The sequence below is a fragment of the Littorina saxatilis genome, linkage group LG1 (genome assembly GCF_037325665.1).
Source record: "Littorina saxatilis isolate snail1 linkage group LG1, US_GU_Lsax_2.0, whole genome shotgun sequence".
NCBI classification, from domain to species: Eukaryota; Metazoa; Mollusca; class Gastropoda; order Littorinimorpha; family Littorinidae; genus Littorina; species Littorina saxatilis.
This window is the reverse complement of record NC_090245.1, coordinates 89,951,579-90,095,757: the sequence shown is the minus strand read 5'-3', so window position 1 is coordinate 90,095,757 and position 144,179 is coordinate 89,951,579. Positions and strand designations below refer to the sequence as shown.

The window sequence follows — 144,179 nt, the reverse complement described above, 5'->3', positions numbered from 1 at the left end:
AGATCTTAATCCGCTGGAGCATGTTTGGGACATCCTGGGGCGTCGTATACAAGCTCTGCAGCCTCCTGTGCAGACATTACGTGAACTGGAGGCAGCTTTGCATCGTGAGTGGTTGCAAGTGACCCGTGAACAGATCCGACGTTTGACTGGAGGGATGAGACGCAGGGTTGACGCCGTCATCCGGGCACGCGGGGGTTTCACTCGATATTGAACTTTTGAATCGCGTATGCCATCTGAGCACTCTCAATTACATTTTTTTCATGACACATTTACCTAAACCTGTCTTTTTCAGCTTGCAGCTCCATACTTATCAGGGGTACTGTTTTAGGGTTAAAACGTCACTTTTTGGCAAGGTACCAAATCACGATTAAAACCAATCAAAACTGGAGTTTTCTTGTGTGATGTTATTTCCAAAGAGTTGCTCTTGTCGATAACATTTGTCAAACCGAGCTCCTGAACTTACTGTTTCCATACCAGAACTTTAAAAATCAGTCATTGCGAAATTGAAGGGGGGTGCTTGGCTTTTTTCTTTGTGTATATTTATGCCGTGTGAGATGGAATTTTTTACACAATACATCACGCATTCACATCGACCAGCAGATCGCAGCCATTTCGGCGCATATCCTACTTTTCACGGCCTATTATTCCAAGTCACACGGGTATTCTGGTGGACATTTTTTTATTTTTTTATCTATGCCTATACAATTTTGCCAGGAAAAACCCTTTTGTCAATCGTGGGATCTTTAACGTGCACACCCCAATGTAGTGTACACGAAGGGACCTCGGTTTATCGTCTCATCCGAAATAATTTTCTTTCTTTCAACATGTGAACATGCAGCGTTCGGCACTAAAGGTGATGCGTCAGTGCTTGAAGCCCAGGTTGTCTGCAAAACGTTCATGATCAAAGCTGTTGAATGAGGGTCCATTATCTGACTGGTCTTTACGACGTCGGGAGCGACAACACTGGTAAAAAGGGCGTCGAGCTTTTGGATGATATGGGCAGATATTCTACTGAAGGGAGGGGGGGGGTGTAGTGTGGTCATTTTCAGTGGCTCAGATGGGTTACTGGGGCTTGTTGACAAGTATACCAAGCAGGACCGTGGCTTGACTTTGGTTTCTGGCAGTCTATCGCTCTTCTTTAACCGGAGGTCCTTGGTTTTGGTGATCCTTTGGTGACCTTTGTTAGCGATGTCTACGGTTCGTTAAGCACTTATGTGATAGTGTGATTGATCAGCAATCTGATGTACACCTCAGCTATCTTTAACGCGGGTGTCAATGCGCATTATGATGCATTATGAGGAAGTCAGCAGGATTCTGTCTGCCTGGCCGATACTGTGTCAAGTTCTAGCTCTGGAGAAGTAGGTGTGTGTGTGTGTGTGTGTGTGTGTGTGTGTGTGTGTGTGTGTGTGTGTGCAAGTGCGTGTGTGTGTGTGTGTGTGCGTGTGTGTGTATGTGTGTGTGTTCGCGCGCGCGCGTGTGTGTGTGTGTGTGTGTGTGTGTGTGTGTGTGTGTGTGAGTGTTTGTGGTCTTGTTGGCGTCTATGTGCGAGCGCTCATACGTCGAGTAAAAAGTTGTTGACTTCGAAAGGTAATGACGAATACCTTTCAGAATTGCTTTTTGATGCTGGCTGTGAACCATACGATCACACACAAGTTTGCAGCGTAGAAATGTATAGACGAAGATATACAAGACCCCACTGTTTAATAACACAATCCGAAGCCACAGGAACCGAAAGTGCATTAGTCGACACGGCGGACAGGCAGGACGACCAATGCCCAGGCCGAGACTGAAAGCCGTGATGCCCGTAGGCCAGCCGTTGTTCCGAACTCTCCGAAGTACGCAAGACAGACAGACAGACAGACAGAGACAGAGACACAAAGGCAGAAAGATCTTTCAATTTTAGTTTTTTTTGTTTTTTTGTTTTTTGTTGGTTTAAACAATGTTTATTCATATTTTACATGTTCAGGAAATGTACATCGACATAAGGTGTCAAGTTATTTAACCACAACAATGTTAAAACATTTATGTTATGGTGTACATTTGCTTCAATAGGCTATATGTAGACTAATAGTATATGATATAAAAAAAAGTGTTTTTAAATTGACTTAGTGAAAATTATCAAATACAAAATAAGCAAAGCGATGAATCGAAACATGTTAGTTCATGGATGTTACTTGACGGGTTATTTGTATGCCCAGCTACTTTTCCTGTTCTGGCGAGGGTCGGTTTGTTTGTGTTTCCCGAGACGGTGAAATGGGAAACGGTTAATCGGATAGTCATCCCTTGCTAGTATTAGGCAATGCTCTTTTATTCAATATTCGAATATGGGGGTGCTTAACGTTTTGTGAATTCTCAATTGTGCATAAAATGTGTGTTGCGACATTATTCTCGGTTGTAACCGACCCCGGACAATATCCGCAAGCGGCAGGAACGTCAACGCCTTTAAGGCCGTTGCATTCACAATCGTTTGTTCACTTTTAGCTTCTCGTTGTCTTCTACGTCATAGGGTCAACGACCAAGACAGTCCTTTCGTCTCTTTTACCCTGGCAATAGATAGGTACATGTACTTCTATAAAACTTGACAGACAGACATACAGACTGGCAGACAGACAGACAGACAGCCAGACTGGCAGACAGACAGACAGACAGACATACAGACTGGCGGACAGACAGACAGACACACAGACTGGCAGACAGACATACAGACAGACATACAGACCGACAGACAGACAGACAGACATACAGACAGACAGACATACAGACTGGCAGACAGGCAGACAGACAGACAGACAGACAGACAGACAGACAGGCAGACAGACAGAGAGACAGACAGACAAACAGACATACAGACAGACAGACAGACAGGCAGACAGACACTCACGTTTAGAGAAGTCTGCAAAGCGAAGACCGGAGCATTTGTTCTGTGTGGGATTTTGAAGACGAACTTTTCCACCATTTTGATAAATGCAAAAGCATTGTCATAACTGCATCAAAATGCTGTATTGCAAACTCGGATACAGTATCAAAGTTGCACATTCTAGTAAAGTCAATCATTATTTTAATTTTTAAAAACTTCAAGCATACAGTGATACAGAAACAAAACTGTGACATATTGTCTGCTTACATTTGTTTTTAATCTACTGTCCTTGCCATTTGATTTACACTCTCTCTGCCATTAAAGGCAGTCGACTTGACTATCCGTTTCGTTTCTATTTTCCAACACTTTATCTTTTCAAACAAATTTTGTTAAGAGGTTTTATTTAACGCTTTTTAGTGAGCGGACAAAATGCCATTTATCAAGTGAAGTAATAACCTTAACCCTGAAGTCATGATAAGTTTGATAGCTCTCTGTCCGACAACTTTTGTCGTACTGCCGAATTCACAGACATTGGACAGCCTCCCCGATAGCTAGCGGGGTGATTCCCTTGTTTACGGTCGCTCTGCGCGTGCGCCTGACGCAGCAGCTGCGCCCTGTCAAGGCTCCGCTTGCTGTGGCTGGCCATAGATCCATTTGGTCTATGGGCTGGCTGACCGTGGCTGGCTCACACCAAATCGGCGCCACGCAAACGTCTTGATATGCACCAGACGCGTGAAATCGCAACGCGAGTATCTCTTGCGAGACAAGAGGCTAGGCACCCATTCTGTTCGCAAACTAAATGTTGTCATAATCAGTTATTACATCCGTCAACAGTCAACTGCAAAATATCGTGCATGCGGAATATGAATTTGTGCATGTATCCCGTCTCCCAAATTCGTATGTCTTAGAATATTTCTTCTTTCCCGGTAACGCTGCAAACTGATGGCAGCAATCTTGAAATCAAAGTTATCGTAACAACAACAGTGCTTATCGGTAGGGATAGGCACCTCTAACTTTATCGTAGGATAGGCGCTCCTGGTCCTTCGTGAATTTCACGACAGGGGGTTATCGGAAGTTTTCTGTTTCTCGTACCGACAAAACCACTGTCGGATCCTTCCTGAATATAGGCCCTGGAGTTCTCAAAATCGCTGCTGGGCGCATTTTTCACAGACGGATACGTGCGACAGATTGTGACTATCTTTTTCTTCTTTTGTTGTTGTTGTTGCGGGTTTTGTTCTCTGTCATTTTAGCCTTATTGTTCGCTGCACTTTTCAAGCTGGCGCTGTATTTCTTTGTTTCCAACGCGGTGTAAGAACGCGACACAATCCAATAATTGATAGCTATCTCCAATAAGAAAGTCGCAATCTGATTGATCGCAATTGAATGGCTGTATTTGGTCCTTTCTTTGACCCAAATCCATTATTCCATTTGTTCCTCTCTTATGTTGAGTTTTCTTACCCCTTTTATTTGCTGTCTTTCTGACGCTGTCTGTTCTTTTCTTTCCACCCTCTGTCTCTTTCTCTCTGTCTGAATGTCTGCCCGTCCCCCCCCCCCCCCCCCGATATAAATAAAACTATAAATCTAAACGTTTTTCACACGACTCGATGAGGGAGGCGATGCGCCAAGGGGAGAGAATGAAAGTAAAACGCAATATGCAAGAGAAAGGTTCGCTCCCTTATTGCATTACACTGTGTGAGTCACTGTGCTCGTATGTGTCTGTATACATGTGTATGTATTTCTGTGTTTGTTTGTTTGTTTGTGCATGTGTGCATGTGAATGAAAACTAACGTTCGCCGGGCGAGGTTGATCATGTAGTCTAAGTGGCCGTGAAGAGTTGCAAGCAGCTGGTCATCAGACACTCTCTTTACCCAGCCTGGAATGTTCTTTTTCACGTTCCAGAAATCACCGTGGCCTCGCACCTTGTATCTGCACGCAATGTGGCTAGGTATCACTTGATGATCATACACATTAAAAAAACCACCACAATGCACAAGCATGCACACACGTAGGCGGACGCGCACTCACATATATACGCTCACACACACTCCCATTCACTCACGGCGCGTGGACACACGAACGTACACACACACACACCACACACATACACACAAACAAGCACACGTATTCACACTTGTCCGCGTGGGCGCGAACACACGCTTTCACGCACGCACTCGCACACGCACGCACGCACGCACACACGCATGAACTTACATTGTGACACGCTCACACGCACGCACACAAACACACGCACGCACGCACGCACGAACACACACACACACACGCTCACACACGCACGAATACACACGCACACACACACACACACACTACACACACACACACACACACACACGCACGAACACGCACGAACACACACGAACACACACACACACAACATGTGACGGTAAATGGTTCTCGAAGGAGGAAAAAAAAATTAAAACAAGAAAGATAGAAAATATGTTTTCTTATTAATCATGTGTTCTGTGTGTTGTTTCCGCTGATGGTCGTGTTTTTTTTAAGTGTTCGAAAATTTGTTTAAGAAAATGAGTACTCGTGGGTATGGTCTGTGTGTGTGTATATAATGGCGTGTGTGTTTGCGTGCATGCGTGAGTGCGTTTCTGTCTGATTTCCTGTCTCTTTCCCTGTGTCCGTATGTCTCTGCCAGTAGGGCATCTCACCCCATCTCGTTCAACATTTCTGTGGAGTTAACTGCATGCAATGCTGAAATCGGGATTAGTCTGAAAAGGAAACAAGACACACAAGCATTAAATAAAAGTTTCAAAAGCAATTTATCTCGTCAATGTTCAGATCTTTACGGCTAAATTCCTCAAAAGTTATACGTTTATCATGAACATGATCATGATCATGATCATGATCATCATCATCATCAGCAGCAGCAGCAGCAGCAGCAACAAGAACAACAGCAGCAGCGGCATCAATGGACTTACATCCCGGCGGAGGGTCCCCTTTGTTGAACTTCCACTTGTAGGACTCGATGGTGGCCCATTTGAAGAGGGAGGACACCAGCTTGGTGTACTCGGACGTCTCGTTCTTCAGCTGCTCCTCCTCTTTCATCATGGACCCGAAGGAGAACAGATGCTTCTTCAGTGAGATCTGTTGGCGAACACCATGTTGACCTCTCATCAATCACAGGTTGCTAGTTATCAATCATGTTCAGGACCGTAGGAAGCTATACTCTCAGTTAAAATCAAAGCAAAGAAAATCATTTTTACTCTCACTAATTCGATATTCTAACTATCGATGAAAGTTCTGTCCTAGTGATACTTCAAACGTATTATGAAGTAACACATGTATGGCCAAGGCAGTCAAACAACCAGCACGAAGAATGGTGTAGCTTCATTAGAACGCCACTTCATCAACACGGATGTGCGGAAATAATACACCAAAGACAACAGCAAAACACATAAAAGACAGCGCGCCGAAGACAACAAACAGGGCATCTGGGAACGGAAGCGAGAACGGATGTATGGAATGCGGGTATGACAACTCAGTGTGTGAGAGCGCTAGCGTTGCGTTACCATTGCGTTAAGTTCAATTAACGATCCATCAGTTCCGTTGCCGATTTTAAAGGTCCAGACCATGCTGTTTTAGCGTCAAAAACGCTTCGAATCGTGTTCCTGCGCGACCGAACACTTCCCGATGTTTGCAGTTAGTTAGAAAACCACTTTCTTACCGTCTTCAACAATGTTTGGTTTACTTCGGAATCTTCTAAGGCCGTAATCCGACGAATTTCGTGACCGAAGCGACGGATTTCTTCTCCAAAACGACCCGCCATTGTGCCGCGTGATCTTCGCGAGACTGGCTTATGAATAAATTATCCGTGACGTCACACTGTGTGAAGATGGTTGTTTACCAACATGGCAACAAGCGTAACTGCAGACGAAATTGAACCGTACATGTTCGAACTACCAGTTTCTCTCCTCGAATCAAGCATGAAAGATGAGGAGCGGAGGCCACTTCCAGCAGTAGTGAAAAGACAGTGACGATGAAAATTGCGACTCTGTTTGTCTCAGCGATCAAAGGTAAACACGCCCGCTCTCTGTGCTGAACTTATCGTCTGCTTTCGAGTCTGTGCTATTTTTTCACTCTCGCCTTGTCAACGCACTCGCGAATAAGTGGGATATTGTTTAAGTGTTCATGCATTGCATTCACGAGTAAAAGAACAACAGCTCATCGCAGTTTTAACTGTTCTTGATTATTTCAGAGACTGGTGTCAGAGTGGCCACTGCACCTGTTGTATTGTGTGGGAGGGGCAGATTTGAGAGAGAGAGGAAGCTAGCCTGAGGTACATTGTAGAATGAAAACTTGCAGGGGAGCAAGAATGCATCACCAGCCACGAAGGTGTACATACAACTTTTTTTGAGGTGCCTATATTTGTTTGATTGTTAAATGTATGTATTTGTTGTTGTTTTTAAAGGCTATCAAGAAAACTGTTGTCATTTAAATTTGTAACACTCAGGCACATATAGTTTCACACACACACACAAGATTAAAGGCAGAGTAAGCCTCCCGTAAACCATCACAGATACGGTCAGGCTTTTACACACAGTACAAACACCATTTCATTTAAACACTCACCAATTGAGAACATCCTAGGTGCCCTCCGTAAAGAGCGAACAATTTTCAAAGAATTTATTTTTGCGTGGTTTATCTTACCCCTGAGCCATCGTGAACCCGTGTGATCCAGTTTTCCCTTTTCACAATGCAGTCGTCATAGTTAGTCATTTGAATGCGACTCGACGTGAGCTTATCTACAATAGCACGTTTTTTTTATGCACGAAACAACGGCTGTGGTTCACAAGAACTCTAGCGATGGCTTTTGACTGTTGAGAGGAACGGCGATTTGCACTGATAAACCGGCCGTCGTCTGCTACGACCCTTGCGTGACCCTGCTTCCGGGCTTTTCTTTTTTTTAAACTTTCACAACTTCGAATTGTTCTGATCTTGTCTTGATGAAAAACGAATTCTTTTATGATTAAAGAATGTTTGTGTAACAAGCTGTCATTTTATTATTTAGATTTTAAAAGTTAGGTCTAGCGCAAAAACGAGGCGCCGTTGTTGTTAACGGAACAAGTCTACGAAAATAAATTCTTTGAAAATGTCTCACGCTCGACAGAAAGCAGCCAGGATGTTCCCGTTCGGTGAGCGTTCAAATGGAAGTATGCTTGTACTGTATTTAGACGCTCGGGGAGCTCTGTGATGGTTTACGGGAGGCTTACTGTGCCTTTAACTCACTTGCATGCCCACAGAAGAAGTTTGCTCTTCACATTGTTCTGTTGTTGTTGTTTTTATAATGTAATCATTGTAACATCAACACTCAGTAATAACCAATATTACAACACAATCACTTTTTCATCAGAACTCACTCACATACTACATGTATTAAACCCTGGTTTATGGACACTTGCATTTGTACTTTGCATGGGAAAGCAGCCTGAATTTCAGATGAACTTTAATAAAAGAAGATTTATATGTATGTTGCTCTAGATGCATGTTTTAATAAATAATAATGACATTCAGGAAAGTAAAAGGACTGTTGAAGTTTGCTGTTGTAAAATGTCTGATGATTAGGGTTCTGTTGCACATTTAGTGAATTGACTGTACCAATTGCTGTTATTATTTACACCCAATCAGTGCATCCACATGATATTATGTAGCTTAAATTAAAGAACATGTTTTGATGTGTTCAGAACATACCGACAAGTTGCACACTCACTGACTTTCCGAAAGAACAGGAAAGTTCTTCCTGCCTGTCTGGTCACTGCCATCAGAGACCTCTTTCTGTCACAGAGCTACACAGGCTTCAAATATATGTAAGATAAATAAAAGGTACATTACAACTCTCAACTGCGGGGTGTGTGTGTGTGTGTGTGTGGGGGGGGTGTGCATAACCATTGCATACTTAAGGTCGGCTTAAACTGCAAACAGAAATGTGGAGCTTGCGTAACAATTCTTGCTTTGTCAGATTTGGAGATAGGCAGCCTCAGTCTATATAGTTGGTCACCAGTTGGGGCGTCCTGCTTGGTGACAACTTGAGCTTTGTCAACTGGTCTAGCTGTAGCAGTCAAAGTCTGGGCACTGTTGCATTGTAGTCTTGCTGTGTATGCAGAGCTTTGTTGTAGCTGCCAAGGCCAGTGTTGCCATAGGCCAGTGTTAGGATCACCACCCCCTCAAACAGCTCCTTCAGTTAACCTGATGCCTGTTTTAGACAGAAAAAAAAAGTTACCACAATCAGCAGAACTTTCACTGGAGAATGGGCATAATTCTTTCATACTTTCTTTCTCATAGCTTTTTTTGTTTTTATAATCTCTTCATTACACTAAATAACATCCATCTTAAGACCTATTTTGAGCCTGAATTTAAGTTGACTAGTAATGATATTAATCATAATGTATTTATTTTTATAATGTACAAACTAGAGTATGTATGTGGATATGTGTGTGATGGTGCTGGTATGGATATGCGTGGTTTGGGTTATGTGTGTACTGATGTGTACATTTTATGTGTTTTGTATGTTTTGCGAGTGCGATTTTATGTGATGTTATTCTGTACACCAGCCAAAACAAAATGTCTGGTATATTAGATAATAAACGCACCTTTAAATTTATTAGCGACTACACCCCGTCACCCTGCAGTCCCCCTCCCCCCCATTACACCCTACACTTTTAACATTGTATAAAAAATCATGTCCCAATATAGGTCCCTAGTTACCTGGGAGGACGTTAAGCTCCATAATCAACATCAACAACGTATTGAATTGAATTGAAAAGCTGGGGTTAGGAGGTGTAACTTCTTGAATTAAAGTGTTTTTTCTCAGGTGCATGTAGTTTTTTATTTGCTTGAAATCATGGTGTATTCTGGTTGTAAGAGAAGAGTCAATTTCCTTGTAAGCCTGCAAAATTAAGATTTGTCATTTTTGAAGTACATTTTTGTAAGAGTCCAAAATAGTCCAGGATAAGGAGGAAAAACATAGGGTGGGTCAGGAAATCTGAAACATTGCATAGTTTTGTTTTGCCTATGTAGACACAAAAAGTACTCAGAGTACTCCCCCCCCCCCCCCCCCCCCAAGAGAGCATAGCTTAGTTTTAATTATTTTAATGCCACTGTTAGCAAGAGGAGTACTACAGACAGCAATCAAACAGTGGATTTTTTCTGTAGACATTGTTATTTCTGTTTAGGTGTTTCAGTAGTTTTCTATGCGGATAAATCATGCTGCATGATCACTAGAAACAATCCAGCTCTGTAGCATGCAAGTTTTTTAAAGGTTTTTTTCCCATGTTACTCTGAGAGAAAAAAAACAACCCACAGAGATAAAGTTGAACTGGCAGTTTGACTGAAGCAGTGGTAATAACACAGAGTGCTCTTCCTACAATCAATTTTTTTTATGTGGATGATGATGTCCATACATGTACAGTTTGGTTGTATTATTTTGCTAGACTATTTGTTTCTGTTAGATATATCTGCTCACATGATTGTTGTTCATAATTTGACATTACATTTACATTTACTGCTGATCAAAATGTATTGTTGGAATAGGTCTGCTTAATATTCTGACTGCAGTTTTGTAATAAAATCAAATAACACAGATGTTTTAAGTATCAAAGTGCTTTTCACACACACACACACACACACACACACACACACACACACACACACACACACACACACACACACACACACACACACACACACACACACACACACACACACACACACTATGAGTATGACTGCAAACATGAATTTGTACTTGTATTAATTATAATTACTGTATTACAGAACCTGATCTGAAAAAAAGGACAACAGCAAATTATTCATGCAAGCTTGCTGTATTAACGATTTCTTTATCCATTTAATACAACACTGAATTAGAAGATAACAACTATAACAACGTGTGTGTGTTTGTGTGAATGTCTATGTGTATATGGACGGACACTGATTAAACCTGAGACTCATCGATTACCCAGGTGAGTGTAAAAGAGGGAGAGAGAGAGGGAACTTTAAGGTGGGTGCATGGGGACGGACATGTAGTAACAGATATATGTTTTAATCTGTAATCTTAACACATGTGCTTAAAATTAGGAACAGATGCCATTCCACTACAAATACTGTCAGTCTGACAAAAACGCCCAGTGACACTGGACCCCTATCCCTTACAGAACACATTCAGTATACATGTACTCACTTCCTTTCGTCTGCGTTTAGTGAAAGCAGATCGTTCTGATGACATTGGTATCCGGTTTCTGACCTCCTGTGAGTGGTCAACAATTGTCGGAACTGGAACTGCGTTAGGCAACAGCTGTTTTGTGTGTGCCAGGTTTTCTTGCCGGCTTAACTGCGTTCGCATTGGAAGAAAGTGTCGCGAAACACAGCACATCGTGTTGGCCGTTTCCAGTTAATCAGTCTTGCTGCAGAAGTTGTAAGCCCATCGGAAAAAGGTGACAACTGATGCCTGAACCTTTTTTCTATACTTCATAGCTATCAGCAGCCGTGCGCATTCCTTCGGCGTGTTGTTGATGCTCGATGTAGGCAAACGCCCACTTCAGCGTAAGCTGTAACTTTCGGTTTCCGGGTACAAAATGACGTCACAGCCGGTTCTCGTCTACTGGCGGCCATTTCGAAGTCTCGTTTAGCAGACGAATTTGGCGGAACGTTTTTAATTAAATCACAATGATAAAGCTACGAATCGGTGAATTTCTTTACATTTTTGGAATCTTTAGGTGCATTTCTCTAACCTTCAGTCATCGGTTAGTGGTTCTAATAACCTTTAAAACAGCGTGGTCTGGTCCTTTAAGGTTCCATTACCGTTCATATGGAACGGGCGGGGAATGGCTAAAACTTTGAACATGCAGCCCGAACTCACCCGTCCCAACCGTCCCTACCTTTCAAAGGAGTTCCGTTAACGTCCTTTGGCGTTCCGTTAAGGTCCCCTCCCGATCCCTCCCATTCCCGTGCCGTTCCTTGGTCGCAACGGAAACGGGACCTAGAACGGAGGTGTGGAATGGGGGTATTCAATAGAAGGATCAAGATTCAAGACACAGAAAAACAAATCGCGTCAAATAGTCAATCTGTCTAACTCACATAATGATACTGAACGCGCTGCATTTGACGAAGACAATGCTTTGCTGATTACCGCGACCCAGACTAAAGGCGATAACAACAGTAAAATATTCACGTGTAAACGTGATCGCTTGAAGTGAAAAGCCAGCATAGGTCATAGCGCAGTAGTGTACAGCGCGTGACAGGAAAGTGCGCTTTTCTTTATTCTTTTTATTTTTCTGAGCTTGTTTTTAAAGGCACAGTAAGCCTCCCGTAAACCATCACAGATACGGTCAGGCTTTTACACACAGTACAAACACCATTTCATTTAAACACTCACCAATTGAGAACATCCTAGGTGCCCTCCGTAAAGAGAGAACAATTTTCAAAGAATTTATTTTTGCGTGGTTTATCTTACCCCTGAGCCATCGTGAACCCGTGTGATCCAGTTTTCCCTTTTCACAATGCAGTCGTCATAGTTAGTCATTTGAATGCGACTCGACGTAAGCTTATCTACAATAGCACGTTTTTTTTACGCACGAAACAACGGCTGTGGTTCACAAGAACTCTAGCGATGGCTTATGACTGTTGAGAGGAACGGCGATTTGCACTGATAAACCGGCCGTCGTCTGCTACGACCCTTGCGTGACCCTGCTTCCGGGCTTTTCTTTTTTTAAACTTTCACAACTTCGAATTGTTCTGATCTTGTCTTGATGAAAAACGAATTCTTTTATGATTAAAGAATGTTTGCGTAACAAGCTGTCAATTTATTATTTAGATTTTAAAAGTTAGGTCTAGCGCAAAAACGAGGCGCCGTTGTTGTTAACGGAACAAGTCTACGAAAATAAATTCTTTGAAAATGTCTCACGCTCGACAGAAAGCAGCCAGGATGTTCCCGTTCGGTGAGCGTTCAAATGGAAGTATGCTTGTACTGCATTTAGACGCTCGGGGAGCTCTGTGATGGTTTACGGGAGGCTTACTGTGCCTTTAATCCAGACAGAACATATGTTTTGAAATCAGGAAAATATAAAGAATAGGTATTAAACAATGGCGACTGCACGTGAGAGGGAACAATAAAGAGACCAAAAAGTAATGTAGCCTACTCACGTTAAAATGACGAACACGGAACGAATAACAGCGACGTTTCGACCTAAGGGTCTTCTTCAGGCACAAAGACACAAAAGTACACACACAAAAAAGAAGAAGAAAGACGATAGAACAGATAAAGAGGAGAATAACTGCCAAAACAACTGCACTGCACAAACCAACAAATGACAAAGACAGAGAAGCAAGGGAAGCTACTCGAGGGGAAGCCAACAATACACAGGTGTGGAGAAAAGCGACTGCAGGAATATTTTTGTCTTTTCTCCATATGCAATGTTCTTCTTAAAGTATATAGAGTGAAGAAGAAGAGAAGGCGTAGAGAGCAGAATATATTATCTAAGTTAGTATTGAAACTGTGTGGAATTAAGATTCACACTCTAAAATCATATTTGTTCTTTTCCTTAGTAAATGGTTTGGAAATAGGTATGATCCAGTCCTTTCTCATTGTTCTCTATTTTTTTTAACCCCAAGGTCACTTCTCCTGTCACTCACCCCCTACGCCTTTGTTTGTGCGCGAGGGCAGTCAGCGAAAGCATTGTTTTGCTACATCTACCTCTCACCTCCCTCCTCCCCAACCCGCTTTTCCTGTCTGACCTGATTCTTTACTTTTATGTTGCTGTGCTTTTGTTAATAATACCTGTTACACACAGACGAACACACATACATAGACACAGATAACACACACACACTCTCTCTCTCTCTCTCTCTCTCTCTCTCTCTCTCTCTCTCTCTCTCTCTCTCTCTTCTTTTCTGTAGCTTTTATATCATTCTTTCTTTTACCCATGTATTCGATATAAATATGTATTTTGTATTCATTTGTTTAGTAGAATGTAGATTTTATGTTTATCATCTACATATGAGAAGCCTGTTGAATATACACTGTGTTTGATTGTGGTTAACTTGTAACTGCATGTTTTTGTTTTTTTTGCGAGGTAATAGTCAGAGGTTTTGAACTTTGTTCACAGTGTTGATAACCAATGAGTGTTTGGTATCAAATGATGCGTCGAAGAATTTCCATTTTATTGATGTATTTCTTTATAGCGTTTTTGATGTAGTTTTCTTAGTACAGGAGTTTTTGTGTATTTTTGAGGGATTTTAACTGTAGCTTCTATGGAGGCTGACAGCAGCCCCGAAACTCTCCCCCCTCCCTCCCCATTTTGTTCTGTGGTCCCAGAGCGACGTTTTCATTGGTTCTTTAGCGGTGACGTCAGGGACAGTCACGAAAGGTATATAAGCTGTTAGTTTTTGAGGTCCATTAAAATAAATAACCAAGTCATAAAGCCCAGTACAACAGTAAAATTCCTGGGTGTAACCATCCACGATAGACTAATATGGACTACCCACATTAATAATTTAATACAAAAAGCCTCGAAGGCAATAAATGTAATCAGGTTCCTCAAAACTAAACCGTGGGCAAACAGCCAAAAAAGTCTGACGCTGGTGGTGGGAGCCCTTGTCCGTTCGCGTCTCGCCTACGGGCAGGAATCCTTCTTTTCAGCGCCTAAAACCATCCTCAAAAAACTGCAAACAACCGAAGTAAAGGCCTTGAAAATAGCATTAGATGTACCTAGATGGGCCTCCGTGAAAGCTACCTACAGAGAAGTGGGCTGGCTCACCCTCGACGAGGAACGTCTACTGCGGACAACCCAATATTTTATCAGACAGCAAAGATTCCCAAATAGTGTAACACAGACCATAAACGATCTAATCAACGATTATAAAACAAAAACCTTCAACAATCGTTATACCCCTAAACTCCATGAGAAAGCCCTTCCAATTAAACATTATGCAGAAAATCTCCTCGACAACATAAACAAGCAGATAAAAGACATTGAACTTATCTCGGCCCCAATATACCCGCCGTGGTTATTGGAACCCCCCAACATCATCTCCAAAAGTAAATATAATCTCAAAAAAACCGATCACTTGTTATATCTGGCCACACTGGCAAAAGAAACAATAAACAAGAAATATAGCCACTTTTTAAAAGTATACACAGACGGGTCGAAGCTGCCAGACGGCAGAGTGGGCTGTGCCTTTGTAATCCCAGAATTAAAAATAGAAAAGCGGTATAAATTAAATAAAGGCATTTCAATTTTCTCAGCTGAGCTATATGCTATCTTTATGGCAGTTTCATTTATTAACGATATGCCAGTCTCACCCGCAGGAGTGGTAATCTGTACAGATTCCAAATCTTCCCTAGAAGCCCTAGAAAATGGGACAAAAAACAGAACAAATATGCAACAAGAAATTTTATTTTTATGCCATCAAGTAATCTTACAGGGCACGGCCCTAGACCTAATATGGATTCCCTCGCATACTAACTTAAGAGGAAATGATCTAGCCGACACTGCAGCAAAGAAGGCTGCCCTTTCCTCCTCAACCGAAATTAATATTGGCTACTCCATCTCAGAATACCATAGCTTCCTAAACGCATTTTTACTTACAAAACTAAACAGCACACACAAGAACGACCCCATGAAATACATCAAAGGAGGTTTTTTTCCTAAACTCCCTCCAGCCCTATTACGCATTCTAAGAAGGGCCCGTACCAAAGGCCTCAATTGTTCCGTTTTCAAAAGAAACTGCGAGTGTGGCAGCGAAATTACCATAGAGCACACCTTCGTAAAATGTACTTCAAACTTAACCCGCTTTGCAACCCTGTATGATTATATGGACAAATATAACCTTATGCCAATTCAACTCTTTAACCCGGACGATAAACACGGCCTCGACCATGTCTCGTTCTTCACAAAAGTAATCTACAACTCTGACATATCCTGTTGTTTTTAAAACTAAAACGCTATTGTACCTTTTCCTATAAATGGTTGTTGGCGCTCGGGTAACAGGGAGCGAAGGGCAGTGCCCCACCTAGTGATCGAGTGCCACAACCCAGACTTTTCCCTTAATGTACATAGTAAATGAAATGATGTGTCCAAATCTTACTAGAAGATCAGTATTACGTGTTTGCGCATGTTCTTTATATTATTCTCACAATGTAGTCACTTTTAAACCTTGACAGGTGGTCCTGATTTTTATCTTTTTTTAACGAAACTAAAATTGAATTAAAATCCATGTTTTTAATGGCCCTTCCCCTAGGAAGTCAACGCATATAAAAGAAAAATTATTAATATTCCTCTTACAAGGATCTTAACGTATATTTCTTATTGCCCCACCCCCTCCCTTACTCATGGAGAGCGGGGTCGGGGTCCTATCACGGTCGGGCTTGCTTGGTCTTGCCCTTTTCTTTCTCTCCTTTTTTTATTTTTTGTTTTTTGTTTTTTATTTTATTTTTTTGTTTTTAAAGCGTATCATCAACTCACGTCCCTAAAAGGAAAATTTCCTGTGAGGACGTTAAGGACCCCTAGATTCATTGGTTCGGTGGGTTTTTTCTGAGAGGACGTAAACTCCCCCCTTTAGTTTTAGGTTCGGTGGGAGTCTTGGCAACCAACCTGGCTTAAGTGTCTAAATGGTATACCGGACTTCCCACTTAGAGTTACAGCATTGCTTCTGTGCCTGTGGAAAAGGTTGTGGGAGGGTCCCAACCTTAGTACCGAACGGTTGTGGGAGGGTCCCAACCTAGTACAAAGTATTTGTTGTCATCTCTAAGTTGTTCTCCGGGGTCTGAGCATCCAACCTGGCTTAAGTGTCTAAATGGTATACCGGACTCCGCCCTGTGGACTGAACTAACAGTAGTTAGGTCCAGATCCTTACTCCCGTGACCATTCTCTGGCTGCAAAGGTTTGACGATTGATTTGACTTCTACGGACCCTTTAGAACAAAATTAGACCCCCCTACACCTTCGAAAAATGCTGGCATTTTTCACCAGAGGCCAAAATCCAAGATGGCCGCCAGCGCTATCTGGAAAAATCAAGTTTTGAACCAAAGCACCTAGAATTATGTACACAGACACTTTTTCGGGTGAGTTGACGACGAGGATTCCGATTCTGATATTAGTTTGACGTTACGACATCATTTGGCCCTAATAATTTAAGATGGCCACCATCCAGTAGAGCGAAAACGTAACTTTTGTCCTTCAAGCAAACATCCTCCATTAGGATCTATTGCAGTAAAGCAATTGACGAATTGTTGAATGCATGACAAGAGAACTTAGTACACTTCTAAATAACCTCTGTATAATAACTGTAACATGAACAGTTTTCAGTTGAAACCAATTACAAACTGTGAATAATAATCGTTTTACTCTGAAAATGGCACTTTTTCGGCCCTTTCTTTGGACAAAGATGCCCTTTGCCTTCTTAGTGGGAGACCATCCCGTGTTCGTCCTCATCACCCTGCTCAAGTCCGAGAACCCAAACAAATACCGTGACATTGTGCCCTTTCTTGGTCCCTTCCATACACAGTGTGTGATGATGAGTGCTATCTACAAATGCTACAAGGGGAGTGAGCTGGGGGACGTACTCGTGGCGGGAGGAGTTATTGCTGAGGGCTCCGTTGATCGTGCGCTGCAAGGCAAACATTACAAGAGGGGACTGCGTTGCTTGAGGCTTATGTATTAGGCGCTTATGAGTCAGCTAGTGCAGGGGAGGCTCACGTCTGACCTGGGTGGTGAGACTAGGGAGAACCTGAAGATCCTCAGAGATACAAGTCTCTCCAAGCTGATCAGGTCGCCTTTCTTCGTACTGACTTTGCTCAATCCATCACAGGAAACCCTTACTCCAACATGGCCTGGGACATGTGGATCGAATGCACCATGAACAAGGGCAGCAAAATGAAATCTGGCTGGCTCTCCATTCTCCAAAATGAGAAGCAGCTGCTGGTGCACTCGAGAAATGTGAACAATGTGGCCAGGATTCGTGCAGCTCATAACGTCATGGCCAACCGAAAAAAAGCCAACAGAAAGCACACGGAATGCGGCCCAAAACGGATGCGAGAAGATGAGCAGTGTGTGCAGGACCTGGTCGCATGCATGCATGAGTTTGACTCATTTCCGTTTGACCCTTCCTCACCCACCCTCCGCATGCTACAGTCAGCCATGCCTGCCTCTGATGAGCTGGTTGCGGATTCCAAGTCAGCCCATGCTGCAGGGGAGGAAAAGCTGACCAGCTTCTTGCGAGAGAGGGTGTTCAGTAAGAATACCTCCCTCCATGCACCCGTCCCTCTGAGCAAACGCTTGACGTTTGCCAAGATGCCCGACTTGGAGAAGCCCGGGGAGGAACTCAAGGCGAGAGCTGCTGAGATGGAACGGAGCGCTCTCAAGGCAGTAATCGACCTGGTTGAGGTCAGTCAACTTGTGGACCTCTCCGAGTTGTTGGAACATCGTGTTGTCGAGGAGTGTGAGGCCTTATTCAACCCAAACGGCACATACAGGAAGACACAAAAGAGCAAGCTCATCCATAGGCTCTCTCTGCAACCTGTAGAGCTGCAGGATCCCTACATCGCTCTCATCGACATGGGCATGATCTGGAGGATGGCAACGCCATCAACAGAGGATCGACAGACGCAAGATGGTACCCCATACACGTGGTCAGACTACGCCCACAAGGTGTCATCCATCATCATTGCCCGTCATGGTCATGCTGAACGTATTATATGTGTGAACGACCCGTACAACGCAACATACTCAACCAAAGATGATGAGCGAGACCTGCGGGTACAGGGTCAAGCACATGTCCCCAACACCTACATGAAATTGAGCGACCCCTTCCCCTCTGCCCACGCGTTCAAAACGCTGCTGTGTAGTGTCAGCAACAAGGAGCGGCTACAAAAGCTTATATGTGACTACCTGAGAGACTTTGCACAGAGTGTTGATGCAGAGATTGTCTACTCTGTTGGCCCCCACTGCACCAACTTGTCAACCCAGCAACCATTGGAGAACTATAGCTTTGAGCAGTCTGAGGCTGACACTGTCCTCTTTTCCACATATGCAGTTCTGCGCGAATCAGGTTACAGTGGCCCTGTTGTCATTGATGCCGCTGATACGGATGCCTATGTCGCGGCTGCAGTCATCTCACAGCAGCTGCCAGGAATCCTCTGCATCAAGAGGAAGCAGGAGACGGTCTTCTGCCGTGGCCTGGTGACTGACGAGATGGCAGACTGTATTGTGCAGCTTCACTGTATGACAGGCTGTGATGCCAACTCAGGTTTCTACGGCAAGGGTAAGACGTCAGTGTTTGACCGGGTTGCAAAGAGCGCTGTGGCCCGACGGCAACTCTTGAAGTGCGGAGATAGCCTTGACCCTGAGGAGGAGGTGCTAGAGGAGCTCTTCCAATTCACGCGACATGCAATCTATGGCGACAACAAGAGTAGCACCATGGCTGAGGCCCGTGCAGCAAAGTGGAAGGCACTGAAAAACAAAGCATTCATCCGTCTGCCTCCAGATGCAGACAGCCTACGCCAACACTGCCTCCGTGCAAACTACTTGGCATATCTAGTGCGTCATCCCTTCCTGAAGAACCACCCCACGCCACTTGGAAACGGCTGGGAGCTGGTGGGTGGTCGCTGTCGCCCTGTCCGCCACACGCAACCTGCTCTCCCGATACACCTACCTATGCACCTACCTGCACAAGGGCCAGCTGAAGAGAGCGAGGAAGATGAGAGCAATGAGGAAGATGATGATGATGATGATGATGTACAGAGGAGGGAGAATGCATTGGAATATGACGATTCAGAATCTAGCGAGGCAGCATGCTCTGATTCGGACTAATTTATCTCACCAATGTCATATTGATTCATCGATTTCATAGCACTGAAAGGAAGGACATAAAAGCACAATTGGTGACTTCTAAATGTGTATCAACTGTGTTGTTGTCATCTTTGTCCAAAGAATGGGCCGAAAAAGTGCCATTTTCAGAGTAAAACGATTATTATTCACAGTTTGTAATTGGTTTCAACTGAAAACTGTTCATGTTACAGTTATTATACAGAGGTTATTTAGAAGTGTACTAAGTTCTCTTGTCATGCATTCAACAATTGCTTTACTGCAATAGATCCTAATGGAGGATGTTTCGCTCTACTGGATGGTGGCCATCTTAAATTATTAGGGCCAAATGATGTCGTAACGTCAAACTAATATCAGAATCGGAATCCTCGTCGTCAACTCACCCGAAAAAGTGTCTTTGTACATAATTCTAGGTGCTTTGGTTCAAAACTTGATTTTTCCAGATAGCGCTGGCGGCCATCTTGGATTTTGGCCTCTGGTGAAAAATGCCAGCATTTTTCGAAGGTGTAGGGGGGTCTAATTTTGTTCTAAAGGGTCCGTAGAAGTCAAATCAATCGTCAAACTTTTGCAGCCAGAGAATGGTCACGGGAGTAAGGATCTGGACCTAACTACAGGGTTAATAACAAACGTTCCGCAGTCCCAGGTTACCACACGGCGAGTAAAGTGGCGTCGCTTTACTCTTTTACTTTATTTTTACTCAGGCCCCGAACCCCTGCCCAAATTTTCAGCCATTTTAGGACATAGGAATTTTTTCAGTAGCGTATTTCTGCTGAGGGTTCTTGCGGGTCATGCCCAAATTTTCAGCCATTTTAGGACTTAGAATATTGTTTTCAGTAGCGTATTTTTCGAAGGGTACCTACGGGTCATGCCAAAATTTTCAACCATTTTAGGACTTAGAATATATGTTTAAGTAGTAGGAAAATTACAGGAATAGAGTGAACCAATGTACAGATATATACTTTCTGAAAAGAACCTACGCCTTGTATTGAGTTGTTTTCATGATTTGTTTTGATTCAATACAATTTTGAACTTCACCTGCCTCTTCTTGAGTTTATATTCTGTATGTCTGTTTGTCCTGTCGTGTGATTGCCATCCTGACAAATGACCTTCAAACACGTATAACATCTAAGACACAGACACAGACAGTTAGAGTTAATGTGAAGCTAAGACCGCTCGGCTTTACACAGGCAAGAAAAAGTTAGAGTTGAAAAGCGGCAGTTTTGAGGTCCGTAGACCAAACAAAATGTGGAGGGGAGGGGGATGAATGGGAACGAAAGAGGAGACTCACGTACCCGTGCGGACACACACACACACACACACACACACACACACACACACACACACACACACACACACACAAGGTGGAACAGCGGGGGGAAGGTTTAGATGAAGGAATTAACGGCGGATGTTAATTCCATCGGGGCAGGTAGTGCCGAGGGATGATATGATGTGGGACTCCCTGAGTTTGCGCTCAAAGGAATCGCCACGTACTTGCCACAGAGCCATGACTCTGACATGATCAAGTGAGTGATTAACGGGGGTGAAATGAAGGGATACTGGCCTATTGCGGGAATGACGGATGTCGGCCAGATGCTCGGAGAAACGCACCTCGAGGGTGCGCGCGGTTTCTCCGATATAAATCTGGCGACAAGAGAGGCAGACGATCGCATAGACAACGTTGTGACTTTGACAGTCAAACGTTCTCTTGACCGTGAAGGAGCCACGAGGGCCTTGGAGGCAGGTGTCAGAGTGGAGGAAGGGACAAGATTTGCAATTTCGTTTAGAACAAGGAAATGTCCCAGGGGCTGTGGGGTTGGTGGGACTGCGAAGACGGGATCTCACCAAGAGGTCGCGAACGCTGCGGTCTTTTCTGAAAGCACAGAGTGGTTTTTGAGCAAAGATCGAACCAACAGAGTCACTTCCTTGAAGGATGTGCCAGTTTGATTTCAGGATTCTGCTTACTGGCATGTTGTGGGGATGAAACAGTAGGGAAACGACGGGTCTGTCACTGTCCCTAGATGGTGTAGGACTGAGGGCGGACTCTCGACAGACCTGGGTAACACGCAGAAGGGCGTCACGGACGAGTGCCTCAGGGTAGTTGCGGGCCAAAAAGAAAGACGTCATCAAGACAGACTGTTGTTGGTGGAAGTCGTCGTCTTCAGAGGAGAGCCTCCGAAGACGAAGGAATTGAGAGAAAGGAATGCTGCTTTTGTTGGCAGGATGATGAGAAGAGTTGAAATCAAGGTATTTATGCGCGTCAGTTTCTTTGTAGAAGACAGAGGTGGTGAAGCGACCATGCAAGATGGAGATGGAGATGTCAAGAAAGACCACAGATGAGGAAGAGATGTTGAATGTGAACTTGATGCTGGGATGGAATGCTTGGATGAAGTGAATGAAATCGAGAAGGAGGGGTTCAGACAGAGAAGTGGCACCCAAACCATCGTCGATGAACCTCTTGTACAGTTCTGGAACTGGGCCAGAATAAGACTGTAGAATGAGGTGCTCAAGATGACCCATGAAAAGACATGCATAACTGGGTCCCATCTTCGTACCCGTGGCGACTCCGCTGATCTGCTCAAACACCTGTCCGTCAAACTCAAAAGTGTTCAAAGTGAGAACAAGCTCAGGCAGGCGAACAAGTGTTGTGGTTGGTGGGTAGGCAGAATCAGTGGGACGACGATCCAGAAAGAATGTAAGGGCTTTGAGTCCGTTAGTGTGGGGTATGGATGTGTACAGGGACAGGCTGAAAACTGGGATGGCTGTTGAGGTCTTCAAGAAGGTTGAGGGTATGTGCAACAACCATCCCAGTTTTCAGCCCCAATTGTTGTTCACGTTGGATATTCGGAATCGATCTACACACACACACACACACACACACACACACACACACACACACACACACACACACACACACACACACACACACTGTTTATATATCTATCTATATTCTATCTTATCTTCTTATATATCTTATATATTATTATTATTATATCATATCATATTATTATATTATATTATATTATCTATATATATATATATACGACTTGTGTGTGTGTGTGTGTGTGTGTGTGTGTTAGTGTGTGTGTGTGTGTGTGTGTGTGTGTGTGTGTTCGCGATGCACGGCCAAAGTTCTCGATGAATCTGCTTCAAATTTGGTGGGCATATTTAGGTAGACCCCGGACACAATCTGGTCGATGAACATTTTGAACACGTGCTCTAAGCGCGGCGCGGTGAACCGATTTTGGTTTTTCTGTACATCTATTCCCAGTAACTCTTCCTTATCTTCTCCAGTGTTTTGCGCGTTTATCTCTCTTCCTTCGTGTGGGGTCAATCCCGTACGGTATTTGCAAGAATACTGAATGAGAAAGAGCTTCTTCAAAATCTGAAGTTTGATCTTCCAATCACAGCTACGGTATCATCCTCAACTCAGGTCAAAATGAGTACGGCTCATTCTCTGAGATAACTGGCGATAGCCGTTGAGCGATGACTGATCAGAATGCTACGGTATGACAAGCAGCTTCAGGTATTCCCGTTACTATTTTTAGAAGGTCACTGTCCAGAACATTTTCCTTGCACCCGTTGTCCTCACTGTAAAAGTGCAAAGGTCGTATCTATTTATAGCCACGCAAAAAATCCACTGTCACCTATCTCTATATATATCTATATATATATACGGCTTCTCTGTGTGTATGTGTGTGTGTGTGTCTGTATGTGTGTGTGTGTGTGTGTGTGTGTGTGTGTGTGTGTGTGTGTGTGTGTGTATTTGGTGTGTGTTTGTGTTGCGGTGAACCGCGGTGAATAAATACTCTGTTTCGCGATACGAATTACGAAAATAAACACTTTTTTGTTTGGCTCTACTTCTTCACTTCTTTCACTTCCGCCACACAAAAGCAGCGCTTTTTTGCACATCCCTTTTCTGCACAGGTAGTACATCTAAGTATTGCAATTCGTGTACAAAATCCCTCCCCGCATCTTCAAAATATTGCCACTAATATAATATACTACCCCTCCCATCGTAAATATTCTGCATCAAATTTGGTGGGCATATTCAGGTGGACCCCGGGCACAAACTGGTGGATGAACATTTTCAACACGCGCTCTAAGCCGGCGAACCGCCACGCTGCATACTCTGTCTCGCAATTCACCCGGCGAAGCCGGGTATTCCTCTAGAATATATACATATATATTTAGTACAGTGAAGGGAAACCATGCATACAAAAGAGAAGATTACCTGAAACGATCATCCTGCCATATAAGCATCTGTTTCTTGCGTCGTCGGAGAATCTTACATGAGGTTGACGTTGTATACACACATTCGCAAACACATTCACAAACACATACACATACACACACATATTCGCCACGACCATCGTCTCTGTTCCCAGTCTATGTTAAAACATTTAGTAAAATTTGACAAAATGCAAAAACTGAAAAATGACTCAACAAGGCAGAAATTATTTTTGTTTTTGTTTTTGAGAGAAACTGACGATTAAAAGCTAAGACTGATGAAATTTTACTTCTGTTATCATTCACGCCCGGTTTGTGTGCGTGCTTGCGTGTGTGTGCGTGTGTGCGCGTGTGTGTGTGGGTGTGTGCGTGTGTGTGTGTGTGTGTGTGTGTGTGTGCGTGTGTGTGTGTGTGTGTGTGTGTGTTTGTGTGTGTGTGTGTGTGTGTGTGTGTGTGCATGTTTCTGTACGTGTGTGAGAGAATGCGTGTGTGTGCATGTTGTGTTTGAGCATTCGCGCGTGCGAAGGTGTATGCGTGCGTCCTCGCACGGGGGCACCTCCGGCCCTTTTACACTGACGCGCATGGTGGGCTGTTGTTAGTACATTTCGCGTGTGAATTAACACATTTCGTTATCATGTTTACGAGTGCGGCTTAAAGTTAATTTACAATGAGTATTGTTTGCAACAAAGAATTTTGTGTGGGTTAATAGTGCAAGGTGATTTTTGCAAAATCATACGGATGATGAAAGAACTAAATCACTGTTATTCATCCCATAAATGCCACTACCTTTATTCACGTTTAAGCTTGGGATATGGGGCTACATAGTCAGTAAACAATTACAATGGAAGAATTGAATTAACTTTGTCATAGCATGCGCATGTACGCCGAATAGCACTTTATGCCATTTATCGAAATGTGTGCTTTCCGAGACAGAGCTGGTTGCACCGCGGTGATTGTTTTTGATGATGCCGGAAATCCTTTTTCTAGATCTGAGCACCCCAGGCCGTGTCTCCTAATTACATTTACAAGTTTTGACTAAATGTTTTAACATAGAGGGGGAATCGAGACGAGGGTCGTGGTGTATGTGTGTGTGTGTGTGTCTGTCTGTCTGTGCGTGTGTGTGTGTAGAGCGATTCAGACCAAACTACTAGACCGATCTTTATGAAATTTGACATGAGAGTTCCTGGGAATGATATCCCCAGATATATTTTATATTTTTCGATAAATACCTTTGATGACGTCATATCCGGCGTTTTGTAAAAGTTGAGGCGGCACTGTCACACCCTCATTTTTCAATCAAATTGATTGAAATTTTGGCCAAGCAATCTTCGACGAAGGCCGGACTTCGGTATTGCATTTCAGCTTGGTGGCTTAAAAATTGATTAATGACTTTGGTCATTAAAAATCTGAAAATTGTAAAAAAAATAAAAAAAAATTATAACACGATCCAAAGTTACGTTCATCTTATTCTTCATCATTTTCTGATTCCAAAAACATATAAATATGTTATATTTGGATTAAAAACAAGCTCTGAAAATTAAAAATATAAAAATTATGATCAAAATTAATTTTTCGAAATCAATTTAAAAACATTTTCATCTTATTCCTTGTCGGTTCCTGATTCCAAAAACATTAGATATGATATGTTTGGATTAAAAACACGCTCAGAAAGTTAAAACGAAGAGAGGTACAGAAAAGCGTGCTATCCTTCTCAGCGCAACTACTACCCCGCTCTTCTTGTCAATTTCACTGCCTTTGCCATGAGCGGTGGACTGACGATGCTACGAGTATACGGTCTTGCTGGGAAAATTGCATTGCGTTCAGTTTTATTCTGTGAGTTCGACAGCTTGACAAAATGTTGTGTTTTCGCCTCACGCGACTTGTTTATGGGTTTTGTTGTGCATCAATCGGCAGTCCGCACGCATGCACGCACACGCACGCACACGCACGCACACACACCCGGTGGAAGGGGAAATGGCAATCATTATTTACGCCCATTGAATTGCGAATATCCTTTGAAGATCGTGAAACAAAATTACATATTACACGAAACACTAATAAAACCCCAACAATTAGGGGTAGGGATGCGGGGCGAGGGAGGGAAAGGGTGTATGGATGAGAGAGAGCTGTCTATTATATTAATTGGCCGTGGTTTCAAACTTTAGTACAGTGGACGCGCAGCCAGAAGGACGGTCACAGCAGCTGAAGTGGCATTGACAGTGGGATAGGAAGTAAATACAGTCCTTCGGCCACTCTCTACCCTAGGCGGTGAGTTTTTAAGACGATCTTTTATAATATTACCCAATATTGACGGACTGTGTGATGATATCTTCTGCTATGGTCTGTTGAGACAGTGATATCAAAATCGAGACCGGAGGTCGAGATTTTGATATCACTGTCGAAATAGACCAATAGCAGAAGATATCATCACACAGTCAGTCAATGTTAGATATATTGCTAATTCTCTGGACATTTTGTATTTACTGTAAAGAAATTACAAAAGTATTTGTCTCAGTTTTGGCTGTTCCATATCCCTCCCTCTGATTATTATTTCTTTTTGTTCACTCTTTTCTTGTAGGCTACTTTTCAGTTTTTCAAAATGTCTTTTCTTTCAAAAAGTCTTTAGTCACTTGCTCAACTAAATTCTGGGATAATTACATTTTCATATATATTTGTTTGTTTTTAAATTTAGGTGTTTTTGTTTTTGAAGTGGGGAAGCAATAAAGAGGTCGTCGATATCAAAACTGATATCGACGGAAATGTCGTCGATATCACTTTTGCACTGAGCTCAGTTTTGCCCAATTGACCAATGGAAATCCACGTAACATATGAAATAGCAATATTACAATTTAAAAGACACTCAGACAGACTGACAGAAAGACATATGACAGAGAGACCTGTCATATACTAGAGCCCCAAAGTTAAGCCACCTTTTCTTTTTTAAACAATCCATTTTTTAAGATTTAGTTTAATAAAGGAGCTTTAAAAATAGTGTCTATGGAAAGAATGTCTATCTGGCTTCCTCGTGAGTACATATTTACGGTCTTCACGTGTTAAACTTGACGTGAGTACCATATTGACGGTCTTCACGTGTTAAACTTGACGTGAGCACATATTGACAGTCTTCACGTGTTAAACTTGACGTGAGTACATATTGACGGTCTTCACGTGTTAAACTTGACGTGAGCACATATTGACGGTCTTCTCGTATTAAACTTGACGTGAGCACATATTGACGGTCTTCACGTGTTAAACTTGACGTGAGCACAACTCAGTTTCACCAAGGGGGTCACCATGGCAAAATACGCGTTTTGGGTTATTATTTTTTGTCACTTGCTAAACAAGTCAGATTTGGCACGGTGTGGCAAAACCTGATTCGTTTAGGTGGTAGATGGTTAGAACTGTATCAAGAATGATCATGGGGGAATCGTTTTGTCCTATAATAATATTAATAATAATTGTCAGTAAGTACTGGTAACACATGACTGATGTGAACCAGTTGATTGGCTAATGGCGATGCGCTAAAACTGTTCGCGCACTCTTGGAGTGCGCTAACTTTTCCACAGAGCGTATTCTTACGCCTTTTGCCAAAGCGAGATTGTACTCTCATCCTCAGAATGAATTAATGACATGTAGCTTATATTCTCCATTTTACCAAAAAATAACCATACATTTCCTGCGGCTCAAAGCAGAAGTGGTTTTTTTCTGACAGATCGCAGGCGCCTGTGCCACAGTTGAATCCCACTGATCTAAATATAGAAGCGGCTGTGTCTCTTCCACAATGGTCTCTTCTCGTTTTGACTTGCAAAGATTCTTCTCATATGCCGTGTTAGTGGCATGTAGCTTATTAACCACATTACCAAATGATGAGTTAGTATAACATTCCCAGCGGCAAACGGAAAACACAAGTGTTATTCCGATAACGTACCAGCTACTGAAATGCGACTGCATCAGTTCAGTAAATAAATGGTTTCCGAATTATTATTTCAAGGCAACAACAATCGGAATCGAAATCGTGTAGGGTTAAGAACGTTCTTACCATGTATAAAACTTATTACCAGCCTGCCTCCTGCGTGCAGACGAGCAATTTTTTTTTTTTTGAAATGAGACTGCAGTTCAGTGGTTCGATTGCCCTAGCCGCCTAGCAGACGACATAAACCCCGCAGCAAATTAACATGTTGGGCAAATGTGAACAAACAAACGATGGGGATATAATACGTGTAGAGTTCAGAGCATTCTTACCGTTCATATATAGTACCAGACTCCCCGATGAGTGAAGATACAACACGAGAAACATACCACATTTACTTTGAAAATGTGCTAACCGTGGCCTTGGAGTCAATTCAAGGGGCAACACTCTGCACAGTCAATCTGTCGAAGCTCGATGAAGGTTTCGAATCGCAAATAACTAAGAGCACAGTCCTTTCTCCGAGTTTAAATGAGGTCTGTATGAAAGATCATCACTTTTTAGCTTAACGCTACTCTGGAATTTATGAACAGAAATTAAAACAAGAGTTTGCGTGTGACGAAAGCACGACACACTTGAGACAGCCCACACAAAAGTAGATCTGACACAAACCTGACCACACAGTTACGCCTATCCAAATGCGCGTTGCAAAATGTGCGTTTTGAATCTTCTTTTTTCTCTGGCGGTACTGACAATATCGTTATTGAAACAATCCCAGTGCACTAAGGGATTTATAGAGCAAATCTCAAAAATAATTATTGAACTCAGCGCTATGCGCTTTGTTTAATAATGAATTTTCTCGATTTGCTCTATAAATCCCTTAGTGCACTGGGATGTCTCAATAACTTAAATAATAATAATAATATTTAGAGAGCTTATATAGCGCGAACCACAGTAAACTGTGCTCTCCGCGCTTTACATATTAACTATGAATAAAAACCATACTATTTAAACATGAAATACATATATATCCTAACAAAAATGACATAACACTTAACTAACAGCAACACATTCTCCCCTTATGGACAATATGATGCAATAGATGCACAACTTACAATTATTCTTCTTCTTCTTCTTCTTCTTCTTCTGCGTTCGATGAACACAACTTACAATAAATCATGTACATTGAACATTGACAAATCTCAACTATGACTAGACAAACAGCCTCGTCCCGGACGGGTGAGCAAGTCGATATCTAAATCTGACTGTTATTAAGCTCACCAGGATGTCGCCTCAGAGATAAGGGATGATGCCTCAGAGGACCTACCGTGTGCGACAAACCACGCACAGTCTCTTTGGCTGTCCGAGAAGAATTGAACCGATTTTGTAGGACAAAGTTCAAACGGCAACAGTGCCGTTTTCGGAATAAATACAGTGGGATAATTACAGGTAGGGGAGATAAAACCCACTGCTGACTGTTACCAGGGCTGAGGTCCACGAAGCTAAAGTGGGTGCCACCCAAACGGGTGAGAACAAACTGCGGGGTCTTATTGGTTTAAATCACAAAAATCTCAATGTCAACCAATCTAACACAGTGGCTGGCTCCCACCTTGTTGGTAACTTTCTCGTACACCTCGGCCAAGAGCGCTGGGTGAGACACATTGCAAATACATATAACAGATATTCTTCATGCTTGCCAACAAAATGATTATCTGCGCCTTGCTGTTTGGGTTATGTGCCCTTTTATTTTCAAACATTTTTCTTAAACTTGAACGTCTCATTTTCTTAACTGAAATTAAACACGTTGTAGTAAGATCCTAACCTCAAACAAAGTTGGGTGGGTAGCATGGAGAAAAGGCCTGATTAATAATAATAATAATAATAATAATAATAATAATAAATGAGCATTTATATAGCGCAACATCATAACTTTACAATTATGCTCTTTGCGCTTGACACATTTAAAATTCAAACACAGTTATACAAGCATTTACATCTACATTCATAGTCAGCAACGCTTGATTAAAAACATACATTACAACAGATTCTTCCACTAATTAAGTAATAAAAACATGAATAAAATAGGTAGTAAAAACAAGGAAATACCAGCTGAATACCCTTAATCAAACAGAACATGTTATTAATACTGAAAAACAGCCCTAAATGTGTATACACATTATCACATTATCACTAAAACAACAAATACACTACATGTAGCCTACTGATGGACTGAGAAAACAAAATCAGGGGTTGTATTTCTTGAAGAGGTGCGTTTTAAGTGCTCGTTTGAATGCTTGGGGTGACTGAGAGTGGCGGATGTGAAAGGGGAGAGAATTCCAGTGTGTGGGTGCGCAGAAAGTAAAAGTGCGTTGTCCGTATGTTTTGGTTTTGGTGTGTGGAATGGTGAAGATGCGACAGTCAGAAGAGCCACGGGGTTGTCTTGCTGGAGAATAGACGGTGAGGAGTTCAGAGAAGTAAGCAGGAGACGAGCCAGAAAAGAAGTTAAAGCAGAGGGTGGACAGTTTGTAGTCAATGCGGGCTTGAATAGGTAACCAGTGCAGCGTGTGAAGAAGTGGTGTTGCGTGATCTCGTTTTCGTGCTTTCAGAATGAGGCGTGCTGCCGAGTTTTGGACTTTTTGTAGTTTATGCAGGAGATACAGAGGACAGCCAGAGAGAAGAGAGTTGCAGTAGTCGAGTTTAGAAAGAACAAAGGCACAGACAAGAGTGTTAGTTGTTTGAGAGGAGAGTGTGTGGCGAATGGTGCTGATCTTACGAAGCTCAAAATAAGCTGCTCTACAGACTAAAGATATATGTCTGTTAAAGGTCATGTCAGATGAAAGGGTGAATCCAAGGTTTCTAGCTGATGGGGAGAAAAGAATGTCGGTGTTTGATTACTACAAACATGAATAAAGTTATTGGGGCAGTTCAATCATTTGTGAATTTTTGAATACTGCGTTGCAGGTGGTGTATCCGGGTTGCTTAATTGTTTAGCACTAGTGTGTTTCTGTGAAGTTGTGAACTGTGAAGCTGTCACTGGTAATCTTTTAATTTGTGTTACCTCTGCCTTTAGTAAGTCCGTTCCACAAAGGAGTGGCGCGATGAGTAGAGGTCTATAGGGGCGGGGATGTAGCGCAGTCGGTAGCGCGCTGGATTTGTATCCAGTTGGCCGCTGTCAGCGTGAGTTCGTCCCCACGTTCGGCGAGAGATTTATTTCTCAGAGTCAACTTTGTGTGCAGACTCTCCTCGGTGTCCGAACACCCCCGTGTGTACACGCAAGCACAAGACCAAGTGCGCACGAAAAAGATCCTGTAATCCATGTCAGAGTTCGGTGGGTTATAGAAACACGAAAATACCCAGCATGCTTCCTCCAAAAACGACGTATGGCTGCCTAAATGGCGGGGTAAAAAACGGTCATACACGTAAAATTCCACTCGTGCAAAAAACACGAGTGTACGTGGGAGTTTCAGCCCACGAACGCAGAAGAAGAAGAAGAAGAAGTAGAGGTCTATGAATGCTTGCAATGTAGGATTTGTACCTACTGTACTAAGTTATCGTTCTTTGTTCGGTTCGCTCGTTCCGTATTCCTAAACTAACAAACACTGGGATAAGTATTTTTTTTACCAGGACTCTCAAAGCTTTCGCAGGGATCATACCTGTTAAGAGAGAAAAAAACGTAAACCATCTGTGTTACTTGTGCACATTTTAAAAGGAATCGAATTATGGAGTGAAATCTATTGAATTTCATCACCAATTTTCTTCACTTGCAAGAAACTGCAACCCTGAAAGTGGCGAGTATTTTACTCGCCATGGCAAGTAGAAACAATTAACTGGCGAGTAAAAACGTAAATCTACCCACCAAATGCGAGTAAAGACACAACTTGTTAAAAGCTGTTGTTTTCAAAGAGAAGTTTCTGTCATTTTGTTTTTAAAAAAACTCCTTGAAAATACATACATGTACCAACTTGCAAAACAAACTACCATCCTGATAGGTTAAGCTTAGCTTATGGTAAGTTATGCCTACATTTGAAGTAGGTACACTAATATTTTGCTGGTAAGCAACTTGCATGATTGTGCTTGATTTATTTTGTGAGAATCATTTTGCCACAACATTTATAGAAAAAAAGCATCAACAAAACAAAGAGCAAGAAAAAATATGAATTGCAGTCCGATGTTTACACTGTTTTTGGGCATCCCGATCTGTTAGATGTTTATGTCCGGGTAGTGTGGATGTGTGGCTTTGCTCAAAATATGAAAGTAAAGTAAATATAACTGTGTATAAGTTGTGGTCGGTGACTTAATTTTGGAAGTCACTTTATTTTGTCCGTTGTTACTATGGCTAGTGAAATATTTCAGAGGCACGATAGCCACAGGCTAGTGCAGCATACGTGAGACTTTCAGGGCTGTAACTGACATGCTTTTCTCCCTCAAATAAGTGTACCTCTTTTATTTTGACCGGGAAACAACAGTTCTATCTATCGAATGCGAAAGCTGGTTTTAGGCGAAACCTGCTTTCGTAACACCGAAAAAGCAGTAAACTTAGCAGGGCATTCTGAAGACTTATTTAACGATATCACAGTGGCAGATGTACGTGAACTGCAAATGTGTGTGTGTTTTCAGGTGGGTTTGTTTCCCCCTCTTTTTTCCTCTTTTTTTTTTTAGTGTAGCCAAGTGGGCTGCCCCGTCTCTTTGTGTGTGTTATCTCCTGCCCGACCCAGTTGCCTCCCCTGTCTATAGCTATTCCCTGTGTGTGCTAGTCACATTGGGTTTACATTTAAATAATGCCCTTTGTGCTAAGAAATCCCTAACTTGAAGTGATGAGAAGCAGCAGCGTAACCTCTAACCATCAGTGCCTAAGGAGTGACTAAATAATACCTGGTTGTCTTTGTGCATTGTACTTTATTGTGTGTTTACTATCGTAGGGTAGACGCCGACCGGATGCATTTCTAATCTCTTATCTCAGATTTAGGTGGTCGTTATGTAATGTGCCGCCAGCCTGTCTGTATCGTTGGAACGGCGTTTTGTCAAGTGGGTGTCATTTCTTTTGACAGGGCACATTATAGAATTGGTGGCTTGGAGGTTTTAGTCTCTTACCCCCCCCCCCCCCCCCCCTTCTATGTATCAGCTTTGACACTAATGAGCCTTATCCGGTGTGCGTAATATTTCCGGTGCTTGACACCCGACCGACACGGCTTCATGCCTCGGTAACGATCCCTTCCATTGGGCAGGCATCTTAAGACGACGCCCCCCGTTGTCTGACACCTAGGTATTCTTCCTATTGGCTATCGGAAGTGATCAGCCTTTAAAAGGGAGAGCATTTAGGCTAGATCAGAGAACGCGATTTGGGATAGCGAGCTGTGTGTTGCTCCGATTGTGTCGGTTGATGTGAACGGTCGAACCTCTGCCCAAATTTATCGCGACTTGTGAACCTGTGCTCTTGTGTTTACTGTTTCAAGTGTGCTCACTGAGGAGAATCTGTAAGTAACTAAATGCTTTATTCATTCCTTATGCTTTATTCATTCCTTATGCTTTATTCTTATGTTTCATTTGATGCTATGATGTTTGCATATGTACATTTTGACGCTGATTTGGTCCCGGGCGATGTCCGACCGGTCTCGCGTCAGAGTTGATGACGCCATTTTGATCTAGCGGAGAGATGTGTTTTCTAGATCAGTTTCTAATTACTTTTATGATTTGACGCTGAAATTGAGCGTTAATAACTTCTAATATTTGATGACCAGTTATTCTAAAGTTGTTTTAGAGTCTTGTAAATTAAAGACTCGTAAGAATCAAGTAAGGCAGACTCGTTCTCATACGTTTCGTTTTCGCTGAGAAAAGCCTGTCTCGCAATATTTTAGTGTCGAGAAGACCCATGTGTATCGTTGCCATTTTTCCCCATGTTATCATATTATTATGCCTGGAGATCAGTAAAGTCTGAGTAGTAGTCGGTTAAAAGCCCAAAGTTAAGCCCCCAGTGCCATTGGCCCGTAAAGCTACCTATTTACGATTTAGGCGCAGAAACCCCTACAATTGATGAACGGGAATTATGGTTGACACATATATTTTGGGTAGTGAACTCGATGAAAAGCCTGTCTCACCATATTTTAAGTCGAGTAGACCTATGTTAGATCTCCTTTTTACAAGGACAGTTTTACAGATAACGATGAAGTCCGGTAAGGTAAGTCGAACCTTTCTCAGATTTCGGTTTTCGATGAGAAGGGATTTGAATACTTTGCTGGACGGAATTCCGTTTCGTAGCCAGTTTGTTGAGGAACAAAGCAGTTCTCAGTTTTCGCTTCGCTGAGGATCGCTCTTTGTTTCCAGTACTGTAAGGCCAAAAAAAAAAAATTGTCTGTTTAGGGTAACATGACCAAAAAAAGTAGGGTCGGTAGGTAGGTAAAGTTTTTTTTTTTTTGTTGTTGTTGTTGTAAATGCTTTGTTGGCTGAACATTCACTTCTTATATTTGATGAATACATGTTTCAAAACTAACGTATAAATAAAACAGAGAGAAAGGGAGAGAAAGAAACGCCAAATGTCTCTTTTTAGCATTTTTACCTTTTTTTTTTTTTTTTTTTTTTGAAATCAAAAAAAAGTTTTTGGGTCGGCGCCAAATCGATAGGGTCGGTCGGGTTACCCTAAACAGACAAATTTTTTTTTTTGGCCTAACTGTAACTCTGTAGGCGAAGTGTACAACAAAATGACATGCTTTATGAAGTTTTGTGATGCGTTACGTTTCATGTGTTTGATCATGTTGCTGCATTTCAAGCCGTATGTCGTTGACGGTTAATTGGCTGATGTAAGAGTAGTGTCCGCCATTTTTGACCGGCGTCCCCCGTGTAATGATGTCAGAGCGCCCCCATTCCCCTAGGTCCGCCCCTGATACACAGGTACATGGCTTACCTTCCCTGTCTTTTGTCTGGCTTTGTGTGAGCCAGTCATGTTATGTATTCTGTCCTGTGTCACTCTACTGGTTCTACTCTGTTTGTCACATGCATTTTCATACTCTGATATTTTGCTAGTCTTCATTTGTATTACCCTTTTACCTGTACATAATCTTATGAGTTTTGATTATCATTCCTTTGATGAATTCAGGCATGAGAATGATAGAGCTCTTCTGAGTTAAGATCTCAGACAATAGGAAGATATTGTCTACAGGATGCACAATTTTGACTGTTAATTCTCATGTTGCACTTTAAAGGCACTTGCCTGCAGAAGAACTTTGCGACTGATAGAACTGAACATTGTGTGCAGTCGCGCTTGCACTTAAAGTGTGTTTGCCTACAGAAGAGCTTAGCGACTGATAACACACCTAACATTTTGTGCAGTTGCATAGGTGCATAGCAGACTTTTAATCTAAAGCGATATGATTTAGTCGCGTTTCCCTGTAAAGTAATAGACTGTTGTCTAACGCTTCATTTTGAAGCATGGAAGCTTGCGCTTACCCCATGCCTGAGTTATCTTTCCTATTCTTGTCGTTATTATTCAACTCGATGAAGATTTGTCTTCATGGCGATGAACACGCTTAATAATAACAATTATTTTGCAGTTGTGGTTCATGCAGTTGTTTAATTTATGTAGAGCATTTTCCTATGCAAGGCTTAGGCCTAAGGGAAGATGTTGGTTACTTCCCTTGACATTAGCTGTTGTGGAGTTGCTTAACTCACTGTGGATTCTCTTTCAGAGAATGCTGTGTCTGCAGGATTTTGGCTGTATTGTTACTTGTCTATATTTGTCATGATTATTTTGACAAATGATACATTCATTGGGTTATGCTTTGTATTATGACATGTGTGACTTAGAAGGCATGTTGTTTATAATTGTATTTTCTTTTCTTTTTAGTGCCTTCTTCTTTACACTGCTTTCTGGTTTGCTACCAGAATAAGAATAATCCTTTTTCCCTGCTTTCTGGCAAATATTGTTTCTGGTTGATACCAGAATTCATAGTTTCTATTTCTGGTTTACACCAGAAATTCTGGTTTCATAGTTTATATTTCTGGTTTACACCAGATATACACATATATATATTACTAGAATGAATACCCGCTTCGCCGGGTAGCCGGCTTCGCCGGGAAGAAGTACTTAGAGCCGTCCGAACTATGGACCCGCCAAGCTTAGGTCCCTCCCAGATTCGTGGAATGGGAACAGCACGAAAATGATTTAGTGGCCATAATGCCATTCCTGACCATATCGAGTCCCATCCTTGTCGACGAATGTAACCGTGTTAATCACCTTTGGAGGCGAACTCCACTCAAACAGGACTGAGCAAGTTATGGCTTCTCAAAGGAAGGCCAGTACATAAAATTACACAAAAGCCGCCAGACCACATCACAAACAGAACTGAACAATGCACAGGTGTTGCTTACATAGAGACACACACACTCGCACACACACACACACAAAAACACAGAGAAGCCGTATCTATAGAGAGATAGATGACAGTGTATTTTTCGCGTGGCTATAAATTGATTCGACCTTTGCACTTTTACAGTGAGGATAATTTACGGGTCCAATTTACGTTCTGTACACTGCGTTGACCTTCTAAAAATAGTACCAGTAACAGAACGCCCGGGAATATCCGAAGACGCTCAGCGCAGTGGACAGCGCAGTGTAGTAACTTACAACTGAACGGGAAAGCCAGACGAAGGAAGGGAGATAAACGCCAAACACTGGAGAAGATAAGGAAGAGTTACTTATAATGGTGAAATGAACACAAAAACGAAAATGAGTTCAGCGCTGCGCGCTGAGAGCACGTGTTGAAATATCTCATCGATGATATTGTGTCCGGGGTGTAGCTGAATACGGTGTCCAAATTTGAAAAAGATCCACCGAGAACTTTGGCGTTGTGATGTGGTGTAGCGGCTATGGTGTGTCGGTATGGGGGCCCGGGTAGCTGAGGTGGAACCAAAATGAGCTGAGGTGGAACCAAAATCGGTTCAGCGCTGCGCGCTGAGAGCACGTGTTGAAATATCGACCAGGTTGTGTCCTGTACCGGGTCAACCTGAATATGCCCACCAAATTTGAAGCAGATCCATCGAGAACTTTGGCCGTGCATCGCGCACAGACAGATACACACACACACACACAGACACACAGACACACAGACACTAGTCGTATATATATATAGATACTGTTTCTGGTTTGCACCAGAAATACATATATTGTTTCTGGTTTCATATTCATAGTTTATGTTTCTGGTTTACACTAAATACATAAATGGTTTCTGATTCTGGTACTGGTAGATACCAGAACTCATAGTTCCTATTTTTGGCTACTAGAATAATTCATAATTGCTATTTCTGGTTTTATGTAAGCATTGCTATTTCTTGTATTAGAGTTCTGTTTATTGTTTCTATTTTATAACTTATAGCATTGTTTCTAGTTGCAACCAAATTTAGCTAAACTGTTTTGGAATATTTATGATTTAGATAAGCTAACTGAGTGGTTATTTTAGTTACAATTCCTTCAATAAAAGATAAGTTAAAGCAACCTCTGTCTTCGGTGTCTTATTTTGTATGCTCCTCTGCCTGTGCTATATATCCTTGTCCTTACACCCGACATTCCCACATCTGGCGCTTGCGAGCAGGGATGGGACTCGGCATGATATGTTCAGGTAATGGCATAATATGACCACTGAACATGTTCGTGCTGTTCCCATTCTGCGAACTTGGGATGGACAGTGGTCTCCCGGTTCGGAACTTCGGGACGAAGTTCATTTCAAACGGGGGCGATTGTGACAGGGGAGGCTACCGCTCCTTTCACAGCAGACTCTGCACCCGAGTTGTTGGCCTTTAAAGTCAACACCCGTGGTTTGTGGAAATCTGTTTGTGATAGGGTGTGGTAGTTTCCGATTGTCTGTATGTTCATGGAAACCTTCGGGTTTGCATAACAGTTTTTATAGGGCTAAGAAATTAGTCCTAACATTTTCAAACCTGTTTGATTGCACTTCGCTTCCCGAGGTGATCGTAGTGTTTCGGCACACGGTTACATCAGTGTAAACTTTGAATCGTACTTTCGAACGAATTAACTGATTCGCGTCTGTGTGTGTTTATGTGAATTTGAAAGGTCAGAGAGAGTTTGCGTCGTCTAATTTATTTCCACGGTCACTTCTGTGAAGGGGTCAGTGTCCGGTACTTTCTCTTCTGTCAGTAATTTTCGAAAAATATGTAGCATTATCCACTAAGGAACAGACCAGAAATTGTTTTTGAAAAAACAATTCTTTATCCATGGCACTGCGTTTATATTTGTATCAAAACTTCAACTTCTAACGAAGTCATTTGTTTGTTTTTTTTGTTTTTTCTGTCTGGATCCTTTTGTCTTTGCTCCCAGTGCTTGGATGTAAAGTCGTTGAACTGGCTCATATCTTTAGGTCTCTTTCTTTTTCATTTTTTTTCTTCGTTTTCTTTCCTTTCTGTATAGTTATGGTCAATTTTGTTTTTGGTGGTGGTGGATGTGTTGGTGATGAATATTTCGAGTGGTTGTGTCCGTGACATTTTGTGCAGAATAGAAATATGACAGGAAAAATAAGTTTGAACAATTTCAACCCGTAAGAAGAGGGAGGCTGGGCGATTTGAGCATCACAAAAGAAAACATTAAGAGCTGTAGAAACAGATTGGTCAGTCACGGGACTCTAAAGTTGTGGCAGGAAAATATTGAGTCAGCTTTCCTCAGTTCCGACAGACTCACTCGAATGATCCTTTTATTACCACCTCCCCCCCCCCCCCCCCCCCCCCAGACACGTTCTCATTAATCGTGTATGCCCTCTCATCTTCCCGTCGTTCGTATTTTCTATAGTTCATTTTACTGTTTGTATAAGAGTAAATGTGTATCCGTCCTTTTGACGAAGAGTCTGTAAATCCAACGTTAGTTTTTGGGCAGTCTAGGAGATTCCTCTTTTCTCCACAGCAGAAGACATGGCTGGAAACTCTATATGGATGATGCTGGTGGCAGTGGTTACGTGGCAGATGACCGCTGGTCAAACGAACCTGCTGAAAAACCCGAGTTTTGAGGACGAATTGGTAAAAAAAGGACCGTGGGCGACCAACGGGTTCACCATGGAAAGGGTCACAACGGATGCGAAGGATGGGAATTACAGCATCAAGTGCTCTGGCAGGTATACTCTTTTGATAACACCCCCGGTAATTACACCCCCGGTATAGGAGTGTGTATAGGATTCACTCGATGTGTTTGTTTGTTTGGGTGTGTGTTTGTGTTCGCATATAGATCTCAAGAATGAACGGACCGATCGTCACCAAACTTGGTGAACAGGTTCTAGATACATTCCTGAGGCGGTCCTTACAAAACTTGGGACCAGTCAAACACACGGTTAGGGAGTTATTGGTGGATTAAGATTCTACAAGGACTTATAGAGGCACATATTAATGGTCAAAGGGAAATAACCTTCTCAGTTGGTGGCAGTGAGAATGGTTATTTCCCTTTGACCAACGGGGGTGTTTTTCCTACCTCGGAGGAATTTCTTGTTAGAGTAGTGTAGAGGGTTGACTCTGTCTGTTTCTTTGTCTGTCCTTCTGTCTGCACTCAGAGCTCTGGCGTTTATGAGCTGTTGAATCTGAAATTTGGTGTGTAGCTTGGTATTCACGACATCCCATCGTAGCTAAAAACAAGTCGCGAGAGGCGAAATACGGTAGCGTATTGCGCTGAGTAAGAAATTGCGCTTTCTTTATTCTTTTCATCGTTTTGAGCTTGTGTTTAATACAACATATCACATCTGTATGTTTTTGGAATCAGGAAATGATAAAGAATAAGATGATATCATTTTTGGATCGATTTCTTAAATTTTAATCATAGTACTAATTAACCTTTTTTCGTTATTGTGATCACATTTTAAGAAGTAAACATGACATATTTATATATTTTCTGATTACAAATTTGATGAAGAATACGATTCATACAAGTTTGAATCTCTTTGCAAAAATTTGATTTTAGTTAAAACTTTAATGAGCAAACTCTTCATTTAATTTGTAAGCTTCCAAACAATACAAGAAATGCAATACCAATTAAAAGTCCGGCCTTCGTCAAAAATTGCTTGACCAAAATTTTAACAAAATTGGTTGGAAAATGAGAGCGTGACAGTGTCGCTTCAACTTTCACAAAAAGCCGGATATGACGTCATCGAAGACTTTTTTCTTTAAATGTAAAAAAAAGTGTAGGGATATCATACTCAGAAACTCTCATGTAAAGTTTCATGAAGATCGGTCCGGTAGTTATTTCTGAATCGCTGTACACACACACACACACACACACACACACACACACACACACACACACACACACACACACTCACACACACATACATACATGCATACATACATACATACGCCACGACCCTTATCTCGATTCCCCCTCTATGTTAAAACATTTAGTCAAAACTTGACTAAATGTAAAAAGAAGAAGAAAACAAGTCGCGTAAGGCAAAATTATTACATTTAGTCAAGCTGTCGAACTCCCGGAATGAAACTGAATGCACTTAATTTTTTCACCAAGACAATACAACTTCGTCAATCCCAGTTAGAAGGAAATCACTCACTTTCCACGTGCAAAACGCAGTGAAATTGACAAGCCAGAATAAGATGAAATCATTTTTGGATCGATTTCTTTCATTTTATTCGAAGTACTAATTAATCTGTTTTTGTTAATTGTGATCACATTTTAAGAGTAAACATGATATATGTATATATTTTTAGATTCAGAATTTGATGAAGAATACGATGCAATCAACTGTAAATCTGTTTGCAAAAATTCGATTTTAATGACAACTTTAATGAGCAAACTCATTAATTAATTGTTAAGCCTCCAAGCTGAAATACAATACCAAAGTCCGGGCTTCGTCGAAGATTACTTGACCAAAATGTCAACCAATTTGGTTGAAAATGGTATGGAAAACAATACTATGTGACAGATGTGCGAAAAGGTAAATTAAGCAGCAGAACTTTCGTGTAACTTGCTTAAAAAAGCAAACTCCGGCAGGGGATGATTAAAGTTTAAGGTTTTGAAAATGAATCTGTTTTTGCAGGTCACTCAGCATCCCTTGCTCTAGTTCATGTTGTTAAAGACACGCCCCTTCTCGTGTAAACAGCTCGGCTGACCGTCTCAAATGTTTCCAGACTTTTAGTTCAGATAATACCATCCCTCCATTTGGTCACATACCGATAATGAACAGCCCGGGGCGGGGGGCTATCTTTGCACAGTAGGGTTTTGTTTCGTAATTGAAAGCTATCTGTGACTTTTTAAAGGCACAGTGCAGCTCACAGCCTTCGTTTTGCGTTTTTGTTGCAGCTGAGTGCATTTATAGTTCAAAAATCCTCCTATGGTAGTAAAACAAACCCAAAACTACCCAACGACGACATCTGTGAAGCTCGACAGTTTCTTGTTCACGCGAGTGCATAAATTAACCTAGTTATTACGTGGTGTTTGGTCGGAGTTCGATTCAACTGAGTGATTCCGGCCTCGATTTTATTTTACACAAACTCATAATGACGTCTGACATAGTTTGCTAGTGACGTGTCTTTTTGTGCATGATGTGGTGATCTACCTGATCTAAATTTAGATCCAAAAATAGGTCAAGACCAGCCGGGTCCGAGTACGAAATTAATTCGTAAAAAAATCGCAGTTCTTGACTCTTTGGGTGCAAGTCAATGAAACTTGGTAGTTCTTCTAACGGATAGCTGCCTGAGGTATGACTAAAAGCCCCAGGGGCTCCGTGCACCTGGATTTGACAAGTTCAGTACCTTTAACATTGTACGCTAAGTTTTGCTTTATAGTGCCTGAGATCTTGGTGTTATGTCTCAGTTAAATGTATGCTTTGTATGCTTGTTGATTTGTGCTAGTTTATTCTATAATGAATTTGTAAAGCGCCTGGAGCCAATTGATGGGACTCGCGCTATAGAAAAGTTATTTATTATTATTATTATTATTTAAGTTATTGAGACATCCCAGTGCACTAAGGGATTTATAGAGCAAATCGAGAAAATTCATTATTGAACGAAGCGCATAGCGCTGAGTTCAATAATTATTTTCGAGATTTGCTCTATAAATCCCTTAGTGCACTGGGATTGTTTCAATAACGATATTGTCAGTACCGCCATAGAAAAAAGAAGATTCCTAACGCACATTTTGCAATGCGCATTTGAATAGGCATAACTGTGTGGTCAGGTCGTGCACAGTAAAGATCTACTTTTGTGTGGGGTGTCTCAAGTGTGTCGTGCTTTCGTCACACGCATTTTAATTTCTGTTGGTAAATTCCAGTGTAGCGTTAATCTGAACAGTGATGATCTTTCAGAGAGACCTCATTTGAACTCGGAGAAAGGCTCTTCATTATTTGCGATTCGAAACCTCCAGTCGAGCTTCGACGGATTGACTATGCGGAGTGACTCCCCTTGAATTGACTCAAAGCGGGACTCGACGGTTCGCACATTTTCAAAACAAATGTGGCATATTTCTCGTGTTCTATGATCTATCTTCACTCATCGGGGAGTCTGATACTAAATATGAACGGTAAGAATGCTCTGAACCCTACACGTATTATATCCCCATCGTTTTTTCGTTCACATTTGCCCAACATGTTAATTTGCTGAGCGGGGTTAATGTCGTCTGCTAGGCTACCTGTCAACTTGGGCAATGGAACGACTGCAGTCTGCACTGAGTCTGTACGCATAAGGCAGGCTGCTAATAAATCTTATATATGGTAAGAACGTTCTGAACCTTACACGTTTTCGATTACGATTGTTCTTGCTTTGAAATAATAATTCTGAAACCATTCATTTACTGAACTGATGTAGTCGTATTTCTGTGTTGTCTGCTACAGAGTCGATCGAGTCAGTCTTCCAAACTGGTCTTGCTGGTACGTTATCGGAATAACACTTGTGTTTTCTGTTAGCCGCTGGGAATTGTATACTAACTCATCATTTGGTAATGTGGATGATAAGCTACATGCCACTAACACGGCATATGAGAAGAATCTATGCAAGTCGGCGAAAATTAGATGAAACACAGCGGCTTCCATTTTTTTTTAGATCACTGGCACTGGCACAGGCACATGCAATCTGTCAGAAAAAAAACCACTTCTGCTTTAATTGAGAAGCAGGGAATTTATGGTCATTTGGTATTGTGGAGAATATAAGCTACATGTCATTAATTAATTCTGAGGATGAGAGCACAGTCTTGCTTAGGCAAAGGGCGCAAGAATACGCTCTGTGGAAAAGTTAGCGCACTCCAAGAGTGCGCTAACAGTTTTAGCGCATCGTCATTAGCCAATCAACTGGTTCACATCAGTCATGTGACACCAGTACTTACTGACAATTATTATTATTTTAAGATACTAATTTATCCCCCCCTGAAACTCATCACAGCAAGCAGTCACAGTTTTTAATTTTGATGTGATACCAAGTGGAGGGAGGGTGTGATTCCACGTAAAAGTACGTCCTCATCTGAGATGGTGAACCGAACAGTTCACAGGGGGAGGATTATGACTTTAAAGCTCTTGATGTCATAAAAGTTTAACAGTTCACTTTTCTCACGAGATGCGCAAGCGTTCTCTGACACACGGAGATTTAGTGGAACTGTCCTCAAGCTGTGGCCGAACGCAATATCAGGATTGTTTTCATCGTCATCACAGATTCTCGAAATAGTAAATAATAATTCAAGAAGAAATGTATTCACTCAGAAACGCCTTTTGTGGTTGGCAAGGCCAAAAAAGTGTGTGTGCATTCGCTATTCACGGTCAGGTTCAGGGACTATTGTTTTGTCATCGTGGTATTTTTCTCTCTCTCCAGTTTTGTCCTTATTACAGTTGCATCTATTTCTGCCTGCAGGGACCGTGATGTGAAGGGACCGTCGCAGAGTGTCGTTTTAAAGAAGGGCGGCCATTACTATTTCGAAGCTTATGCCAAGCTGCTCAACGAGATAAACGGCACAATCTGGCAGCATTACAAAGTCGTCGTTCAGATGAACTTACCTGATCAGAGTCAGTTGTAACGTTTAGATCTGCTTATTGTGTCTGGTCTCTATTGAAGTTCATTGTGTTTTAATTTGCTGCTTTTTTTTCTCTTTTTTCGGGGGGGGATGTTTTACTTTGTTGCGCATGATTCTTACTGTAGTGTCTATGTGTGTGTGTGTGTGTGTGGTTGTGTGTGTGTGTGTGTGTGTGTGTGTGTGCGTGTGTGTGTGTGTGTGTGTGTGTGTGTGTGTGTGTGTGTGTGTGTCCCCCTCTGTCTCTGTTTCTCTATACGTCTGTATCAGTGTGCATAATCGTCTCGTATAGTAAGTGACTGGTTGGTCCCAAGAGTTTGAATGGTTTGGGTGGAAGAATGGATGGGTGAATATCTTTACTTTTTCCCATGTTTCGTGAGTTTTTTTCTCAATTTCTGTCTGTCTTTCTTTTAAGTTGTGTGTGACATTGAACGCAGCATTGCATCTATCATATTGCCAAGCAATGCGGCTTTCCACACAACTGTAGCCGCTACTTTACAAAAGCCCAGCATCAAATTGTTAATGAATTAATAAGTTCAGAATTCAGATAAAAAGTGTTGTTCTTGTTATTTTTCTTTTAATCCTTCCCATACTTCAAAAACTTCGCATTGGATTCGTTGGTTTCTTTTCAGCTCGTAAGCAAAGTTACATCATAGCGTTCAGGGCGTTTGTGACCAAAGACCAAGGCTGGATAAGGGTCAATGGATCCATCGAGGCCCCGATGAAAGGTCAGTTGTGTCAGATACAGGGTGACCCCCCAAAAATGCAACCCTAAAAAAAGCTAATAACTTTACAACATCTGTTAACCGAGTTACTTGATATTTTGGGACATAAAGTTCAGCCTATGCATTACCCTTCCACAAAGTAATAATTTTGTAGATCAAATGGTCTGACTTTTGTGCAATGTCAAAACAAGTTTTCAAATTCGGTGAGCTACTCAACAAAGGAGGTTTGACATTGAGCGGTAGCAATACTTACCGGATTTAAACCGTCATGACTTTTACCTTTTGGATTATTTGACTGTTTGAGTATACAAAAACACCCCCTTTACCCCTAGATCATCTGTGACCTGAAGAAAGCAGTTACAGCTAGGTTCAGGGTAATCCCTGGACAGGAAAGCTTTCGTGCAATTGACAATTTCGGAGGTATGATTTGGAACACATTTTTGAGAAAAGGTAAATGGTGGACTATTTTACCTCAAGACTCGAAACGTTGCAGAATGGTTGTGGACGAGCTGACATTCAAGAACAATAACTATGAAAATATTTGCTAAACTCAAATGACTGGAACAATTAACCCCTTTGATTTAAAGTTACACTTGCGCAATGTCGCGCAAACTTCATCAATGTCATGAACGCATTCATCCATGGGAAATGCCATGAACTGCTATATTCAAGTCACTGATTGTCTAATGTTGATTAAGGTATCCAGGTTTCCCAATTGCTTCGTTTACGGCCGATTTATGTGGAGCACGTGATGCGCACAAAAAATATTGGCGGTTTAGAAGTGTCGTCTGCGCAATGATCGCGGCGGCTTTCTTGACCGCCAAGGACGACCGCGCACGTTGTGAGACGTCATTCGTTAGACCTCAATACTATGTCATTCGAATAGCCAACTTGCACAATACCCCGCTTGAATAGCTCTCCGGTGCGAAAGATAAGGAAGGTTCACTTCCCTGCGGGCAAACGTTTTGCTCTCACAAGCGCTGGTGTCTTGTGTTGAAATACTTTTTTTTTTTAAACCTCGATCGCCTTTCCTTTGTGCACGGGCCATGCTTGGGTACTTTGAACGAACTTGAAGGATTATTCTCGCGGCTATCATTGCTGCAGCACACTGTTCACATTGAACATTCACAATTTTCAAGGCGAAGTGTCCGCATTGAAACGCAACCTCTCACAGAGCTATCCAGACATGCCCGCATTTTGCGGCAGATCTTGCAAGGCCACGCAAGTAAACGCAGATTAATCGCGCAATTTGGCGGCGCAGGCCGATAGGGCAAGTCGCCTTTTAACCCAAGGGTAACAATCTGGAGGACTTGAAGCGGGTTAGTTTGGCTACTGCTCAATGTCAAACCTCATACTCTTTAGTTCATTCTTTCATTTGGCAACTTTGTTTGATAGTGCACAAAAGTCAGAAATATTTGATCTATATAATTGTCATTTTGTGGAAGAGTCGCAAGGCTGAAGTTAATGTACCCCAAATATGAAGGGATTCAGACAACATATGTAGAAGTTAATACCATTTTTGGGGGGTGCATTTTTATGGGGGTCGCCCTGTACCATGGTCAGTGTCCTGTGTCCACTCATTGGCTGATGGCAGTGAACATGCCGTTGTCACTTAAGAAGACTGTACGTCTTATCTCGCATTGCAGTTCCTCAAGAATAAATTCTTCCCAAATCTTGTAACACATAGTATAAAAGATCGCATCAGATGATTTTGGTGGTTTCTTTTATAAAGGAGTTAAATTACCGGCGATGGTGTTTTCCCTTCCAGTTTACGGTGACTAACATACAAAAAAACAATGTTTAACGCAGGGATGTTGCGATAAGGCTATAAGATTCATTTTATTTGTCAAAAGGCCACAAAGAATGGCTATCAAAGTTTCAGAAATTCTCCGCAGTTTTTGTTATTGTTCTAAGGCAGTGCTTGGCGTCACCTTTCCCCTCACCCTGAGAGGTTGGGCAAATCTGACGAAATGGCGGCTAAGCTTACGACGAGTTTACGGCGAGTTTAAATACGTTTCGGCGTTCCACCGGAACCCGACACCAAACGACATCCCTGCAAATGGCTTGACTCTGACTTCGTACATTTATACATGACGTAACCATCTGCATGCCGTTTGGTTGTCACATCTGACTTGGTACATTTATACACGACGTAACCACGTGCATGCCCTTTGGTTGTCCCTTTTCGTCGTGCTTTGATGGCATCGAGCAATAAAGTAGTAACCCCCTTGCCAGATTCCTTAAATTAAGTCCTCCCCTTGATAAGACCTTGACTTTTCACATATATCTTGTCATGACCTCTGTACATTTTACTGCATATTAAGAAACAGCTTTTTCAAGACCAAATGTTTTCCGATTGGGGGCTGCGCTGTATCAGTTGATTTTAAATAGTCTCCCTGCAATCCGCTAGTTGTTTCTTGAGTGTTTTTAAGAATGAATTTTTGCCTTGTGTACAAATGTATTATTAACAGCCATTGTGTTTACAGCGTAGCAATAGGGTCCGATATTTAGACGAGACAAGTATAATGCCGACGAGTTTTTGCGTCGATGCGTTGATCTCAGGTTTTAATAGCAGACGCCGTTTCTTATGCGCATTAGTTTTGCGCAGGCGCTACACTGACGTTGGAAAAAAACTCGATTTGACAACACAGCTTCGGGATGTTGCGATAAGGCTATAAGATTCATTTTATTTGTCAAAAGGCCACAAAGAATGGCTATCAAAGTTTCAGAAATTCTCCGCAGTTTTTGTTATTGTTCTAAGGCAGTGCTTGGCGTCACCTTTCCCCTCACCCTGAGAGGTTGGGCAAATCTGACGAAATGGCGGCTAAGCTTACGACGAGTTTACGGCGAGTTTAAATACGTTTCGGCGTTCCACCGGAACCCGACACCAAACGACATCCCTGCAAATGGCTTGACTCTGACTTCGTACATTTATACATGACGTAACCATCTGCATGCCGTTTGGTTGTCACATCTGACTTGGTACATTTATACACGACGTAACCACGTGCATGCCCTTTGGTTGTCCCTTTTCGTTGTGCTTTGATGGCATCGAGCAATAAAGTAGTAACCCCCTTGCCAGATTCCTTAAATTAAGTCCTCCCCTTGATAAGACCTTGACTTTTCACATATATCTTGTCATGACCTCTGTACATTTTACTGCATATTAAGAAACAGCTTTTTCAAGACCAAATGTTTTCCGATTGGGGGCTGCGCTGTATCAGTTGATTTTAAATAGTCTCCCTGCAATCCGCTAGTTGTTTCTTGAGTGTTTTTAAGAATGAATTTTTGCCTTGTGTACAAATGTATTATTAACAGCCATTGTGTTTACAGCGTAGCAATAGGGTCCGATATTTAGACGAGACAAGTATAAAGCTAGGATTCCATTCTTACGGCTGGGGTGCGGCTCCGGCTCCGGCGACGGCAACGGCATCCGGCTCTGGCGAGAAAAACGCATCGTCGTGAACCGTATATAACGGCGACGTCGTCCGGATATGTTCTCTTCCCGCCAATGCCGCCATGGCTCCACATTGGTCTCGTCTCATGCAAACTGTCATTCATAATGAAGAACAATTTATGTTAATATTATTAGCGTACCGCCAAATGAAAAAACGCCAAAAGAGACGACATCGCTGGTGGGTGCATGCCATTTTGGAGAAAAGACGGCAGTTTGGAACCTATCACCATCTTGTTCAAGAACTGCAACTCGATGGCGAAAGATTTCAGCAGTATTTTCGTCTCTTTGTGCTCGGAAAGGCTCTGAGAAAAACGCGGGAAAAGAGACACGCCCACAAAATACCAGACGGCGTCCGGCGACGGCAGTCCAGAAAGCTGCATGGAGCTTTCTTGAAAAAACGCACGCACGCCGGGCCGTCGCCGTCGCCGTCGCCGTACCGCACCCGTGTGAATGGGGTCATCCCTTCTTTCATCAATGTTTTTCAAATTGCCGTCGCCGCTGCCGTCGCCGGAGCCGCACCGCAGCCGTAAGAATGGAATCCTAGCTTTATGCCGACGAGTTTTTGCGTCGATGCTTTGATCTCAGGTTTTGATAGCAGACGCCGTTTCTTATGCGCATTAGTTTTGCGCAGGCGCTACACTGACGTTGGAAAAAAACTCGATTTGACAACACAGCTGTTAAACAGCTTTTTACATTTAGTCAAGTTTTGACTAAATGTTTTAACATAGAGGGGGAATCGAGACGAGGGTCGTGGTGTATGTGTGTGTGTCTGTCTGTCTGTGCGTGTGTGTGTGTAGAGCGATTCAGACCAAACTACTGGACCGATCTTTATGAAATTTGACATGAGAGTTCCTGGGAATGATATCCCCGTCTTTTTTTCGATAAATACTTTTGATGACGTCATATCCGGCTTTTTATAAAAGTTGAGGCGGCACTGTCACACCCTTATTTTTCAATCAAATTGATTGAAATTTGTGTAAAGCAATCTTCGACAAAGGCCGGACTTCGGTATTGCATTTCAGCTTGGTGGCTTAAAAATTAATTAATGACTTTGCATGGTCATTAAAATTCTGAAAATTGTAATAATTTTTTTTTTATATAAAACGATCCAAATTTACGTTCATCTTATTCTCCATCATTTCTTGATTCCAAAAACATATACATATGTTATATTTGGATTAAAAACAAGCTCTGAAAATTAAAAATATAAAAATTATGATCAAAATTAAATTTCCGAAATCGATTTAAAAACAATGTCATCTTATTTCTTGTCGGTTCCTGATTCCAAAAACATATAGATATGATATGTTTGGATTAAAAACACGCTCAGAAAGTTAAAACGAAGAGAGGTACAGAAAAGCGTGCTATGCAGCACAGCGAAACCACTACCGCGCTGAACAGGCTCGTCAGTTTCACTCCGTTTTGCACAAGCGGCAGACTACGGTCATTGTGAAAAAATGCAGTGCGTTCAGTTTCATTCTGTGAGTTCCACAGCTTGACTAAATGTAGTAATTTCGCCTTACGCGACTTTTTATTAGTTCATTCGTATACAACAAAAAGAAGTTTGAGTTTTTTTAAATTTTGAACAAGACTACTTATGAAGAAGACCAAAACACAACATAAACGGAAAACTAGAAACAACTGAAGAACTAGGATGCAACAAGGGGAGGAGAAGAGAACAGCTAATCCGTACAACGCGAGCAGACGGGAGCAAAGTTTTCAGTTTGGGTGAATGGCATTTATACTTGTCTCGTCATGAAGCGAATTTTTCAACCTCAGTTATAAACGACTACATCAATGTTAGTGCCATGGGTTGGACATCAATACTTCAGAGGGGAAGTGGGGTATTTAGTGTGGAGCTACGAGATAAGAAAAGCCGAATACGAACGTTTGTGTCAGTCTGAGCTCACACAGGCACACAAAAACGGCTGTTCCGTTTTACTCCCCTGTTTGTGCTACATCTTTCGACTTTGGGCATTTTGTGGTGTTTAGGGACAGAAAATAATTGGTTTAGTCCTGTTTCATCGGGAAGTTAGCAGAAAAGGGTATGCTATCGACATTTGTAAAGCTAAAAAACATTCCCGAGAAGAATTTCAAGTTGTCAGTGTATGCTGTTGTCGCCGGATTGAAACATCGTGTGGTACAGATGGGTAAACCGGAACCATGCGCCTTTGTTATTGCCAATAAGCTTTTCGATATAGGCAAAAATGGCCGACTTCCGTAGCATTATGCTTTGATGATCGGAAGAGACCATCCAATCACAGCCCCCGAATTCCCCCACGTGTCCATGAGAATAGCTATATTTCTGTATGTGTTTCGTTGTGTGTGAGTGTTTTTTGTTTGTTAAGGTTTTCTCTATCTAAAGGCGCTTAGAAACGCAGTACTATTTTGGGGAAAGAAATATTACCCAATATTGACGGACTGTGTGATGATATCTTCTGCTATGGTCTGTTGAGACAGTGATATCAAAATCGAGACCGGAGGTCGAGATTTTGATATCACTGTCGAAATAGACCAATAGCAGAAGATATCATCACACAGTCAGTCAATGTTAGATATATTGCTAATTCTCTGGACATTTTGTATTTACTGTAAAGAAATTACGAAAGTATTTGTCTCAGTTTTGGCTGATCCATATCCCTCCCTCTGATTATTATTTCTTTTTGTTCACTCTTTTCTTGTAATTTTCAGTATTTAAAAATGTCTTTTTTTCAAAAAGTCTTTAGTCACTTGCTCAACTAAATTCTGGGATCATTACATTTTCATATATATTTGTTTGTTTTTAAATTTAGGTGTTTTTTTTTTAAGTGGGGAAGCAATAAAGAGGTCGTCGATATCAAAACTGATATCGACGGAAATGTCGTCGATATCACTTTTACAATGAGCTCAGTTTTGCCCAATTGACCAATGGAAATCCACGTAACATATGAAATAGCAATATCCTTGTTTTAATGATCATATAATTGTTAAGGCTTGGTTTTCTCAGACTTTTGAGGTCTGCAAAGGGGAGAGGTTCCACTGTATCTTTGTTCACTCTGGACAGAACCCAGCAACGCCATGATCAGCTTCCGTGGCCCTGACGCCGGCGTGGACTTCCTGCTGGACGACTTAAAGTTCTATGAGGTGGAGGAGAACTCCAAGTGGCGCAAGGAGGCTGACGCCAACATTGATAAGTTCAGGAAGGCCAACATCACCTTGAGGTGAGAAGCTTATGATTATATCCTGTCGTCCTTGCACCTTCTCCTGGGCAACCGGTCTTTCAACAACCCAACTTTTCATTTCTTCTGGGCTAACTTAAGGTCTCAGTCCATCAAGAAGTGGGGTAGGGGGTAAGAGGGGAGGGGGAAGAGAAGGAGACAGATAGATAGACAGATCGACACACAGAGACAGTTAGAGACAGAGACAGACAAGCAGAAATAGGGACTGAGAGAGAGAGAGAGAGAGATGGAGAGAGAGAGAGAGAGAGAGATATATATATATATAGAGAGAGAGAGAGAGACCGAGAGAGAGAGAGATCAAAGAGAGAGAGACAAAGAAACTGAGAGAGAGACACACAAAGAGAGGGAGACAGTGACTGCGAGAGAAGGGTTCTTCTTTGCTGTTGTTCACAAAAGGGGGTTCGCTTAAGTTTAACCATACTTTCCTTAATTTTGTGTACGTTTTCATACTAGATGAGTAAAAGTCAACTTCAATCACACCCAAGAAGCAGTGGAAGCACTGCATTGAAAAAAAGAATGTGTCATATAGTTTTTATAGGTCAATTAAACTCGCGTGTCACACAAATATGTCGACTAATAACGGGAATGGTTATACCCTTGCTCTTTTTACTGGAAGCTGTTTTACAGCAGAGGTTTGTCTCCAACTGAAACAGGGTTATCTGAGGAGTGCAAATATTCAAATGCACCAGACAACATTTTAAATTCAGCTAAGACAAGCAATGGTAAGAGAACAACAGACCTGAACTGACCATAACGCACGTTTCATGCTGTGTTACATTCTGAAACGTGCGTTTATTTTGTTCTCAAAGAAATCCACTCTGTCAGATGGGGGAAAGGAATACTGCTATAAAGAGCTCATTACTGTAGGTATTAATATTTGAACACAAAAGCAACCATATTCAAACCTAAAATGCATCTAATCAACAATGAAAATTCCGTGTCACGCGCGAAACATGAGTTATGTTGAAATTATTTGACAAAGTGTGTGCATGTGTAGAGCGATTCAGACCGTTCTCAATTAAACTTCACATCACAGTTCCTAAAAATAATATCCCCAGACTTGTTTTTTTCATTTTTTTCGATAAACGTTTTTGATGACGTCATATCACATCCGGCTTTTTGTGAAAGTTGAAGGGCACTGTCACACCCTCATTTTTGTAATTTTATCAAACAATCGTCGACGATGCCCGGACAATGAGATTGTATTTCAGCTTGCAATCTTCACAATTAATTAATGAGTTTGGTCATTAAAAATTATGAACATTCTACTTAACATTTACATTTTAGTAATATATCTACAAATGATTTCATATTGTTCGTCATCGTTTTCTCATTCCAAAATCATATAGATATGTTATGTTTGGGTCATAAACAAGCTCAGAAAGTTAAAATGAATTTCTTTCTTTATTTGGTGTTTAACGTCGTTTTCAACCACGAAGGGTTATATCGCGACGGGTTAAAATGAATATCGTGGTTAAGCACTGGTAATGTTCAAAAGTACCCTGCCGCGGTGGATGTCCAAACAGCTTTTATACCTTTGTGTTTAAAAAGGATACATGTGGAGAATAAATAATCCAATTGATAAGCTTAAAGCTGCTTTTTGACTCACATGCGAAGCAAAAGTGAGTCTATGTACTCACCCGAGTCGTCCGTCCGTCCGTCCGTCCGTCCGGACGTCCGGACGTCCGTCCGTCCGTCCGGAAAACTTTAACGTTGGATATTTCTTGGACACTATTCAGTCTATCAGTACCAAATTTGGCAAGATGGTGTATGATGACAAGGCCCCAAAAAACATACATAGCATCTTGACCTTGCTTTAAGGTCAAGGTCGCAGGGGCCATAAATGTTGCCTAAAAAACAGCTATTTTTCATATTTTTCCCATTTTCTCTGAAGTTTTTGAGATTCAATACCTCACCTATATATGATATATAGGGCAAAGTAAGCCCCATCTTTTGATACCAGTTTGGTTTACCTTGCTTCAAGGTCAAGGTCACAGGAGCTCTTCAAAGTTGGATTGTATACATATTTTGAAGTGACCTTGACCCTGAACTATGGAAGATAACTGTTTCAAACTTAAAAATTATGTGGGGCACATGTTATGCTTTCATCATGAGACACATTCGGTCACATATGATCAAGGTCAAGGTCACTTTGACCCTTATGAAATGTGACCAAAATAAGGTAGTGAACCACTAAAAGTGACCATATCTCATGGTAGAAAGAGCCAATAAGCACCATTGTACTTCCTATGTCTTGAATTAACAGCTTTGTGTTGCATGACCTTGGATGACCTTGACCTTGGGTCAAGGTCACATGTATTTTGGTAGGAAAAATGTGTAAAGCATGTGAGTCGTATGGGCTTTGCCCTTCTTGTTTATTGTTAATTGTTACCTCCGATTCCCTTTTTTTGCGACCAGCAGCAAAGAAGAACCTAGAAAGAGAAAGAGTCTGAGAGAGAGAGAAAGAAAGACTGAGAGAGTGAAAAACAGAGAGAAAGAGAGTGAGAGTTAGAATACTAATCTTCAAAACAAGCGTGAGTCTTCCTTGAGATTTGTTTTTAAAACTGATTAGAGTTTTGTGTGTGCAAAGTTATACCGTATGTCCTGTATACCGGTCGATCTTATGGTTTTTACATTTGACTAAATGTTTTAACATAGAGGGGGAATCGAGACGAGGGTCGTGGTGTATGTGTGTGTGTGTGTGTGTGTGTGTGTGTGCAGGACCGGACTATCGGGGGGGTTATGGGGGTTGCGCAACCCACCCCCCCTCCCCCCTAGCCTAAACATGTACCTCACTTATTTAAAACATTTTTTATTATTGTTTATTTTATGCCGTTTCATGCAAGGAGCGACCATTTTGCTATCTCAGAATATGACCTACCCATCAGCTTCACTGGCAACCCCCCCCTCCTCTTAGCCTAGTCCGGCCCTGGTGTGTGTGTGTGTGTGTGTGTGTGTGTGTGTGTGTGTGTGTGTGTGTGTGTGTGTGTGTGTGTGTGTGTGTGTGTGTGTGTGTGTGTAGAGCGATTCAGAGTAAACTACTGGACCGATCTTTATGAAATTTGACAAGAGAGTTCCTGGGTATGATATCCCAAGACGTTTTTTCATTTTTTCGATAAATGTTTTTGATGACGTCATATCCGGCTTTTTGTAAAAGTTGAGGCGGCACTGTCACACCCTCATTTGTTAATAAAATTGATTGAAATTTTGGCCAAGCAATCTTCGACGAAGGGCGGACTTTGGTATTGCATTTCAGCATGGAGGCATACAAATTAATTAATCACTTTGGTCATTTAAAATCTGAAAAATTGTAATTAAAATTATTTTTTTATAAAACGATCTAAAATTACGTTCATCTTATTATTCATCATTTTCTGATTCCAAAAACATATAAATATGTCATATTCGGATTAAAAACAAGCTCTGAAAATTAACGAAGAGAGGTACAGAAAAGCGTGCTATGCAGCACAGCGCAACCGCTACCGCGCTAAACAGGCTCGTCAATTTCACTGCCTTCTACGGACTACGGTCATTGTGAAACAATACAGTGCGTTCAGTTTCATTCTGTGAGTTCCACAGCTTGACTAAATGTAGTAATTTCGCCTTACGCGACTTGTTTCTTTGTTGCAGTGTGACCATACCATCTGGAGTGACGGCCAGCAAAGTAGCTGTAGAGGTAGATGCACTTGTCTATCTTGTTCGTCTGTTTGATCTTCTGACAGTCTGTCTCTCATCTGTATGGGTCTCCTTCTCACCCATACATACTCATTCAGTCACTTCTCGCATGCATGTTTTCAAAGCGGAAAACGAGACAACTTCACGTGGACCTTTAATTTTGCACACAAAAAAGATTACTAACGTTGCAAACTCAAGAATAAAACAAAGCAATGGTTCGGTTGGGCAATGTTTTAACGTTCCATAAATTAAACAATTCCTCTTTGGGATCTTGCATCAGAGATGTACTGTCAATATAAAAAAAACCAATTGGGTGGTGAGATCCATGGTTTGAAGCAGATGTCATGCAATTTACTTGTGTGTGTTGTCTGCTAGCCAAAAATAGAAAAGACATTGTCCTGCGAAGCCCAGATTATGTATATATACAGGTCACAAGGCACATCATCCCAGTGCTTCTGAGTTACACAAAAAGTAATTTATGACCACTCATCAATATCCCACTTAAAATTAAAAAACAAAAACACAAAGGCGATGAATGAGTTGTAAAGTGTAAATGTGACCCTGAAGATTTAGCGGCCTCGGCGAGGGTCTTGCCAGAACCCATTACTGATTTGACGGTGTGTTATTTAATTTTGTTTTGTATTATTTTGTTCTTCTGTGGGAATCAGCTTTTTTCTGAGATATGAGGACTCGCATAGGGAAATATCAAACTTTAATAAGACAAAGTATAATTAGAAAAATAGATAATGAGACAAATAGAACCTTATACTTATAATCAATTCTTTTCACAAACATAAACACTTCTAAATTTTACATTTATATTCTTTAACATACGTAATCCTTGCTTTTCTTCCCTGTTCTATTTTTTCTTCTTGTATATTTTATATTATTTCATTGTATTTATTCAGTTTTTCTTTTTTATTACTTTACTATCTTCTTCTTCTGCGTTCATGGGCTGAAACTCCCTCGTACACTCGTGTTTTTTTGCACGAGTGGGGGTTTACGTGTATGACCGTTTTTACCCCGCCATTTAGGCAGCCATACGCCGCTTTCGGAGGATGCATACTTTTTTTTTTTTTAATAGATACAGTGTTTCGCTATATCATACAATTTTCTTCACCAAAATGTTGTACAAAACATCACATAAAAGAAACAATGTTTCGCTATATATATCATACAATTTGCTTCACAGAAAACTTTGTTATTATATAATATCAGTCAGGACACACAACTGTTCCCAAACAGCGTGACCACGAGTTATCGCTTCAACAAACATTGCCATCCAGTCACCAAAAATGGTGGAACAGTGATGAAGAAGACAAATCAGAATTGAATAAGAAAAAATGTGTGTAGCAATTTTGATTCACCGCAGAAACAAGGGCTGACCTTAACCAGGGTCACGGCACTCCATCCCCATTGGTGGAACTTCAACATTTTTTTTTTTTTTTAAATTTGCCAAGCACATCATTGTGGGGCTTTTAATAAAAAAAATTCAAGCATCCGTCTACAACGTATCATCACTCATCCTTCAACATTTACACAATACTGAAATATCTCAACGCTAATTCATATCCTAACAATAGTAACATCACATTTATATTAATAGGCCTACCATATCTATACTTACTGATACACATTTTTGAAATGTGCAAAATATGATTAATAATTTTGTTTATTGGGGGTTTGCACTTCTGGAGAATAACCAAACAATACATCTTTTTCTGTTAATATAATATTTTCTCCCGTATTAACAAATATACATCTTCTAACATTTTCCCAAAACAATTTCATTATGCTACATTTCCAAAAGAAGTGTTCAATATAATCCATTTCATTACAAAGACTACATAAACTATTTTCTTTTAACTTCATTTTATGCAATAAAATATTTGTGGGATAAATATTATGTAAAATTTTCCATTGGAGTAACTTTAATCTTTCTTCGCTTGTCCATGCACTTGCCAGGACCCAATACTTTTCGTCAATGCAAATGTTATATTTGTGGGACCAAAATTTTACAGAGCAGGGTTCACTGGCTTTGGATTGCGTTAATATCGCACGAAATTTCTTCGGTTATGGGTTATTAACCCTGAAAACAGGTCGCAGGAGGCTCGTCACCCGCGTCTTCTTTAACTGTGTTGTCTCGCAGTGCTCGCGCACAGAGGGCCGTGTGCAAAGCGTTGTACTCAAACAGCCTTGTGGCACTATATCCGACAATGGCACAAATATGTTCAAAAGACACAATATTTTCGTCTATCCATACATTATGTACACAATTCACACCGGCTTCAATCCATTTATCAAAACACAACACATTCTTTCTAAAAATAATATCTGCATTATTCCACAAACATTGATCAAAAATACTTTCTTTTTGAACAGGAAATAAATATCTGTTCTCAATCCATATTTTTAAAACTTGTTGCCAAAATTTTGATTTAACTCTGGTCAGACCAATAAACTGTTTCGGGTTGGCAGTTGATTTAAAGCAACACAGCTGGCTTCCAAGAACCTCAAAATAATGTCTTGGAATCAATTGCCAATTTGCAAAGGAGGATGCATGCTTGGTATTTTCGTGTGTCTATAACCCACCGAACTCTGACATGGATTACAGGATCTTTTCCGTGCGCACTTGGTCTTGTGCTTGCGTGTACACACGAAGGGGGATAAGGCACTAGCAGGTCCGCACATAAGTTGACCTGGGAGATCGGAAAATTCTCCACTCTTAACCCACCAGGCAGCCGCGGCCGGGATTCGAACTCACGACCTTCCGATTAAGGAGGCCGACGTCTTTCCACTGCGCCACTTCGCCCGTCATTACTTTACTATCAAAATTAAACAAATCAGAGAAAAAAATTAAAACAATTATGATTTAGAAAAGAAATTTTATTAAATCAATTTAATCCGAAGTCTTCAAAAAAATAACAATTATAAAAAAATTAATATCTTCTTAAATCTTTAAATACAAATGTCCACTTATTTTTTGTGTGTGATGTAACTCTTCTCTTTTTACCGTCAAACAAAAGAAAACTATGCGAACCATCCACAGAAATCTCCGTTTGGTTGTCCAATCTCTCACGTTGTGTCGTCATTTTCCCTTTTTTTGTTTTTTTTGTGGTGTAAAATCATGATTATTGTTTTACTTTTAATACAAGTTTATCCATGTATTCAATCAACCTTGATTCTGCCAAACAGCCCTTGTAACTATTACAATAACCTCTCGTTACTCATCGAATCAAAATCAGATTCAAACCATCAAAATGACTATGGGTTGTACTTTTGTAATTTGTAATTTTTGTTATAACAGGCCCCTAAGTGTCAGTTGCCTTTGAAATATATACAACATTTCTATGGGGGTTCCATATCTACATTAACTTATGCTCATTTTTCCAATTAAAATTAAAGGATTAAGGTACTTATACATGTCTTGTGTCAGAACATCTTTGTCTCGCACACAAATGAGCACATCTGTTACATCTAAAACAATTGGCGTGTTATATCGAATGTAGACCAGATTGTCAACGTGCTTCCACGATCGGTTCATCTTCCTACAGTGGGGAAAAACAGTTAGATACAAATCTATTTGGGTTGTACAGAATGGACATTTATATTGATGTGTTATTTGTTACTTTCTCCATGACAGGTTTCTCTGAAGAAACACAAGTTTGCATTCGGAGCCAAGATAGAGGAGTACGAGCTGGGACAGACCCCCAAGACGAAGTACGAGCGTATTTACAACAGCTGGTTCAACTGGGCCACCGTGCAGGCCTACAAGTGGAAGTTCAGCAAAGGCGAGAGGGTAAGAAGTGTTTATATTTTAGGAGTGTTGACGAAGGGGTCTAAGAAAAGGATGGAAATAAGTGCTCTTGGTATCAGACAACAGCAGCAAGTAAGACCTTTGCGGAACTAGGCTCGAATAAGAAGCATTGAATTGCGCGACTTTCATCCTCAACATCCTCAATCCACTCTCATGAAGGGAGAGAGGGAAGCGGAGCATTGAGGGCGTAGCGACACAATTTGTGTGTGTATGTATATATATATGTGTGTGTGTGTGTGTGTGTGTGTGTGTGTGTGTGTGTGTGTGTGTGTGTGTGTGTGTGTGTGTGTGTGTTCAAGACATGGTCTCAAAGTAATAATAATAATAATACGAGAATTTATATCGCGCACATATCTCACCACAAGGCGACTCAAGGCGCACAGTACAAAATATGTGAGAGCCCTGAAATGCAGCCGCTCGGCGCAGAAGGGACAGCACCAGTAAGCTTGATAGGGAACCCATTATGTTTGTAGCTTATAATATATATAATGCTCGTTTCTGTCTGTCTGTCTGTCTGTGGTATGATGACTAAAGGCTCCAAAATGGCTCCACCGACTGAGGTGGAAATTTCAGGGCATGTTCTTTGCCACTTAAGTCGTGTCATAGTGTATTTTTTGGAAAACCAAACCTGAAAGGAGTCGTTAAAAACAGCGATTAACAGTAGATATCCTATAAGCCATCGCAGACCCCTGCCCGTCTGGGTTGGCAAAACTTTGCTTCATCTCTCCGTTAAAATTAATATTAAAAGTCCTACGGTTTTGAGCCATTAAGGACTTGAGTGTTTGTCCGCTTTCAAAAAGAGGAAAGAAAGAAACAAAAAATAAGGAGAGGAGGGCAGGGGGTGGGGTTGAGTTGATAATGCTCTGTGGAATTTGTTAAAATGAAAAGTAGTTAAGATGTTTCTTGGTAAGAATTATAAGTCTGTATTCTATATCTTGAATAACGGGCTTGTAAAATTTTTTTTTTTATTATTTCAAATCGAGTTTCATCTCTCCTCACCACGTCATTAGTTTTGACGTCATGTCATGCGTCTTATGTTTATGGTGTCATTGTCCATTCTTCACTTTTGTGGGCAGACTCTTGGGCTCTCATTCTTGAAAAGTCCGTAAAATTGTGTCCGACAAAGTCAAAATGTCGTTTAACTACCAGCCCGGTAATTATTTATGTTCCCCTGGTATTCATGGGATACTGGCAGAAGGTCGTCAGCTACCAGTGTTGGTTATTTTTAGAATAGGAGATTCCCCATGCTTGCTGTTCTCTGCGCACACGTTACCGGCGTTTCCGCCGGCGTGTCAGTTTCAAAGTCAATAGCAGCAACGCAAACAAACTAAATGAAGTTCTTCTTATTATTGTAAAGGTCTTTCTATGGAGCTGGGTACCATTTTGTGACATGCATTCTCAGAAAGTCCTGTTATTGATGGAACCTAGATTGTATTCTCTTTATTTTTATCATTTATACTCCAGTTAGATAAGGATACAGACATCCAAGAAAAACATATTTTCAATTTTTGTGAATTTACATGAAGTCAATGTTTTGACTTAATGTTTTGACATAGACCAGGAATCAAGGCGAGGGTTGTGGTGTATGTGTGTGTGTGTTTGTGTGCATGTGTGTGAGTTGAGCGATTCCCAGAAAACTATCGCAGATCGTCATGAAACTTCACACACAAGTTCCTCAAATGATGTCCCCAGACCTATTTCTCTCCATTTTTTCAATATAGGTATAGGTGATGTTATATCCGGCTTTAATTGAAAGTTGAGGCGGCCCTGTCACGCTCACGTTTTTCAACCAAATGGATTGAAATTTTGGTCAAACCATGTTATAAACTCAGTCCGCACGATGGAATTGCACTTCAGTTCGGACGCTGAAAAATTAGTCAAAACGTTTGCTCATTGAAGTTATCATTAAAATCGAATTTTAAAAATGCTATTGTATTTCTTATCTCATTCTAAATCCAAAAATGGATATGTTATGTTTACTTCAAAAATGTGTTCACATGACAATTAAAGAAAATAGATTTAATAGTTAGGTACTAGGTTCGCATGCTTCGCGGAGACGAGCGTGACCCGTCTTAAGCCAGCGCGCCAGCGCTTTCTCGGACTACTAGTGTTTCGGTTAACCTATGGTTTTACTTGTCTTGGTGAAACAATCATGTTGTTCTGTGTTGCAGTATGATCCCGATTTCTCAAGGGCAATAAACGCCACGGACGTTCTGCTGGCCAACGGGTATGGTCCCGATTTTCTTCATCTACCGTATACATAGAATCTAAATATAAAGAACGCAATTTTGCCTTAAATGACCCTTCGCAGCTACCAAGAAACCGCGATTGGTGAACCAGGACTGCGTTGTTTTTTTGTGTGGATAGGATTTTACTTATTTTAAACCAAACACCTTTTGCAATTCTCGCTTGAACTATGTTTATGCAAAGAGCAAAAAAACTCAAGAAAGGTTAAATTACGAAATGGCACGAAATTTGTGTCCAAAAGTGTATTTTGGGTTTTCAGCATTTGTAGCTGAATTGAACATCATATAATCATTGTGCAAAGTATATTTATCGTCGTCAATCTCTTTCTTGCAATAAAGCGATCATTTCAAAATGTCTTATGAACATTGGACACCCGGTGTCAAATGTTAAGAAAACAATTCTGAGAAAACAGCGTCAACAGTTTTCAAAATGGTGTCATTTTTAAGGACCAAAAACATGTTTTCTGAGGATGTTTTACGAAGAACCTTGAAAAACGAAAACTCGAAAAGCTTGACAGAGAAACAAAAGTTAATGTCCGTGTCATCTCTGCCCTACTTCAGTACGAAAACAAAAATTCACAAGAACCTCGACCTATTGCCCTTTAAAGTGGAAAAAAGAATTAAGAGACGGAACAGACGAAAATAAATGATGCTGTGACTTATTTTAGAATGTGGCTGGGATGACCATTGCTTCCACCATCTTGGAGTCATCCCAGTCACATTCTAACATCAGTCGCAGCATCATTTATTTGTGTCTCTTGTGTATCCGATAGGTTTACGATTTTGTGAATGTTCGGTTTTGTCCTGGATTGAACGTTCCAATTGTTTAACCTTTCTTGATTTAAGCCTTGTCCAACTTGTATTACAGGTACAACACAAAAACTCTGTGTCGCACGTTGTTTAAAAGTCTGAACAGATCACGAATGATGAACACGCTTGACGAGGAATGCACCTTTAAGATAAGTCTCGTCCAACTTGTATTACCAGTACAGCACATAAAGTCTTAGTGCTACGCTATGCACGTGCAGAAAGACGGTGCGAGCTCACAGCATCCTGTGGGACATAGAGAAGAACATTCCGCCGTGGGTGCTTGCTCTAAATGATTCTGAGATGAAGCCAGAGATTTCCAAGCACATCGCCTACATGATGAATCTCACCAAAGGGGGACGGTATGTTGTCCTCCATCTTGCATCTGACCTACTGCTTGTCTTGCGGAGAGTTTGCCTTATTCATTCTGCTTGTCTTTCATCCGGTGTCACGACGTGCATGTTCTTACTCATCTTCTCCTCTCCAGCCTCAACTAACATATAAAGCAGTAACTCTGTCTCGGTTTGGCCGGCTGGCTCTCTTTTTTCTGCCTGTCTGTCAGTCGGTCTGTCTATCGCTCTGTCTGTTGGTCTGTCTGTCTGTCTGTCTGTGCATGTCTGTGTCTGTCTCTCTGTCTGTCTCTCTCTCTCTATCTCTATCTCTCTCTCTCTCTCAAAACTCTCAAGGCGAGGTAGACGATCTGGAGGTGTAGCAGTACTGGTACACAGCAGCCAGTTATCTTCCACAAAGAGCATGGAATGTATTATATGCTAACTAGAGGAATACCCGGCTTCGCCGGGTGAATCGCGAGACAGAGTATGCAGCGTGGCAGTTCGCCAGCTTAGAGGGGACACGTGTTGAAAATTGTCATCCACCAGTTTGTGCCCGGGGTCCACCTGAATATGCCCACCAAATTTGATGCAGAATATTTACGATGGGAGGGGTAGTATATATTAGTGGCAATATTTTGAAGATGGGAGGGATTTTGTACACGAATTGCAATACTTAGATGTACTACATGTGCAGAAAAGTGCTGTGCAAAAAAGCGTTGCTTTTGTGTGGCGGAAGTGAAAGAAGTGAAGAAGTAGAGCCGAACAAAAAAGTGTTTATTTTCGTAATTCGTATCGCGAAACAGAGTATTTATTCACCGCGGTTCACCGCAACGCAAACACACACACACACACACACACACACCACACCACACACACACACACACAAATACACACACACACACACTCACACACACACACAGAAGCCGTATAGAGATAGATGACAGTGGATTTTTCGCGTGGCTATAAATAGATTCGACCTTTGCACTTTCACAGTGAGGACAACGGGTGAAAGCGTTGTGGACAGTGACCTTCTAAAAATAGTAACGGGAATATCTGAAGCTGCTTGTCATACCGTAGCATTCTGATCAGTCATCGCTCAACGGCTATCGCCAGTTATCTTAGAGAATGAGCCGTACTCATTTTGACCTGAGTTGAGGATGATACCGTAGCTGTGATCGGAAGATCAAACTTTCTCATTCAGTATTCTTGCAAATACCGTACGGGATTGACGCCACACGAAGAAAGGGAGATAAACGCGCAAAACACTGGAGAAGATAAGGAAGAGTTACTGGGAATAGATCTGAATGAATGAACAGAAAAACCAAAATCGGTTCACGGCGCCGCGCTTAGAGCACGTGTTCAAAATTTTCATCGACCAGATTGTGTCCGGGGTCTACATGAATATGCCCACCAAATTTGAAGCAGATCCATCGAGAACTTTGGCCGTGCATCGCGAACACACACACAGACAGACGGACAGACAGACAGACAGACAGACACACACACACACACAAGCCGTATATAGATATAGATATAATATATATAATATAGATATATAGATAGATAGATATGACTTGCCTAAAAATAGTCAAAGCTTGTGTGGGCATTGACGAAGACTTGATCTTTGTAGTTATGTATGTGCCTCCCTACCAGAGCCCGTATTATAAAAAAAATCAGACACAAATTGCAGTATTCACCATCTAAAGGAGTTCCTTCTGACATCCAACGAAGTGGGGACACCTCTTACCTCATGGTAGCAGGGGATCTCAATGCTCGAATAGGGAGCTGGAACCTGAACTTTCATTATGCAGACAATAGCATACATAAAAGTCGGACAGAAGTCAATCAGAATTTTCCCAAATGCGTTGATGCATTCGTCTTGTGAGTGTCTTGTGTCCATATCCTCGTCGTCTGACACGTGTATGCTATTGTCTGCATCATGAAAGTTCTTAATGAATAAACCATACATCCATCCATCCATCTCTCTGTCACTCTCTCTCTCTGTCACTCTCTCTATCTCTGTCACTCTCTCTCTCTCTCTCTCTCTCTCTCTCTCTCTCTCTCTCTCTCTCTCTCTCTCTCTCTCTCTCTGAATTTGGAAGCCAGGAAATTATTCTGTAATGCTCATATTCAGTCTGTTATTGATTACGCGTCTACCTTGTGGGACTCGGCAAGTGAAAATTCATTCAAACCACAAATTAGATTACATAAACGAGCGCTTAAAGTAGTCTTATTAAAGAAAACAACCATATCTGAGTTAGATTACATGAACTTAGGCATTCTTCCTCTGAAGGCAAGGCTAAGTTACAATAAAGGTACCCTTATGCATAAAATTATTCATGGATGTGTACCTCAAACCATATTTTCCAAATTCACGTTAAAAACTTCACGCCAATTGATGAGACTGAACATGCCTCTGCCTGGGACTGACCTATTCAAATCTAGTTTAGTCTATTCAGGTAGCAGTCTCTGTAACACTCTTCCGACAATCCTACGGCAAACTAGCAGCACAAACGTTTTTAAGACCAGATATACGTCTTATCTCATGAAGTCTAAATAAACATCTGTTGTCGCCAGAATGGTTGTTAAAACCAACAACCGATGCTTTTTAACAATGTATTATTCTTTAAAACAAGAGGCGAAGCCTTCAAGGCTCCCGTAAGAAATCAACAAACAGTAAGGCCTAAAAAAAAAATAGGTGTGGTTACGGTAACCCGACCTACCCTATTTTTTGGGGCCGACCCTATAACTTTTTATTACATTTGTCAAAAAACACACCACAAAAACAAGTAAACGAGTGCAGAAAACGCAATAAAAGCGAAAGCGCCCGAGTCGCACACTAATTTCTCTGTCAAGTAGGTTTAATTTGAACACATTAGAAAAAAAAGTTTAAAAAAAAAAAGTGAGTGCCTACCTTCCTACCCTATTTTTTTGGGGCTATGTTACCGTAACCACACCTTTTTTTTTTTTGGCCTAACACAAACTCACTCACTCCGTCACACACACACACACACACGCGCACGCACACAGAGTTAAAACTAACGCATCATATCAACTCCATGTATAATTTTCAAAAGAAGGCAAACAGATAAAATGACTGTGTATTTGTTGTTGGTGCAGTTGTCCTTGAAGGAGATCTTGTGCAATCCTCACACACACATTTGTGTGGCTGAGGCATATCTGACATAGCGTCGATCTTGTTGTAGGTTAACCTCCTTTCTGAAACAAATGGCAAAATTCGATGAGTTATGATGACTACAACCTACACAAATATAAACAGTGTTTTGAAACAGAATAGTCAGGTTATACAAGCCACTTTACCTATGCAGCCTGGTAACCCTACAATATGCGAAACATGTCAACTGACTGCAACAGCCTGGTTCTTAAAATAATTATTACGGTCAACACAGCCAACACACTATTCACAGTCCATTTTAAGGAGCAACGGAGGTACTCTCTGAGGGTCTTGTTTTAATGATAACGATCAACTCAGGAGGAAAAAAATAACAGAGGAAAAAAGAAACCACATCAACCGCAGAAAAATACAGAATCACATGTACCATCAGGGTCGGAGCAGTTAAGCCAGAGGGGGGGGGGAGGGGTTACAACCTGGGGTCCAGGGGTAGACCCCTTGTGGGGTACATGGGCAAGGCCCGGTTGGGGGGTCTGGGGGGCCCCCCAGAAGCTGAAGAGTTTTAGCTATTTTATGAACAATTTAGGGCTTATCCTTGATTTTGAAACATGATCAACTGGTGTCAGCAGCCACTCATTATTTCTTTTAAAGTTAGTATTAATTTTTGGCTCACGTAAGAGTAGCCTATGCGATGCTAAACTTTGTCTGTCTGTGCGTGCGTGCAATGTATTGTATGTAAATTGATTATATGTTCTTACTTTTATTTTATTATAATCATGTAGAAGTAGTTTTCTTTACTTGCCTATTCTTTAGCAATTTTAGACTAGTCCCTCTTTAGGGCGAGGGCCAGATGTAAAAAAGCAGATCACTGCTTAGTCTATTACTCTCGTTAAATAAAGAATTGTTCTTGTTCTTGTTCTTGTTCTTGTTCTCTCTCTCTCTCTCTCTCTCTCTCTCTCTCTCTCTCTCTCTCTCTCTCTCTCTCTCTCTCTCTCTCTCTCTCTCTCTCTCTCTCTCTCTCTCTCTCTCTCTCTCTCTCTCTCGCTACTCTCTATTCTCCGTCCTCCTTCTCATCTCCTCTCGTCGTTGTTTGCTTAACGCCCAGCCGACCAAACTCCAAGTGCACGGATCCCCTGGGGCTTTTAGTCATACCTCAGGCAGCTATCCGTTAGAAGAACTACCAAGTTTCATTGACTTGCACCCAAAGAGTCAAGAACTGCGATTTGTTTACGAATTAATTTCGTACTCGGACCCGGCTGGTCTTGACCTATTTTTGGATCTAAATTTAGATCAGGTAGATCACCACATCATGCACAAAAAGACACGTCACTAGCAAACTATGTCAGACGTCATCATGAGTTTGTGTAAAACACAATGGAGGCCGGAATCACTCAGTTGAATCGAACTCCGACCAAACACCACGTAATAAATAGGTTAATTTATGCACTCGCGTGAACAAGAAACTGTCGGCTTCACAGATGTCGTCGTTGGGTTGTTTTGGGTTTGTTTTACTACCATAGGAGGATTTTTGAACTGTAAACGCACTCAGCTGCAACAAAAACGCAAAACGAAGGCTGTGAGCTGCACTCGTGCGCCACACACAAGACAGAAGTCGCAGCACAGGCTTCATGTCTCACCCAGTCACATTATTCTGACACCGGACCAACCAGTCCTAGCACTAACCCCATAATGCCAGACGCCAGGCGGAGCAGCCACTAGATTGCCAATTTTAAAGTCTTAGGTAGGCTATGACCCGGCAGGGGTTCGAACCCACGACCTCCCGATCACGGGGCGGACGCCTTACCACCAGGCCAACCGTGCCGGTCTAAGATCTGTCGTTGATAGCTCTTCCTGACACAGTAAAGTTCCATCAGGGTAAACTATACACCTCTTTTTATCCTGAGTGGCGGTTTCCGTTCAGCATGGTGGTAGCTTGTAAGTTAGGAGTGCATGCAGAGGATTGTTCAGGGGTCTTTCTCTTCAACACAATTGTAAGACGGTTGGAATTTTTAACCCCGAACATAACGGTTACTGTTTTTAAAGCAAAATCAGTGAGGCGAATCTTGATTAAAAAACCCTATTGGATCAACATAAGATGGAAAGAAAACATTTTAGACGTGTTATATGAAAGAAATTCTCTGGTTCTTTATTGGATAGCTTCACTCCTGTATCTGAGCAGTTTGTTTTGAAGATCTTGAAGAACACAGTGCCAAAGTCTTGTGAGCTAGACCCCATCCCCACCAACTTGTTTTATGAAAACCTTGACCTTTTTCTTCCCATCATAACCAACATAATCAACTCTTCTCTCACTTCTGGCACTGTGCCAATGGACTTGAAAACTGCAGTAGTTAAACCTTTGATCAAGAAACCATCTCTGGATAAAAATCAGTTGAAAAACTATAGGCCTGTTTCCAACTTGCCATTCATTTCTAAAATTCTGGAAAAAGTAGTGCTTAGTCAGCTTCTCTCCCACCTTGAAACCAACAACCTCTGCAACCCTCTTCAGTCAGCGTATAGGGCTGGCCACAGCACCGAGACTGTTTTGCTTCGTGTTGTGAATGACATTCTTTCTGCTCTGGATAATGATGACCTATCAGTTCTGCTTCTCTTGGATAACTCAGCGGCGTTCGATACGATCGATCACTCTGTTCTGCTCTCTCGTCTCGAATCTGTTTTTGGCGTTCACTCTACCGCTCTTCACTGGTTTAGTTCATCTACAGGGCCGTAGTCAGTATGTGTCTGTCAATAATCTCTCATCTCCTCCATCTCCTCTCTGTTTCGGCGTTCCCCAGGGATCAGTTCTAGGCCCAGTTTTATTTGTACTATACACCACTCCTCTCTCTGCCGTCATCAAGCAACACGCAGTCAATCACTACCTCTTTGCAGACGACACACAACTCCAACAAGCATGCAAGCCTACAGAAATCCAAGCGGTGACGCACACTCTCCAAAACTGCACTTCAGATATTAAATCATGGATGACAAACAATATGCTCAAGTTAAATGATGACAAGATTGAATTTCTTCTTTTCTCTGGAGCTTCCTCTTCGACCACTTCCCTTCCAGCCTCTATCACAGTAGGTTCTAGTGACATTTCTCTCTCTGATAGTGCTAGGAATCTTGGGTTCATCATGGACTCCCACCTCTCAATGAAACAACACATCAAAAAAGTCTGTCAGACATGTTACTTTGAGATCAGAAGAATAGGTTCCATAAGAAAATTTCTCACTGTTGATGCCACTAAAACTCTCGTTACATCCTTCATTCTGTCCAGATTAGATTACTGCAACTCCCTTCTCATAGCCTGCCCTGACTCCACTCTCCAACTCTTGCAAAAAGTACAACACTCTGCTGCACGTCTCATTTTCAGAGCACAGCATCGACAACCCTGCACTCCTCTCATGAAAGAACTTCACTGGCTTCCTGTATCTGAACGTATTAGGTATAAAGCTGCCTGCTTCTGCTACAATATCATCTCTGAATCGGCACCTGCATATCTTTCTGAACTGGTCTCCCTCTCGCACCCTTCGTTCTTCTGATGATGCTCAACTTCTCCGTCACTCTCCATCCATTTCATCTTTTAAGTCCAATTTGAAAACTCACTTGTTCCAACAACATTACGGATAGTTCCTTAGTAGGGCCTATAGAGTCTGGGGATGTGAGATGTGCATGATGTGTTGTTTGAATCTGACAGTGATTGTATGATTTTTGTATACATGTATTGTTGTCACGCGCTTTGAACTTCTGATAAGGCGCTTTATAAATGCCCGTTATTATTATTATTATTATAAAAGATTCAATGTGATTTCAGAAAAGATTTGAGCAATGTTTATCCATTATGTTTAACGCCGAAGCATGCCCACCTAGCTGTCCACTTCTCACCTCAGCGCGTTCATGTTTCAGAGTCGTCGCGATATAACCTTCGTGGTTGAAAACGACGTTAAACACCAAATAAAGAAAGAAAGATGTTTCAGAGCTGCCCAGTGGGACGTCCAGAACGAGCACCTCCACGGCAGCTACTACGAGGAGAGGCTGCAGGACCCAAATATCACCAAGGACGCCTTCAGACAGGCTAAAAAGGAGGACGGCGGTCCCAAGCTCTACCTCAACGACTTCACCTGCGTCACTTCGGGCGCCGGCACCGAGGTGAATTGGTTGGTTGGATAGTGAGCGGGTTGGTTAGTAAGGTATGGGTCGAGGGTAAAAGTTCAAGTGCAAACTAACAGCAAATTACGCCAGGAGGGAGATCTACGATTACAATCTGAGTGACATTGTTTAACGATATAGCCTTAGGTCCGTTATGCTTTAAGGCGAGGTCGAGGTCAAGCCACTCCAAGATTAATGGTTGTTGTATCTTAAACAGTGTTTGATTCTTTTGTTAATACTGTATTTACGAAATGTATACCTTCGTAGTTGTGAAAACACTGACAAGCCTGCGGCTTATATTGGTGTCTTAAAAGCAGGATAAAACTAGAAACACATTGTTAGTTGAAACTCTATGCTCTCGGAATAAAATCTTATTTAAACCAAATGTCTGATGTCTTTTGATCAAGATAGAGCCAATGTGAAATGACAATAATGTATGTGGTCAACTTCTCTTGCGTTTGGCTGTTTCAACAATGTTTTATCAACGGGCAAGAAAAGCTGTGTAGTCTGACAAGATCTCAAGAAACGTAGTTGAATCACTCTGTCCGTCTTGATGCAGTTTTATATAGACTTGATATTATCTCATATTTCTCAGGCGTTTGGAGAATGTTTCTTAGGGGTTTCAAACTTGAGAAACAGTCGATCTGTTGCAATATTTGCAGGCGCGTAAGAAGATAATCATATAATGTTAGAGCAAAGACTTTTTTATTCGCATGATATTGTCATGTAATATTAAACAATAATTTACTGTCTTCGGTCCAGAATGGGCATTACTTCGATCAACAGCAAGAAGCCAGCCTGTGTTACCCTTCGAAATTTCTCTTAGTCAAATGTAGACGTTAATAAAACAGTTATTTCTGATATGCTGACTGTTAAAAATGATAACATGCATGTATGAAAAATAAATAAACATGTCACGACATGTCTGTTATCATTTGCTAACAGTCAGCATAGTGTGACTCCTATCATATCTTTATTTTACCCTCTAGCCCCCCTACCCTCCCTTCACTATAATTATTACATAGAGACGGTGCAGTTATGTCTGTTCATGTGTGCATCTGTCTTCGCGTCTGTCTTTCTGTAGAGCTCTGCGTTCTTTGATTTTTTTTTCTGTATCTCGTTCTGTCTTTGTTTTTTGCTTTTTGTTATGGTTGTTTTATAGGTAAGTTTCATCATTTTGATTTTCATTCATTGTGTCTTTGACAAACATTATTTATTTTTTCGTTTTTTGGGGGGTTTGTTTTTGTTTTTTGTTTGTTTTATTCGTTTGTAATTGGGTTGTTCTCCCGAGCTGTGTACCAAGGTGAAATTTCTTTTCTTGACTGTGACATTTTAACCATATAAACTGATTTCATTAATAAATAGAAAATACTACATGGCTTGCTGTGTCGAACCAGATTTACACGAGTTGCTTTTTTAAACATTGATCTGCGAGCGAAAGCGGGCTTTTCAATATTTGAAAAAGCAACGCTTGTAAATCTGGTACGACACAGCAAGCCATGTGGTATTCTGTTTATCCTACATACTGTACTTACGTGTATTTTACTCAAAACGTCCCGCAATCGAAGACGCTTACTTTGGAACCTCGATCTCTTCCAAAGTCTCGTGCAATCTTTGACGTCAAAGCACAGAAACGTCACTTTAGAAAGTGTAGCGTGACCTGTTAGTTCTAAAAACTATTCCAGCAAAAACAGCAGGCGCAAAAGTGTTTCCATAATGACGTTTGTCTGGGTGACTTTGACATCATAAGCAGTGAAAAAGCAGGTTCCTGCCAGACTAGTTTGACACGACCTCATATACATGATATACACACGTGAGGTTTGAACGATATTGTTATCTCATGTGTGGACTCTCACGAATGTAGGATAAATACTAGTTCCATATATATGTATCCTTGGCCTACAGAGAAAGAATAGGAAATAATTCCACGTTTTGTTTGTCTGCGTTCAGTAAATTACAAGGGGTTTAAAGTGCATCACTTTCTTAACATGGAAACCAAAGGTTGTGACATGGATTTGAATTTAAATACTAACAATTAAAAAGAAAAAGAAAAAAAAAGATGCTATGTTTTGTGTACCATGTCCGTATCATTATCTAACTGGAGTATTACTGAACAAAATAAAGAGACTACATTTTAGTTGCCATTTAATATACGTTGTAATCATTTAAAGGACTGGAAATGCATGTCACAAAATAATACACAGCTCTGGAGAATAACCCAACAACATTTTGTCAAGTTTTAACATAGACTGGGAATCGATACGAAAATAGCGGTGTCTGTGTGGAGTGATTCCCAAAAAACTATACGAAAGGTCGTCATGAATTCCAAACTTTACATACACATTTTTCCGAATGATATTCCCAGACCAACTGTTTATTTTTTTATTTTTTTGACAAATATTTTTGAAGTCATATCCAGCTTTTTAGTGAAAGTTGAGGCCTTCATTTTTCGATCAAATTGATTGAAAACATTTTCAAGCAATCTTCAACGAAGCCCGGACTATATGATTCCATTTCAAATTTGCAGCTGAAAAATTAAGGAATTAGTTTGGCCATTTTAAATCTCAAAGTTCTAATTAAAAATCAAAAGTGGTTTTATCTTATTCTTTATAATTTTCTGAATCCAAAAACATATAGATATGTTATGTTTGGATTAAAAACAAGCTCAGAAAATAAAACAGAATAAAGGAAACTGTTAATTGCAAGCACTACTGTGCTATACTGGCCTGTCACTTCAAGCGATCAGCGGGGCAGTGTCGGCAAAGCTATCGTCTTGGTGAAAAAAATGCAGTGCATTCACTTTCATTCTGTGAGTTCGACAGATTGACTAATATCAATTGTGCTAAACCCGACTTGTTTGTTGTTGTTTGGTGGTGGTGGGGGGGGGGGGGTTGTGTGGTGTTTGTGTGTGCTTGTTTGATAATCCCCTTTGAAATAGAATATATTAAAGCGTCCGTCAGGATTAAAATGAATATGCTAAAACGTCGAACGGCAAAAGACATCAGTTACAAAACTTAATTTTTGCAGGATTATTATGAACTGGCCATGGAGTACCTTAATGAAGGAGTACCTCTGGAGGGTCTGGGCATTCAAGGTCACACCAAGGACTTCGTCAAACCAGATCCCACAGCTATGTGGGTAAGTGGTTTGTCTACCTTTCCGTATGTATGCATACAAGTGTGTGAGTGTGTGTGTACCAGCGTGCGTGCGTGTGTGTGTGTGCGTGCGTGAGTGTGTGTGTGTGTGAGTTTGTCTGTTTTGACTGTTCCATCGATCATTCCTTGATTTGTAAATTGTTCAACAAAACAAAGATAACACGCGCGCGCACACACACGTACACACACACACACACACACACACACACACACACACACACACACACACACACACACACACACACACACATCTCATCCCCACCCCAACCCAATCCACCTTCATCGGCAACCCCACGCACACACACTCCACCAACCCAAACCACAATACACCACAACAATCATCAACACTTAATCTCTCTAACAAAACATTGCAGAAAAGACTCGACCGCCTTGCTCAGACAGGCCTGGACCTGATGATGACAGAGTTTGACATTGGCTGGCCCGACAAGGCCGTACGAGCTGATTGGCTAGAGGACGCCATTCGGGCCTTCTTCGGCCATAAGGCTCTGAAGGGTGTGATTATGTGGGGATTCTGGAATGGTTCCATGAGGGATCCAGACCATGAGTTTGTGTTGGGTCCCAACTCAAACGATCTGACGGTAAACTTATTTAATTTGATGATGAACATTGTGATATAGTGCATGACATGAGTTGTGTGTTTGTACAATGTCAGAACACTCTGGAATTATTCTTTGACTTATCCAGACCCTGAGCTGGCGTCGGGCCTCATTCCAACAAACTCGTCGTAAACGGTTGCTGTACTGTGCTTCATGTTACCATGTTGTGGAACTGGAGTCGACACAATTATTATAAAGCGGATCGCTGATTGATCCTTATTGTAGGATTGGCTCTAGCAGGTTTGTTTGAGATTCTCCGCAAAAGTTAGGTGAATATAAATTATAATTGCATTAGTCCTTCTTTCAATGCCAGTGGCATTAACATATCCTCCCGTATTGTCTGTATCGTGCGTATGATTATGATCTGCTCAAATAGCATATATTATGCTTCATTTGCCTTCAAATGTTCCGCCCAGATTGTGGAGTCCGGAGAAAGGTGGGCTTGCCTGACGAAGAAAGAGTGGACGACCAATCAGACCTTCAAAATGTCCGACTCTACCTCCACCTTGTCCATGCGGGGCTTTAAGGGTGACTACGAGGTCATTGTCAAGGTCGACAGCGTCCCGGTTCAGAAGGAAAATTTCACCCTGGGAGATGACGATGCTAGCGTGGACATTGCAGTCACTACAAGTACAAGTAAGTGCAGACAGTGTTTATTTACCTGCTGATCATGTTTAAATCCCATCCCAGCGCCACCATTCCCATCAGTCCGCCCAATATACCGTACATTTGTCGTGCTTATGGATGCGATATCAATCGTGTGTGCTTGTGTAAGTGTGTGTCCTTCTGTCTGTTTGTTTGTGCTAGTGTTCATCAGTCCCATGGGGCTTCCTGAAATACATTCTTTGCCTTGCCTTGCAATATATCGAAAAATACAAAAACTTCCAAAACGCAAGAAGTTCATCCTGTAATAAACATTTTTTCGAAAATAACTTTGTCAGGATTTTCAGCGGCCTGGTAGAGTAAGAGCCCCTTTACCTCGGACAAACATTTTCACAGCATCCGGAGCATGTTCCACACTTCCGATCGGCTGTATCCTGCGATCGGGACGAACAGCTAACTCTGATGTGTATTCTATGCAACATCCGAAAATATAATCATCGGAGCCACGAATCGCCACCGATAGCTTGCTGATCACTGGAAGTGTTCGCTGAGCATGTGTATTCTCCAAAACTCACGAGACCTCAAGCCTAACCCACGTGACCTCGATGAAAACCATGCTCAAAACGCGTTGTGCCTACGTGCCAGCAATCATTTCTGCAACAAAGTCTGAACTCGTTGAACGCTGATTTTCGAAAGAAAATGATATCAAAATTTGCGCGCGCGCGCTGCATTGCATCCACATCGGAGTTAGTTGTTTGTCCCGATCGCAGGATACAGCCGATGAGAAGCGTGGAACATATATAGATATATTTTCGAAAATCGTCTATTAAGCAGTCTACTTAACTTTGTTTCTCTTCTTCAGCGAAGATCGACCTGACCCAGGAAGAAGACTTTGTCAAAGAATGTATCAGTCACCGTGAAGAGAAGACCGTAGCCAGCGCAAATACGTCATCCCTTAACGATACTCTGACGTGTCGTACAGAGACGTCAGGGCTCTCCGGCACAGCTGAGGATGACGCAACATCTGTGACGTGTGGAACAGACGAAGTGATGACGTCTTGCAGCAGTGTCCACTCGGTGCGTTGAGTGAAACCTTGTTCATAAAGAAGAAGAATGAAGACTTATTAATCACCCCTTATCATGAGAGCTCATAGCGATATACATCACACACACACAGGCACACACAGATACACACACAAAGCAGGGACGGATCACATCATTTTTAAGGGGGGGGGGGGTTCCAAATTTATTTTTGGGACAATTCGACGACGCGAAGCGTTTAGTTGATAGCGCGAAGCGTTCGAACCTTTCTAGGGGGGTCCGCGGGCATGTCCCTCTCCCCCCCCCCCCCCCCTCGGAAAATGTTGATAAAAACAAGGACAATGGAGCAATCTGAGCCAAGGAACTTCCCTTAATACACCTTCCAAAAAATGAATTAAAGAAGAACATTTTGGAGAAAAAACATGGACAAATGACTGATCTGGTGCAACCTCAGCCAACAAATTACCAACTACTTTCCGAAACCGTCACATAGAAGACAAAGGCCGGCACGTACGGGGGTCCGGGGGCATGACCCCCCGAAAAATGTTGTAAAAATCAAGGAAAATGGAGCAATCTGGTGCAATCTGAGCCATCAGTTTTTATTTTCAAAAAAAAAATTTCTTTCTTTTATTTAGGCTAGTGGGGGTTTCTGGAAACCCCGGAAACTCCCCCTGGATCCACCCCTGCACACACACACACACACACACACACACACACACACACACACAGGCACATACACACACACAGGCACACACACACACACACACACAAAGACACACACACAGACGGGCATACACACAGGCATACACACACACAAACACAGGCATACACACACACAGCCATACATACAGGCATACACGCAGGCATACACACACACACATACACACACACGCGCGCACACACAATCATACACACACACACACACACACACACACACACGTGCGCGCGCGCACACACTCACACACACACACTGTGCCACACGCACACACACATAGGGGAAGGCCCCACAACATGGACCGGTTCCTAATATGGACCACCTCCTGTTCTGACAAACTAACGATTCTAGATCGCTCAAAATAATTTCATTCGCTGCATTTACCCTCTCTGGATAACTTGCACATGCGGATGCGCAAACTATAAGACTGGAAGGCGTTTCCTCTTTTTATATTTAGTCAAGTTTTGTTAACACTTTTGGCAGCGTTCACTCTAAATTTGACGCTTAAGTTTCTGTCTACAGACAAAGCTGTTATTACACAAAAATTGCTATATGTGACAGCTAAGACTGTATTTGTTGTTTTTTTGGCAGTGTTGGCCCCGAGCTTCTAGCGCAAACAAAAACCTCAAAGTATGTGTATGTCCCCTCCTTGTATGGACTAACTTCATCAAATAGAAGAAAAGAGTTAGGATGGTTTCAGTAATTCATTAATAAGCCTGCTGAAAATAACCTTTAACTAGCCCTCGAGCTTTCAAAAAGATACAACAAATAGTCTTCTTTTCATGAAAGTTGACAATATCATTATTTTCTCACTGTTTTTGACTCACCCGAGTAATGGGTGAGTCTTAGTATCGATCCGTTTCCGTCCGTCCGACTTAGCACACTTCTAGGGTTTAATAATCTCCCGACTTGACCTAAGTTTGATTGACCCTCGTCAAGTGTTGGGGTCACAGGGGTCATGTTCGACTCATAATAACTTAACATTGACGTTACCTGAGGAGTTTTTGAAGCTAGAGCTTTGAAACTTCAAGGGTTTGATAATTTACCGACAATGACCCTAGTTTGGTTGATATTATGCTGGTTCGAGTCGAAGACGAGACGTATTATACTTGTTCGTGTCAAAATATTGGACTCCACCGCTACGCTGAATACACGATAGCGTTAATAGCTATTCTGACCTAGATATGGGGTTATAAACTTGAACGTTAAAGGCACAGTAAGCCTCCCGTAAACCATCACAGATACTGACAGGTTTTTACACACAGTACAAACACCCTTTCATTTAAACACTCACCGCTTGAGAACATCCTTGGTGCCCTCCGTAAAGAGCGAGCAATTTTCAAAGAATTTATTTTTGCGTGGTTTATCTTACCCCTGAGCCATCGTGAACCCGTGTGATCAAGTTTCCCTTTTTCACAATGTAGTCGTCAGTTAGTAATTTGAATGCGACTCGCTGTGAGCTTATCTGCAATAGCACGTACCTCTGACTATGCACAAAACAAACGGCTGTGGTTCACAAGAACTCTAGCGATGGCTTTTGACTGTTCAGAGGAACTGGCGATAGACATAAACCGTCGTCTGCTACGAGAACCACGACCTTGCGTGACCCTGCTTCCGGGCTTTTCTTTTTTCAAACTTTCAAAACTTCGAATTGTACTGATCTTGTCTTGGTGAAAAAAGAATTCTTTTATGATTTAAGAATGTTTGTGTAACAAGCTGTCAATTTATTATTTAGATTTTAAAAGTTAGGTCTAGCGCCAAAACGCACCACGGTCCGATTGTCTCTGACACAATCCGCAAAATTAATTCTTTGAAAATTGCTCACTCTTTACGTAGGGCACCTAGGATGTTCCCGTTTGGTGAGCGTTCAAATGGAAGGGTGTTTGTACTGTGTGTAAAAGCCTGACAGTATCTGTGATGGTTTACGGGAGGCTTACTGTGCCTTTAATGCAAGTTTTTGCTTTGATGCAGTTGTTTTCTGGCGATAGCAGACTAACCCTTTCCTCATGCATCTCTTTCGCGCATAAACACTGTTGCCCCCTCGCGGTCGAAAAACAGAGCATATGCACTCGACACAACGTCAAATTGTAAGAATTTCACCTGTGAACACAACAAGATCAACAACAACAAAATAACTACTAGGAAGAGCAAAACGCTACATATTTTTGGCTTCTCCTTTTTGACTATCCAAGTCTTTGTTCAAGTAAAGTGAACATGTCTCACAGACTTGGTAAAGCTTCGTCCTTTGCGCTCGACACTCTTTCTGGTTCGTGGAATGTTTTTAATTCAAGTACAGAGATTTTAATATTATGTCCTGTTTTGTCGGAAATATTCAGATTAGGGTAATTTATAATCATCTTTAGAGTTGGCAAGCAGTGGTCAGTAGAATTGCATGTCTTCGTTTGTATGATAGCTAGAGTTGAAGTGATGACTGTGGCTAAACCGGACCGGAACCGAGTGTAAGTTTTGTTGTTGTAAATATATCTGTTAAAATAACCTTTTCGTTAGCTGTTTAATGTTTCATGGGGTTTTGTTTTATCCCTCCCCCCCCTCTCCCATCCCTCGCCCTGTGCCTACTGTTGACTAATATTGATCGAATTCTGGACTTGCAGAAGTTCGATTATAAATGCATTTGTCATTATTTATCAAGCTCGTGTCCCTTTTGAGTAGTTGAATCAGTTTCACTTTTTGTGCTATGTGATTTTGTTGTGTTTCTTTTTCCAGCTTTTTTTCGGCGACTTTTTTGTAGGTGGTGGACAGACAGGTACAGATAGTCTGCGAATCTACCTTTGTGTCTGCGTATGTTGTCTGCATCTTTTTATATTTAGTCAAGTTTTGACTAAATATTTTAACATCGAGGGGGAATCAAAACGAGGGTCGTGGTGTATGTGCGTGTGTGCGTGCGTGTGTGCGTGTGTGTGTGTGTGTGTGTAGAGCGATTCAGACTAAACTACTGGACCGATCTTTATGAAATTTGACATGAGAGTTCCTGGGTATGAAATCCCCGAACGTTGTTTTCATTTTTTTGATAAATGTCTTTGATGACGTCATATCCGGCTTTTCGTGAAAGTTGAGGCGGCACTGTCACGCCCTCATTTTTCAACCAAATTGGTTGAAATTTTGGTCAAGTAATCTTCGACGAAGCCCGGACTTCGGTATTGCATTTCAGCTTGGTGGCTTAAAAATTAATTAATGACTTTGGTCATTAAAAATCTGAAAATTGTAAAAAAAAATAAAAATTTATAAAACGATCCAAATTTACGTTTATCTTATTCTCCATTATTTGCTGATTCCAAAAACATATAAATATGTTATATTCGGATTAAAAACAAGCTCTGAAAATTAAATATATAAAAATTATTATCAAAATTTTTTTTTCGAAATCAATTTAAAAACACTTTCATCTTATTCCTTGTCGGTTCCTGATTCCAAAAATATATAGATATGATATGTTTGGATTAAAAACACGCTCAGAAAGTTAAAACGAAGAGAGGTACAGAAAAGCGTGCTATCCTTCTCAGCGCAACGAATACCCCGCTCTTCTTGTCAATTCCACGGGCACTGCCTTTGCCACGGGCGGTGGAGTGACGATGCTACTCGTATACGGTCTTGCTGCGTTGCGTTGCGTTCAGTTTCATTCTGTGAGTTCGACAGCTACTTGACTAAATATTGTATGTTCGCCTAACGCGACTTGTGTCTGTTTATGAACTGTGCAGAAGAAGAAATCGACTCGCAAAGGGGAGGAGATGGAGCTTAACGCAGAAGGGAAGATGCAGTGTACAGCCAAAAACGGGCAGTCTTCTATCGCTGGTCTGTATGGGTTTGCATAGCTGCATTGGCGTTTTCCCGAATTAGCCCCGTTTAAAGCTCATCATCACACTGGACAAAGAGGTACCAGACAAGGAGATCCATTGTCACCTTATTTATATCTAATATGTGCCGAATTTCTGTCCATTATGATCCGCCAGAGTACAGAGATAAAAGGTATAAAGGTGGCAGATGATGAAATATTAATATCCCAGTTTGCAGATGATACCGCCCTGTTTCTGGATGGTTCAAAACAATCTTTTTGTGCATGTATGAACGTTTTGAAGCAATTTGCCTCTATATCCGGTCTGAAAATGAATTATGAGAAAACCACGGCAGTCTGGATAGGCTCACATAAAAATTGTAATATTAAATTTATGCCGGAACTTATGCTCAGTTGGAACCCTGTAATATTTAAAGTTCTTGGCATTGTTTTTTCAGTCAACTTAGATGACATTATACCCCTTAATTATGAACATAAATTGGTAGAAATTGAGAATTTGTTCAGGTCCTGGTCCAGAAGAAATGTAACCCCCTTTGGAAAAATAACAGTTATTAAGAGTTTGGCGCTGTCTAAGTTAACTCATCTGTTTATGAGTTTACCAGACCCTGATGATAAGTTTTTGTTTGATTTGAATAGGTTATTTTTTCATTTCTATGGGATGGTAAGAAAGATAGAATAAAGAGAACAACAGCATATCAGTCGTTTGAAGAGGGGGGGCTTAAAATGGTGGATTTGAAATGCTTTTTGTCAGCTCTGAAGATATCATGGTTACAGCGAGTCCTTTGTAGTGAAGGAAAAGTAACTAAACTTCTACAAGCTCTGTGTCCACTTGTACATAACATTCACAAGAGAGGAGGTGAGTTTGGAAACATATTGATGCAAAGAGTTCAGAATCCTTTCTGGAGAGATGTTTTCAAACATTATAAGCATTTTGCATGCAAATGTGTCCCCATCTCCTTGAGTGATTTTGCTTCAGAGCGTCTGTATTATAATGTACATATTTGCATAGATAAAAAAGTTATTTTTAACAGGAATTGGATGGAAAACGGCATTATTACAGTCGGTCACTTGATGAGAGCCGATGGGTTTTTGTCATATAACGATTTTAAATTGAAACATCCAAATTTACAACTGAATTTTGTTTTTTTCGAGGGCGTTATGCGCTCAGTTAAGAATTATCATAAAAGATTAAAGTTGGATGCAGTTTTAAACAATGTTTTTCATATTGGTGATGATGTTGTATGGAAACAAATAGCTAAAGGTGGAGTAAAACATATATATACCCATCTTGTGAAAAATGATGGCAATCTACAGTGCATGGAAAAATGGTCTAATTTATTGAATTTTGATGTAAATGTTAGAAAGGTGTTTTTGACAATAAGGCGAACTACACAAGACACATACCTGAGGTGGTTCCAATATAGAATACTACATAGAATTTTTCCCACTCAACGCCTGTTATTTTTGATGAAAATTTCTGACACATCACTATGTAGCTTTTGTACACAGGAAGAGGAAACCTTAGAACATTTGTTTTGGGAGTGCACAAGAGTTAAGCTTTTTTGGTCTGATTTCACAGAATGGTTATGCCTAAATTTCACACATTGCAGTAATTTGAATTTGTCAAAAGAGCTTGTCATTTTAGGGTATTTAGACAACTTTCATACGGATGCTGTTTTTGATTTGTTTATTCTCCTTGCCAAACAAAGTATATTTGGAGCCAAATTAAATAAGACAGTCCCAACACTAAATGTTTTTGTGAAAATTGTTAAACAAAGGTTTTTGATCGAAAAGTATAATGCTAGTGTAAATAATTATTATGGTAAATTTGCAAAGGATTGGTGTTTATATAGACACTTTTTTCATTGATGCCATAGGATAATTGTATTGATTGATTTCGTATGAACATTTTTGAATGTGATACCCCCTGACCCATTTATTCATAACATGTTATACAGTATGCTGATAATTAAACCCAATGTATACTTGGAGGCTAAAGTGTGACCACCGTCCCCACTTACCCCCCCTCCCCTTTCCCAACCTCAGTTACCACCCCCCCCCCTCCCCTCCCCCAACCTCAGTTAAACCCCCCCCCCACCCCCTTCCATGTCTCCTGTCTTTTCAACAACCCGGCCACCCTACTGTCTATGTCTGTGTCTTGTCTAGGTATGTGCGTGTGTATGCGCTAAGACAGCCATACCTTATGTTAATAAACTCTGTGTATGCTGTATGTTATGTTGTGTTTATGTGTATATAAAAGAAATAAAATGTATTAAAAAATTTTTTTTTTAAAACGGGCTGTCTTCTATCGCTGGTCTGTATGGTTTTGCATAGCTGCATTGGCGACATCCCAAATTAGCCCCGTTTAAAGTTCATCATCACTCTGAATGAATCTCAAAATGTCCACTCTTTTTCACTGTGTGACTTAAATTCACTTCCACTGGGCTAATTCTGAAATATGCCATAACATCACTTAACCGTTGTCGTATTCATGGCTTTCTTGTTTAAGTTGTGATATTTGTCTGGTGTTTGCAAGATCTGCGTTAATGAAGAATTTTGCTCGTGACTGTGTTCAAGCATTGACAATAGTTGGTTGGCTGGGTGTTGAAGTCGGTTTAGGTTGGTTGGTTGGTTGGGAAAGAAGAGTGGGGAGAATTATTTGAAGAATTGAACTTTCAGAATTAAGACTATGTGTCTGAATACTGCCATTCAATGTCGGCAAAATAAATTAATACGCCGAATGGATGACTAACGCATTTAAGACTTGGTTCATATCGTTTCTTTCCAATAAGTGCAATTACAGGTGTTCACAGACCAAAACAATATGTCTAATTGTCCCAAAAGCTATACAGTCTATATGCAAATGAGCACCTATTAAATCTGAAGAAAATCTACAGGATAAATGATTTAACCCGACGTTCTCGTACGAAGAAATGAAATCAAGTTGCATGTGTACCCGTTTTTGTGACATTATTCCTTCTCACCTTTCAACAAAATTCAGTGGAATGAAATTTGTTTCCCCATTCTTTTATGTATATACTACGATTTTCACCATCCATCATAACGATATTTTGTCTGTAGTATTCTTTTCCTCACTCACGTTACTAACATGGTGACTTAATAACGAAAGTTACTAACTCAAATTATCATGTCCCTTATTACTTGAGAGCGTAAAATCAGCATAAAGAATGACTGTCAGAGTTGCTTGTGGTACCGATTTCATGTTTCCCATTAATACACACGTTTACAGGAGTGAGGGCCCAAGCTCGGTGCTGCAAGGTGAAGGGACTCAAGTGTGACTACAAGAAGGCCGGACCCTCCCTGGTCTTCAAGGGCGCCGTGTCCGAGGCCAGATGTTCCAGCAACCAGCTTGCTCTTGGTGAGAAACAGTGCAAATCAGTGTTCCGAAGTGAAAGAAAGAAGTAAAGGACACTTAGTGACATACACAGAATAGCGGGTTCGGGGGATGGGGGGGGGGGGGGGGAGGCGAAAGAACATAACAGGAGAAGAGAAAATGCCTCCTAATTGGGAAATAAACGGTAAAATGGAAGAAGGAAGACGCTTGTTCCATTGAAAATTATCAACAACAACAACAGCCAAGACTGAACACATGTATAGCTAGAGAAGTATCAACAGCAATTGTCAGTAAGTACTGGTGTCACATGACTGATGTGAAACAGTTGATTGGCTAATGGCAATGCACTTAAAACTGTTAGAGTGGACTAACTGCTTGACCTTAAAATTTTCCGTGGCATGAAAGCAGTAGTTTTTTTTTCTGACAGATTTCAATCTCGACCATACAGCATTTGGAAATCGACTGATTCGATAGACTGTCCTACTGTTAGCAGGCGACATGCAGCGTCAGTTCAGTACTTTTGAAATGAACGGTTTTCGCATATTTCAAGACAACTGCGATGTAAAGAGAACACGCGAAGGCTTCAAAACATTCTTACCATCTGAATGACATAGCACCAACCTCACAGATGAATGCAGGTACATTGCGAGAAATAACCTGCAAACTTTATTGTTTGCGAATGAGGGAATCAACGGCTTTGAGTCGTTCGACATCAGGGGACGTCACTCAGTTGCTTGGGGGTCGCTCATTTTTGGGGAGCATGTTGTGGGTTTTTTGGTACCAATAATTAACTGAATACTAAAGTGAAACTGTATGCTCACGGGTACATTTAGCATAACTGTAACTCATACTGTTAATTGCTAATCGATAAAACGGTGCAGAGGGTAATCAAATCGTAAAATGCATGGTCGGCGATTAAACCATCAATACTCCCGAAATGTGCAAAGCCCACACACACACACAAAAGTAGATCTAACTCGGCCTGTCTACAATTCATCCAAACGCCCGCAGAAAAATGTTCCTTGTCAAATGTTCTAAGCTATTGTCGTTACTGACAATATCGTTTTTATATTTAGTCAAGTTTTGACTAAATATTTTAACATCGAGGGGGAATCGAAACGAGGGTCGTGGTGTATGTGCGTGTGTGTGTGTGTCTGTCTGTGTGTGTGTGTGTAGAGCGATTCAGACTAAACTACTGGACCGATCTTTATGAAATTTGACATGAGAGTTCCTGGGTATGAAATCCCCGAACGTTTTTTTCATTTTTTTGATAAATGTCTTTGATGACGTCATATCCGGCTTTTCGTGAAAGTTGAGGCGGCACTGTCACGCCCTCATTTTTCAACCAAATTGGTTGAAATTTTAGTCAAGTAATCTTCGACGAAGCCCGGACTTCGGTATTGCATTTCAGCTTGGTGGCTTAAAAATTAATTAATGACTTTGGTCATTAAAAATCTGAAAATTGTAAAAAAAAATAAAAATTTATAAAACGATCTAAATTTACGTTCATCTTATTCTCCATTATTTGCTGATTCCAAAAACATATAAATATGTTATATTTGGATTAAAAACAAGCTCTGAAAATTAAATATATAAAAATTATTATCAAAATTAAATTGTCCAAATCAATTTAAAAACACTTTCATCTTATTCCTTGTCGGTTCCTGATTCCAAAAACGTATAGATATGATATGTTTGGATTAAAAACACGCTCAGAAAGTTAAAACAAAGAGAGGTACAGAAAAGCGTGCTATCCTTCTTAGCGCAACTACTACCCCGCTCTTCTTGTCAATTTCACTGCCTTTGCCATGAGCGGTGGACTGACGATGCTACGAGTATACGGTCTTGCTGAAAAATGGCATTGCGTTCAGTTTCATTCTGTGAGTTCGACAGCTACTTGACTAAATATTGTATTTTCGCCTTACGCGACTTGTTTTGTTTGTGTTTTTATATTTAGTCAAGTTTTGACTAAATATTTTAACATCGAGGGGGAATCGAAACGAGGGTCGTGGTGTATGTGCGTGCGTGCGTGTGTGTGTGCGTGCGTGTGTGTGTGTGTGTGTGTGTGTGTGTGTGTGTGTGTGTGTGTGTAGAGCGATTCAGACTAAACTACTGGACCGATCTTTATGAAATTTGACATGAGAGTTCCTGGGTATGAAATCCCCGAACGTTTTTTTCATTTTTTTGATAAATGTCTTTGATGACGTCATATCCGGCTTTTCGTGAAAGTTGAGGCGGCACTGTCACGCCCTCATTTTTCAACCAAATTGGTTCAAATTTTGGTCAAGTATTCTTCGACGAAGCCCGGGGTTCGGTATTGCATTTCAGCTTGGTGGCTTAAAAATTAATTAATGACTTTGGTCATTAAAAATCTGAAAATTGTAAAAAACAATAAAAATTTATAAAACGATCCAAATTTACGTTTATCTTATTTTCCATCATTTGCTGATTCCAAAAACATATAAATATGTTATATTCGGATTAAAAACAAGCTCTGAAAATTAAATATATAAAAATTATTATCAAAATTAAATTGTCCAAATCAATTTAAAAACACTTTCATTTTATTCCTTGTCGGTTCCTGATTCCAAAAAACATATAGATATGATATGTTTGGATTAAAAACACGCTCAGAAAGTTAAAACAAAGAGAGGTACAGAAAAGCGTGCTATCCTTCTTAGCGCAACTACTACCCCGCTCTTCTTGTCAATTTCACTGCCTTTGCCATGAGCGGTGGACTGACGATGCTACGAGTATACGGTCTTGCTGAAAAATGGCATTGCGTTCAGTTTCATTCTGTGAGTTCGACAGCTACTTGACTAAATATTGTATTTTCGCCTTACGCGACTTGTTTTTCATTTACAAAACAAGGCCAAAACCAAATAACTTTTAGTTTCCGATGACAAGGTGTAGTGGGTTTTTTTAAAAATCAATGTTGATTGTAATTATTGCATTCATTCTCTGTGCACCTCCCAACGGTGAATCTTGTGTACTCAACTGAGTGTTCAGAAGAGTTATCAGGAGTGATCAGGAGAGTCTCAGGAGTGATCAGGAGAGTCTGAGGAATGAGCAGTCGTCTGCCCAGTCGGTAGACAAAAAAAAACTTAACGTTCATTTTATCCGAATTGTATTTGAAGCTAGAGCTTTGAAATATTGCACACTTGTAGGATTGTATGATCTCCCGACATGACCCCAGTTTGGTTGACCTTCGTCACATTTTTGGGTCACAGCGGGGTCTGTAATTCAGTAGTGAATCCAAAAACAACAAGTCGCGTAAGGCGAAAATACAATATTTAGTCAAGTAGCTGTCGAACTCACAGAATGAAACTGAACGCAATGCCATTTTACTCGTAGCATCGTCAGGCCACCGCTCATGGCAAAGGCAGTGAAATTGACAAGAAGAGCGGGGTAGTAGTTGCGCTAAGAAGGATAGCACGCTTTTCTGTACCTCTCTTTGTTTTAACTTTCTGAGCGTGTTTTTAATCCAAACATATCATATCTATATGTTTTTGGAATCAGGAACCGACAAGGAATAAGATGAAAGTGTTTTTAAATTGATTTGGACCATTTAATTTTGATAATAATTTTTATATATTTAATTTTCAGAGCTTGTTTTTAATCCGAATATAACATATTTATATGTTTTTGGAATCAGCAAATGATGGAGAATAAGATAAACGTAAATTTGGATCGTTTTATAAATTTTTATTTTTTTTTACAATTTTCCGATTTTTAATGACCAAAGTCATTAATTAATTTTTAAGCCACCAAGCTGAAATGCAATACCGAACCCCGGGCTTCGTCGAAGAATACTTGACCAAAATTTGAACCAATTTGGTTGAAAAATGAGGGCGTGACAGTGCCGCCTCAACTTTCACGAAAAGCCGGATATGACGTAATCAAAGACATTTATCAAAAAAATGAAAAAAACGTATGGGGATTTCATACCCAGGAACTTTCATGTCAAATTTCATAAAGATCGGTCCAGTAGTTTAGTCTGAATCGCTCTACACACACACACACACAGACACACAGACACACAGACACACACACACACGCACATACACCACGACCCTCGTTTCGATTCCCCTCGATGTTAAAATATTTAGTCAAAACTTGACTAAATATAAAAAGACTGCCAACGCTCCAAAATTCAGAATCAAAAAGCAAGAAAGGTAAGTTGTTGGAACGTTTGTTAACTACGTGATTGTGACGTATTGTTTTGTCAATAACATACGTTCCAACAACTTACCTTTTTTTTTTTTGATTCTGTAATTTAGTGAGTTTAATGGGACATGACGAAGGTAAGTCGTATACAGCATTTGCTTATCTTGTTTTGTCATAGTGTTCACATGTTCAGTTCTTTACGTTCCTTGTTTTCCTCAGGCTGCTCCGTGTACCAGCCGAACCCTGATTCAAACGGCGTGAAACCCAATGATAACGTCACCAGCTGTCTGGCACAGACCGGAACCCCAGCTTCCTCAGACACTGCTAAAAGATCAGGTAAGTGTATTATCAGAGACTGTGTATTCCACTGTTTCTGGTGCTATGGTGTAAGCCGCGTGTTATCAACGAGAAACTATGTATTATACTGTCTCTGGTGCTATGGTGTAAGCCGCGTGTTATCAACGAAAAACTGTATTCCACTGTCTCTGGTGCTATGGTGTAAGCCGCATGTTATCAACGAAAAACTGTATTCTACAGTCTCTGGTGCTATGGTGTAAGCCGCATGTTATCAACGAAAAAGTGTATTCTACTGTCTCTGGTGCTATGGTGTAAGCCGCGTGTTATCAACGAAAAAGTGTATTCTACTTCTCTGGTGTTATGGTGTAAGCCGCGTGTTATCAACGAAAAAGTGTATTCTACTGTCTCTGGTGCTATGGTGTAAGCCGCATGTTATCAACGAAAAAGTATATTCTACTGTCTCTGGTGCTATGGTGTAAGCCGCATGTTATCAACGAAAAAGTGTATTCTACTGTCTCTGGTGCTAGAGCCGCGTGTTATCAACGAAAAAGTGTATTCTACTGTCTCTGGTGCTAGAGCCGCGTGTTATCAACGAAAAACTGTATTCTACTGTCTCTGGTGCTAGAGCCGCCTGTTATCAACGAGAAACTGTATTCTACTGTCTCTGGTGCTAGAGCCGCGTGTTATCAACGAAAAAGTGTATTCTACTGTCTCTGGTGCTAGAGCCGCGTGTTATCAACGAAAAACTGTATTCTACTGTCTCTGGTGCTAGAGCCGGTGTTATCAACGAGCTAGAAACTGTGTATTCTACTGTCGCATGTGCGATGGTGTAAGCCGCTTTCAGAGATTTTTCAAGGCAAGAGGGATACACAGTTAGAGTAAAAAAGAAAGATTTCTGCGAGAAGCTACTCACACTTGCAAAAGGAATCTCTATTGTTAACGTGCACATCGAAGGTCTCTTCAGGGGTAAATACGTAGAGCAGAGCGCAGAAGATGCTTGTAATGGGGGGGAGGGGGGGATTTTACTGACACACGTATTTCTTCGAACACCGTACATATCCCACGATACGTGTCATACGCAGAGAGCGCTCTCTCTCTCTCTCTCAAACTCACTCACTCACTGTCATTACTGATCAGGTTTTTAGGTCTCTAAACAACGAAGTGACTGTGGTAAGATGAACAAAGTTAAAAAAAATATAATAAAAAAAAGGAATACTGTACTCACCGATACAGGAACGAGACAAGACGGTACGAATTTTCGTTTATGGAAGCTTCATCAGGAAAAACAAGAACACAAAAGAAAACAAAAAGCAGGTTTTTAGGTAATAGCCATGCTCTTTAATTAGGCGTGCTTCATCTTTCATTCTAGGTGCCTACTCTTTCGCCGCCTGCTGCAGTGCCACGTCCACTCTAGAATGTAAGTCAGTGGCTTCATCAGCGTCCAAACTAGGCGCTGGGAAAAGAAGCAAAGTCGCCTGCCCTAGCGGATACACCATGACTGGCTGCAACGTCTTCGCTACCGATGGCAAGCCGGCAGGCGCCATGACTATTCGTGAGTATTCGATGTGTGAATCATCTGTGATGCTACTTGATAAGTGTCAATGAGTATTCACGAAGCGGTTTTGGCGACGGCACATGGGGTAAAGGGGGGGGGGGGGGGTTGTGGGGTAGGCGGGTTAGCCTACAAGGAATAGCTGAGGCTGAAAAGGGATTGTGTGTGTCCGTGTGCACTTATGATTGATAGCATGCGCCTACATCGACGATGACTGTGTGTGTGTGTGTGTGTGTGGGAGGGGGGGGGTAACCCACAGTATTACTTTATTTATTTATTAAGGAGATTTCTATTACTCCTGCTTATCTGTATTTGTTTTTTTCCACTTTAATATTTTAATATTTGCCATTGCAGTGCTAAAGAAAAAAAAGATACAGTATTGCTTCGCCTGGCTTGGTGCTAGTCTGCCCACAGGTTCCGTCGGTGTCAAGGCCTACGCTACATGTTGCAAAGTTGCTGCCTAGTGACTTCACTTGGTTCTCAGCTATAATTACGTCATGAAGATCACCTCACTTGCACTGAGAGGTTTCAAGTTGTTTTGTTTGATTGGATGCCAGATGTCATGGCATGCTTCAAACTGCTGTTTCAATAAAACACTTGCAGGATGAACAGTGTTTGTGTCCCTCTTTCCTTCTTGATGCTTTTGTATTCAACTGCGAGAGAGAGAGAAAGAGAGGGAGAGAGAATGAGATACAGATAGAGGTAGAGAGAGAAAGAGAGAGTGCGTGGGTGTGTGCGTGTGTGTGTGTGTCCACACCCAAACAATTCTGAGCATCCGCACACGACCTTTGCAGCTCAAAAAAATAAGAACGAAGTATTGCTGCTTCTGCTAACTAATATGAAATTTATTTGATTTTAGAAAAATAACACTTGAAAGATAGGAATACCAACATTTCAGACAACAAGCTCCAAAAGTATCAGGAAACGTATTATTTATTTACAGATAAAACGTTCAATCGTGTGTTGATATTGTACAGGTGTTATACGTTGCCACTGAATGCGCTTTGAGCCGAGGGATGCAACATACACAAAGGAGTAAATCAATGATATTGTTATTACTCTTATGCTGAAGAATGCATCAAGAGCAAAACACAGGTGCATTTATTATATAGAATCAGACAGGCCATCGAAGAAAACACGCCCGCTAGTTAGGCGTTTTATCATTTGAAAAGAGAATGGTTGGCTATCATATTTAGCGCACTCTGCATAACATATACAGGTTAGTTGTTCGTCCCGATCGCAGGATAAATCTGATCGGAAGCGTGGAACATGCTCTGCATCGTTTTCAAAAGCTTATAGTGGGCTCTTACTCTACCAGACTGCTGAAAATCCTGACAGAGTTATTTCTCGAAAACGTCTTGGATGTTTTTAATATATTTGTGGGAGAAAGAATATTCTGTCTACATGACACAGCTGCAAAGAACTTTTCCAGTCCCTTGGACTTACAATTTTTTTTAAAAACCAAGGTGTCTTCTGGTTTTGTAAAAATGGCTACATTACGATAACGGCTAATATTCTACAGTACGAATGTAGTAGCCACCTTCTAAATAAATGTGTAAATAATTGTGTGGTGAGGAGATTGGAAAGGGAATACCTATTGGGACATACTACAAGAAAATACAGTTCAAAGCACTTTCGTATGTTTTATACCTTCTTTTTTTTAAATTCTTCATAGCGTCATTGCAGGTTTTTTTTTCAAATACAGAAGTAGAAAATTGCCTCTGCATAATTCGACATTAAATGTGAAAAATTTGAATATCAAGTCCCTGGCCAAAAAATGAAACTAAAGGCATTTTCCCACCCCTACCCCCTTCATTTCGCGCTCGATCGTCATACCCACCGAACTCTGACATGGATTACAGGATCTTTTTCGTGCGTACTTGGTCTTGTGCTTGCGTGTACACACGTGACGGGGGTGTCGAACACCGAGGAGAGTCTGCACACAAAGTTGACTCTGAGAAATAAATCTCTCGCCGAACGTGGGGACGAACTCACGCTGACAGCGGCCAACTGGATACAAATCCATGCAGCGCGCTACCGACTGCATGGGTGGGAGTTCCTCCGTCTCAGACGGATTTCCGTCTCAGAGAAATTTTGACAATTTTTTTTTTTTTTTTTTTTTTTTTTTGCGCCCTCATTGATAGTCATCTCATACTGTGTTATGCCAAATGGACTGATAGTGCACTTTTTGTTGTTTCTAATGCTTGCCAGGTCCCTAAAATTTTTAGTTTTTGTTACTTTTTGTATCTCCAACAAGGTTCTTATTTATCAGAATTAAACTCAGGAGAGGCCAGAGAAACCCTTTTAAATTCATAAAATTCGTTTTCGGCCGGGGGCCTTCGCCCCCCTGGACCCCCCACCAGGGCGCTGCCCCTGGACCCCGCCGGGGCCTTGGCGGCCCCTGGACCCCGGCCTTAAAAAAAGTTCAGTCTTGGAACAATTTTGGGCTCCCACCCATGCGACTGAGCTACATCCCTTCCCATGGCTGGTCCAAATGGTATTCGCCTTTCAACACAGGCACCACTGACTGTATACAGTAATACAGTTTCAAATGCTTTGCAACTCATGTAACCCATGTGTAAAACGTGTGTCCGTACCCGTTTAATTGCACATAACACATCCACATGGAAACAAACGGCTAACAACAAAAATTAATGTGTTTTAATCAGTGTGGCAAAACAAGTCTGCAGGGTTAGCATCGAATTACTTCGACAGAATCTCGTTACACAGGGCAGTCTGCGAACCGCATCTCTCGCTAGGTCACTGAGTCGCTCATCAGTCATGTTGCCTAAAAATACAAGTCTTTCTGAGTCTGAGCCTGATCTAGATTGACATATTTGTATCATATCTGATTAAAAAGCCAAAAGAATTGACATAACACCAAGGTATGTGTTATACCTGAAAACATTTACAGCTCAGTAGGGGGTTGAGAGTAATCCAATTAAAAGAGGTCAGTTTGGGCAAAAATTTCCTCATAAACCTATTTTGAAATTGTGTTTAATATTGTAACAAGAGGCGAAGCCATCAAGGCTCACGTAAGAAATCGACAAACAGTAACACAAACTCAATCACTCCGTCACACACACACACACACACACACACACACACACACACACACACACACACACACACACACACACACACACACACACACACACACACACAGAAAGAGCATCTATAGGTGAAACTGTGCAAGAGACACTAGATCTAGATCTGTCTGTGTGCATGTAGCCTACTTTCAAGGACACGACTGCCAACTAGTCTCAGCGCGCTCAAAATAATAATGACCGAGACTTTCAGTACTTCCTTCGCGTGACGTCTAACCCTCTTACGTCATAATGTGACGTCAATGTAATGTGACGTCTTCAAATGTTAGAGTTTCTACCACAGACATACACACGCACAGACGAACGCACGCACGCACGCACGCACGGACAGACAGACAAAGTTACGATCGCATAGGCTACACTTACGTGAGCCAAAAACTGACAATTAACATGCACAGCTTGAAAGTGTATTAACTATACCAGTGAATAATCGCATGCGAAGCCAGTTTAAACTGTTGCACAAGACATTTGGTTGATCATAAACCATTAAAGGGCCGAAGCTGGGATTTAATAAAAGAAGGGGTACGGAAACATGTTTTGTTTGGGTTACATGTGTTGCAAAGTATTTGAAACGACAGTATACATTGTGTATGTGTGTGTGTGTGTGTGTGTGTGTGTGTGTGTGTGTGTGTGTGTGTGTGTGTGTGTGTGTGTGTGTGTGTAGGGGAAGGGCCCCTAATATGGACCACTTTTTCCATTTAGTCAAGTTTTGACTAAATGTTTTAACGTTGAGGGGGAATCGAGACGAGGGTCGTGGTGTATGTGCGTGCGTGCGTGCGTGTGTGTCTGTGTCTGTGTGTGTGTGTCTGTGTGTGTGTGTAGAGCGATTCAGACTAAACTACTGGACCGATCTTTATGAAATTTGACATGAGAGTTCCTGGGTATGAAATCCCCGAACGTTGTTTTCATTTTTTTGATAAATGTCTTTGATGACGTCATATCCGGCTTTTCGTGAAAGTTGAGGCGGCACTGTCACGCCCTCATTTTTCAACCAAATTGGTTGAAATTTTGGTCAAGTAATCTTCGACGAAGCCCGGACTTCGGTATTGCATTTCAGCTTGGTGGCTTAAAAATTAATTAATGACTTTGGTCATTAAAAATCTGAAAATTGTAAAAAACAATACAAATTTATAAAACGATCCAAATTTACGTTTATCTTATTCTCCATCATTTGCTGATTCCAAAAACATTACCAGCTATTGTGTTTTCAGCGTAGCAATAGGGTCCGATATTTAGACGAGACAAGTATAATGCCGACGAGTCGAAGACGAGTCGCATTATACTTGTTCGAGTCTAAATATCGGACCCTATTGCTACGCTGAAAACACAATAGCGATTATATAGCTGTTATGACCTTGATTTGTTGTTCCAAACTTACAAAATGACAGTTTTTGCGTCGATGCGTTGATCTCAGGTTTTGATAGCAGACAAACTTCTTACGCGCATCATGTTCGCGCAGACATGCACACCGCTACACGCTTTCTGACTTTGGAAGAAAAACTGACTCCAAGTGCATTCGACTTCACAACACAGTTGTTGAAACAGCTTTTTAAGTTGTCAGTGTTTGCTGTTGTCGATAGAAACATCGCCGTGGTACAGACTGGGTAAACCGGAATCATGCGTCGGCCATTTTTCTCAATATGCTTTTGGATATTGAGTAAAATGGCCGACTTCCGCCGCATTATGCTTTGATGATCGGAAGAGACCATCCAATCACAGCCCCCGAATTTCCCCCACGTGTTCATCCGAATAGCTATATATAAATATGTTATATTCGGATTAAAAACAAGCTCTGAAAATTAAATATATAAAAATTATTATCAAAATTAAATTGTCGAAATCAATTTAAAAACACTTTCATCTTATTCCGTGTCGGTTCCTGATTCCAAAAACATATAGATATGATATGTTTGGATTAAAAACACGCTCAGAAAGTTAAAACAAAGAGAGGTACAGAAAAGCGTGCTATCCTTCTTAGCGCAACTACTACCCCGCTCTTCTTGTCAATTTCACTGCCTTTGCCATGAGCGGTGGACTGACGATGCTACGAGTATACGGTCTTGCTGAAAAATGGCATTGCGTTCAGTTTCATTCTGTGAGTTCGACAGCTACTTGACTAAATGTTGTATTTTCGCCTTACGCGACTTGTTGTTTATTGCTGATAACTAGGTTGTTTTCTTGCGAAAAAGTTTCATTTTGTGGTTGGTAGCTAGTCCTTCTCCAGGCTCTTAGTTTAACCGTTAGGCCTAATTAGAGTGAAATAGCTTTGATAGACCTTCAGCAAAAATTAAATACAGAAAAATAATCACACATAAATGGTCCATTTTAGGAGCCTGGGCGCCCAATATGGACCAGTGAAGCGGCCTTCACGAATCACTGTAAAAAGCCCCCTATACTTCAAAATAACATGATACAACATAGTGTGCAAGTCAGACTAATTCAAATATGCTTTAGATTTAGCTGTTTCGGGTTGATGAGAGTATTATTTTAAGCACACCAGGAAACTTAAGAAGCTTATAAAAAAAACAGAGTGAAAATAAGTGAAATTATCAACTTCCCCCCAAAAAAGACTATTTGTTATATTTTTTTGAAATCTCGAGCGGGGCTAGTTATAGGTTATTTTCAGCAAGCTTCTTGATGAATTAATTAAAATTGCCTTTAGTTTTTATTTTCTTCGATTTGTTGAAGGTGGTCCATATTAGGGGACTCACACATACTTTGAGGTTTTGCTATTATTTTTTGTTTGCAGTAGAAACTCGGGGTACACTGACACTGTTAAAATGTAATAAATACTGTCTTAAGCTGTTATATGATATAGCCATTTTTGTGTTATGAAAGCTTTGGCTGTGGACAGAAACGAATCCGTTTTAGGCGGCAAATTTAGAGTGAACGCTGCCAAAACGAGTGGAAAAAAAGCGAAAAAGCCTAACGGTTTTGAGGTTTGTGTTTCTGCAATTGTTTTGACATGTGCAACTTATCCAGAGAGACTGAATAAAGCGAAAGTTGGTTTGAGCGCTCTAGCGCCGTTAGTTTGTCAGAACAGGAGGTGGTCCATATTAGGAGCCGGTCACATTAGGAGCCTTTCCCCTACATGATGTGTGTGTGTGTGTGTGTGTGTGTGTGTGTGTGTGTGTGTGTGTGTGTGTGTGTGTGTGTGTGTCAGTCTGTGCAGGGACCTATGTGTGTGTCGCGTGTGTGTGTGTGTGTGTGTGTGTGTGTGTCGCGTGTGTGTGTGTGTGTGTGTGTGTGTTTATGCTTCCTAGTAAAATAACGTTCAGTACAGTTCAGTTCAGCTCGCTAAATTAGAATTCCTCGCGGCGAGAATTGCCTAAGAAACGCTAGCTACTTCCTCGACACACTCGCCAAATTTAGCGTCTAAGAAACGGAGGACTGGCTAAAATAGAGCAGCACAAAACATTGAAAGGATGAAGGCCCATCGACTGTGCCTGCTCTGTGATTTAGGTCGGCACGTGTTGTGTGTGGAATTGTGTAACAAATGAGCAGTCACGTATTATATCTCCAGTTATACGGTTTAAAGGAAAACGGCATCATATGGGGAGTGAACTCAAATTGCAATGATAATAAGAATAAGAGTGACGTCCCCTGAATAAGGGTGACGAACAGCCGAGTCGCCGAGTTGCAGACGAATTTCCATAACCAAACAGTCATGTCGTTTCAGACAGCAGCTATGGATTCGTAAGTATATATATGGCAACAATAATCGTGTGGTGTTTCAACAAGTTCCGCGTTTTCGGTGATCGTGGGAATGATGCCGGGTTAATGCTTAACTAAGTGCAAAGAATTATATTATATACTACCCCGGTGTTGCACATGTCCGTCGGTGTTAGTTACTGTTACGTGCTGTATTTTTCTTTCGAGGCATGCTGGAACATTCCTGCATCTGTTCCTTAAACAGAATCTTAAGACACGGATTTTATCAAGATATTTCATCTTCTTGCTGAATGTCGTAGTTGTGGCCCTTTCAATAAAGAGAAAGGAGGGACAGAGAGAGAAAATATCGGCCTGATAAATTCAAGAAGCGGCGTAGCAAAAAAGGATCAAGGTGTAAAATATTATAACATACAGCTTCATATCAGCTTTATATCAGCTTCAATATGCCGGCCAACTGAAAAGATAATTCCAACAAATAATCTTTAGCATGCAGTTAGTTATCAGTGTTGTTCTGATGCCTCGATCAGTCTTTGGTCACATAATTTAACTTTTTTTAATTTTTAAATCTGATGTATTGGTCTGACCCTGTTGGGTCATGGGATACTGTTTTGACATAGGTATAGGTATTAGGGACAATGAATATGCCTTGCAGCCTTTTTGTGTCCCCGCGTTGTATTTCAAATTGCATTTGGGTCTGCTATAGCTAGTGCATACTATTTAATTTTAAACTCTTGTGACAATAGACACCCATCGTACTCATACAGGCTTCATTAACTGTTCACTAGCTGTCAAGTCGGTTCTTGAACTGCATGGTTGGGATAATGTATTAGTAGCCATTATATAGTTCTGTTCGACAGTGAGTTTCAATTTGGTGCAACTCTATTACAAAATGTCCCGCAGTGGGGCACTGCGGTTATGAAATTAAAGGCCCCTCCTGTTTTTGGAACCGCAGGAGCTTTCTAGTTTGCTGTCAGGTAGATTTTTGGTTCCTCTTTCCTGTCATGCTCTCTTTTTCTTCATGAATTCTTTTCTTTTTTCTGCCTTCTTGCTCATTCACCTGTATTTTTTCCAAAAATCTCTTCTCTTGCCGCTTGTCTCGCGATTCATGTATAGTTTAATCTGTTAGTGTTCTGATGTAAGTCCAGCAGTAGATAGGTTAAGCCTATTTTAACATACTGGAAACTGGTAATCTTCCAGTAGGTATTAATTTAGTTTTACTAAAGCCTGCTGGGACACAAGTAATGGGTTAGTGCATTTGTAAACAGGAATCGCTTGACAAGTGGCCCCCTTCATCCCCCCCTTCCTCGTCCTGATATGGCTCTGCGTAGTCGGCTGGACGTTAAGCAACAAATAAACAAACAAATATTACAAAATGAACATTTCCTCATGTTGGTTTTTGTAAACTGAATATATCATTTATCTCCACTGTTTGTGGGTTTTTTTTACACATAAGTAGGACTCTAGGAGGTCTTCTGGCAGAATTTCTGTTTGTAGCCAGGATATTTTCTTCAGGGGTGGCCAATTCTCAAAAATGTAACTTGCCAGCCGGGCGAGTAACTTCAAGAAAGTCACTCGCCCACCAGAAATGTCATAAGCCCGGTACATAACAAAAGCAGATTATGAAAGTACATGTACGTGTTATAGTATAAATGACTTTCAGATTCATCTATATTCACAAAACAGCGGTGGTACGATCTACAACTGTGCTGCGGTCAGTGAGAAACATACTTTCGTAGCTGGCGTCTTTTTTGGCTTCAAGTATCTGCACCCGCTGACACTGACGATGCTCGTTTCAAAATTTGAGTTATCTAGCTATATGTTTCGTGCGACTTGATATTTTGACGTGAGAAATGGAATTTTGAACAAAATAAAATGCCCCACTTGCACCCCCTGCGGCGCTTATGCAGACGACAGAAGTTTAGAGTATGTGCTGTGTTTATATGCAGCCTTGAAAGTGGCGAGTAGTTTACTCGCTGTGGCGAGTAGAAACAATTAACTGGCTAGTAAAATGTAAATCTACTCGCCAAATGTGAGCAAAGACACAACCTGCCAGGACTGTATTTTCTTTGGCTAGTAAAATTTCAGAGGCATGATTATAAAACTAGATACTTAAACCGATGGTTTTTTGCATTTGAACAGTATTTTCACTTGCCAGCATCAGTATCACACAGTTTCAACTAGCCAGGTGGAATTTGTACTCGATTTCGCCATCCCTGTTCTTGTTGGACATATTTTCAATCCAGGCTCAACTGACCTATTTTACTAGTCCTCTGAGACAGGTATCGACAATTAACATGCACCAAGTTATATCTTTTGACAACTATCAATTTAGTATCATGCACTCTGACAGTGAGTTAGTGATCATTACCTTTAGATTCTAACTTTGTTGTGTCCATTTACATTACAGGTTAGAGATTGTCGTCTGGATGGACAATGCAGTAAAGCAAATGACTCAGCTCAGCTTGGAGCAGACAAGGGCGCTGTTTGAAGCATTCACCAGGAGCTGTTCTCGTGATCAGAAACTGTTCCTGGAAACAGAGCTGCCGTACTTACTGACACAAGACTTCCTGACCCTGCCATCACTGACTATTGACAAGATACTGGCCCACCTGGATGTCAACTCACTTTTGATACTGCGTTTGGTGTGTATAATTTGTTTATGAAAACATGCGCAATAACAGAAGGTCAGTTTCAAACAAGGATAGAATCTACTGAACGTTTAAGCCTGTGGATTGTGCACTTTAGCTTTGTTTGCGCTCGGAATCAAGAGGTTGCGTGTTCGACCCTGGGTCAGGCCGCTATTTTCTCCCCCCTTTCCTAACCTAGGTGGTGGGTTCAAGTGCTAGTCTTTCGGATGAGACGAAAAACCGAGGTCCCTTCGTGTACACTACATCGGGGTGTGCACGTAAAAGATCCCACGATTGACAAAAGGGTCTTTCCTGGCAAAATTGTATAGGCATAGATAAAAATGTCCACCAAAATACCCGTGTGACTTGGAATAATAGGCCGTGAAAAGTAGGATATGCGCCGAAATGGCTGCGATCTGCTGGCCGATGTGAATGCGTGATGTATTGTGTAAAAAAATTCCATCTCACACGGCATAAATAAATCCCTGCGCCTTGAATAAAAATTGAAAAGAAAAAAAATCCCTGCGCTTAGAACTGTACCCACGGAATACGCGCGATATAAGCCTCATATTGATTGATTGATTGATTGATGTTTACAGATTTACGCCATGTTAGTCCATCCTTGGTTTAATTTTGATTATTTATGGATAGTCTGTCTCGGTTATTTTTCATAGCTGTGTACAATTTTGTGACATGCATTTTCAGTCCTTTGAGTGATTATACGTATATTGAATGGCAACTACAATGTATTCTATGTACTTGTTTCCTTATACCCCAGGCAGATAATGATAGAGACATGTAACAAAAAACATAGCACATATTTTGTTATTTTTCTCTTGAATTGTGAGTGTTCAAATCCATGTCACAACCTTTGGTTTCCATGTTGCGAAGTTGACGTACTTTAAAACCCATGTAATTTACTGAAGGTAGACAAACAAAATGTGCAAGTTTTTGTAATCCTTTCTCTGCAGGCCAATTATATGTACTTATATATATACTGTGCAAAAAAAGTATTGCATAGTTAGTTTGATGAATAATTTTATTGACATTTCATTCTTTCGAACAAATAATACATAAGTCGGACAGAAAAGTTTTTGAGCGTTTTCGATAGCACAGATGCATGTCTTTATTTGCTGGACTTTGCAGTTATTCATTGAGCGTGACCTTCACACAAACCAAGGTCAAAGCCAGTAACGAGTATGGCTTCCACGTGAGTCAATTTCAGCCTGGCATCTCCTTGGCATGGAAGCAATGAGTCTTCGCAAAGTCTGTTGGGGAATGTTGTCCCACTCTTGCTGTAAGGCCTGGAAGAGTTGTCTCCTGTTGGGAGGGGCGTTAACTCTCGCATTGAGCCTTCTTCCCAGTTCATCCCATGCGTGTTCAATTGGGTTCAAATCTGGGGAGAGAGAGGGCCAGGGCAGAGTGTTCACGTTGTTGGCGGCCAGGAAGTTTGTGGTGAGTCTGGCGGTGTGGGGTCTGGCGTTATCATGCTGGAACTGAGCCCGTGGCGCAGCCAGGAGGGGCAGGGCGTGTGGCTGCAGAATGTCCTGCACGTAGTGCTGGGCGTTCAGGCGGCCTGGAACTTCCACAAGCTGGCTCCTACCAATGTTGGTGATGGTCCCCCACACCATCACACCCCCACCACCATGAGGAGGCGCCTCATCTACGCACTGCTGGTGGTAGCGCTCTCCTTGCCTCCTGTACACCCTCCTCCTGCTGTCGTGATGTTGCAGGAGGAAATAAGACTCATCGCTGAAAACAACGTGGTGCCAGTTGTTGGCAAGGGTCCACTGGAGGTGCTGGTTCGCCCACTGCATCCTGGCCTGGCAATGGCGGCGGGTCAGGACGTTGCGCCGGAGTGGCCTGTAAGCGTCTAGACCAGTTGTATGCAGGCGGTTCCGGACCTTGGCGCGGGAGCTGACGACCCAGTTTGTTGAAAACGGTGCCATGAGGCGAGAGATGGTGCTCCGGGACACCCGCAGGGCTCTGGCAACCTCGGATTGGCTTTGGCCTGCTTGAAGGCGGCCAAGGGCGTTCTCTCGTACTGAAGCGTTGAGTTGTGACATTTTTCATTTCCTCAGGGAATGGCCGCATCAGTCAGAATTGCTTCGCTTTTTATTGCCCAAGTTGGCACATGAGCTCAGCTAACCTTACGCGAAATTTCGAGTGAAATCTCCAAAAAACGTGCAGTACAGGAGCACAAAACAACAAAATGTGCGTTTTGGCCTCAAAATGCACATCTTGCACGTGCGCGGTGAATTTTGCTCACTCAATCGACTATCGGGTTCAACTGAACTGCAAAAGCTAGTTTCGAGGCGTTCCAATCGGAATGTTTGTCTGGAACTTAAAACTATTCACCTATGCGATACTTTTTTTGCACAGTGTATATATATTTACTAGAATGAATACACGCTTCGCCGGGTAGCCGGCTTCGCCGGGAAGAAGTACTTAGAGCCGTATGCCGGCTTCGCCGGGTCCGAACAATGGACCCGCCAAGCTTAGGTCCCTCCCAGATTCGTGGAATGGGAACAGCACGAAAATGATTCAGTGGCCATAATGCCATTCCTGACCATATCGAGTCCCATCCTTGTCGACGAATGTAACCGTGTTAATCACCTTTGGAGGCGAACTCCACTCAAACAGGATTGAGCAATTTATAGCTTATCTGTAAGCCCTTTTGAACTGTTATGGCTTCTCAAAAGTAAAAAGTAAATTTTAAGGGGCTTATTGCCCGTCAGGTCTTAATTGCCTATATTGGACATGAATTGGTTTATACGATTCGAGTATTTACGCCCTCACGGCTTTTGATGTTTGCGTGTTTAGGTGGTATCAGCCATCTGCACTTATGGTAGAATGACCAAGATCTTTAACGTGCCATTGTGGTGACACGGGGGTGGGAGATGGATACCGTCTCTGGGTCTGCACATAAAGTTGACCCGTGTCCGTCCCGGCCCGGATTCGAACCAGCGACCTCTCGATCACAAGTCCAGTGCTCTACCACCTGAGCTACCCGGGCCCCCAAAGGAAGGCCAGTACATACAAATATACAAAAGCCGCCAGACCACATCACAAACAGAACTGAACAATCCCCAGGTGTTGCTCACATAGAGAGAGACACACACACACACACAAACACAGAGAAGCCGTATCTATAGAGAGATAGATGACAGTGTATTTTTCGCGTGGCTATAAATTGATTCGACCTTTGCACTTTTACAGTGAGGATAATTTACGGGTCCAATTTACGTTCTGGACACTGCGGTGACCTTCTAAAAATAGTAACAGAACGCTGGGAATATCCGAAGACGCACCACTCATACTATGGTGCACCATACGAAGGAAGGGAGGTAAACGCTGAAAACCTGGAGAAGATGAGAAGATAAGGAAGAGTTACTTATAATGGTGAAATGAACACAAAAACCAAAATCAGTTCAGCGCTGCGCGCTGAGAGCACGTGTTGAAATATCTCATCGATGATATTGTGTCCGGGGTGTAGTTGAATACGGTGTCCAAATTTGAAAAAGATCCACCGAGAACTTTGGCTTTGGTGTGTCGGTATGGGGGCCCGGGTAGCTGAGGTGGAACCAAAATAGCTGAGGTGGAACCAAAATCGGTTCAGCGCTGCGCGCTGAGAGCACGTGTTGAAATATCGACCAGGTTGTGTCCTGTCCCGGGTCTACCTGAATATGCCCACCAAATTTGAAGCAGATCCATCGAGAACTTTGGCCGTGCATCGCGAACTCACACACAGACAGACACACAGACACACAGACACAAGTCGTATATATATATAGATAGAGAGAGAGGTTACAACACGAGTGTTCTTTTTATATGGCTTGTATTTCAGTCAAGACCCAGAGGCTCGTGAGTCCCTTTGATATTCCCGTAATGACGTCATGAAATCTATGACGCTAGGATGATAGTCTCAGCAAGTCGAGACTAAAACTCAGCTATAACACTGAATGACTCTCGCGCAAGTTCTCAAAAGCGTGGTTACCCCTTGCACATCCGGTCTATAGGTACAAGTGCATTTTGGAATGTCAAGGACGACAGAAAGTAGAGCCAGCTATGATGTATTTCGTGCACCCTTATTTATCCTCTATTTTATGTGTTATAAGAGTGCAATAGTTACATCATAGATGTAACAAGAGAACAATGGAAATACAAGAAATATACCTACAGTACATTTACAGAGACAAAGAAGGGAGGTCATGGTAGAGAATACTACATGGCTTGCTGTGTCGTACCAGATTTACACGAGTTGTTTTTTAAATATTCGCTCGCAGTTCACTATTTGAAAAAGCAACGAGTGTAAATCTGGTACGACACAGCAAGCCATACAAGTATTCTGTTTATCCTACATACTGTACTTACGTGTATTTTATTGAAAATGTCCTGCATTCGAGGCAGCTAAATTGAAGACGCTTGTTTTGGAACCTCGATCTCTTCTAAAGCCTCGTGCAATCTATTACGTCAAAGCAAAGAAACGTCACTCTGAAAGTGTGGCGTGACGTGTTATAGTTCTAAAGATTCATCGAGGGTAATTAGCGAGCGCAATTTTTTCTTCTATAATGACGTTTGTCTCGGTGACTTTGGCATCATAAGCAGTGGAAAAACAGGTCCCTGCCAGACTTGCTTGACATGACCTCATTTACATGATATACACGTACACACGTGTGATTTGAACGATTATTATCTCACGGGTGTCTCTCTCACGTATGTAGGATAATGTCAACTTCGTAACATGGTTTCCACTGGAACGTCACAGCTCTGGAGAATAACCCATTATGGTTATTACCATTGAACACTGAGCTGACCTGAGCAAGCCCCTTTCAAAAGCAAGTTTAATCAGCAGCTGTCCCACTGTACATTTTTCGGCAAACAGATATGGTGATTTTTTTTTTACTGGTTGCATAAACCTTTTGCTGAAAGGAAACTTGTCGATCCTAAGTTTGACTTATTTTGCTCATGCATCTCTTCGTTCCGTTAAGATATATGAGTATATAGCCCTATTTCAATAACATGGAGGACCGGCACGGTTGGCCTAGTGGTAAGGCGTCCGCCCCGTGATCGGGAGGTCGTGGGTTTGAACCCCGGCCGGGTCATACCTAAGACTTTAAAATTGGCAATCTAGTGGCTGCTCCGCCTGGCGTCTGGCATTATGGGGTTAGTGCTAGGACTGGTTGGTCCGGTGTCAGAATAATGTGACTGGGTGAGACATGAAGCCTGTGCTGCGACTTCTGTCTTGTGTGTGGCGCACGTTATATGTCAAAGCAGCACCGCCCTGATATGGCCCTTTGTGGTCGGCTGGGCGTTAAGCAAACAAACAAACAAACAATAACATGGAACATATTTGATCTTTTAACAAAGTTCACATTCAGCCTCACTTATTCATTTCAATGAATGCACACAACTTTTTCTTTACAGGTATGTTCATCCTGGCGCGACAAAATCACCAAGAACACAAAGCTGTGGAAACATTTGTGCTGGCAGAAGGGAGGAAATGTGGAAAACTACATCAATGTTCAACCAGACTTCTTCTTCAAAATGCACCAAGGGCTTCGATCCATTGTGCGGTTGATGGAAACTGGAGACGCTTTCTGCAAAACCCCCAGCACTGTTTGCCCCAGAAATCTGACTGAGACCCTGAAGAAATTTGACTGTAGCCTGATTGCTTACGGCAGTGGTGTTCTTGTTATAGGTCAGTATATATTATGGGAAAATATCAGTTGCTTTGGCTTGTATCAAATGTATTTTCCCTACTTTGTCATAAGATTAAAGAATTTATCGTTTGAGAATAATATTCTACAATACCTGCAAAAGTCAAGTTTTCAGGTCAGATCTCTTTGTTCCATCATCTGATTTTGTTCCTTTTGTCTTTGTTCCTTTCTCTCTGATTCCTCTGGTTGGTTTTGCTGCATGTTTTGTGTGCAAAGCTTCAATAGTTGAACTGAATGAAGCAAAGTTAATGCAGGGTTTGAGTGGGAGCTGTGATTGGCAATGGTGTGTTGCAAGAGAGTACATTTCTTTTTTCAGAGTAAAAGAGTATAACTGTGGTACGGTAATGTTCTTTATGTGCAACAAAGAAAACAGAACAAAAGCACCCTTAACAAAACTACAGTTCTTTCTCTCAAGCAGTGGCAATCTTAAAGTAAAATTTGCAAAACATTTCGCAAGTGGTAGGTAGTGTCAGTGAAGCAAAAATATGAACAGTACAACTGATAGAGCTTCCTGTCATTTTCAGGAAGCAAGGACAGACGGGTGATGGCATTCGACGCAGAGACCAAGCGGATGCGCTGGGACAAGTCCGGCAATGTGGTGTGCTGCGTGGTGGTCAGCAATGATCTCATCATCGCCGGCACACATTGGGGGCAGCTCAGGATCATCTCTCTCAATGGATCCTTCCAGTATGAAAAACTGTTCGGATGTAACTCGGTCACCGCTCTTGACATTCACGAATCTGGGCGTTTTGTGCTGGCAGGGTTCTGTGATGGCACCGTTCGTCTGATTGGCAATGAACTTGATCACACCATCGTCAAACTGGGTTTGCCAAAGCGAGCTGATGTCGCTGACGAATCCCGATTCCAAGAAGTTTCTGTCAAGAAGGTGTTCTTCCTGCCAGAATCAAACCTCCCCCCAAACCATCTGGCAATCTGCGTGTGTGCCAAACAGAGTGTGACAATGGCAGTGATTGATCATTCAGGCAAGGTGAAGGAGCAGCATTGTCAGGTGTCCTTCAACAAGATGCTGTCCTTCTGCTGCTGCAAGTCAGACCCAGGCATTCTTTACGCCAGCATGAGGCTATCTCAAATGACGGTGGGAATTGTCAAGTACGAGATGCGTCCAACCTCTTCATCACCTTCCTACACATTGGAGAGAAGCGACCTAATGGTGGAGAGTGTGGAAAGTGCAGCCTATGTGTATTGTCGCACATTCAGCATGCTCATTCTTGCCGCTGGGAAACGCTTCTTGATTGCTGCTGTTATCCGCGACCTTGTCATCTTTGATCTGGTCCTGAGAAAGCGGGTTGCAGAAGTTGTGGACTTCTTTGCAAAGTAAGTGGGTTTTTTCTTCTTCTTCGTTCATGGGCTGCAACTCCTAAGTGCACCAGTTAGCTCACGTAAGTGTAGCCTATGCGATCGTAACTTTGTCTGTGCGTGCGTATGTGCGTGCGTGTGTATGTCTGTGGTAGAAACTCTAACATTTGAAGACGTCACATTACATTGACGTCACATTATGACGTAAGTGGGTTAGACGTCACGCGAAGGAAGTACTGAAAGTCTCGGTCATTATTATTTTGAGCGGGCCGAGACTAGTTGGCAGTCGTGTCCCTGTAAGTAGGCTACATGCAGACAGACAGATCTAGATCTAGTGTCTCGCTTTCTTGCACAGTTTCACCTATGCTCTTTCTGTGTGTGTGTGTGTGTGTGTGTGTGTGTATGTATGTGTGACGGAGTGATTGAGTTTGTGTTACTGTTTGTCGATTTCTTACGTGAGCCTTGATGGCTTCGCCTCTTGTTTTTATGATGTTTTTGCTCAAGTATAGACCTTTTACATGCATGACGTTTTTTTCCCCTACCATTTAGACAGTCATATTCTGATTTCTCTGGATATTTTCATCGTCATGCAGGCGGTTTCAGTTGACTATTCCTTGGTTTTGAGTATCAGGAAATGGACAGAGGTACAGTTTTGACTTTATTTTTGGTAGAACCAAAGCAGGTAATGGTAAAAGCCATGCGTGTGTTGATTGGTATGACAATCAAAATGTGCTTTTACTTTCCCAGCTTGGACGTGACAAGAATAACCATTGACCACAGCCCTGAACGAATGACAGCAGTGGACGTGGATTGGCTGGACGGCCTATCTCCCGCCAACACACAGCCTCACAATCCAATCATTCTCTTTGGGGTCACTGCTCGCTGGGGCGGCTTCACACTCTTCTCTCTCAACTGGTCCCCCGGGCTGTGGAAACACTGGGCGCTGTGCCAGACGCCTGACACCAACGTTGGATGTCTTCTCATTGGGTGCCACTGCCAGGCTGTGCATTACTGCGGTGCTGCTGCCAATTTCTGCGGACGCAGTACCAACTCTATGTGCAGCGGTGACACGGACTTGTTCTCGACCTCCCCAATGTGTCACGCTCACCAAAGGTGTAATGGTTGTGGTGTAGAGCTGGAGAAGCTCTTTGGTGGTGACACTCTCCAGCCTTTTGCGAACTTGGTTGAAGATAAAACAAAGAAATCTGTATGTGGCTCTTGTGAAGATGCTCAGCAGCCGGGTGATAGCTTTGCAGGTGGTAGTGACATTGATCGTGTCACTGGTGATTTCTCAGATGAAACCAGATGTCATGGCAGCAGCTCCATGGAAGTAGGTGAGGACAGACTCTCAAGCACCAATACTAAAGGGCAAAGGAGTGAAGATGATGGCTGGCCTAGTATCAATGCAGAATTTCAACACAATAACCCCACAGGACAGGGTTGTGCACAGAAGGCAGAGGAAGGTGCTGGACAATTTCCAGATAGCCATGCCAAGCTTCATCGCCATGAGATTTCTGACAGAGCTTGGCCATCCAAACAGCCAGCTGACGCTGAAAAGAACGTTTGGCAAGACCTGAAGAAGACCTTTGCCCAAGTCCTGAACAACAGCCAGAACACTGCTGAGGACACAGGCCCCAGTGGCAGCAATGAAAGTGAAGACACTGTGAGTGGTGCAACCTCAGCACTGGGAATATGGAGAAATGCTGAGCTGTTCAAGAAAAAGGCTGACCACATAGTGAAGGGAAAGGAGGACTATGATTTCCTCTCTAGAGATGGTGTTGTTGTTCTGGACTTTGGCTCATGACATTTTGTGAACTATGGCTCATGACTTTGTGTTAGTCCAATTTCTTGGTTTCTGGGTGCATGTACTCTATGTATTTTATAGATTGCCTTACAGTTACAGGCTAATTAAGGCATACATGTACTAGCTCTTTCTAGTCAATTCATTTCTCCAGCTTGATTTACCATGAAGTGTTCCCAGTGAGCTTATGCATTTCAAACCTGATTTCAAGTGTTGTGTCTTCTTCTTCTTCTACATTCGTGGGCTGAAACTCCCACGTACACTTGTGTTTTTGCACCAGTGGAATTTTACGTGTATGACCGTTTTTACCCCGCCATTTAGGCAGCCATACGCCGCTTTCGGAGGAAGCATGCTGGGTATTTTCGTGTTTCTATAACCCACCGAACTCTGACATGGATTACAGGATCTTTTTCGTGCGCACTTGGTCTTGTGCTTGCGTGTACACACGAGGGTGTTCGGACACCGAGGAGAGTCTGCACACAAAGTTGACTCTGAGAAATAAATCTCTCGCCGAACGTGGGGACGAACTCACGCTGACAGCGGCCAACTGGATACAAATCCAGCGCGCTACCGACTGAGCTACATCCCCGCCCTAAGTGTTGTGTCAATAACCAGTCTTCATTAAGTTCCTTCGTGTAATTCAGTTGTTTGGGGGCGTGACGCAAACTTCCAGTCTTCACAGTTCTTTTCGAAAAGAATTTAGAAAAGTGTTCTCACAATTCGCGTCAAATGTATCATTACGTCATTTTTACTCATCAGGAAGTGATTGGCAAACTGGCACAATAAATGTGAGAATTTTGTGTGAAAACATTTCACTGAGGATTTACTTTTGCTAATAGACGATTTTCGAAAATAACTTGGCCAGGATTATCTGCGGTCTGGAGGAGTAGAAGCCCCTGTACCACAGTCAGGTTTTTTACAACATCCGGAGCACGCTCCACGCCTCCAACGGGCTGTATCCCGCAATCGGGACTCTGATGTGTATGTCATGCAGCGCGCACACAATATAATACCCTTTTCTTTTGAAAATCAGCGTTCACGAGTTCATTGGAGTTTAGAATTTGTTGTGGAAAGGATCGCTGGCACGTATTACAACGTGTTTTAATGGAGGTCACATGGGTTTGGTATGAGCTCGGGTCACGTAAGTTTATTAATGAAAACACACGTGCTTAGTGAACACTTCCAGTGATTAGCAAGCCATCCGTGGTGATATGTGGCTCCGATGATCATATTTTTGAAAGAAAATGGTATATCTAGTGCACGCCGCATAGCATACACATCACAGTCAGTCGCTTGTCCTGATCGCAAGTTTGAGCCAATTGGAAGCGTGGAACACGTTCCGGATGTTGTGAAAAACCTGACTGTGGTACAGGGGCTCCTACTCATCCAGACTGCCAAAAATCCTGATGAGTTATTTCCGGAAACATCCAAGTGGTTGCAGCTTGGTTACGGCCTTGAGGGCTTCTGCGTGCTGATCAGGCTTTCAAATCAATCCATGTTGTAGGGAAGTTTCCACTCCAGATGATTTTTGACATGTACCTGTATGGCCTTCACCCTGTCAATTATGCTGGGTCACGAAGTCCTGCAAGTAGTGAATATGCCTGTGTATGGATGTGTACACTTAGTCATGTGTGCGAGCATGTGGGTATGGGGAAATGTGGAGACACGCACGCATACATTTTGTTAGTACAAATTGAGAATTGTAATAGCTTATCTGTTGTTCATCCATGTATAAATGTAGCAGTCTGAAGACCAAGCTGTTGCATTTACACCTTAATTGTAAAAGAAAAAAAAAGATTTCTTTTCTTTGTGTGGTATGTCAGCGTGAACTCTATATATACCGAGAGGCATAAATTCCGCAAACTGAACTTTAAAAAACCACAAAAAATTAACTCAGTGGTGAATGTTTTCAATGTTTGAATATTTTATTTATTGGCCATTTTAGTGTTTATAAACCTTCGCTTTATTGATTTTGAATAGAACATCATGAAATGACAATTTTTCAAAAAAAGTGACTGAGTCCAAGCGCAATGATTTCGGAAAACGTTCAGTGTTCATCACGTTCAATGCTTTGGCCAGCTCTAAGCATCCCAATCGCTTGCTGTCTCTCTCCTTCATCAAGTCGTGGCATGATTGCGATATCTGATACAGCCAAACAGCCTGTTGCATTTTATAGGGCCATACACTATCTTTTTTACGTTATTGTCTCCCGTTCAGCCCATTGTCTTTATTAGCACAGTGAGCTGTGGCTGGATCAGCAATACTGCAAAGCGCACGCTGACAGCATGAAACATTTGCTCCGACACTCAAGATGTCAACTACAAATTACAGGTTCAATCTGATTTTCGTTTGAGAGCAAAATCGTTCAATGCACTATTTGCAGAATTTATGCCTTTCAGTATAAATATATATATAAAAGTATGTAATGTCAGAGTGGAATGAAAAAGCACATGTGACATTAAAAGTGTAGTACATCAAGGCAGTTTTCTTCACTTCATTTTCTTTCACATCAGCTTTATTCTTGAAAAATGTTAAAACACGTATAAAACTTTGTCAATAAATTATTTACAACAGACAATGATGGTCATCCATGAATTTTATTGGAGTGCACTCGTGCCAGATTTACACCTGACAGTAGCATTGACATCACACCTCAAACTGAACCCTGTAACAATCAACCATTTTGGCGTCTTTTGACACTTGCACACGCACATGTATACCATCTTCATGTACTTGGCCTATAAAATTCACACCACATCTGTCTTAAGAATTATGTTATCATTTTATGTACCTTTTTTTTTTTTTTTTTTTTTTTTTTTACATCATGGAGTGTAATCCCACAATTAGTTTGTGGCAACTCTGCTCTAAAATACATACTAAAGTACAAACACACTCGACTTGCTCTGTGACACACAAATGAAGAAATGACAGTTGTACAAATGTGAGGTTCATTACTGATTGACGTTCTCTTGTTCATGAATTGTCTCATATTAAAGGGGAAAATCTTGTAGATGTTTTACAAAAATAATTTCTTTTATTTCAGTTGACTTTGTCTGAGCAACATTCTTTTGCAAAACCCAATACAAATGACACACATGTGCTGTGTTTAATTTGGAACATGAATACAAGAATTCTTGAATGCACACATATGCATCAAAGATGACAAGTGCATGTATCACAATTTAAAGCTCAATAAGATTAAGCAACTGCAGGAGACTGCACAATAAGTAAAGATTATAAGCAGGACAATACAAAGTTGGAGCATACAGCAGATGATTTGCACTGACGAGACAGGCGAAATAACAAAAGAACAAAATAATGTGAGTGAATTATCAACAATAGTCATAAACTGCGCTGATGATAGCAACAAAGTAACGTCCTGAAAACAATAGAAACAACACAACAAGAGCTGGAGAGAGCAGACACTGCAGTATTTACAGTCGTCTTAAATATTTCCAGCAGACATTAAACCTACTGGCTTCAATGCATTATTATCACGATAAGCATACATGTAATTCAATTTTGTACATTTTTTTCTCAATTATTTCCTTGGCTGTACAGCTCACTTCCAATTCTATGAATGAAACAAACACACACGTAGGCATACACACACACACACATGTACGCACACATGCAGAGCTGACTGCTTGAGAAAACAAATTCACTGAACATGCATGTCATGCAAATCTAAATACATGTTTTAATTACAAACTATCACATCAGATACATTCATCCTTGCACCCAAAGAGGCACACGGAGACAAACATACTGTCACATACCAAGTTTCACATGTACTCATAACAGCACCACATGGAATGATGGCATAACAGCATTTACATTGATGCTGATACTAATTTTTGTTCTTTCAATTCACTAAATCATTCGGGTACAAAAAACTGAAACCTATCATCAACAACAAGAAGGGGGAGGGGGGGGGAATAATGAAGAAGAATAAAAAGACCAAGGAAGAAAGTGATGTACAAAGATATCGGTTATTATTAAAGAACAAACATTTGGTTAAAATTTTGAGCATTGTGAGGAGTTGTGCATTTGTTTAAAATGGTGTCACGTTCACAAACATGATACCTGAACACAGGAGAATAAATAGGTGCGAAAGAAGAATATCTAATGGACATCCTCATTGAACAAGACCGCCAGTGCAGCTTACTGCATCCACACATTCGTAGAATACACCCTTGAGCTCTTAATGAAGGTACGTTTTGTAATTTTTTTGGTTCACCAGCCAGTTTCAAAAGTGATCAGCATACTCGAGTTCTTAAAGTAATGTAGATTAGAAGCCTTAAAATTAACTCTGAAAGTTTATCAGCTGTTTGTGAATGTAGGGGAGGAGACATTCAGAAATGGCTTACAAAGTATATAGGACTACGAGAAATGTAGAAAGGAAATTATGCTTGTTATGCCAAGTAGTGTACAAGATACTAAAAATTTAGTAAAATGTTATCATCACATACTTTTTGTAGCTAAGTTACAATCTTTGGATGAAAATTAAAACTTGTAAGCGTCTTTGCTGAAAGAAAGATAGCACAAATAAGCAAAGATGGAAGAAAAAAATAGTACAAAAGACTTCCATTTACCATGACCAAATAAAGCAGCAATACAAACTGTAAGAATCTGATAATAAATTTACACAAGCAGCACTTCTTTCAAGACCTGAGATGTCAGTTTAAAGATAAAGACGGCGGGGTGGGGTGTGAGACACAATTATTATTATTGAATCATCAATTCAAGTTAGGATAGGAGTTGGTGAGACCGTCGTCGATTTTTTGATAGCCATTGCGTCGCTTCCTGATGCATACGTAGATGCCACCAAAGATGATGATGACGACAGGAATGCCCAGACCAGCTGCAATGATGATGATAACCGTTGTGGAGATAGCCTCCACTGGTGCCGTGCCGTAACCAACTGATGCTGTCCTGTTAACAAAATAAGACATAGTTATAACACAAAATGTCTTACTGTTTTAGAGAACTGTCTCTTCAAGTACAGTGAAAGAATGTCAATAGACATATGAACAATAACAGAATTATCAGAGTACATGCTCACAATTCTGGAACTACTTTTTATTCTAAACCTGCATGCGCGTTTTTACAAAATCGGCTCAAACAGTAAACTTCCCCACAAAGAAGGATGTTTTAGGGTGTAATTGCAACCGATAATTGCTCCATTTGAAGTGAAACATAGTTTTCAGATAGAGCACCTAATTACTTTTACATTGAACTGAACAAAACATTCTCTCACCAGACAGTATAGTTGTTCTTGAGGTAAAAGCCATCCTCAGATAATCCAAAGGAAACGTTGCTTGACATCTGCGCGACCAGTTTACTGTTGCTGAGGTCCTCTCCATAAAAGGCCCGTGCCAAGCTCTTGCCCATCAAGCCTTCCAGACCCTTGACCTTGGTTGGCTCTTGAAGGTTGTAGTACATAAGCTCTGTGCCAACGTCACGAGCACGATGAGGGCCAAGGTAGCAGACAGGTTTCCACTGAATGTAGCCTGTGTCGTCTCCGTTACCTCTTGTGTACCAGTTCACCACCTGCAGAAACAAGTACTGGAGTTACTAAACTAATTTCTTCTCTATGACTGGTAGTTATACTTGATTTACTTTGCGTAGGCCTCTGGATTCCCATTGGAACACAGGGCTGCAAGTAGTTCTTGTACACTCTAGTTGCAATCCTATAGATTTTACATTCGGAAAGAGGGGGTATTTGTCTTCTCTAACTCTATTAACAAAGAAAAACACCTGATTAAGGGGTTACTTGTGTGTTCAAATCGCGTAAAAGAAACATTACACATTTTGTGCACAGGTTCCTTTAAGCAATATGGACACATCTGTGCAAAGAAAAAAGGGGGTCGACGTATTAACTTTTTTTTTAGAATTTTTTTACTGGGGGTTGTCAAGTACGATTTTGCGAAAAACACTGCGATTTTTAACATGATCCCAACTGACATATTTAGCTCTACAAATAATAAATGAGACATTAGTTTGTGTACATAAATGAATGGAGAGTATAACTTTATCATAAAACGGTACTTATCAACGTGCATTTTCAGAAAATGATCGAGGTTTATCGAGGGCGTACACATAAAATTATCACTCCTTTAGTAGTAAAAACGTATTTTAAAAAAATTCGCGTGAAAGAAACATTACACATTTTGTGCACAGGTTCCTCTAAGCAATATGGACACATCTGTGCAAAGAAAAAAGGGGGTCGACGTGTTCATTTTTTTTTTAGAATTTTTTTACCGGGGGTTGTCAAGTACGATTTTGCGAAAAACACTGCGATTCTTAAGGGGTTACTTGTGTGTTCAAATCGCGTGAAAGAAACATTACACATTTTGTGCACAGGTTCCTCTAAGCAATATGGACACATCTGTGCAAAGAAAAAAAGAGGTTGACGTATTAACTTTTTTTTTAGAATTTTTTTACTGGGGGTTGTCAAGTACGATTTTGCAAAAAACACTGCGATTTTTAACATGATCCCAACTGACATATTTAGCTCTACAAATAATAAATGAGACATTAGTTTGTGTATATAAATGAATGGAGAGTATAACTTTATCATAAAACGGTACTTATCAACGTGCATTTTCAGAAAATGATCGAGGTTTATCGAGGGCGTACACATAAAATTATCACTCCTTTAGTAGTAAAAACGTATTTAAAAAAAATTCGCGTGAAAGAAACATTACACATTTTGTGCACAGGTTCCTCTAAGCAATATGGACACATCTGTGCAAAGAAAAAAGGTGGTCGACGTATTAATTGTTTTGTAGAATTTTTTTTACCGGGGGTTGTCAAGTACGATTTTGCGAAAAACACTGCGATTCTTAAGGGGTTACTTGTGTGTTCAAATCGCGTGAAAGAAACATTACACATTTTGTGCACAGGTTCCTCTAAGCAATATGGACACATCTGTGCAAAGAAAAAAAGAGGTTGACGTATTAACTTTTTTTTTAGAATTTTTTTACTGGGGGTTGTCAAGTACGATTTTGCGAAAAACACTGCGATTCTTAACATGATCCCAACTGACATATTTAGCTCTACAACTGATAAATGAAACATTAGTTTGTGTATATAAATGAATGGAGAGTATAACTTTATCATAAAACGGTACTTATCAACGTGCATTTTCAGAAAATGATCGAGGTTTCTCGAGGGTGTACACATTAAATTATAACTCCTTTAGTAGTAAAAACGTATTTAAAAAAAATTCGCTCGACAGAAACATAACTAAACTTGAACACAGCTAAGTTCACTGTATACATATACAATACCTGTAAACAAAATAAGTTGTTGCCTTATTGTCTGCTTCACAATTATTCCCGTACCAACCCCACCCCCATTATCTTGACTGACAAAAATGATAAAAAGAAATAATTTGGGAGCGCTGTAGGTCAGTTGGTAGAGCGCTGGACTTGTGATACATGAGTTTGAATCAGGGTGAAGGGTTGGGGGTCGGAACATTTGTGTGCAAAGTTTCATGAAGATCTGTCCAGTAAATTTCTATGAATCGCACACCACACACACACACACACACACACACACACACACACACACACACATATATATATAAAACATCAGAAATTGTGAAAGAAACAATTGAAAGTCAGCAGAGACTTTCTTCCGAGATTTGTTAAAATCTCTTAGCAGAGATAGAGAAAGAAATAAGTATCCCTTCACAGACAGCCTATTGGGAGCATCAGACCCTCCTCAAGGGGGACCGAGATTTACAGAGCAAAGTCCCTTTGTGGGGGACGTATCGCAAGGTAATCTAGTCCTGAGAAGGACCATTGTATTTGTACCTAGACCAGACACGTGTTTCGACACTATTGTGTCTCATCAGTGGTCAGGTGGTACTGATGGCGAGAGTTGTCAACCCATGGTAATCCAACTAAGAAGCAAACCATTCTCTATATATTATATATATATATACACCAGGGTAGATCAGTTAGTTTGTAAGGGGGGTGTTTTTAGAATTCAATAGTGTAAATCGAGGTCGCAGAGCGCCCGAGACTGATCAAGGGGCATACACCCACCCCACCCACCCCACCCCCTCTCCTCAACCCAAGAAAAAAAAATCGCACGTGAAATCCATTACACATTTTGAGCACATGTTTCTCTAAGCTATATGTCCACAACTGCAGACAGACAAAAAACGTTGTTTTCTTATTCATTTTTTTTTTATAAGAGTTTTGTCAGTTTTGGGGGGTACCGGGTGGACACATATGACCTTACAGAAAACACTGTAATTCGTAACGTCATCGTAACTGACATTTTTATCTTTAGAAAAGATCAATAAAACATTACTTTGTGTAGTTAAAATAATGGAGAGTATCACTTTATTATAATACGGTACTTATCAATGTGCATGCCGAAAATTATCCAGGATTGGCGAGAGCGTACACAACAATTATCACTCAAAAACGCTGTAACACAAAATTGGCTCGACAGATCATAAACAAATTTGAACACAGCTAACTTCACTATATACCGTTGCAATACCTAAGAAAACCATAACGTGTTTCCTTATTGCTTACTCCACAATTATCCCCGCACCACCCCCACCCCCATATCTTGACTGACAAAAATTGATGAAAACGTTCATTTGGGAGCCCAGTAGGTCAGGTGGTAGGGAGAAGTGTGCAGAGTTTCATAAAAATCTGTATAGTAGTTTTCTCTGAATCGCAATACAAACACAAACACCCAAACACTTGGTGCCTTTAGTGCACCGATACCCCCTGCCAACCCCTCCCCCCCCCCCGATCCAATACCACCCCCCTCCACCACCCGCCCACCCCACTAATCACAAACACACACACACACACACACACACGCACACACACACACATACACACACACACACACCAGGGTGGATCAAACAGTTTGTAAGAGGAGTGTCAGTATTTATATATCAAGAGTGTACATCGAAAACGCGAAGAAAACCAGACTGTTTTAATTTAGTGGTAAAAACGTTATAACACAAAATGTCATCACAAATTAAACCACATTTGAATACAGATAAGTTCACTGTTCACAATACCTTTAACAATTTTTTTTTAAAGCGTTTCCTTTTTTCTTACTCAAAAATGTTTCCCGCCCCACCCCATATCTTGGCTGAAAAAAGGTGAAGATACAAATCATTTGTGAGCCTAGGAGGTCAGTTGGAAGAGCACTGACCCAAGTGTTTGAATGCGGGTGAAGGGGTGGGGGTCAGAACACTTGTTTGCAAGGTTACATAAACATCTGTCCCGTAGTTTTGCCTGAATCGCACTACAAACAATTAGTGTCCTTAGTGCCCCGGCGCAATCCCAACCCACCAACCACCCCCCCTCCCTCGTCAACTTTTGATCACACACACACACACACACACACACACACACACACTTACTCTCACACACACACACACACACACACACACACATTGACACACACAAACACGCGCGCGCTTTCAAGCGCACACACAAATTGAGTGAGTCTTTGCCGGCTCGCCACTGCTTGTACTAAAACGCTGAAATCCACCTAACAATGAAAAATAGAAAAGAAAACACTTTTCTATAACGCAAGTCATGATTTACAGCTCAAAGCGATTTACAATTCCAACAAGAAAATTGGTTGATTAAAGTGTTATTTAGTATAAATATAATTTAAACTCTCTTTTTACTGTGCCTGTGGCTGGTGGGTACCACCAGTCACAACCCCTCGGTCTGCATGCTTTTATCAATCAATCAATCAATCAATCAATGGTGCATTTGTGTCTTAAATTGTGAGCTGATGTCAGGCATGTTTGACTGACCAGCAGTGGGCCGCTCACTTGGCTTTTTACCTGCGCCCGCGTCGCAGCAGCGCTCTTCACAAGCTCTTAGAATGGAATCCAGCGGAGATCCTTTTCGGTTCGACAAATGGTCTGCGCAGCTCCCCAGCACGGTGGCGGAGGAACTTTCTAAAGAGGGCTTTGACAGCAAACTAGCCCTCCTTCACGCCACCAAGGAGGACATTAATTCGCTCAAACTCAAACGCGGCCACCTTGTCGCTAAAATCAACATGGCCGAAGCAATGTTTTCATAAAAGCAGCGGTATTGTACGGGCACATGTTGAATTTGGGTTACATGTGTTGCAGAGTATTTGAAAATCCGTAGGCATAAAAACATGCAAAGCAGAGTGATAGGTCCCTGTTGTGAATATAGTCAAGTGGATAAATTGATTACTTATGTTTCACACAAGTTTTGCTGTTACAGCAGTCACTCTCATGAACGGCCGTTTGCGCAGCGTTCCATTGTTGTGGCAGCAGCCCTTGGTTGGTACGGGAACGGGACAAAGAACGGTTGTGTGGACTTTTGACACCGACAAACTGAAGAATGAACAGATCTATGAGGTAACCGTCTCAATGGTCCAGGCTCAGGAAACAAATAGTATATATGGCCTGGGGCGATTGTAGCTTCCCTTCTTCGTGTCCAGCTCTCTCTCTCTCTCTCTCTCTCTTTGCGAATATGATTTTGAAGCGCATTACATAAAGTCGGTATCTGATATCTAAAGTCCTGATATTTTGGATGCGGAGGAATTTTTCCTGGTGATGATCTGAGGTAACGGAATTGTTCATGCATTCTGAGGGAATTTGACAGGTATCGGGGTGTGTGTGTGTGTGGGGGGGGGGGGGCTTTTGGTGTGGGGTAAATGATTAAAACGCTTGCACCCTAACTATGAAAGCAGCCACACGCATACTCACAGAGGCACAGAGGCACGCATGTTTGTGTGACGGTTTGCACGAATGACCATTGAAAATTAGTTTTAATAAAAACAAGCGACATTTCCTTTGAGCACACAGGTGCTCAGCCAATGTGTATTGAAACTTTTTCAATTATCCCAAAATGTCATAACGTTTGACAATATAATTATTTAACAACAACAAAAAGACTACCGGATTCCGTACATAAAAAAGTCAGGGGCTGTAACAACAATTCGCGGCATTCTAATGGATGGCTGGCTTTGGATCTAGGTCACTTTAGTGGGAATATCGGTCAACTTCGAAACCTGAGGACCAGCCACTTCCGGTTCCCCTTTCAGAGTAATGAGATTGCTGGGGCCGTAGAATTTTTCATCCAGTTTTGTCCTTTTTTTTCTCCAGAATTGATATTAGTCGGAAGAAACAAGCACACGTGTGACACGTGTGGTGGGGGTATTTCCCGGCGAGTTTTCAGTGTTGTTGTTGTTATTGCGAAGCGAAGCGGCTTCCCAGGGCGGAAGGCAGTCAGTTTGTGCATCAAACAGTGTTGTTGTGATGGATGGATGAGTGAGTGATGAGGGTGAATGAGTTAGTTAAACTGTGACTGAATATCTATTGATTGATTGATATTAAAGTGAACATTAGGGGGGGGGGGAGGGGTCGAAATGCACCATTGTGCACTCGCCTTGATGTAAGGAACACTACTGCAGTCTCCAACAGCTTCAAAGTGGGTTAGACAGGCTCTTGATAAAGACTGAGGCAAAATGTGCCAAATCACACATTGTCTTGAAAGAAGGAAAAATCTTCATTTGTCACCTTTCTGCACTTTTTTGACTTTGAGTGCATAGCCACAATGGTCACAGACAAGATGCATCAACCAGATTTGAAAAAGACCCCAAACTGAACTTGTTATGACTATTTGTAACCCCTCTCACCTTTTTGACTTGGACGTACCCAAGCAAAAAGGCAAAAAAAATCATAACTAATTCCATGTTGACTTTTTGGTGGGGTGGACCTATTGTTCCAGACTCGCCTTGATTAGAGCAACACTAGTGCAGTGTCCAACAGCTTTAAAAATTTGTTTTGACCTCTTGACAATGTACATGTCAACAATCCCTGACTATCCCTGACTGTTGTATAGTAAGAAAAAAATCTTCATTTTTCCCCTTTTTCCACCTTTTTGAGTGTCAGTGCATAGCCACAATGGTCACAGAAAAGATGCAGCAAACAGATTTGAAAAAGACCCAAAAGTGAACTTGTTATGACTATGTCTAACCTTTCCTACCTTGTTCACTTGGCCGTACCCAAGCCAAAAGACTAAAAAAAAATCATAACTAATTCCATGTTCACTTTTTGGTGGGGTGGACCTATTGTTCCAGACTCGCCTTGATTAGAGCAACACTAGTGCAGTGTTCAACAGCTTTTAAAATTTGTTTTGACCTCTTGACAATGTACATGTAAACATGTAACCCTAATCCCTGACTGTTGTGCAGTGAGAAAAAATCTTCATTTCTCCCTTTTCTCCACTTATTTGTGTGTCAGTGCATAGCCACAATGGTCACAGAAAAGATGCATCAAACAGATTTGAAAAAGACCCAAAACTGAATTTGTTATGAATATTTCTAATCTTTTTTGGACTTAGAAAAAAACAACACCCAAAATCTTCCTTTTTCCTTTCTTCAAAATTTGTCCCAAAAAAACCAACACCCAAAATCTTCATTTTCCCCCTTCTTCACTTTTTTGACTGTCAGTGCATAGCCAGAATGGTCACAGAAAAGATGCATCAAACAGATTTGAAAAAGACCCCAAACTGAACTTGTTATGACTATTCACCTTTTTGACTTGGCCGTACCCAAGCAAAAAGGCAAAAAAAATAACTAATTCCATGTTGACTTTTTGGTGGGGTGAACCTATTGTTCCAGACTCGCCTTGATTAGAGCAACACTAGTGCAGTGTCCAACAGCTTTTAAAATTTGTTTTGACCTCTTGACAATGTACATGTCAACAATCCCTGACTATCCCTGACTTGTGTAGTAAGAAAAAATCTTCATTTTTCCCCTTTCTCCACTTTCTCTTTCATGAGGAAGGGATAATCACACATAGTACGCCAGTGAGGTTAGAATGGTGAGGTGGGGTCTGAGGCTGGTAAGGGATTTGGGGGTAAGACCGACGAGAGGGCACGGATTCGGCGGTTCGCCGTGTCGAGTCAACTTCATATAGATCTGTGTGCGATCAACAGCCCCAGCCGATCTGGATCTGTTCAAGTCAAAAGTAAAGTCAAGGATACGAAGAAGTTTACCGAAAAACATCGATCCCAAGGACTCATGTTGTAACTTTTCAAAGCAGTTACATTCAATCAAAGCTCTATCCACATTAAACCGAACGGGAATCGTCGAAGATCCACGCAACTTCACTGCAATGTCGAAAACGAACTCATAATGTCACCGCAGATCTATAGTTGGTTTTGGTTTTGTGTCGCAGCAAAGAAACGAAGCAAATCTCCGGCTTTTAGACTATTTCACACTAAAAAAACGTTCATTTAGCGGGTTATTAAAATATATTTCTTTGAGGTTGCAAGGCAATGGCATCGCTGAGATGTACTCCTTCGAACACACGACATAGGTTAGAAATTGACTTCATTTGGGCGCTTTTTACGGCCAAAACAGAGTGAGCTTTTTGACGGGTTTATGGAAAAATCACTTCGGGGGCAGGTCTAAAATCCTGTGTACAGTGCCAAATCATACATCATTCAAAAGAGCAAAGTATGTTCTTTATTCTAACATATGGGCTAGGGTAAGTCATAGATATAAATAGACAGTGTCTGTCTATTATATCTGTAGGCAAGTGTATTCCATTCCTTCGATAGTCTCGTCATCTACACTTGCGTGAACAATGCAATTTTGAGTCTGTTTTGCATAAAAGACCTGCGAGATTTGTAGAAGTCAAAACAACAACTTACAGTCCAGCCTCTCAACATTCGTTCCATGCAATTTGTTTGTCTGTGCGTATAGACTGAGGGGTGCCCCGAAATGATTTGTAATCACAACATTCACAGACTTCAAATACGCCATTGAAAACTCGTCCACGTGCGTTTTAGATATACTTGGGACTAAAACTGTCGTACCTACCAAAGGCCGCTTCGCGTAAGAAAATGACTACCAGAGTCGCAAGGCTCGGGATTTTTTTTACAAGAAATTTATATTTCGTTGTTCTAGTCCGAATGAATATGAAGATATGGCGAGTTGAAAACGCCGATTCTTTCGCCAGAAACACGTCTGTTTCCACACCGGAAAGAAGGAATGGACTGAGCTACTAGAAGCACGGCGCCGTGCGTACAATCGATCGAATGATGTTATTCACACAATACCACTTGGCGATCTCTAAAAAATCATTTAAAAACGAACTAGTTGACATGTAATGAAACTATTTACTAAATCAAGAAGTATCTTAGTTCTAGCCGTGCATATGACACACCCTTTCGCGAAAGCACACTGAACCGTGCGTATACGCATTCGCACCCGCAAACCACCAACCCAGGCGGTTTATCCAGATCCAGATCCAGATCCAGATCCAAGGGAAGTAACTCAGTGAGTATAAACATGAGCAAGAACCGCAACCCGAACACACTCGTAACACCTTAAGCAAGTGAATTATGCAAATGCACTTTTTAATTTAGTGTGACAACACATTGGGTTTTTTCATCAGTCCCAGTTGCGTGCAAGGTAAAATTGAAATTGAGGTTTCACTACATAAGAGTACACCAATGCTCAGGTTTTAACTTACATGCCAAGCAAGCACACAAACAAAAACAATTAAAACAAGTCGCGTAAGGCGAAAATACAATATTTAGTCAAGTAGCTGTCAAACTCACAGAATGAAACTGAACGCAACGCAACGCAGCAAGACCGTATACTCGTAGCATCGTCACTCCACCGCCCGTGGCAAAGGCAGTGCACGTGGAATTGACAAGAAGAGCGGGGTATTCGTTGCGCTGAGAAGGATAGCACGCTTTTCTGTACCTCTCTTCGTTTTAACTTTCTGAGCGTGTTTTTAATCCAAACATATCATATCTATATATTTTTGGAATCAGGAACCGACAAGGAATAAGATGAAAGTGTTTTTAAATTGATTTCGAAAAAAAAAATTTTGATAATAATTTTTATATATTTAATTTTCAGAGCTTGTTTTTAATTTGAATATAACATATTTATATGTTTTTGGAATCAGCAAATGATGGAGAATAAGATAAACGTAAATTTGGATCGTTTTATAAATTTTTATTTTTTTTTTACAATTTTCAGATTTTTAATGACCAAAGTCATTAATTAATTTTTAAGCCACCAAGCTGAAATGCAATACCGAACCCCGGGCTTCGTCGAAGAGTACTTGACCAAAATTTCAACCAATTTGGTTGAAAAATGAGGGCGTGACAGTGCCGCCTCAACTTTCACGAAAAGCCGGATATGACGTCATCAAAGACATTTATCAAAAAAATGAAAAAAACGTTCGGGGATTTCATACCCAGGAACTCTCATGTCAAATTTCATAAAGATCGGTCCAGTAGTTTAGTCTGAATCGCTCTACACACACACACACACACACACACACACACGCACAGACACACACACATACACCACACCCTCGTTTCGATTCCCCCTCGATGTTAAAATATTTAGTCAAAACTTGACTAAATATAAAAAAGAAAGGAGTGAGGGCGAAGTTAAAAATGACTTACTCTGAACACTCCAGGGGAGAATTCATCATCAATGGACTTGGTTTCTACCACCTGCATGGCTTTTGATGACTGGTTGGCAATCACAGTCATCTCCAGAGCGAAGCGAGACTTGTTGAAATTGGGCACGTAGTGGTCCAGGACAAAGTTGAACTGCGTGTTGTTGGCATTGTAGATCAAACGGGGCAGGTCTGTGTCACGCCCGTCATCATCATTGATTTCAAACTGAAGCAAATATTCATCAAATCTGTCAACCTCAAATTAATCACTGATTGTGCCAATTAAGCTTCAAGCTCAAAGGAAAACATCAAAATGACATCCTCAGGTTGTAAAGTGCATAAACAACCACTCTCTCTCAATCTCACAATAAAAAAGGTTAAAAGTAAGAAACCCTATTCTCAAGGCTAACTAACCAACATCACTCAGAATCATACATTGTGTAACTTCTGAAAGATGCCCTAAATTCTGCATTACCAAGACACAAACTGAAAAGCACATGTTACAACCCGCAAGTAACACAGCCTGAGTAACACTAACAGACCAAATCAAAACAATAGCAATGGACTTCAAACACAGGATCCTTCAGCTACATTTCAGTCGATTCCTAATAAAATGTACAGCATTAACCAAACAGAATACAGAATTATTCTGCTTCAGCATCCTGACATCACAAGCCATCAGGCATCATTCCATCCCCTGCTCACCTCATTCTCAAGAGACAGACACAACGAGTTCTTTTTTTCTGTTTTTTAGACCTAGTACTCCCCCAGGCACACTGTATGCTCTAAGCGTATCACAAGCTTATTTATCCTACATTCGTGAGAAAGACCACTCATGAGATAACGGTATCATTCAATTCACACGTGGGTATATTATGTAAATGAGGTCGTGTCAAACCAGTCTGACAGGACCTGTTTTTCCCTGCGCATGATGCCAAACTAACTGAGACAAACCTCATTATGGAAACACTATCGCACTTGCTGTTTCCCCTGGACGAATTTTTAGAACAAACACGTCACGCAATTTTTTCCAGAGTGACATTTCTTTGCTTTGACGTCAAAGATTGCACGAAGCACTGGAAAAGATCAAGGTTCCATAAGAAGTGTCTTCAATGTGTACGCGTCAATTCCAGGATGTTTAGAGCAGAAGCCATGAAGTACAGTATGTAGGATAAACAGAATACCACATGACTTGCCTCGCTCGCAGTTGAATATTAAAAAAACTAGTGTAAATCTGGTACAACACAGCAAGCCATGTAGTCCGTAATCTCTATGTACACTGAAGGTCTTCAGGGGGCCAAAGATCTGCACTCATGGTGTATTAGCACTAGATGAAAAATAGGCTACAAGACCAATTTGTCCAAACCTGGCATTCAGAAATAAATAACAATGAGTTTTATTATAATTATAGAATGTATAAAGAGAATTTTGAGTTTGAAAAGTACTTGTCCATCCTGCCGGTTAATTTAGCAAACGCTGTTTTAAAATCGAAAATTTTATTGTAAATTTTCATTTAATAAATATACCTACCCGAATCACATGTAGCATTGACACAATCGGAGATGCTAGGTTCTGAAAAGGCTAACCGTCTAAGGGAAGCAACCCCAACCACAAAAAGTGTAAACGCAGCCTTGGTAATGACCATACACCCGGGGAGTTACCTCCCATCGTGCATGCCATGTCACTACTGCTGCTGAACACGTGGCTCATATCATTCGACCTAAAGAATAAATTCTCCAAATCAAAAGCGGGGTTGGCGGGAGGGAATATACTATGTGATTCGGGTAGGTATATTTATTAAATGAAAATTTACAATAAAATTTTCGATTAAATTACATATTCCTACTCCGAATCACATGTAGCAGATTGCAACAACAAGGCGGTGGGAAAGAAAAATCTAACTCACTCAAAAAACCTTGCCAAAAACCTGGACCGCTGCCAAAGAATCAGGGCGGTCCCAGTGGGAAAGAAAATCTAACCCACTCAGAAGCCCTTGCCAGGGCTGGCCCACTGCCAACAGGCAGTGAGGGAACCAAGGAAAGTCCTGATTGACAGCCGAGAAGTATCTCAGGCAAAGCGAAAGAGACAACCTCAGAGATCCAGAAAGCTGTGCTCAGCACTTCTTCCAATCTCCTAGCCGTAAAAAACAGCACAGGAATAGACCCAAGCCTTGGATTAAAAACCCTGGCGAGCCAAGGGAAAGACAAGCTTCCCCCCCCCCCTTTTATTGGAAGGAAATGCTAATGTCCTGAGAAGATCCGTGCGTAAGGTTGTCCCCTCAACTGAGAAGGACGAACCCCCGCGGTGACCTTAAGACAACCATGCCAAAGTCTGCAAACCTTGGGATGTAGTAAAGCCCAAAAGGCTTGTGAGAAAGAAGTCAGCTCAAAATAAGAGTGACCAATCCCCACGAAAGAGCGAGAGAGAGACATCCAAGCACTAAGTACCAGAGTCCACCTCGAAGAGAAAACTCACCAAAAGAAGGTCGCCAGTCATCCCCTACCAGTCCCTGCGAACGCAGGGAGAGAGGTAGCACCCGACAGCAGCCACTTACGACTGTGCGTAAGCTACCGGAAGTGAGGACCCACGGTGGTCAAAGACCAAAGTGACTGGCAACCATAAACAAAATGGCTAAAAGCCAGAATGTTCCCAAAACAGTCTGCTTGAAGGTAATCGAGAGTGAATCAAAAACCGAAAGCAGAAAACCAAGACTGGTAAACGTAAACCGTGAAGCCAGCCAGCCATAAGACTCCCGAAACCAGAGTTCTCAGGGAAAAAACAGGCAGTTAACTTCCTAGCCAAATCAAGAGCCTACCTGAGTTTGGCCAGAAACCCAGAGCGCGTCTGTCCCTGTCTGAAGACAGAGTCCAACGCGGAGAAAAACGGACAACCGCCCTAGACAAAATTGCCTTTTGTAGCCGGGCGACTGTAAGGAAACCCGACCCAACGGACGTGATCCGGACTCGCCTCATACTAAGATGAGGAAGAAGAGAGGAAAGGCCCAAGACTGAAGTCACAGGAACCGAACCTTAGCTAAACCTCTGCCCGAAGGAGAAGAGTAGCCAAAACCTGAGAGAGAGGAGGAAAGCCACAAAGAACTACTCCTCAAACCTCCATTGTCCAAGACAATGCCCCCTCAGGAAAACCTGAATGTTACTTCCGAGGCCAACTCAAGTGAACCTTAAGTTTGGACGAAACACCAGAACGCGTCTGATCACTAGAGAAAGACAAGAGTCCGACTCGATGAAAGACAACAAGGACCAAAGTCCGAACGTTTGTGGCCAAACAGGGGTAACCTGAAGCCAGAGAACCCCACAAGCCACAAGAAACAGGAAGGCAACAACCACCATCGCCGCAACGTGGAATGGCTGTTGCCCGGCCAAGGCTGCCTATTGGCTGCCAGCTTAGCTTACCAGAGGAATGAGCATGCTTCTGCTAAGCATGTTTCTGAGTATGCTAGCCCTACCTTCCTTCAACCTTTGTAAAGCAGTCAGAGACCTGGTGATCTCTACTCGACTGAATCTCTACTGCAGGCAAAGTTTAAGCGACTCTCTTTGACTGTTCAGGGAACTGAGAACGCGAAAGAAACGAGTCCCTCCGACACCCGCCGTACGAGCGTAGAGAAGGAAGGGCAGCCTCATCTGCTCCATGCTCACCCTAGCAAGGGCTGGCCAACAGAGTAGAGAAAGGAGGCAAGTTCCAAAGGCTGAATAAGCAAGAAGGAACAAAAGGTGAAGCCCGTGTAGCCGAAGCCAGCCAAGGCTGAGCATGTTCCGGAACTGAACCATAGTAGAAACAGCGGCAGAACCAAAACACTAGAGATACCACCTTCGGGAGGAGATGGCCTAGCCAAAACCTGCAACCCGTGGTACCTACAAAAGGTGACTAAGGAACCGGAAGTAGAAAAAACATCCTATCTTCACGGAACGGAAGTCCGACATCGACAACAAAGTCAACCAACAAGGAAGCCACCAATGTCGATGCACCCAAGGGAAATCCTGAGCCGAAGCTTGAGCTGCGACGGAAATCCAGAACGTGTTCGATTGCTGACTAAAGACTGAGAACCAGAATAGCTCAGCTACGAACGTAAACCGAAGTCACAGTTGCTGGTGGTAAACTGATGAATGAGATGACCGGAAACCGGAAAACCATCCAACCGGAAAAAGACCTGACTTATCCCCCTACTGACGGTCGTGAATAGGGGAAACGTCCAGGGCCACCCGAACTGACTAGGCAGTAAACGCAACACCCAACAGGTAAAGTGAAGACTGCCCCGGCTGAGGCTAAAAGCCTAAATGCCCGTAGGCCAGCCGCTGTTCCTCACCCACCGACCTCCGAAGGAGTGTCAGGGAGAGGAGAAGTGTATCCGAACAGAGCCGGAAATGCAGCAGACAAAACCGCGAAAAACGGAAGCGAAAGATGCATAGAGTAGACTGAGGCCGGAAGCCCAAACGCCCGTAGGCCAGTCCTCTGTCAACTCCAGTCAAAACCGCAACGTGTACTTGAAATGGAGGACTTATGCTTCCAGTAAAACCGGAAACACCACGCCGACAACGGCTGCCGCACTGGTGAAACACAAATGCCCACGACGGAACAAGAGTGAGACAGAACAGAAGAGGACTGGGGCCGGAACCCGAACGCCCGTAGGCCAGTCCTCGGTCAACCCCAGACAAGCCACTACGTGCGCTTGTGATGGAGAACCTATGCTTCCAGACAGGAAGTGTAGGAGGCCGAAGCCCCGCCCGGGAAAACCTTCGACGTGACCTCTGCCGCAGCTTAGAGGACAGCGTTAAGCCTTTTTCCCAATAACCAGCACGTGTGGAATCGCTGACGACAGACTGAATGTCCGACACGACCGGCGAAAAAACCGAAGTCCACGTACTGGTGGAAGGCCGGTGAAACGGCATAACCGGAAAACCGGAAATCCGTCCCCCCCGACGTCGTCCTGACTCATGCCTCGATCAGGCTAAGAGAGAAAAGACGACAAGTCTGCAGCTGCAGGAACCGGAACGGCAGTCGACGCGACAACCGAAGGCTGAAACGCTGACTACATCGGCCAGAGCTGAGACACCACCTGCCCGAAGGGCTGGCGTTGCTCCTCAGCTACCGACATCCGGGAGGAAGTGGAAGCGAAAGGAGCAGTAAATCCGGGCGGAGCCGGAAAGCACCAGACGAGACCGCGAAAAGCGGAAGCGCCGAATGCGAGGACGGAGGCCGGAAGCCCGAATGCCCTAAGGGCAACGTCCGGTCAACCCCAGAAACGACCACAGCGGGTGCGTACGTCAGAGGACCTATGCTTCCAGCGAGTGCCGGAAGCGCAGCGCCAGAAACGGCTACCGCCATTGCTCCGCCACACAATGGTCTTCGAGGAAGCCAGGGTGTGACTGAACAGAGGACGAATGCCCGGGGGGCAACGTCCGGTCAACCCCGGAAACGACCACAGCGGGTGCGTACGTCAGAGGACCTATGCTTCCAGCGAGTGCCGGAAGCGCAGCGCCGGAAACGGCTACCGCCACTGCTCCGCCACACAATGGTCTTCGAGGAAACCAGGGTGCGACTGAACAGAGGACGAATGCCCGGGGGGCAACGTCCGGTCAACCCCGGAAACGACCACAGCGGGTGCGCACATCGGGGGACCTGGTCAACCCCGGAAACGACCACAGCGGGTGCGTACATCGGGGGACCTATGCTTCCGGCGAGTGCCGGAAGCGCAGCAGTCGGAAACGGCTAGACAACTCCGGAAACGACCCCAGCGGGTGCGTACGTCGGAGAAGTAGCCGGAACCAACTGCCGCCATTGCTCAGCCACACAATGGTCTTCGAGGAAACCAGGGTGCGACTGAACAGAGGACGAATGCCCGGGGGGCAACGTCCGGTCAACCCCGGAAACGACCACAGCGGGTGCGCACATCGGGGGACCTGGTCAACCCCGGAAACGACCACAGCGGGTGCGTACATCGGGGGACCTATGCTTCCGGCGAGTGCCGGAAGCGCAGCAGTCGGAAACGGCTAGACAACTCCGGAAACGACCCCAGCGGGTGCGTACGTCGGAGAAGTAGCCGGAACCAACTGCCGCCATTGCTCAGCCACACAATGGTCTTCAGTGAAGCCAGGGTGCGACCGAACAGGGGTTTGCGGGTCGTGAACCCGCCGAAAAGAGCTGTGTCCCAGCAGGGACTGTCCGACGGCCTCACGAGGGCCTGTGGACCAGCTCGACTTACTTGAATCGCCCACCACAGCGGTAGAAGACGAAGAAGCAAAACATCCGCCCTAGACAACGTCTCGGCCGGAAGCGTCAAAGAAGCCAACAAGGTGACGTCGCCCACAGACAGCGGGACCAACGGAAGACGCAGGCTTGGAACGCGAAAATTTCTTCACAAAGATAACGCAGACCTGCAACACCTGATCTGCTAACGGCAGAGAAGGCGAGGAGAAGAAACAGGACGTACAACAGTATATGACTGCCCCACAGTTTGTTCGAGGCAGAAAGAGTAACGAACAAAACATAACAAACATGTTAAATCCGAAACCACGACCAGTCCTACGGACTGGTAGATACCTGCTAAAGCCTAGCCAAGTAAACCACTGTCAGCAACGCTGATACACAAAATGGCGGCCAAGCGAAAAGTTACTGGACAAAATTTAGAAGTCCAAAACGGACGAAAATTAAGCAATAACAAAAATTCCTGTCAAAGTAATGACGAAATATGAAATGGCTTACCAACTAACAAAGCAGAAGGCAAAAACGCAGGTAAAGTAAGGAGAACCTCACCATAACATAGGCCTAGCCACATAAATAAGCTGTCAGGAAAGCTGAGCAACCGAAAGTGGCGGCCACAAGATAAGTTACTGAAACGCATTTAGGAGTCCAAACGGACAAAAAGTCAGCAACTATAGATAAATTCCTGTCAAACTAAAGACAAGAAGGAACAAGCTTACCAACTAAACAAAGCAGCAAGCAAGTAAGAAGGTAAAATTACGTTTACCTCCAAAATACATCGGCCTAGCCACAAAATCTGTCAACTCATGCTGACAACAAAAATGGCGGCCAACAGTAGTCACTGAAATATCACAGGTCCAAACACGGACGAAAATCAGCAACTACAACAAATTTCCTGTCAAAATAATGACCAAAATGGAAAGAGCTCACCAACTACGAAGCAGGAGGCAAGATAGACGGTAACGTGGCCGGTGGGTGTCAAAACAACACCAAACAGCGCAGCCACAGGGGAGCCCAAAAATCAACAACCTGCTCCCTCGAAAGCTGTAAGGTCGAATGATATGAGCCACGTGTTCAGCAGCAGTAGTGACATGGCATGCACGATGGGAGGTAACTCCCCGGGTGTATGGTCATTACCAAGGCTGCGTTTACACTTTTTGTGGTTGGGGTTGCTTCCCTTAGACGGTTAGCCTTTTCAGAACCTAGCATCTCCGATTGTGTCAATGCTACATGTGATTCGGAGTAGGAATATGTAATTTAATTTAGAACACTGAATCATAAATTGCCTATACAAAAAGGTAGGACTCTTGGTATTCCCAGACAAGACAGAATCTGTCACAAATGTTCATCAGGTGACCTTGGGGACGAGTTCCATTATATTTTTGTATGTCCTTTCTTTACCAATTATAGAAAACAGTTGTTACGGTGCTATTATTATGCCCGCCCCAATTCAGTTAAATTCAGAGAGCTTTTTTCCACTACAAAAAAGAGTTTATTGCTAAAACTCGCAAAGTTCATGACACTTGTCATGGACTGTTTGAGAAGCGAGTAAAATTTAATTCTCTTTTAGCTTTATATTCCGTTATCTGTTTTGTGTTTTGTGTTGTTTGTAATAGTATCTTTGTCCTTATGTTAACCCACCCATCACCCCCCCCCCCTCTCCCTTCCCCCCATTTCCCATAGTAAAGAAATGTATGTAATCACTTTGCACTTGTAATGTTTTATTATTTTTTGTATTATTATTATCATTATTATTATTATTATTATTATTTATTATTATTATTATTATTATTGAATTGTTTCTTGTATTTTTTTTGCTCTCCCTCACCCCTCAACTCCCTTTTCTGTACATAGTCTGATTTCTTTTTGTTTTAGTTCCTTTTATTTGGTGTTGAATGAAATGTGTTTTTATTGTGTTTTTTAATTTTCCATGTACCCTCACGGGGTTTTATTGGAATAAATAAAACTTGAAAAAAACTTGAAAACTAGCAGGCCTAGTTTCTGCCCCATGTTGTGTTCCATTCATATCCTGCAAAAAATGATATAACTCACCTCAAAAGAAAGGGAGCCGCTAGTGTTGTTTCCATAGGGTTTAGGCTGGGGATAACTGGTGTTGAAGATGACAGATTTACCCCCCTGCCCCAGGGTCAAGTTCATCCACCTGAACTGGGTGAAGTCTGTGATGTTCCACAAGGAGGAGTCACTCTGGTTAACATTTGCCAGATTTGCGCTGTCATGTAGATCATTGTATTCGATCAGCTGTGACAGAAAATAAACAGGTAAATAAGTCACAATAGAATAAGCATCTGTCGACAGTATGTAAATATGGTGCAGGTTTTAAACAGGGTGGAAGGGGGAGTCTTAAATGGTGGTACATTTTAAGAATCTATGAAGGGAAAAATCGAAGAAAGCAAGGTCTTAAGAAAGAATAAAGTCCAAAAATGGTGGGTTGTAAAAGGGGGGTTCCACTGTGACAACTGTCATTTTCTATTTTAAGTTCTTTCCATACTATACTAATCAGTGCAATTGATTTTCTCTTTTTCGTTAGCTGATGATGATCACAGAATTGCTAACACACAGACAGAGGTTTCCTGACAACTAAACTTGTATTCAACTAAATCTCTCCGTCAAAACAGTCTCAGGGATGTTACAAATTCACACCTATAGGACAAATGTCAAATGTCCTGAGCTCTTCAGAATCTATAGGACATTTGACCGCTTTCAGAAATTTCAATATGACATCATAATTTTGTGCAAAACACTGTCAATGGAATGGCTCCAAAATCATGTGTACACACACACACATGCTTTAACACACACACATATATATGTATATATATACACCGAACATTTTTGCATACATTGTTTTATTAATTTAGTTCCAAATAGGACACACACAAAAGGAAACAAACATCTAAAAAGCTACCAAAACCTTCAGCACTCTTTTTTTGATTGTCTCACAAACTGCATGATGAGAAGAAAAAAAGTCCGTTTCAACACAGATTCGACAAAGCAGGAGTCTTTTTGCTGTCAAGGTCTATAACAAACCAAACAGGGTCAGCCATGGATAGTTAAAAGACCATTTCGGCGAATTTCCTGCTGTGCCGACACCATGTCCTGTACAAAATACAAAACTTCTTTTTCCGTGGTTGTGTCAGTTTCAGCGGCGACACTGTCATTTTCAAGAATGATGCTCGCCGTGTTTTCTTCTGTTTTTGACACAAACGGACAATGACCGCGCTCAGTTGAAAACGATAGGACATCTGACCGCCATGCAGTTATGTGAATCGGACATTTGAGCCTTTTAATCGGTCTATGTCCGATGCCCGACGCCTAACGACATCCCTGCAGTCTAAGTAATGTTTAACCACAATGTTTCTCATCAAAAAGATGTGTCTGTGTCACAATCTGGGATTACTTCACATCAAAACAAAGCCTTCCTCTATAGTACACAAAAGTACAATTTACAAATGCAAACACCTAAAATCTCAAAATGAAGTGAATGAAGGCTGATATCGCAGATTTGGATCTAACAAAAATTAAGTCAAATTGTAAATTTATGTAATGACTCACTGAAAAAGTGAAACTAAAATGCACTCTAGAAGCAAACGAACAAAACAGTTACAAAATTTAAAAAAACCCTGCTCACCCTGGAAAAGACAACGGCATAGGTGTACATTATATCACCACCCCCTGTTGCGTTTATGGCATCAGCCATGTCCGTTTCATTATTTGCCAACAAGAGCCGATCCCAGTCAAAGTTCAGTCTGGCTGCATCACTTCCAGTGGTGTGAACCATCAGAATGCTGGGCAGGTCTACGGTTGTCATGACGTAATGAAGAATATCTTTTTTGGCCATAGCGCGAATATATACCAGGTTGGGGTAGTTGTCATTGGGGTCAGAAGCATTCTGATCACGTCTGTCTAAACAGCTTTGGTACCGGCTGCAATCTGGATACAGCACAGTTTCAATCTGGAAACAGAATAAAAATCATAATCAATATCAGCCTTTCATTGTTTCAAAAACTTGGTACCAAGCATAAGGCCTAAAAAAAAAATAGGTGTGGTTACGGTAACCCTATTTTTACGGGCCGATCCTATAACTTTTTATTACATTTGTCCAAAAAAAAAATGAGTGCAAAAGACGCAATGAAAGCGAAAGCGCCCATGTCGCACACTTATTTCCCTGTCAAGTAGGTTTAATTTGTACACATTAGAAAAAAAAAGTGATTGCCTACCTACCTACCCTATTTTTTTTGGCTATGTTACCGTAACCACACCTATTTTTTTTTTGGCCTAACATAAGATGATAAGAAAGTAAACTCTTTGATGGTTCGATACTTATCAATTTTACATGAAGTTACATGGAAATGGGACTGAAAACTTGTTCCTTAATTGGTCTCTTGCTTTTACTATCACTATTAGTATTATGCAAATTATTCAACAACAAACAAGAGGCGAAGCCTTCAAGGCTCACGTAAGAAATCGACAAACAGTAACACAAACTCAATCACTCCGTCACACATACACACACACACACACACACACACACACACACACACACACACACACACACACACACACACACACACACACACACACAGTAAGCATAGGTGAAACTATGCAAGAAAGCGAGACCCTGGATCTGCCAAGAAGTCTCGGCCCGCTCACAATAACAATGACCGAGACTTTCAGTAATTCCTTTGCGTGACGTCTAACCCTCTTACGTCATAATGTGACGTCTTCAAATAGTTTCTATCACACACGTCGAACACTTTTGACCGAGACTGACGTAATCCATAGACTCGGAAATGTTAAAGTTTCTACCACAGACATACACACATACATACATACATACATACATACGCACGCACGCACAGACAGACAAAGTTTATCATCGCATAGGCTACACTTACGTGAGCCAAAAATCTCCCTCTCGATCTCTGATTTGATACTTGATATAGTTTGGTAGTTATTACCCCCCCCCAGTCTGGCACAGAATTGTACTTTGCAGGTGTAAGAATTATGCTCAATCACTGATAAGAAAGAGCGCTCATTGCAGCTGCCTTGGTGCAAGATCTTAATCTGTCTCACTCACTCTCACTCAGGTTAGTACTTTCAGTTTCAGTCTTTCACTTTTCAGAGAGAAAGAAACGAAACTCTTTGAAGATGAGGATTTTGCTGTGTAATCTTGGCGCCTCCGGTATCACCTTGAATTAAAGAGCAATATCAGTCAAAGTAAGCACTGACATAGTTCAATCACGGGGCGTGTGGATAGGTCTCATGACGTGAGTCACAGATATTTGTACACACACAGTGACAATACGGAGTTACTGTGCTGTGCACTCAAAATGTGGCAATACATCATAAATGTGCAATAATCAAGCATATAAAAATACAATTTCGAGTGGAAGATATATAATTGTTACCTTAAATATGTAGTCTTACCGTTCTTTTGCTGACATCTGCCGAGGCAAGCGCAAAAATCGCAAGCGTCAAAGCAAGAAGCATCTTCCGTTCCTCCATTTTCTTTCCCGTTTGAGTCACATGATCATGAGGAGTCACGTGAAAAGCTACAGGGGCAGTGACTCCCTTTCTTTGGTAACGATTGTGTCCCTTGCCAGCTGGAGGTCAAGATGGCGCCCAAGGGCTACAAACAGGAGATGCCTCCTTCGGGAGGCTATGCAGACATAGAATGGGCAAAAAGACCGGCACCAAAGAGAATTGGAGGTAAAGTATTGATCTGTAGTTCCATACGGTGTAGATATATATAAATCATCATTATTTGCAATATCATTCCCCGTTTGCTACAGCTTGGAACACCGCTTTCAGCGTCCTGACGGTCTTCCCAATCCCAGGATACCTCAAAACTACAAAAGACCTCAGTTCTTTGAGCTTTCATATATATCACGCTCCCGAGCTTGGGAAATTTAGTCAGATTAAGATTTCTTCAAAGAGTAAAATGAATGATCTAAAACTAAACGAATATATCCACAATGTGTTTCACTGTCACAGAAGAACAAGAAGAAGAGGAGTAGGCCTGTGTGACGTTAAAATTGTTTTTGTGCATTTGTTCTGCGCGAACTTAGAATCCGGTTTCATTCTAGAATGGACCGGGTCCAGGTTGGAATTCTAACCCTGCGCAAGTACAGGGGTGCCATTCTAGAATGAAACCCTTGAATAAAGGGGGCCGTAATGTTTGTAGGTAAGACAGAGTTGTCTTCCCTTGAATTATCTCCACCTGCACCTTCCCTTTGATAAAATGGGGCTGATTTGTCTACCCCTGAAAAAAATCCTTTGGCGATCTTGCGAATGTCATGTCATGTCAAGAAAGTTGACACTCCTGAGTACGCAATAAACAAAGGCAGACCATAGCAAGGGGGACTACCAGGGCGGTATTGTTTGCAGGGCAGTTGTTTTTGTGATGAGAGCCGGTTGCGGCCGCTTGCAATGTCAGCGCTGTCTCCCTCTCGGAAATGTCCGGTTTTTTGACAATTTTTTTGACAGACAGACAGACAGACGGTCAGACCGACTAACCGACAGACAGACCAACAGAAGGACAGAGTGAGTTATAGAGCTGTTGTCACAGGTTTAAAAAAAAGTTGACATTATATCTTCACAATTCAGAAGACCAACTTCATGTATATGAATAAGATTAAAAGTTACAAGCGAGATCGGCAAAACACTGTCAGTCCGGAAATTTCCGTTCGTAGCGATCAGTGCTGAGTGTCTCTCAAAATCGTAATCACTTTCAGAACATCACAATCCCAATTCACGATGTCTTTGAGTAAAGTGTAAAAAACCCGAAAAAAAACCCAACCAAACACACAAAAAACAAAAACAAACAGAAAATCCACATTTGTGGCTTTGGTTGTGTGATAGTCTAACTGAAATGACTATTCCAACTTGGACCCAAATTCCAACCTTGCGCACGGCCGATTCTAGAATGGACCAGCAACAAGGGTTTCATTCTAGAATGGCACCCCTGTACTTGCGCAGGGTTAGAATTCCAACCTGGACCCGGTCCATTCTAGAATGAAACCGGATTCTAAGTTCGCGCAGAACACATTCATGCAGTGGCACTGGCAGAACACAATCTGGCAAAACATTTCTCTTTATGTATATGATATATATGAAATGGTTTGATGGCTAACTACGCAAGAATTACTCCATTGGTTGATACCAAAAAGGTCGTCTGCACTGGTTTGTTAACAGCCATGGACAGCCAATCGGATTGGCAGCTGTACGTGCGGTCGCAATTTTCTCGCGTAGCTAGCATGTCCAAGGCATGCCAGTCTTCGCTTGCCAAATCATAGCGTTCCTCTCGATGAGATGTGCCCAAGAAATGGTACTTCCTCGCCCCACTCGCTTCACTGACACTGATCGACTTGCAAATTCTCACCTTAAAGGAACTTAATGATCCCCCTCTGCGTGTACACGCAAACACAAGACCAAGACTAAGTATGCACAGAAAAAAATCATGTAATCCATGTCACTGTGTCAGATTTCAGTGAGAAATTAAGATTAAGAAACACAAAAATATTTTTTTTAAACTCACTACATCACTATCAGTATCAACTATCATTACTATCAATGGCTGCCCAAATGGTGAAGGTAAATATTACGTCATATGTAACAACCCATCTCCCCAAAACACAAGTGTATGAGGGAGTTGCAGCCCATTAACGGATAATAAGAATTTCTGTGAAATTTCATTTGAGACTAGGATCTCAGCTACAATACTAATACAGGTAGAGTCTGTGTTTACATTGTTTCTAAAGGACATATGAAAGGACAAGTTATGCAGCTGATAATGCTTATTATTGCAACTAATTTTTTGCTGTAACAGCTTATTCCATGCTCTACTCTCAGAGGAGCAAGTCTTTGGACACAGATCCAGCTGAATTCATCCTTTGAGGTGAAACTGTAAGCTTTTGAAAGCAAAGTATAATTTTGAAAATTGATCTTTTGCTGAACTTTTCAAACTGTGCCTGTGGCTACAATATGACTGACTGTCTTTGAGGAACAGTATAGCTTGTCAAGTTTGCACTAATAAAGTGATCTAGTCTAATTGGGGATCCAGTTTGTGTTGCTCACAGTCAAATGATTGTGTGTCGACCTGATTGATTAATTTTCATTACAAACCACTGATGTCAACAGGAACACCCTTGCCCATTACAGGAACAATTCTGCACATGTCAGCTGTGACCTGTGCCAGAGAGAGACTTTATTTTATGTGTACTCAGTCTCAGGAATTTTTGTGGATTACTGCTTTGCTCAATATGTTAATACTGTACTACCAACGCACCCATTGCGTACTGGTCAATTCAGTGTGAGAATGAGATCTTGTAGTGAGAACTGCTAGCTTATGCATGTGTTTGAAAAGATAAATGGCAGCAGTCTCCTGGTATGCATCACAATCATGCTGATTACATTATCCTCAATTGAGTATGAGGCCTTTTTACTTTATTTTACTTTTAGTTTAAAGACCACGTACAAATCTTGGGGTGTAGAGGTCAGTAATTTTTTTTTTTAAAGTGAATAAAAAGGCGAATGTAGCTTTTGAATTTTATTTGACAGAATGTATGTGTGCGAGTTGTGTGCCCAAGATTGATTAATAAGAATATGTCTTCCCTTCTCAGTTCTGTCATCTGCAAATCAGTTTTATCTTTTGGATGGGTCCAAAAAAAGTTTGAGGGTTGAGAGGAAATAATAGGGTTGCTTGGGGAAATGGACAATTCATTTTTTTAATGTCTACTTAACTTTTCTGTTTACCATCAGGGATTGCTACATTTGGCCTGTTTAGCGCTTTCACTGGTGCAATGTGGGCAGCCTACTACTTCGAAAAAAGAAGACAAAAGTAAGATTTTGCATTTGAATTGAAGATGTGACGTGCGGTGTACCATTTAATTTCTGTATAGACTATGGGAATAAAAATATAGTCAGCTATTTATAATTAAAGGAACATTTCTTTTGAGATGTAAATCATATGTAGGGTGTGAACATCAATATATTGTTATTCTGGTTTTTTACTTACTCAAATTAATGGTCATTTTTTTTATTCATTTCAATCTGTATCGCTTAATCAGTTAATGACATGAATCTTTTTCAACATGTTTGTGGAATCCAGGTAATTTACATGTTCATTGATGTTGATATGAAACTTACTGTTCAAAAGTTGGGTTAATTAAATTTATTTGGGACTCATCCTGCAATTTGTTTCAGAATTGAAGAACTAGAAATGCGTGATGCAAGAATTGCCGTTCAGCCTCTATTGCTTGCTGAGCAGCAGAGGATGTGAGTACCTGCTATGCCTACTGGTTTAGTATGTTTTTGTTGGTGTGTTTGTTTGTTTGTTTGTTAGTTCAATAACACATGAATTGTCTTCATGCTAGTGTTCTCTGCACTGAGACTTGTGTTAGAGCTTTTGATTGGCTTGGACAAAGCAAAAACTAGGTCTTGGTGCTTAAACACATGCACGCACACACAACATAAAAATACACGCGCACACATTCACGCACACCTAAACACACACACTGGGGTAAAGTAGGTGTCAACAACTTTAGAAATAATCTTGACATCTCCTCAGAATGGAATGACCTGTCACTCGGTGTCATTAACCATTATCATTTGTTTGTCCTGAAAATATGTAATGTATATATATTGAAATATCAATGATGAAAATTTAAGACATTTCATGCATTCTTGCTGTATGAATTCAAAATTGTTGCAGGATGTTGAAGCAGTTCCGCGACAACCGTGACGAGGAGAACGAGCTCATGAAGAATGTGGAGGGATGGAAGACGGGTACACTCTGGGGAGAACCTGTCTATAACAACATCCGCAACCGCTGGCTTTGGCCAGCCACTGAGGAGTATTTCGCACACTGCCCCTACTGGGAGAAGTTCAACATTGTCTATGACACTCTCAATCACTAGGAAGTGTGATGAGTTTTGAGCTTTTAATGTTTCATTAGTGTTGTTGTGATAGTTTTGACTGAGAATAAAAAGAAACAAATTTTGACTGAAAAAACAATCTTTCTAAATGTGTGTGTTTTTGGTGTGTGTGTGTTTGTTTTGTCTCTTGTTAGAATGAGGGAGTTGGGATTGACTGTTATTTCTTGTCTTCTTACATCTGTGTGTGTGGTTTTGAACAACTGAATTTGAACCCAGCGTGGTCACTTTAACTTTATAATTCTAGGAGAAAAGTTATGAACACAAATGCCAGCTAAACCAGAACAGCCAAAAGCAAATGCTTTAAAAAGGGACTGACAGCAACGCAGAGTAGGCAAAGTTTCAACTAAAATGTCCATGCTTCCAAGCCTTTTGGCAATTATTTTCAAGAAATAGTGAGTTCAGTTGCAGCACTGCTTTTGGCTTCTTTTCATTACTTGCTAAAAGTATGCACTTAAGTAAGGTCTGCAGGATTATATACAGGGTGACCCAAAAAAAGAGTACCCAAACAAAACGTCATAAATTGAACAAAAATAAAGCAATCTTCATAACATGTATTTACACACACAAGTAGACTCTGCATGATTGGCACAAAATTTTTTAGCGTTCTAGCTTGTCTTTCAGGAAAGTTATGCTCATTCTACAGAACATGCTCCTTTGCATGCTGCAGGCAAACTTGAACTCGCCGCGCAAAGTTATCAATCACCCGCACACACTCCTGTTGCGAGATTCTGCGAATGGTTGTTGTGATGGCTCTCTTGAGTTCTGGGATTGTCTGTGGGTTGTTCCTGTAGACGTTGTCTTTCAGGAACCCCCAAAGATAGAAATCTGGGGGATTTAAATCCGGGGGAGGCCTTGTTGGAGCATGTTCTGTAGAATGAGCATAACTTTCCTGAAAGACAAACTAGAACGCTAACATTTTCTGTGCAACTCATGCAGAGTTTACTTGTGTGTGTAAATACATTTTATGAAGATTGCTTTATTTTTGTTCAATTTATGACGTTTTGTTTGGGTACTCTTTTTTGGGGGGTCACCCTGTATAAGAACAGTTTGTGTGTGCATGCATATATGTGCATCAGACTGCTGGTTTGAGTGTATGCTTCTGTTGATGAATTCTTAACAATCAAATATGCATGAACAATCAGCAGTAAAATGTGCATAAAGTACTCTAATTTCTGAATTTGAGAACCAGTATGCAAAACAGCTACAAAGCAAAATAACAGATTTCACAAATCTTAATGACAGGCACAATGGCATTGTGGATAAGACGCCGGCCTTCCATTCAGAAGGTTCAGTGTTCAAATCTAGGCTGCGTTATGGGTGAAGACTTTTCTATCCTTGGCGGATGATGACGACTAGTTTTACTGCAGTAAAACTGAATAATGTAATCATCCGCCCCGGCCCAGCAGGCATTTTTACTGCAGTAAAACTTAAATGAAGATTACTGCAGTCAGGGACCTATATTTAGATCTAATACAGGTCTATGCTACAGTGAAACGCAAACCCAGTTTTACTGCAGTAAAACTGAAATGAGTTTTACTGCAGTAAAAACGTCTGCTTGTGCGAACGATGACGTTATTCGGTTTTACTGCAGTAAAACTCAAATAAAACTAAAATAAGTTTTACTGCAGTAAAACCAGACCCAGAACCGTCAAGGCCCGCCCGCTCGCATTTCAATCGTACAACAAGCAAAACGTTTTATTGCAGTAAAGCTTAAAGGAAGAATGAAGAAAAATCTTAAATGTGGTTCTGTTTGCAGCGGTGCAGTCAATCTTTCACATAAATTAACATAATTTCAGATTTTAAAAAAAATCCGTGTATATGATTGTGGCGTGTGTGATTGTTGTTTGTTTGTTGTTGTGTGTGTTTGTTTTCTTGTCCATTAAAATGACAGAATATTTGTTGAAAACCTGCACTTCGTCAACCTAGGAAAGAAGCACACACTCAGTCTAGCATCACAAACATGAAGCTCAATAATTGTTTCACAAAGGCAGTTCCAGTGTTTTGGTACTGCACAATGCAAATAATGTCACTTTAATGTGTGACATTTCCCATTTGCTCTATCATAATGCAATGGTATTGTTTATAGTCAAAACACTTTTTTTGTAATGGTTGGGGGAGCACCTGAGTGGATGGTGGTTTTTTTTCCAAGCTGTCATTGACAACGCCTGCACACATTACATAATTCTGAACGTCCAATATTCGAAAAGCGAGACTGAGAGACGGAGTGACACACAGACAGCAAATCGGCCAATTTTAACGAGGGCGGCTGGTGAGGTTTGTCTCCCTCTAGGGTGTGTGTGTCCCGAGTTTATCTCAAAAACTAATACTGACTCATTTCAATGAAAACTGGTTAACACATTGTTGAGAGCACTTAATTGCTCGTGTCGCCGGTTTTTCTCGGATAGTTTTTTGATAGTGCAATTCAGTGATGACGTCATTTTTTTCCCCGTTTGCGAAAGTTGAGGCCGCACTGTCAAGGCCACAGTTTTTCATCAATGTTCTTGAAATTCACTGCGTTTTGTCACACAACCTTTGAGGCTCATCAGTCCGGACTATGGAATTGCATTTCAGCTGGATACCTCAACACATGACGATTAGTTTATGACATTTTCACGGGTCACTTGCATTTCGATGGCCGGACCGTAGGCGGTCAAATTTGCTATCAACGTGACATGATAACATTCAATTGTTAAATTAAAGATGAAAATCTTTAATCAGATCTACGTATTTGAGTGTTGACCTCGAGTCATCGTTCTGTGTAGGCCCATAAAAATTGGACAAGGCAAGTACGAATGCCAGTGACTTGATTTCCAAATGTGCAGTGCCAAAACTGAACAACATAATAATAAGAGCTATTTGCTTCATTGCATCGATCCTTGTCACAAAAATAAACAAGAAAAGCGGAAAATGCTTATGCGACTCACCCTCATCATCAGTGATCATCAATGTAACGCTTGATTTAAAATTAAATGTATCAGTTGTTACTGTACGGCTCTGTGAAAAGTCCGTGACCGTTTGAAATTTGACAGAGGTGATGACATCCTGGAAGTATGTCAAGTCTCAAAACTATTGACACTTGAGAATTGTTTTTATGTTTTTTGACTGTGTGTATGTGTGTGTCTCTCTCTTTCTCCGGGCAACAGGAAACCGCCACCCTGGGTCCGGCCCTGGGGTAAACTGATGCATTCATGCACTCAAGGGGCGAGCACACAATCACAGAATTCGCACACAAACAAACGGTTACAACCCGCTATTGCCGCGGCCCGTTGTTGCCGCGGCCCATTATTGCCGCGGCCCGTTATTGCCGCAACCCGCTATTGCCGCGGCCCGTTATTGCCGCAACCCGCTATTGCCGCAACCCACCGAGATAATAAAATAAATAGCATTCATTTACGTTTAAAACCCGATTTTCATAATAATCTAATGGATGGTTTTGGTTTTGTTGGGCATTTTGTGGACTTACTTGGTTTTACCACGTTTTCACCCAATACTGATCAGATCTTACAAAAAATAGGCAGATCTAAGCAAGCGGACTTACTAAGTTTTACAAAAATATTTGGAAGAAGAAGTGTTGTCAAGAGAAATGACAAAACAGTGAAAATAGTAAGCTCACTACGAATTTGCACACAATGGAAAGAGAGAGAGAGAGTGAGAGAGAGAGAGTGAGAGAGAGGAGAGAAAGCAAGGGGGGGGGGGGGGTGAGAGCGGGAGGGAGGGAGGGAGGGAGAGAGAGAAATAAAGGGAGGGAGGGAGATAGAGAGATGGAAGGAGGGGTGGAGAGAGGGAGAAAGAGAGGGAAGGTGAGAGCTAGGGGGGAGCGAGCGAGAGATATGGAGGGAGAGATAAATGGGGAGGAAGAGAGATATATAGGAATAGACTGAGGGAGGGGGGGGGGGAGAAGGAGGGATTGAGTGAGAGAGGTGGGAGGGAAGGAGAGAGAGGGAGGAAAGGAGGGAGTGCCGAGGGAGGGAGGGAGAGAGAGGGGATCGAAGGGAGAGACTTAGTGGGATTAAGGGAGGGAGGGAAGGAGAGAGAGAGGGAGTGTTGGAGAGAGGAACGGAAAAAAATAGTGGGATGGAGGGCGAGAGAGAGGAGGGAGGGAGTGAGAGAGGGGGAGGGAGGGAGGAAGAGAGGGAGAGTAGAGATGGGATGGAAGGAGGGAGGGAGGGGGGGAAGAAGAGAGGGGGAGAGGAAGTGTGGGAGGGAGAGATGGAGGGGAAGAGATAGTGGGATGGAGGTAGAGAGAGAGGAGGGAGGGAGTGAGAGAGGGGGGAGGGAGATAGGGTGGGAGGTAGAGAGTGGGAGGGAGAGAGAGAGGGGGAGGCAGGGAGAGAAAGAGAGTGGGATGGAGGGACAGAGGGGAGGGTGTGAGAGTGAAGGAGGGAGGTAGAGAAAAGTCGATTGTTGGCGGTAGGGAGGGAGGGAGAAAAGGAGGCAGGGAAGTAGTGAGGTATATATATAGATAGAGGTAGGGAGGAAGGGAGGGAGGGAGGGAAAGAGAGAAGGATGGCGGAAGAGAGGGGGGAGGAGAGAGCGAAAGGGAAGGAGGGATAGAGAAAATGATGGAAGGAGGGAAATAGAGAGAGGAAGGAAGAGGGAGAGAGATCGCGAGAGAGGTATGGAGGGATAGAAAGAGATGGAGGGAGGGAAAGAGAGAGAGGGGGAGGGCGGGAGGGAGAGAGGGAGACAAGGATCGTCAGGAGAAGTTCCAATCCCTGCGGACGTGGCGAAAACTTCCGCTGGGGGTCGTACTTTCTCCTTGCTTAAAAGATTTTTTCGTCAATAAAAATTAATGTACATAATGAAGAAAATAAAATACACAAAAATTAAAAAAAGAAAAAAAAAGAAAAGAAAGGGGCCGCGGCAATAACGGGCCGCGGCCCATTATTGCCGCGGCCCTTTTTTGCCGCGGCCCGTTGTTGCCGCGGCCCGTTATTGCCGCAACCCGCTATTGCCGCAACCCACCGAGATAATGAAATAAAATAGCATTGATTTACGTTTAAAACCCGATTTTCATAATAATCTAATGGATGGTTTTGGTTTTGTTGGGCATTTTATGGACTTACTTGGTTTTACAACGTTTTCCCCCAATATCAGATCTTACAAAAAATAGGCAGATCTAAGCAAGCGGACTTACTAAGTTTTACAAAAATATTTGGAAGAAGAAGTGTTGTCAAGAGAAATGACAAAACAGTGAAAATAGTAAGCTCACGGCTACGAATTTGCACACAATGGAAAGAGAGAGAGAGAGTGAGAGAGAGGAGAGAAAGCAGGGGGGGGGGGGGGGTGAGAGCGGGAGGGAGGGAGGGAGGGAGAGAGAGAAATAAAGGGAGGGAGGAAGATAGAGAGATGGAAGGAGGGGTGGAGAGAGGGAGAAAGAGAGGGAAGGTGAGAGCTAGGGGGGAGAGAGAGAGAGCTATGGAGGGAGAGATAAATGGGGAGGAAGAGAGATATATAGGAATAGACTGAGGGAGGGGGGGGGGGAGAAGGATGGATTGAGGGATTGAGTCAGAGAGGTGGGAGGGAAGGAGAGAGAGGGAGGAAAGGAGGGAGTGAGAGGGAGGGAGGGAGGGAGAGAGAGAGAGGGGAAGGGAGAGACTTAGTGG

The 144,179-nt window shown here is 41.8% G+C and overlaps 4 protein-coding genes and 1 long non-coding RNA gene across 6 annotated transcripts; 3 read left to right on the top strand and 2 right to left on the bottom strand.

Annotated features, from left to right (window-relative positions):
* Window positions 1-8,560: 8,560 nt before the first annotated feature.
* Window positions 8,561-11,645, bottom strand: LOC138983640 (uncharacterized). The gene is made up of 2 exons (XR_011461212.1): window positions 11,058-11,645; window positions 8,561-9,074 (listed from the first exon to the last, which is right to left on the bottom strand). It is a non-coding gene; the product is annotated as an uncharacterized lncRNA (long non-coding RNA).
* Window positions 11,646-26,054: 14,409 nt separating this feature from the next.
* LOC138983624 (uncharacterized) lies at window positions 26,055-89,291 on the top strand. Of its 2 annotated transcripts, none has more exons than XM_070356907.1 (19): window positions 26,055-26,192; window positions 38,732-38,939; window positions 43,657-43,808; window positions 44,446-44,541; window positions 51,039-51,195; window positions 54,844-54,889; window positions 58,532-58,687; window positions 60,877-60,932; window positions 61,980-62,120; window positions 69,198-69,369; window positions 72,397-72,507; window positions 72,899-73,123; window positions 73,558-73,777; window positions 74,607-74,821; window positions 79,217-79,310; window positions 82,562-82,690; window positions 87,053-87,169; window positions 88,500-88,682; window positions 89,037-89,291. In XM_070356907.1, exons 2-19 carry the CDS (start codon window positions 38,740-38,742, stop codon window positions 89,144-89,146), a joined length of 2,580 nt encoding a protein of 859 aa, XP_070213008.1. In that variant the 5' UTR covers window positions 26,055-26,192; window positions 38,732-38,739; the 3' UTR covers window positions 89,147-89,291. The 2 variants fall into 2 exon arrangements, with proteins under 2 accessions (XP_070213008.1, XP_070213015.1); XM_070356914.1 differs by having other exon boundaries at window positions 26,074-26,192; window positions 38,735-38,939.
* A 6,007-nt stretch (window positions 89,292-95,298) lies between these two features.
* On the top strand, window positions 95,299-109,744 carry LOC138983596 (uncharacterized). Its single transcript, XM_070356875.1, has 5 exons — window positions 95,299-95,485; window positions 97,869-98,103; window positions 103,516-103,789; window positions 104,333-105,143; window positions 105,873-109,744. Exons 1-5 carry the CDS (start codon window positions 95,457-95,459, stop codon window positions 106,927-106,929), a joined length of 2,406 nt encoding a protein of 801 aa, XP_070212976.1. The 5' UTR covers window positions 95,299-95,456; the 3' UTR covers window positions 106,930-109,744.
* LOC138983606 (glycosylated lysosomal membrane protein-like) lies at window positions 109,424-134,169 on the bottom strand. The gene is made up of 6 exons (XM_070356885.1): window positions 134,066-134,169; window positions 132,267-132,590; window positions 130,670-130,876; window positions 122,403-122,624; window positions 112,187-112,479; window positions 109,424-111,861 (listed from the first exon to the last, which is right to left on the bottom strand). Exons 1-6 carry the CDS (start codon window positions 134,141-134,143, stop codon window positions 111,666-111,668), a joined length of 1,320 nt encoding a protein of 439 aa, XP_070212986.1. The 5' UTR covers window positions 134,144-134,169; the 3' UTR covers window positions 109,424-111,665.
* A 44-nt stretch (window positions 134,170-134,213) lies between these two features.
* On the top strand, window positions 134,214-138,652 carry LOC138983616 (NADH dehydrogenase [ubiquinone] 1 alpha subcomplex subunit 13-like). The gene is made up of 4 exons (XM_070356895.1): window positions 134,214-134,347; window positions 137,399-137,477; window positions 137,843-137,914; window positions 138,351-138,652. Exons 1-4 carry the CDS (start codon window positions 134,254-134,256, stop codon window positions 138,553-138,555), a joined length of 450 nt encoding a protein of 149 aa, XP_070212996.1. The 5' UTR covers window positions 134,214-134,253; the 3' UTR covers window positions 138,556-138,652.
* The last annotated feature ends 5,527 nt before the right edge of the window (window positions 138,653-144,179 follow it).

What these genes read in the sequence shown, in the direction of transcription:
- LOC138983624 (XM_070356907.1), top strand. Translation starts at nt 38,740, where the DNA reads ATGGCTGGAAACTCTATATGGATGATGCTGGTGGCAGTGGTTACGTGG. An exon ending in AAGGCCAACATCACCTTGAG is followed by an intron (nt 51,196 to 54,843) that starts GTGAGAAGCTTA and finishes TCTTTGTTGCAG; the next exon opens with TGTGACCATACCATCTGGAG. An exon ending in TGCAGTCACTACAAGTACAA is followed by an intron (nt 73,778 to 74,606) that starts GTAAGTGCAGAC and finishes TCTCTTCTTCAG; the next exon opens with CGAAGATCGACCTGACCCAG.
- LOC138983596 (XM_070356875.1), top strand. Translation starts at nt 95,457, where the DNA reads ATGTCGTTTCAGACAGCAGCTATGGATTC. An exon ending in CACTTTTGATACTGCGTTTG is followed by an intron (nt 98,104 to 103,515) that starts GTGTGTATAATT and finishes TTTTCTTTACAG; the next exon opens with GTATGTTCATCCTGGCGCGA. An exon ending in CAGTGGTGTTCTTGTTATAG is followed by an intron (nt 103,790 to 104,332) that starts GTCAGTATATAT and finishes TGTCATTTTCAG; the next exon opens with GAAGCAAGGACAGACGGGTG.
- LOC138983606 (XM_070356885.1), bottom strand. Translation starts at nt 134,143, where the DNA reads ATGGAGGAACGGAAGATGCTTCTTGCTTTGACGCTTGCGATTTTTGCG. An exon ending in CAGATGTCAGCAAAAGAACG is followed by an intron (nt 132,591 to 134,065) that starts GTAAGACTACAT and finishes TTCTGTTTCCAG; the next exon opens with ATTGAAACTGTGCTGTATCC. An exon ending in AAGAACAACTATACTGTCTG is followed by an intron (nt 111,862 to 112,186) that starts GTGAGAGAATGT and finishes TTTTGTTAACAG; the next exon opens with GACAGCATCAGTTGGTTACG.
- LOC138983616 (XM_070356895.1), top strand. Translation starts at nt 134,254, where the DNA reads ATGGCGCCCAAGGGCTACAAACAGGAGATGCCTCCTTCGGGAGGCTAT. An exon ending in TTCGAAAAAAGAAGACAAAA is followed by an intron (nt 137,478 to 137,842) that starts GTAAGATTTTGC and finishes AATTTGTTTCAG; the next exon opens with AATTGAAGAACTAGAAATGC. An exon ending in CTTGCTGAGCAGCAGAGGAT is followed by an intron (nt 137,915 to 138,350) that starts GTGAGTACCTGC and finishes AAATTGTTGCAG; the next exon opens with GATGTTGAAGCAGTTCCGCG.